Source organism: Astatotilapia calliptera, chromosome 3, assembly GCF_964374335.1.
Source record: "Astatotilapia calliptera chromosome 3, fAstCal68.1, whole genome shotgun sequence".
NCBI lineage: Eukaryota > Metazoa > Chordata > Actinopteri > Cichliformes > Cichlidae > Astatotilapia > Astatotilapia calliptera.
In genome coordinates, this window is record NC_137424.1 from 47763593 (window position 1) to 47865528 (window position 101936).

General features: G+C 40.1%; 6 protein-coding genes, 2 long non-coding RNA genes and 1 pseudogene across 9 annotated transcripts; 7 read left to right on the forward strand and 2 right to left on the reverse strand.

Moving 5' to 3' along the window:
• The first annotated feature begins 4272 nt into the window (after nucleotides 1-4272).
• Nucleotides 4273-5514, forward strand: LOC145423273 (uncharacterized protein F54H12.2-like). The gene has a single exon (XM_080295550.1). The coding sequence runs from the start codon at nucleotides 4273-4275 to the stop codon at nucleotides 5512-5514; it is 1242 nt and encodes a 413-aa protein (XP_080151676.1).
• Nucleotides 5515-11294: 5780 nt separating this feature from the next.
• Nucleotides 11295-14031, reverse strand: LOC145421302 (uncharacterized). Its single transcript, XR_013902636.1, has 7 exons — nucleotides 13372-14031; nucleotides 13264-13299; nucleotides 12776-13186; nucleotides 12551-12613; nucleotides 12405-12467; nucleotides 12216-12317; nucleotides 11295-12112 (listed from the first exon to the last, which is right to left on the reverse strand). It is a non-coding gene; the product is annotated as an uncharacterized LOC145421302 (long non-coding RNA).
• A 29656-nt stretch (nucleotides 14032-43687) lies between these two features.
• LOC145423276 (ras-related protein Rab-39B pseudogene) lies at nucleotides 43688-48526 on the reverse strand (annotated as a pseudogene). Its single transcript, XR_013904360.1, has 3 exons — nucleotides 48477-48526; nucleotides 45148-45328; nucleotides 43688-44235 (listed from the first exon to the last, which is right to left on the reverse strand). The product of XR_013904360.1 is annotated as a ras-related protein Rab-39B pseudogene (transcript).
• A 2258-nt stretch (nucleotides 48527-50784) lies between these two features.
• Nucleotides 50785-52891, forward strand: LOC113012982 (GTPase IMAP family member 7-like). Its single transcript, XM_026153478.2, has 2 exons — nucleotides 50785-50893; nucleotides 51325-52891. The coding sequence occupies exons 1-2, from the start codon at nucleotides 50887-50889 to the stop codon at nucleotides 52269-52271; spliced, it is 954 nt and encodes a 317-aa protein (XP_026009263.2). The 5' UTR covers nucleotides 50785-50886; the 3' UTR covers nucleotides 52272-52891.
• A 783-nt stretch (nucleotides 52892-53674) lies between these two features.
• Nucleotides 53675-56578, forward strand: LOC113014111 (GTPase IMAP family member 7-like). The gene is made up of 2 exons (XM_026155431.2): nucleotides 53675-53797; nucleotides 54952-56578. The coding sequence occupies exons 1-2, from the start codon at nucleotides 53791-53793 to the stop codon at nucleotides 56178-56180; spliced, it is 1236 nt and encodes a 411-aa protein (XP_026011216.2). The 5' UTR covers nucleotides 53675-53790; the 3' UTR covers nucleotides 56181-56578.
• A 6562-nt stretch (nucleotides 56579-63140) lies between these two features.
• On the forward strand, nucleotides 63141-65110 carry LOC113012976 (GTPase IMAP family member 7-like). The gene is made up of 2 exons (XM_080298476.1): nucleotides 63141-63283; nucleotides 64022-65110. Exons 1-2 carry the CDS (start codon nucleotides 63277-63279, stop codon nucleotides 64963-64965), a joined length of 951 nt encoding a protein of 316 aa, XP_080154602.1. The 5' UTR covers nucleotides 63141-63276; the 3' UTR covers nucleotides 64966-65110.
• Nucleotides 65111-78694: 13584 nt separating this feature from the next.
• On the forward strand, nucleotides 78695-82294 carry LOC113012970 (GTPase IMAP family member 9-like). The gene is made up of 2 exons (XM_026153452.2): nucleotides 78695-78905; nucleotides 80730-82294. Exons 1-2 carry the CDS (start codon nucleotides 78899-78901, stop codon nucleotides 81704-81706), a joined length of 984 nt encoding a protein of 327 aa, XP_026009237.2. The 5' UTR covers nucleotides 78695-78898; the 3' UTR covers nucleotides 81707-82294.
• An 8606-nt stretch (nucleotides 82295-90900) lies between these two features.
• Nucleotides 90901-96582, forward strand: LOC113019197 (tripartite motif-containing protein 16-like). The gene is made up of 7 exons (XM_026162747.2): nucleotides 90901-91305; nucleotides 92833-93207; nucleotides 93284-93379; nucleotides 94088-94321; nucleotides 95176-95338; nucleotides 95411-95470; nucleotides 95554-96582. Exons 1-7 carry the CDS (start codon nucleotides 91066-91068, stop codon nucleotides 96078-96080), a joined length of 1695 nt encoding a protein of 564 aa, XP_026018532.2. The 5' UTR covers nucleotides 90901-91065; the 3' UTR covers nucleotides 96081-96582.
• A 1738-nt stretch (nucleotides 96583-98320) lies between these two features.
• On the forward strand, nucleotides 98321-99425 carry LOC145425453 (uncharacterized). The gene is made up of 2 exons (XR_013906140.1): nucleotides 98321-98629; nucleotides 98961-99425. It is a non-coding gene; the product is annotated as an uncharacterized LOC145425453 (long non-coding RNA).
• The last annotated feature ends 2511 nt before the right edge of the window (nucleotides 99426-101936 follow it).

Here is a 101936-nt window from a genome sequence, read left to right on the forward strand (position 1 = left end):
CGCGGAACGGAGGCATACGCTTCAACGATGAGCAGCAAGACTAAAACAATCTTGTCAACCGTCTGGTCTTCAGGAACCACGGCCACAGGGAGATGGAGAATGAGAGCAAGTCTGCGTTCGACTGACGAGTCTGATGCCCCTGACATTTTTGTCATGGAAAAATTCAACCCCGACTGCGGATTATTTCGCAGCATGATGGTTATACCAGCCAAAGAGTGGGTCGTAAGAATGCTGCAAGTGAGGAAGGATATTACAATTCTTTTTCAAACTTGCCGCTGCTGGAGGGATGCCGTAGGAGTAAGGAAATGTCTCAGCTTCTGAAAATCCCCGCCCCTCCCGGACCACGCCCCCCTTCCTTCTGTTTTAAAAGTCCGATCAAAAAGCCTTTTTTAGCTCAGAGAGAGAGAGATGGACTCTGCACCCCTGCTTCGCGATGAGGAGACCTGCTCCACCGATTGTTTTTCTGACGAGGGCGAGGTGGTACCCGACACTCCCGGTTACTGGCCTCTGAAGCGCCTGAGGCGGCAGCAGCATACCGACGAGATGGACGGCTGGGCGTCTTCTTTATTCATCGACACTGTGAAAACGGCTGTCTATCATCTGGTCAACTTGGTGATAAACAAGCACCGCACCGACGAATGTAATGGATGTAAGATAGACCATCCTAGCCAGAGACAACACGAGTGCCTGCAAATTCTGGAGGATGATTTTTATTCCGACAATTATTATAACATCAGAAAGAAACTGCTCACTCCTCGCTTTGTCCCTTCCATTCAACGTTTGTTGATTGCTCGAAACATCAAAACTGAGGATGTTAAAGTCGGGATGGTTGCGGAGACCTTGCTTCATGAGCTGAAATCGGTGAGGAAAGTCTTTGACGCCATCACAGACGCTTATGACAATTTGGTGGGGCAAGATGTGGTTAAAATCGGGGAACTCCGTTTGGTTACGGAGTTTTACAAAGGTTGCTGATTCTTTTCCTGCATGCTTCCTATATTTAACCTTGTTTTTTAAACCATGTATTCTGTTTCTTTTTTAAAAAAAAAAAAAAAAAAAATCCTACCTCATTTTTAATCGTGTATTCTGTTTTTTTTTAAAATCCTACCTCATTTTTTAATCGTGTATGCTTTAAAAAAAAAGTATCCTGTTTGTTTGTAACCTTTTAACATGTTTACCTCATGTTTTTAAAAAAAAGAAAAAACAGTTTTTGTAACCGTTTGACTCTATAACTGTGTTTTATCTCAGGGTTTTGAATAAAAGTGTATTCTGTTTCTTTTTAAAAAACAAAACAAAAAAAAACCTAACTCGTTTTTTAATTCTGCTTTATTTTAATCATGTATTCTGTTTCTTTTTAAAAAACGAAAAACTACCTCGTTTTTTTAATCGTGTATGCTTTTAAAAAAAAAAAAAAGTATCCTGTTTGTAACCTTTTAACATGTTTACCTCATGTTTTTAAAAAAAGAAAAAATAGTTTTTGTAACCGTTTGACTCTATAACTGTGTTTTATCTCAGGGTTTTGAATAAAAATGTATTCCTGTTTTTTTCGCATGTTAAACCTTCTGGTTTTGAATTTTAAAAAAAAGAGTTTTTGTATTCTATAACTGTGTTTTATCTCAGGGTTTTGAATAAAAGTGTATTCCTGTTTTTTGTAACTTACTTGTATTCTATAAGTGTGTTTTATCTCAGGGTTTTTGAATAAAAATGTATCCCTGTTTTTTGCATGTTAAACCCTCTGGTTTTGAATAAAAAATATTTAAAAAGCATTCATCTCTGGTTTTTGAATATTGTATTCCTGTTTTCTGCACATTAAGCCCTCTGGTTTTTGAATAAAATAATAAAAGCCGACTCCTGCGACGTTATAACGCAGACGAGCTTTTTATCAGAAGACGAGATGGCCGAGAAAAGTGAGATGAAAAAAGTGTATTATGACCCGCATCACCCAGGTAGTTTCGGAGGAGTAAATAGACTCCGACGCGCTTTAGAAGATGAAACTGGTAAAAAAGTTGATATCCGCAAGGTGCAGAATTTTTTATCCGAGCAGGACGCCTATACTCTGCACAAGCCGGCGCGAGTAAGATTTAAGAGAAATAGAGTGTTTGTGACCAAACCCCTGAAGCAGCTTCAGGCCGACCTGTGCGACATGAGACAGCTGTCTGAATACAACGACGGATTCAATTATTTATTAACCGTCATAGACGTATTTTCAAAAAAGGCTTACGCCCGCCCCCTGAAAAAGAAGACGGGTTCTGAAGTGACTGAAGCTTTCGAATCTGTGTTGAGAGAGAGTGAAATACCGGAAAATTTACAGACCGATGCGGGAAAAGAGTTTTTCAACAAGAGTTTTCAAGCTCTGATGAAAAATCACAGTATCTCCCATTTTGCTACCGCCAGCGATCTAAAGGCCTCGGTGGTGGAGAGATTTAACCGCACTCTGAAAACGAGGATGTGGAGATATTTCACCGCGCGCAATACCAGACGCTATCTGGAGGTGTTGCCCGACCTGTTAGAAGGATATAACCGCAGTTATCACAGCAGCATTAAAATGGCACCTGCCGAGGTGCGCCCCGAGAACGCGGATCAGGTGTTTCGCAACTTGTATGGAAACACACCCGCCCGTCCTAAAATAAAGTTGAAATTTAAGAAGGCGGATCTGGTGAGGATATCCAAATTGAGAGGAGTATTTGATAAAAAATACGAACAGAGTTTCACGGACGAAATCTTTACTGTGATCAGGGTCCTTCACCGATCACCACCCGTGTATAAATTACAAGATTATGATGGGGACCCCATTGATGGGTCGTTTTATGAGCCCGAGCTGCAGAAAGTGAAACTGACCGAGGACAAAGCGTTTCATGTGGAGAAGATTTTAAAGCGGCGCACAGTCAGAGGGGAAAAACAGGTTTTTGTCAAGTGGAAAAACTGGCCGGATAAATTCAACAGCTGGGTGAAAGCCTCGGAAGTGGTAGGCGTATAAAAAAAGAGACCCCTCGCATCATTCGGCTCATTTTTTAAAATTCATCATGCAGTCCGAAGGGTTTTACGTGACCCTGCCTTCCAACGCCAGCAAGGGTTTATTTAAAGATAACGCCAGCGGCTGCTACACGGTGGATCTGGCCAAACCCCTCGAGCTGACCGGAGAATGGAGCGTGGGCTTATGCGAATTCATTTACCCACGCACATGGTACAATCTATCGCCGGACGCCTCCTACTTGGAGCTGATGCGGACGACGGAGGAAGATCAGCCCCTGGTGATTTTAAAATTCGGCAGGGGAGGTCATTACGGACGCGTTAAAGATCTATTGGATCACCTGGTGCCGGCGATCCAAAAGTACGACCCGTCCTTCGAGGCTTCATTCAACAACATCACCAAGCGTCTGGATATCAAAGGAGTCGGGAGCCATAAAATAAAGGTCTTCCCTCCTCTGGCTTACATGCTAGGATTGAAAACGAACGAGTGGTGGACTCTGTCAAAGCGCTCTACTCCGTATCCGTGCGATATGAACGCGGGCGTATATAACCTGTTTCTCTACACCGACATCGTTCAGTACCAGCCGGTCGGTGACAGTTACTCACCGTTGCTCAGCGTCCTTAACGTGAAAGGCGATTACGGAGACGTGATCAGCATCAGACATAATACGGTCCATTACTTACGCGTTTCTAAAAAATACATTAAAACCATACGCGTAGAAATTAAAACGGACCGCGACAGATTCGTGGATTTTGTTTACGGGAAAACGATAGTCAAGCTGCACTTTAAACCGGCTTGACAATGGCTGCGCGACTTCCGCAGGACCCTCACCGTTTTGTGAGGTATTATGAGGGGCAGGTGGGAGGTTCCCTTCCGGGTTTTTACGGAGCGCCCGTGATGTACGGCAGAGGGATAGGATCCATCTTCTCCAGACTGTTTCGTTTCGTGTCTCCTCTCTTCAAATCCGGGTTCGCCGTAGCTAAACCTCACCTGAAAACGGCCGCAACCAATATCGCTACAGACGCTGTGAAAAGAGTGATGGGTAAGCTGACAGAGCCTCGCCAGGAGGGGGCGGGGGGTATGATGGTCCTCTCCCGCAGGAAGAGGAAACGCCCTCCGGGCGAGCGGATTAAAAATAAAAGCGTCGGAGTAAAAAGTAAATCAGTTAAGGCTGGCAGCGGGAAGAGAAGGAAGCCCCAGAGGAGCTCTGACATATTTTAGAAGAAAATAAATAAAAAATGTCTCTCTTACACAAGAAATCTGCCGAATGCACCCTTGCCGAACTGGATCTATTTTCGGCTCCCATGACCCAGCTATCCATAGAGGATAAAAAATATCAAGAATGTCAGCCCCTCTCTGCTTTGAACGACAACTCACCCATTGAATTTTTCATCCCCGGAGACGGGGAAAAGTATCTCGATCTGAACGACACCATGCTCCATCTGAGAGTGAAAATTACGGAAAGGGACGGGAGCAACATCCCACCCGACGCGGGGGTAGCCCTCATCAATTATCCTCTCAACACAATTTTCAGTCAGTGCGACGTTATTCTGGGGGATCGATTGATTTCGCAGTCCAGTGCCACCCATCCTTACAGGGCCATGATCGAGACGCTGCTCAACTTTTCAGAAGACACTCTAAAGAGTCAATTCAGCGCCGGTCTGTTTTACAAAGACACTGCCGGAGACATGGATTCTATAGTTATAAGCAACGGGCCGAACAGAGGGATAAAACAGAGAGCCGTTTTCACGGCCGAGTCGCGAGAAGTGGACCTGCTGGGTCCCCTCCACGCAGATATTTTCTTCTGCGAGAGGCTCCTGCTGAACTCTGTGGATTTGAGAATTAAATTGATACGCAACAGCGATGCCTTCAGTCTGATGGGAACTCGGGATTCGCAGTTTGCTCTGAAAATAACTTCGGCCTCTCTGTTTGTTAAAAAGGTCACTGTCTCGCCGGCCGTCAGGCTGGGGCACGCCGCGGCCCTGATGAAAGGAAACGCCCTCTATCCTCTTTCGCGCGTTTCTGTGAAAACCTACTCCATCCCTGAAAATTCCAGGATCTGCAACCAAGAGAATCTCTTTCTGGGAGCCATGCCCAAATACGTGGTCCTAGGCATGGTTCATCACGACGCCTTCACCGGGAGGAGGGATCTGTCGCCTTTCAACTTTAGACACAACGATGTAGAGTATCTGGCGTTGTGTCAGGACGGCAGGCAGGTGCCCGCCAAAGCTTTCCAGCCACAGTTTGACCGCGGAAATTCGGTCAGGGAGTTTTATCACATGTTTTCCGCCACGGGGAGACACCTCAAAGATTTACCTCTGAGCATCGATCGCCGGGAATTTAATGAAGGGTACGCCCTTTTTGCCTTTAATCTGGAACCCAGCGAGGATGCTGACGCCCTGTCTCCCGTCTCCAACGGGAATTTGAGGCTGGAGATGAGATTCAGAGTTCCTCTACCTCAGACCACAACTCTCATAGTGTACGCTTGCTACGACTCAATTCTGGAGATTGACTCTAAAAGACAGGTGCTGGTGGATTATTACTAAAATATACACACACATGGATAACCTTCAGCTGGAGCACATTCTACATCGCGCCTTGGGAGACGTTTTCTGCGGGGTTTGGGCCTCGGACCAGCTGGCCTTTTTGAGGCGCGACTTTAAACCCCCCGCCTACTTTATAGTAAACACTCACCCCTTGCACTTGAGGGGAGAACACTGGCTGGCTCTGACTCTGGAAAAGGACGGCTCCTCCACTTTTTTTGACTCTTACGGATTCCCTCCCGACTTTGCTCACTATCCCTCGGTCATCTCAGAGTTTCTGGAAGGCCGTTCTGACAAAATACTCTATCACGATCGTCAACTTCAGCACCCTATGTCTGTCGTTTGCGGGCAACATTGCATTTTTTATCTATGTCACAAGGCTCAGGGGTTATCCGTCGGTAAAATACTTTCTCTGTACTATAACGATGTGTTTAAAAATGATGACATGGTGTCTGACTTTCTGAAAGGACGCTGCCCCGCTCGCTCTCGCAGAGGTCATCACGTGGCGTGCTCCTTACAAAAGTTTAAAGATGTGTGTATCGAATAAAGAAACGTAAACAAAAAAAAGTTTGTTGCAGCGTTTTTTTATTTCATTTGTAAACAAAAAAAAAAAAAACATTTGATTTTACATAGAGGTCCAGGTCGGGGAAAGCGTTATTTTGACCCGAGAAGGTTTTCTCCCCCTTCGCGCAGGTGTCTGTCCTCCCTCCTCCTCCTCCACAGATTTAAGACGCGCATACTGATTGCGAGCTATACGGTTATGTATTGAGGATGAGGGTATGTTTGTTTCGACCAAAGTAGTTAAAAACGCGTTCCATCCTTTCGGTCGCGTTTGGTTTTTACTTTTAAAAGAGAGGGAGAGGTTTTTAAATAGATCGATCATGTGCGAACCCCGCACCGCATCCCCCTTGTAAACAAATTCACCCCTCTTTGTCCATCCTCCTCCACCCTCAGGTAATTTCTGCATAATGTAGCGGACGTTTTTGCGATCTCGAGGGGGTAAGGATTTTAATACTTCTTCCATCATTTCATCATCCTCCTCTCTGGGCCGCTGCACTTGTTGCTGCACTTGCTGATGCACCTGCTGCTGTTGCACCTGCTGCTGTTGCACCTGCTGCTGTTGCACCTGCTGCTGTTGCACCTGCTGCTGTTGCACCTGCTGCTGTTGCACCTGCTGCTGCGCCTCCTCTGGCGGGAGCTGGAAAGTCACCCTACTCTCCTCGTCCCGGTCCTGTTTAGAGAGTGTGAGATATCTCCGCAGCAGAGACTCGTATCTTTTGATTTTTTCATACGAATTTAGCCGCGGATCCTCCAGTATGGCTTTCATCTTTTCGTCCAAATCGTCTTTGGCAGTTTCTCTGACGGTAGGCTCGGTGGGTCGGGTCAGTTTTTTCAACTCGTGAGAGGGAACGAGAATCATTTTTTTAAACATCTCAGCGTTTTTGAAATATTCCTCCCAGTAGGTTCCCCAGAATGGGTACGGCTGCGGACAACAGTGGGAAAAGAAACCCTCCCGTTTGTTTCTTTAAAACTTGACGCTTACGGTTTAAACTCGTTTTCTTGTCGGCCAGCAGCCTGATGATCTTTTTCTGGCGTTTCAGTTTTTGGTATTGAGGAGCGGAAAGAGGTATGTTTCCCTTTAAAAGATTTAAAGCTATCTCGCACAGCGCCTGGAGGAAATCCGGGGAGCTGTGAGCGAGAATGTCTTTGCGTTTCTGCGGCGACGCGTGGTACAGAGCTTGCAGTAAGACTGCGTTTCTTTTTATACGCTGAGACATGGCTACTTGGGTTTAGGCAGGTAAATGACGGGGTACTGCCCCGGAAGCAGACCGGCGCGCACTCTGTAGCGTTCTGGGCACGAAGGAGTGAGATCGAGGATTAAATACCCGTGGGGCTCCTCGGTGGCGTCTTTGAAACTGTCTGAGAAAAATGTTTTTTGCGAAGGGAAAATCTGACGGGCCAAAATCTCAATCTGCAGCTTGTCTCTGGGGTTTTTAAACAACACCATATAATTGGAGTTTAAGCTGATGGTGCGGCTGTATTTACCCTGATGAAAAACGTTCTGGGTTAGCATCATAACCGAGACGTTTTTATGGTGGCGGTATTGAGTGAAAATTTTAACCACTTCCTGGTGATCCGAGGCCTGAAAGATGACGTCATCCAGCACCACCAGAACGTCTCGGAAATCTTCAAAAGAATCAGGCAGCCCTTCGATAAATTTAATGTTTTTATTGGTCTTTGAAAGCTCCTCATACATGGGTTGAAAAGAAGTATAAATCCACACAATATTCGCGGGCACAGTATCCATGACGCGTTCACAGTTTTCCAAAACACACTTTACAAAATGAGTTTTCCCACACCCGCTAGGACCCACAACTAGACAGGAAAAAGGCACTTTCAGTCTGTGATCAAAATCAGTTTCCTCCATTCTTTTTTAGAAGAAAACAAAAACACTAGTACCCGAAAGGCAGAGTTGTACCGTCTGGAAAGAGACGTCTCTTGTCGTAAACCACGCGAAACTTTTTCTGAAATGTTCTGTTTTTGAGCACAAAGCCTCTCTTATCCCTCTGAATTCCGTTCTGAGGGGTCTGGAGCTCCGCCTCTTTCATACCAGAAAGGTAACTTTCCACCAACCCGCTCATACTGTCGAAATTGACGCGTTCGCAACATTCTCTCGTCTGCGTTATTCCTTTCATTTTTACCACCATTTTCTTTTTGTTTCTGGTCCGGTAGGCGTAACTCTTTGGACCCGCGGAGACAAATTCCTGGATGGTGTCCCCGTCTAATTCGTCCGTGAGATCCCCTAGATAGTTGCCCAGCTCTAAAGGTTCCTCCCCCTCTTTCACTACGTAGATCAGAGAGTCGGTGTCGGTGTACAGAACGCTGCGCTGCAATTTTTCTAAATACTCGTAGAGTTTTAGGCGGGCGTAGGCTGTAGTAAAAGCGGCGATAAAAACGTTATTGGTAGCGCCGGGAGGTATCACGCACCGCTCGTTATAGCTCCACTGAATTAAAGCCACTTCCTGTTTTTTGGTCTTTAAAAAAGAGACGTGTTTAAAGACGTACTGTCCTGAAAAGACGTAGTTAAAAAACTGACTCGGCTTTCTGACCAGAGCGGTCTGAGTCATGTTGGCTCTCTGAGCAAACTTTCCCCAGAAACTGTTGAGACACAATTTCGAAACTTGTCTTTTGGCCTGATTCACCTCTATTTTTGACGGGTCTAAACGTATGCCCTGATGCCTGTGGTACTCTTCCACGTATTTGTTCCTCTCATCCTCGTCGCGAGCTTCCGGAGGATAACCGGAGGCTTCCTGTTTGCCTTTGAGAAAAGTGTTAATATAGCCGGCGAAAATATCGCTGCTGCTACTATCAAAGTGCCAGACCTCTGTGATTTTAACCACTCTGTAACCTAATTCTAAGGCTTTGTTAAACTCGACGGTGACCCAGACCCCGGTGAGAGCTCTGGCCTCGTCGTCGTGAAGGCACGGACCGCTTTGTTGATTGGTCTCGGCGCAGGTGCGACAGAGGGAGAATATTAATTTACCTCCCGGGGTTTTGTACGGTAGAACGGGGAAATAGAGCCCGCGCGGCGGGTAAACGGTGGCTCTGATCAGCCCGAAATAACTGCGAGGGTCTGCAAAATTCTCTCTGATGATTTGGGGGTGATGCAGAGGGTAAGCGCGTTTGGCGTTGACGTAAGGGTACAGGGATGTGACGTCTACGTAATACACATTTTCTCCTGGCGAGGCGCTGTAACGCAGTCTCAAGGCCGAAGTGCGGCCTCCGTAAAGCCCCGAGCGAGGAGACAGAGGTTCCGGGACTTCGTAGTTCCGCATAAAATTTATAACCTCCTCGTTCGATTTTTTCATCTCGTTCCATTCGTGCTCCCACAGAGTGACCGTGCGGACTCTGTAAACGTTTCTCAGCTCCCGGAGCCTCGCCTCGGCAGAGGCGTGCAGGTCCCCGTAAGGAGCGCGGGTCAAAGGGCAGATTTCCTCAGGCCTGTAGCATTTTGGACAGCCGTGATAAAAGCATCCCAGAAATTCCCACACCCACTTTTCCCCGTTAATCAGCGCGTATCCGTCGACAAAGTACGGGCCTATTTTTTTCTCTCCGCCGGTTGTGAGAGCGTGTTGAACGGGAATTTTCTGAGAGTGAGCTACCCACTCCAGCCACTGAATGGACGCGTGCGAATAGGCTTTGAACCTGCGCCCGTAGTTGTCGGGCGAGGGGATAGCCAGACTGTTTTCGGGTAGGAAATTGGTGAGAAACACTTTCATGCAGGCTGAAGCTATAGTGACGCAGCTGAAAGGGTCTACTTTAGTTTCGCCTATAAACCCGTCTCTGAACTTTACGCACGCCTCTCTCAGAATATTAACGTCGTTTCGGCAGTAATACAGGGATTCTTTTTCAAAGTTAAACACTCCCCGGGAGGCCTCGCAGTGCCATCGCAAAAACTCTGCCCTTTCGGGAGGTGACATGCGCTCCACCCCGTAATCTGAAGGAGGAGGGTACGGACCCGAGTATTTTAAGCGGTCCCGCGAGCTGAATTTGTGAGGAAAAAATCCCTTGGATTTGTCCTCGAAGCCTAAAGCTTTGGGCATAGCGCTGAGACGCATGGTGAGAAAAGAAAGCGAGTCTATGAATTTGAGAAGGAAATCGGATTCTGTGAAACATATAATTTTACTGCCTTGCATGATGAGAGAGGGCGTCATCCCACCCCCCACCAGGTGGCTTAGAATTAAATAGCTGTCAAACCCTTTCGCGTTGTGCGCAACGAACGTGGTTTCTCTATATCTTTTCCTTCTGTATCTTTGGAGAAACTTTTCAACACAGTCTACACCGTAAGCGTGCCACTCTTCTCCTTCTAGAGATTTTGTGCACACTAGGTAAGGGACGTGCGCCCCCTCCCTGTCTGGGAAGGTTTCAAAGTCATAAAAGATTATGGAAGCGTTATCAGAGTTTTCATGTTTCAAAGGTTGGATGTAACACTGGTGTTGATCGTTGTCGGGAGGAAGCTCCGCGCGACAGATTTTACATCTGGCGGCTGTGCACCTGTGCATTCCGCGACGGGAGAGGTGCTTGCAGTCCGGACATTTATACAATTGTTGACAAACGCTGAGGTCTGAACCGGAGTGAATTCTAGGTTGTTTGTGCTTTAAATAACACGCACGTGTGCGACATGATCTGTTACAATCCGTACAGATTACAGAGTCCAGAAAGTGAGAGGGGCATGCGGGGTCAAAACAGAGGTTGCAGCGGTTTTGGCAAAAGTGTTCTTCTCTTTTATAATACCCGCGGTGACATTCGTCGCAAATGTACTGAATTCCTAAAAATGTTTTTAGATTTTTTATCCCGTAATAGTGATGGTGGAATAAGAATAAGTACAGCGGGTGAGGCGTGTTCGGGTAGTCTGTTTCGATTAATGAAAGAGTTCTGTCCTCGCGCGGGCGGTAAAACACGACGATTTTACGTTTTAGTATTTGTTCGAATTTACCTATGTCGGTGAGAGTTACCTGAGTGCGATCGCTCAACCCCGCTAAACGCTGCAGCTCTCTGCCGCGTTCCAGGGCCTGTTTATCTGTGAAATGAGGTTGAGTGAGGTGAATCAGGTTGATGGCAAAACACAGATTATCGTTTTTGTTTTTTACCACGTACAGACAGCGTCGCTTTTTGACTAGAATTTCATCGTCTAACATTTTGTGAATCTTTTTACGCGGATCATTACTGCCACCGCCTCTAGGATTTCTAATTACTTGCACAACAATTTCTAGGGGAGAGCCTGCGACGATCGCTCCGTTTGATTGTATCAGCCTGGCTAGCAGGTCCTCAAAAACCGGTACAATGTTTTCAGCGCTTTCGTCGTCGACGTTAAAAACAGAGTGATTTCGCGCGTGCTCGCTGATGATCTCCAGTTGAACCCGGTCGTTACGACTAACTTCCGGTCTGACCCTATCCGCTAGATCTACAAAATTATCCCTGACGTTGAGGTAAAATTGAGCGAGGTCGCTCGCTTCATCCGGAGAGGGAATGTTAAATACTCGCCTTATTTCGAAATTATTAAAATGTTCGCGGCGAGTCACCGCATCGTTCTGTACCCGAGATCCTCCTCCTCCTTGTTGATGCTCCGCAGGCCGGTCCTCCTCCTCCTCCCTGGGCTGCTGCTGATGATGCTGCTCCACCTGCTGCTGCTCCTCCCCCTGCTGCCGGTCGTAGAGCTGAAGAGCATTTTCTATCGGCTGCAGAGGGTCAAAGTTCAGTAGACCGGCAAGCCGTTCGTTTTCAATGTTTTGAAGGAGGACCTGCAATGCGTTTTCTAAAGGTTGTAGAGGGTCGTTTGGTGGTGGTGGGGCTATATTGTTTTCTAACGGTGGGGCTAAATGTTCATGGTTTCTGTTTAATTCTGCCACGGCTTCCAACAAAGCCTCAGGAATGCTGTGTTCTTCCGACATGATTTTCTTTATTTCTTAATTCACAGACTTTTACATGCTTTTACTTTACAGGTCCTTGTGTCTGTATATCGATGCATATGTGCGAACTGTTGCGGCGTACATGGAAGCGAGGTTTTCAAGGATTCTCCTCTTATGAAGCATCCGTCGAGCTGTAAGAAAAGACGGACAGAATGTATTTTTTAAACCTTACATTTTTTATTTTTATAGAGCAGAGAAGTTTAATAGGATCGATTCATCCCCCCCGTCAATTACCTCTCAGTCTTCCGAGAGGAGCTCTCACTCTCCTGAGAGGAGGCGATCTGGACGGTTCCTCCTCAGCCTGATTTTCTTCCGTCTGATTTTCTGTATCGGTCTCTGTCGGGGAAAATAAAACAGAAGAGATTTAAGAAAACAATCTCATCCTTCCTATTTTTTTGAGAATGAAAAAAACGTTTTATTTACCTCGCTCCTCCGCCCGATTGTCTGTAGCGGCGGGGGATTGGTTAGGTAAATCCGCAATCTCGGCTGCCGAGAAATAAAACAGAAGAGATTTAAGAAAACAACCTCCTCTTTCCTATTTTTCGAGAATGAAAAAACTTTTTATTTACCTCGCTCCTCCGCGCGATTGTCTGTAGCGGAGGGGGGTTGAATAGGTATATCCGCAATCTCGGCTGCCGAGAAATAAAACAGAAAAGAGAAAGATTTAATAAAAAAAAAACTTTTTAGCTCGCTTTATACCACTCCAAGTCGGGAGGGGCGGTATAGCACACTCGGATTACTCCGCCACATCCTGATATTTATCGAAATGACGGATATTGCATCATATTGTTTACCTTTTGGTTTAAAAGGTATTTTCCTGCAGTTCTCCCGGTATGCGTTGATGAAAATAACGTCGTCTTCTTCTTCTTTTCGCTGCGGCGGGGTCTGTATATTCTCGGTTACCTCTGTCGAGAAATAAAGCAAAACTTTTTAAAAATCTGCTCCGGGTCGGGAGGGGCGGTATAGCACACTCGGATTACTCCGTCACATCCTGTTATTCAACAAAATGGCTGATAATGCATCATATTGTTTACCTTCGGTTTTAAAACTTTTTTCTCCGCGGTTCTCCCGGTATGCGGAGACGGAAATAGTGCCGTCTTCTCTTCGACGCGGCGGCGGCGGAGGTTCTGCGGGGGATATGGCTTCTAATTCGCCGTGGAAAACGGCCGGATTTCTGCTGTTACTCACTGCATTATCGATTGTTTCTGTAAGTATCAGAGCATGGTTAAATCAAGTCTATCTAAACTTGTTTAAAAAATGGTATATACTTATTTAAACGTACCGTAGTCCACTTGCGTGAAATCATTGATGTAGAAATCTAAAAGAAAGTAATCAAATTATTGACATCTCTGTTGATATATAATTTAAAGTCGTAAAGAAAAAAACTTACCGGGGTGAGGTATGAACAGATCCGGCGAGATGGCCCTCTGATCGGCGGCGTTGTTTGAACGGAATGCTGACATAATATTCTCGGATTCTTCCTCGCGATTGGTAGAACTGTCACAGATAGCGACTCCCCTTCCGCTTCTTCTCTCATTTTATCCTAGTCTAGCGAAGCATCTGTTTTTCGCATCTTTCTCTTGACAATACCGGTAGTTAGAGGGGGTTTGTTTTTTTTTTGATTGCCTTCTTGCGAACGCCGTCTGTTTTCCCCCATTCCGCAACGGTAAAATATGGCTTTGAGACGGGTATTTGTTTTACCAAATGGACAATTGCTGTCTGACCTTGTTCTTGCTGTTGACAAAACTCGGCTCATGGTTGACTCTTTCCCACAGAGGGGGGAATAAACTTATTCGAATATGAGATTTTTTTTTCCTCGCTAAGACTAGTTTTATGGGGAGATGTAAAAACAGGGTTACAAGCAATGATAATATCGGATGTTGACTCCTCAGCGTCATCATTTTCTATCTATTGAGAAAACTTATTGTAAAAAGTAATGAAGAAAAAAACTCCTCCTTGCCTCGCGGGGTGTGTGTGTGTGTGTGTGTGTGTGTGTGTGTGTGTGTGGGCCTTCTTGCGAACGCCGTCTGTTTTCTGCAACGGTAAAATACGACTTTGAGACGGATATTTGTTTTACCAAATGGACAATTGCTGTTGACAAAACTCGGCTCATGGCTGACTCTTTCCCACAGAGGGGGGTGCTTTAATAAACTTATTCGAATATGAGCTTTTTTTTTTTTTTTTCCTCGCTAAGACTAGTTTTATGGGGAGATGTAAAAAACCGGGTTACAAGCAATGATAATATCGGATGTTGACTCCTCAGCGTCAACATTTTCTATCTATTGAGAAAACTTATTGTTAAAGTATTGAAGAAAAAACTCTCTACTTTGGTCTGACAAGGAGCAGGTTGCGCAAAACCTACCTCATATAGATGTTTTAATAATAATAATATTTTTTTGGAGGGCGTGTTATAGGATATAAGCATTGAGAAAAAAAACAAAACTGATATCTGCTGACTCACTCCTCCTTGACCCGCGGTGTGTGTGTGTGTGTGTGTGTGTGTGTGGGTGGGTGGGTGGGTGGGTGGGTCTTCTTGTGAACGCCGTCTGTTTTCTGCAACGGTAAAATACGGCTTTGAGACGGATATTTGTTTTGCCAAATGGACAATTGCTGTCGACAAAACTCTCATGGTTGACTCTTTCCCACAGAGGTGTGTGTGTGTGTGTGTGTGTGTGTGTGTGTGTGTGTGTGTGTGTGTGTGTGTGTGTGAAACAAGATCGCCTGTCGCTGGTTTGTTTTTTCAGTCTCTTGTAAAAAAGGACTCTCAAAAGGAAAAGTAGTATTCACTAAGCGATATTTATTCAATTTTTTTACACATAGGCAGCCTGTAGGTTACAAGCGGATAGAAAGTTCTTCTTTTCATCACAGAATCATCTGCTGCATCACCGCTGTGGTTAGGGAACATGATGCAACAGGTCTGAAAATGACTAGACACTTCCGGAGTATTTCCGGTAGGGTCATAAGGTCCGGATCGATGCCTTCCATAGTAAATATGCTGTATTTGAATATGTCATATTCAAAACCTTCTTCTTCGGGAGAGCAGATCTCATCGGACACAGGACCGCTGCGGGGCTGCAGAAGGAAATCCATCTTGTGTCTGTGCCTTAGAAATTGTGACGGACTCCTCTCTCTGCTTTTTTATTCCCCTCCAACAGATGGCGCTCTTCCGGAGGTTTCCCCCTCCCTCTAAAAACTTTTTTTCCCAACAACAGATGACGCGCTTCCGGAGGTTTTCCCCCTCCCTCTAAAAACTTTTTTTTTTTCCCCAACAACAGATGACGCGCTTCCGGGTTCACCCCTCCTTTCTCGGGGTGCAATTCGTTACGGTTAGCAACAGATGGCGCGCTTCCGGGGTCCGCCCCCCTTTCTCAGGATATAATTCGTCACGCGGGGGGTTTCCCACCCCCCTTTCTCCGGATACGATTCGTCACGCTGGGGGTTTCCCACGGAGGGGAGGGGCGGGAGGTCAAAAGGTCGTGATTAGGGCCATCAATCACTTCGGATCAAATTTTGTCATAAGCTGTATGGGATTAACTCTCTAAGGTGATTTTAATTACCATTTACGTAATATTTGGTAGCTTAAAAACATATTTTTAAGTTGTTTACTCATAAAAATTATGTTCCTCCAATTACTTTTTCCACATTATTTAAAATGATTTTTAAGTGTTATGTAATTAATTACAGCAATTACAAAAACAATTTTTTAAAGTTCATTATTTAAAATATTAAGTTGCTGATTTTCATCATTATTATCATCATTTTAGCTTTCTCTTATTTTTTTATTTTTATTTTATTGTAATAGCTTTTAAGAAAGGAATTCATTCAACATTTTTTTTTATCAAAAAACTTTTTTATTTTTTAACTGTAGGCATTTCAACACTTTGTATTTAAAAAGTGGAAATAAACCAGAAATTTAGATTTATACCATCACAGCCAAGTTATAGAATATGCCTTTATGTATTTAACACCACAGAAACAAATGTGTTCAATTGGTAAAAAATCTACTTAGAAAACATTTTGTTACAGTAATACTTCCATGCAAGTGTTCAGTAAATGTTAACTTTCAATGCCTACCAAACTTTACAAGATCTTGCATCTTTCTATTACACAATGCAGCAAACACCTTTAAGATCAATGTTACACATATAAGATTCCAAACAGTTAACAATTTTTGAAACAGAGTGAACATCTTTAACATAATGATGGTTCCATCAAGGTCAAGGAACAGCTTCTGAACAACTTCAAAAGTATATTTCAGATCCTTGCATTAGCTCAGATTGAGAGCATATATTATGCCCATGAGCAAAACACAGCACCTTGGGAAATTCTGGCCCTCCATGATTTTTGTTTCCTCCACCACAATGGTTGCAGTCTTATGGTTAGATCCAGGGGTGTACCGGTCACTGATGCTGGCAGTTTTCATCACCTGCCTTTCAAGGTTGACCTTAAGTTCTTCGGTGTTAACTTAAGGCCAACCTTAAGTTAAGGAATTAATAGGTTAATTCACTAACCTATTTAAAAAAAAATAGGTTAGTGAATTATAGATTAGACTTTTATACTTATTGAAGCTTAATGAATTCAGATGATCAATGGAACACACACACACACACACACACACACACACACACACACACACACACACACAATGCTGAATGACTTACACCAAACTCCATGAAAAGGACCTCTTCCTTCTCTCCAAGGAAAGTGATAAGGCAGCAGATGGCTACTTCTCTGCGTGTTTCAATTGTATTGTGCTATTTAAGAAAAAATAAAATATGAGTATAAAATACATGGGTGACTCCTATGGAACACCAGGACTGCCAACAAAGTGCATTTCAAAGCTACCCAAAGTCTAAATAGTTGTCCTACCTCAAGAAGCATGTCCTTGATCTGCCTGATTCTCACTCCCTTAGCTCCTCCCCTTGATAAAATGACATCCATCAGTTTTGGGGTGCAATGGTCAAGTGTAGCCATTCAAGGCTTACAGTGGTTATTCTCTTGAACTCCTCCTTTATCTGTAGAACACGCAAACAGAAGAATTAAACCTTGCAGACTCTTAGCTATACTGCATTAATGAATGCTCTAATACATTATTTAAAGAGAATAGATGTGATCTAAGGCTACCCCAAGTTTTGAGGGAACCAAAACAATCGTGGTGAAGACAAAAGAGACTTCCGCACCATAACCGTGGTGTAATCTCTAATGTTTTAGCAACCCTGTTTTTGCAGAGGCTTCGAATTTACACATTGTTCACTCCCAGCCCATTTTGTAAAAAATGTGTCCCAACTTAACAAAGCACTAATGACCCTAGATTATCACACTATACTAACTGCTTACATAAAGTCTTAATGTTAAGTAGATTCACATAGCCTATGCCAGAATAATGCTATTGGAATGACATTAACAATATTTCACACAGTCTGATTTAAAAAAACAAACAAACAAAAAAAACAAAGATAGCCACAGCTCTTAAGTTCAAGAACAATACTTACTTTAAGCTGTATCACAATACTAACCAAAATCAATGTAATATTACGTATAGGTCATGCAAGTTTTATAAAGATATAAAATAGGTGAGCCAGACGGAAAAAAGAAGCCTCTAGGTTATCCCTCTGACAAAACTATTCACAGTTTAAAGGCTTCTAATTTTGGTAAAAAGAAAAACAAAATCAGCCTATGATCGAAATTAGATTGCACTGTGTAGCAAGACTTTAACCATGCTTTTCCTAGCCACAGTTGCACTCTCTAGCTGAAGACTTTTGTCAAATGAAACTTTTTAAGTCTTATCCTCTCCTGTGCTAAAGTTTAGAATGGCTAGCATTAGCTACATGTGGTAGTGCAAAGTATTTCCTTATCTGTATGAGCATCACATCATACACAAATCCACTACAGGTGACTAGCATAAATGGTAAATGGCCTGTATTTATATAGTGCTTTACTAGTCCCTAATGACCCCAAAGCGCTTTACATATCCAGTCATCCACCCATTCACACACACATTCACACACTGGTGAGCTACAATGGCAAGCTACATTGTAGCCACAGCCACCCTGGGGCGCACTGACAGAGGCGAGGCTGCCGGACACTGGCGCCACCGGGCCCTCTGACCACCACCAGTAGGCAACGGATGAAGTGTCTTGCCCAAGGACACAACGACCGAGACTGTCCAAGCCGGGGCTCGAACCGGCAACCTTCCGATTACATGGCGAACGCCCAACTCAAATGCTTTGCTTTGGTAGAACTGTTATTTGTAAATGAAATGTTACTTACCTTGAAATGTCTTTTACAAAAGCTTGCACCATGCAATGCAACATGTGTGAATTTGCCGGGGCTAGTTAAGTCAGTAGGGGAGGGAATTTGAAATCAGAAGTTACAGTGGAAAAAAATAAGTTATCTATTAAATTTCTTTAAGTAATTACAACTTGAATTTTATTTTGAACCCACTAACATTGGGATTTAATTTCAAATAAAATTAATTTAATGTAATTACCAACATTATTAATTCAACACAACCCAAAAAAAGAAAGTTTGCAACTTAGAAGGTCTATCTTAATCAATAAATTAGAATTTTTATGTTGCAGCCATGGATTTAATCAAGTGGTGGTAAAAGGCCTGATGAATTACTTTTTAGAGTGTTGATAACAGAAGTTCTTTGGGATTACCTTTACAGGGAGTGCAGAATTATTAGGCAAATGAGTATTTTGTCCACTTCATCCTCTTCATGCATGTTGTCTTACTCCAAGCTGTATAGGCTCGAAAGCCTACTACCAATTAAGCATATTAGGTGATGTGCATCTCTGTAATGAGAAGGGGTGTGGTCTAATGACATCAACACCCTATATCAGGTGTGCATAATTATTAGGCAACGTCCTTTCCTTTGGCAAAATGGGTCAAAAGAAGGACTTGACAGGCTCAGAAAAGTCAAAAATAGTGAGATATCTTGCAGAGGGATGCAGCAGTCTCAAAATTGCAAAGCTTCTGAAGCGTGATCATCGAACAATCAAGCGTTTCGTTCAAAATAGTCAACAGGGTCGCAAGAAGCGTGTGGAAAAACCAAGGCGCCAAATAACTGCCCATGAACTGAGAAAAGTCAAGCGTGCAGCTGCCAAGATGCCACTTGCCACCAGTTTGGCCATATTTCAGAGCTGCAACATCACCGGAGTGCCCAAAAGCACAAGGTGTGCAATACTCAGAGACATGGCCAAGGTAAGAAAGGCTGAAAGACGACCACCACTGAACAAGACACACAAGCTGAAACGTCAAGACTGGGCCAAGAAATATCTCAAGACTGGTTTTTCTAAGGTTTTATGGACTGATGAAATGAGAGTGAGTCTTGATGGGCCAGATGGATGGGCCCATGGCTGGATTGGTAAAGGGCAGAGAGCTCCAGTCCGACTCAGACGCCAGCAAGGTGGAGGTGGAGTACTGGTTTGGGCTGGTATCATCAAAGATGAGCTTGTGGGGCCTTTTCGGGTTGAGGATGGAGTCAAGCTCAACTCCCAGTCCTACTGCCAGTTTCTGGAAGACACCTTCTTCAAGCAGCGGTACAGGAAGAAGTCTGCATCCTTCAAGAAAAACATGATTTTCATGCAGGACAATGCTCCATCACACGCGTCCAAGTACTCCACAGCGTGGCTGGCAAGAAAGGGTATAAAAGAAGAAAAACTAATGACATGGCCTCCTTGTTCACCTGATCTGAACCCCATTGAGAACCTGTGGTCCATCATCAAATGTGAGATTTACAAGGAGGGAAAACAGTACAGCTCTCTGAACAGTGTCTGGGAGGCTGTGGTTGCTGCTGCACGCAATGTTGATGGTGAACAGATCAAAACACTGACAGAATCCATGGATGGCAGGCTTTTGAGTGTCCTTGCAAAGAAAGGTGGCTATATTGGTCTCTGATTTGTTTTTGTTTTGTTTTTGAATGTCAGAAATGTATATTTGTGAATGTGGAGATGTTATATTGGTTTCACTGGTAAAAATAAATAATTGAAATGGGTATATATTTGTTTTTTGTTAAGTTGCCTAATAATTATGCACAGTAATAGTCACCTGCACACACAGATATCCCCCTAAAATAGCTAAAACTAAAAACAAACTAAAAACTACTTCCAAAAACATTCAGCTTTGATATTAATGAGTTTTTTGGGTTCATTGAGAACATGGTTGTTGTTCAATAATAAAATTATTCCTCAAAAATACAACTTGCCTAATATTTCTGCACTCCCTGTAATATTTTAAGCAGATGCAGATAAATAAATGTAGTCCCAGGTGTAGAGTGCACTGGTTGCAGAAGAGAGAAGGATGCGACACCGAGGATGTGGACAAGTGGGTGAAGAATTTGTCTGACACACAGCTCACCCAAACAGAGAAAAATATCCTTGATAAAGGGTTGAATTTTGCTGTCACACTGAGACAAATCCTGCTAGTGGAGCTGATCACAGCCACAGAAACAGCAATTCATAACAACAATATTGCAGAAGTGGAAGCAGAGCAACTACGGACGAATGTTTCGGCCTGTCTCAGCAATGCAAAGCCCCCAGCATCCAACACCACCATGGAGGAGAGGAAGGCACTCACATCACTACGTAATAACAACAATATTATCATCCTTCCGGCAGACAAGGGTAGGTGCACAGTACTGCTAAACCAGAAAGACTATCATGAGAAAATTTTGTCACTGCTCAGTGACGAAAATACTTATGAGCCCCTGAAATGAGAGCCATGAAGTGGTTACAGGAAGAGGGTGATAGACTGTCTGAAGCAGTTAGAACACGACAAGGCTATTGACTGGACCTCATACCACAGGCTGTACCCAGAGGAATCTACACCAAGTCTGTATGGTTTACCGAAAATACATAAACAGGGTGCACCTTTAAGACTGATTGTCTGTATGATCAGCTTGGTCACCTATAACACCTCTAAGTTTCTGGCTTCGATCCTCAACCCGCTGGTGGGCAGCTCTGAACACCACATCCAGAGAAGGTGAGAGATGTCATTATGGAGGCAGATTAAACCAACAGCAACAGGACCACTCTCAGCATCGACCAGGTGTGTTTGAACTATGTCTTCATTCCACCTGTTTCTCAAACAAGGGTCAGTACTACAGGCAGAAACATGGGTGTGCCATGGGCTCCCCAGTTTCATCCATCGTGGTCAATTTGTACATGGAAGGAGTGGAAAAGAGGGCTTTGCTGTCCTACCCTGGCACACCACCAAGCCATTGGTTCAGGTATGTGGATGACACCTGGGTGAAAATAAAATCTCAGGACGTACCACATTTCACGGATCACATTAACTCGATGAACCGACACATCAAATTCACCAGGGAGGATATGAAAAGTGACAGGTTAGCCTTCTTAGACTGTGAGATTTCCATCAGTAATGGGGGACATCTAAAAGCTGACGTGTACCGTAAACCTACGCATACGGATCAGTATTTAAGGTTTGACTCTCATCATCTGTCATAAAGGCCAGGAGGTCAGTACATGAAAATGGACCCAGATGCAGCGCTTACTAGGGTTTCTTTAGGCACCAGTGTGTTTATTCAATAACACAAAAATACATGTTCCATGAAAAACCAGCAATCACCTACAACGAGAAAGATTCTGAGGACGAAGGAATCACAGGGGTGAAGGTACTGTAATAGAGAAAGAGACTGAGTAGAGTAAAGACAGATATGAGGGAGGGAAAACTACAACTGACTGGTTAAGTCTTACTTGTAGGCAGAGGCGAGAGACTCTGGAGGAGGGGGTGAAGGGCCGAGTGAGTGAATGAGGTGGGGGAGAGGTCCTGAGTTCCAGTGATTCCAGAGAGAATGAGGACAGGCAGGTGACTACAGAGCAGAGACTGAATCCAGAGAAGACGTAGTGGTGCAAAGATGCAAACCTTGTAACGTTTAAAACAATTATAATTTCTTGTAACAGCGACCAGCGTCCAGACAGGTGAGTTCTGAGTGATCGGCTCATTTCTACTAAACAACAACAAAGAAAGGTAAGTACGCAACAGAGTCATAAGGCAAAGGTTCTTTTTCGAGTCCTGGTAACCACCATAGGGTAGCTGACGGACTGGAGAGGAACTGATGGAGACGGAGCTTGGAAAGAAAAGCGTCTGGACTTCTTTAAGAAGACGTTTCATCTGAGAAGCTTCTTTAGTTCTAGGGTCAAATGGTGGAGAGTCCCAGATTTAAGCTCTGTGGGAGTGTTGATCAGTGGTAATTTGCATATTAATGAACATAAACTGATCTCCCAGCACACTGTGAGTCACCTGGTGATGACAAAACGTTTCTCCCACTGAAAATGTCCAGATGAACAGAATCAACTTTTTGAGAATCTGCTATTTAACATTTCAATTTGTAGGAAAATAGCACAAACTGAAAACATAACGTCTGGCCTCTTTTGATGAACATACATGATAAGTAATAAAAACAGTTTCTCTAAATGAAGTAATAGTTTATATATTTGCAACAACAGATTACTACATGTCTTTCATGTTTTTGTCTTTTCCTTTTTAAGATGCTGAAGTTTGATGTTGATCGACTGAGTGCAAACCTCACATTCTGTGATCAGGACAATGTGAAAATCCCTCTTAAATTCAACTTTGATCGTTTTGAGGATGCTAAAAATGTGGTGAGACATTTGTGGCCCAAATCCACCCCGCTGAAGAGGGAGCCTTCGATCTGGGATTTCACAGGTAATATAATCTGCAATTAAAACTCACATTTCTTCTGCCAGTGTGGGTGGAGTCAGCTTTAGGTGGACATTAGGACAAGTGCAGGTTTTGATAAATGACTGCTGGCTCCATATTTCAGCTCCAGAGATTGCTGCTTGCTTAAAACATAACTTAAATGTAGTGATGAATTATCTGACCCTAACTTTAATAATGACATTTTTTTCACAAAGATGGACCTTTGTACTTGCCACCTGTGATGACTTAGACCTCAGAGGGCAAAAACCCAAGATCATGGGGCAACATTTGCTTTGCTTTCAGACAAACATAAGGATCCAAGCACAGAGCCAGACACAGGAAGACTTCACAGCAGTTATTTGCAGTAGAGAGTTGTCTTGGTGCTCATCAACAGTTTCCTTTCAGTTTGCCAGTCTTACTATAATAGCAACACTGTACTGGAAGGATGCTCTGTCACTCCTCCAGCTGGTCATTACAAGGACCTACAGTAGACGTGACAGAGGTGGTGGACAGAAGAACAAGTGTTATTGGAGGCGAGTAGATTGAATTCGACAGGTTGAATTATAGTTTCATTCACAGGCTTCCTCTTGAAGGTGTCTGCAAACCTATAACCACGAGCTGATCAAAACTTGTAGAGTTGGGGCTCTGAGCATCTGAGCATCTCTTCTGGCTCTTGGAGGAGGCGGACGCATCTCTCCCTCTCCCTCCCTTATCTTTCCTGCTTCGCTTCTATGTCCTCGTCTAGTCTTGTCTAACCCTAACCCTCAGAGAGCCTCTGTGTCTCGGTCTTGTTCTCTAACTCCTAAAGAATTATGGATTTGATCAACTGGTAACGTAATGCAATTGACACTCTCTCCTGGGTTTGGGAGAGCCTGAGTGTCCTGGAGGGACGTTCCCTGCCGGACACACGATGGACGGGTGGCAGAAGTGGCGCATCGTGTGTCTGGTGGGACTGTCTATCGAGGACATCGATATATAACGGGGTTCCTGCTGATCAGAGCTGGCTCGGCCCTGGCTTATTGGTAAAAGAAGAAAGCGGTGACAGGTGTTCAAAACCCCACAAGGCTAGCTGCTATGATCGAAGGGCTGGGACGAGCTGTGAGTACTTAGACTGTTAGAACGCAAGAAAGATCTTGGAGAAGCTCACAGCTATCATCATCTCAATCAATCAATCAATCAATCAATCAATCAATCAATCACCTCTGGTCACCATAAGCATTTTGCACTGCTCCTCGGGCTGAAGGATTCTTAAAATTTCAGAAGCACAAACCTACAACACAGGAACAATTCAAAGTGTTTATTTACAGCAACAGAGCTCAATAACTGCAGTATTTTCAAATAAGATCAAATACTTAGGTGTCTATTTAACTAGTGATACAAGTACTTTATACGAGGCAAACTATGTGAAGTTTAGTAACACAATCCAAAAAGATCTGATTAAATGGGCTCCGCTTGTCAAGGACCTTAGCTCAAGAATAGAGGTAATAAAAATGAATGTGCTTCCCCGGTTATTGTACCTATTCACCTCATTACCAGTCCAAATAACAGATGCACAGTTTGGTAAATGGGATAAATTAGTTAGTAGATTTATTTGGAAAGGGACAAAGCCAAGAATAAGATTTAAAATACTCCAATCAGGAAAAGAAAAAGGAGGACTTGCCCTCCCGAATTTCAAGGAATATTTCTATGCAGCCCAGCTGAGATATACTGTTTACTGGTGTTCATCAGAATATACTTCAAAATGGAAGCATATAGAGTTAAATTATTGTCTATCATGTCATCCACAAGCAAGATTGGGAGAAGAAACTACCCAGCCCACGAACAAAAATCTCATCACTGAATTTACTATTAAACTCTGGTGGACAATAATGAAGAAATATAGAATTACAGAAGATTGTAAATTGCTGATTTGGCCTGCATACTCTCGAAAATTCCAAAGTGGACAATGGGATAGCACATTTTTAAGATGGGTCAATAAAGGAATTACAGCAATGTGTACATTAATAGATGGGACAACATTTAAATCTTTTGAGAATCTACAGAAACAATTCGGATTGGATAAATCAGATTTATTTAGGTACTTTCAATTAAGACACTTTTACAATACAGAAATTAGAAAGAAGCTCTCGAGAGAAAGAAATCGTATAATAGGAACAATAACAGGTGCATATAAAAATCTTCCATCAGGAATTCTGTCGAAATTATATGATGGCCTACAAAATTCGAATAGGAATGAAACATTATATATTAAACAGAAGTGGGAATCGGAACTACAAATTGAGTTGTCAGAGGATGATTGGCGATCCTTATGTCTCACACAGCATAACTCCACTAGCTCTAGACGATGGAGAGAATATGGCTGGAAAAATGTGATTAGGTTTTTTATTACTCCGTATATCAAAAGCAAGCAGTTGAAAACACCCCAACAATGCTGGAGATTATGTGGAGACTGGAACGCCAATCACTCACATGTGTTTTGGAAGTGTAAATATATTAAATCATATTGGGAAAGAATCGCGGCAACAATGACGAAGGTGCTGGGGTATGAAGTACTGTGTGAGGCACGAGTAATGTATTTTGGAATATGGGAAAATGTAAAAAAGGAGGACTGGTATTTGTTTAAGATTATGTTGTTGTCAAGCAAAAAGGTGATAACAAAGAATTGGCTGAAAAGCGATCCTTTAAAACTGGAAGACTGGATGGACGTAATCGAGGACATATATACAATGGAAAAAATGACTTACACTCTGAGACTGAAATCTGACAAACACCGAAAACAGTGGACAAAATGGATAATTTATAAGTCTCAGTCAGCCTTATAGGGCGGGACCTCTCGTGTTTTTTTTTTTTTTTTTTTTTTTTTTTTTTTTTTGTGTGTTTGTTGTTGTGTTATTATTATTATTGTCTTGTCCGTATGTAATACAAAGGAAAAAGTACAAAATAAAGAGTTAAAAAAAAAAAAAAAAAAAAAAATAACTGCAGTATTTTCACCTGAGCAGGTTTCATGGAGGAGCCCACAGGCAGGAGAGTAATGGGAAAGTTTAAGGTCCAAATGCCATCATATCTAAACTGCGATGATCCCACGAGCAGCAGGAAACACACTGTGGAAATCGAAAATAAGGAGACCAGAAGGGTCAGCCTGAGCCTAGAAAGATGACTCTAAGTCTTCTCCTCTCTATTTCAGCTGAACAACCAAACAACGATCCACTGACAAAGGCAGAGGAGGATTCAATGGAGTTTGAAAACTCCCAGCAGTGAAGTGGCAGCCTCAGTCTTCACCCCCCCAGGCTCATCTATGTTCTTTAGTTTAGAATAGAATAGAATAGAATAGAATGTTTTTTTATTGTCACCAGCATCTCCTCCTCAGTGCAAACATGTGGGAAAAGAAAGGTGGGTGAGGTGCAGTTCTGCAGCACTATATACACATGAACAGTAGTCAAAATACCTAATGTACAAATATACAAATCCAGTCAAGAAAAATAAATAAATAGAGTTTTGTATTTACAGTTTGGGTTATTGCACAGTGGTGATGGGTCTTTGGATTGGGAGGGTGTAATGGTGTCGTCAGTGCATGTGTGAGATCAGAGTGGTCATGGCCTTTGGGAAAAAACTGTTCTGGAGTCTGTGTGTCTTTGTGCTGATGCACCTGTAGCGCCTCCCTCAGGGAAGCAGGTTGAACAGGTCAAAACTGTCTTTACTTTCAAAGAAACCAAACACTGAGCTTCACAGAGTCTCACAGTATGAAGATGTGCATGTTTATTTATTTTACTTGTTGTATTTAGAAAGAGGGACGATACATATTAATGAACATTTTAACAAATGTAAATATGCCAGATTATAGCCTTGGGCTAATTTCCACACATTAGTAAAAACATACAGAGACACTATTTACAGATCATGTGACAGTGATCACATTATACTACAACAAACTGACAAGAAGAGGACAATAACGGAAACACATCGATTATATTGCACATGCCCTGACTGTCCTGATATTGCACTGACCAGCTCCTTATTGGGAGCCGTGGGGTTTTTTTTCTTTCTCTCACTCTCTCTCTCTCTCTCTCTCGCACTTTTTTTCCGCTTCACTCCACACGGGAGCCTTGTGCTGTGCGCTGGGAAGAGGGGGGAGGGGCGGTAGTTGCACTCGCAGTAGCACAGGAACAGAGTGGGAGGGAGAGAGAGAGAAAGAGAGTCAGGGATAGTAATCATTCACAACTATTTTCAGTTGCAGATGATAAAGGATTCAGAAAGTTTATTCTTGCAGTTAAAAATATGAAATACAAAAAGAAGATGCACATTCTCTGTCATATGCCCATATGACAGAGAATGTGCATCTTCTTTTTATTTATTACATTTTATGTGGAGTGAATAAATAAAAGTATATTTACGGTGGCCCCTAGAGACGAAGCACGTACAAGCTCCAAAACACGTAAAAACTCCAAAACACATACAAAAGACAAGAGTAGTGCTCCAGGATGCTCGGCGCAGTGTTGAGCTTTTGTTAGCTAGTGGCTACACAAGCCAGGAAGTACCAACGACCAGATTTGGTGTGTGGTAGTAACAGGTAAATGAAGATATTTTTTTTTAATTATTTAAATATATATGAGTGCCTGTGTATAAATACACAAACAATACACATATGCTTTCATGCTTTCAATTGTGTAATTTAAGTGATCTAGGTAGCTCTGTTTTGGAAGTTCAGTTCATGCTACAAAAGTGTTTTGGAGTTTGTACGTGTTTTGTCTCTAGGGGCCACCGTATATATTTATATATAAACATATATAAATAAAACCACTTTTTTTTACATTAGTAATTCCTGTTCTGCATAATTTTATATTGTTGTTAATAATAAATTAATTAAAGCAACAAAACAACCTGAAGAGCCGGTTGGGAGCTGGTTGGGGGTCGAAAGAGCCGGCTCTTTTTAGTGAGCCGAGCCGAAAGAGCCAGTTCTCTAAAAAGAGCCGGAAATCCCATCACTAAAAGTCATACTTCAAGTTACTGCTGCCAAAGGTGGTTTTACTACTGTATCAAAGGGTTTATTTAGTATATCACACAGATTAGGTTTTGTGAAATAAACGATCATACAGTGTAATATGTCGTGTTAATCTTAAGACCTCAATGTTTTTTAATGTCCTGATATATTAATTTTTAGAATTAACAGATGGTGTGTTTTGTTTTTAAGACTGTAGTTTCATAAGTGCACAGATCCACTGAAGGGGTTAAACCAGTTGATCAAACAGTGATTTGTATTGACATCATCGCCATTGATTATATGTAGCTGAGAGAAATCAGTTACCATCCTCATCCTTGTAGTAATAAAAGAAAACATTGTAGAAAGATCTGACTTTTAAGTGTAACTGTTCAAACCCTGTAAAATAAACCCTGTTAAAAAATTCAGATTTGTGTATCATGAGTAGCAATGAATTTCTTGTTGCTTTTCTTTGCTATTGCCCTCCTGCACTGGCTTCACTTTTCACCTCTTTTATGCATCGATATATTGTCTGTGTACAACACATGTTCTGTCCTTGCTTTTGTTGAAATACAAGGTTGAAAACAACAAGGTTGCAACAAAATGACAGTGGAGATAAAAACCTTTCAGCCCCTGTAAGGCTACAGCCGTGGTGACATCAGTGTTTTGTATTCAGTGTGAAAGCAGCCTCAGTGAAACCAAAGCCAAGGATCCTGGCAGAAAACGGTGCAGTGTTTCCTCTTGGATAAGAGACCTAAAGGAGATTGCTTTGCTGTCAGCATGAACCTACTTTCCATCATATGAAAGACATCTCACAAAATCACTTCACAGGTCCTGAGGTGACTTTGTCGGCACCCTTGAATGTTTCTTTTTGTTTCTTGCCGAGCCAAGATTCAGAGCCTTTCAAGTCCGAGGAGGTTTTTCTGTAAAGGGGGAAAGGACCAGTTGACAGAGTATATCTTTCGAGATCAGCAAGTTCATGTGACTTTCTGTGGAGTGTGTGTCGGAGCCGGAAAAGGAAAGTAAATTACTTCACTCACAGGCTGCAGGTCAAACTAGCACTGAAACATTAAAAAACACTTCCAGACCACAAGAGCCTCGTGGACTTCTAGGAAAGAAGAGGCTACTAACATAAAGCCTGTGTTACTGCTTATTTCACACACTAGCGTATGTTTTACTGGAAAATGACTTCTCTTTGGGAGTAATAACTAAAATTGAACGTGCCTTTTTGGTCATTATTACACTTTTTTGTCCTTCTATTGAAAAGAAACAGTTTTAGAGGTAAAGAGCATGGATGCTCTTTTCAGTTGTAAGCCTACAATAACCTTTTGTCCAGCATAAGGTTTTGTCCAGCATAGGAAGTGAGAAAAATTTGTCCACCCAGGAGGGTTTGGTTGTATTTTTGAAGACATATTGATTAAATTGGACAGTGAGGATGATCTTAAAGGGTTTCCCCATAAAGACTGGAAACAGGATGGTCTGAGTTGGTAAGAAGAGGGTGTGTTTTGTCACCAAGTCCTTGCTTCCAAAATTTATTCTGGCTCAACCAACAGACAGCTGGCAGTGGTTTCATCTAGCTTCTCTTTAAACTCTCAGCTTAGGAGAAAATATGCACACCTCCCAAAGTGTTTTAATGCTGTAAGACAGGCGTATCAAAGTCAGGCCAAATTTAATCTTAAGAGGTCCAGACAGCTAAAACTATGTCTAATAACTTTACTGGGAAGAAGTTCAGCTGTACATTAAATATAATAAACCACCTATTTAAAAACTGATTGTGAACAGCATGAAGCTTCTTAAGAAAAATGTGCACAGCTTCAAAAATGCATCACAGTTGTTCCACACGTTAAAGCTATAATGCTGCCGTAGTAAAAGTCAGTGTCACTCTTTTGGCTTAATTGTAGAAAAAGTGCAGGCAGCTCTTATCCAGACTTTGTCCTATAATTACAAAATATAAGATTTATTTTATTTTGCAAAATAACTTGTGCTGTGAATCTACAAAAAACCGTAATAAAATTCAATAGTATATAGTGAAAAAACTGGATGTTTTTTGTTATATAACAGAATAGTGTTTTTTCTTCAATAAGAACTGCAAAACTGAGGAAAATACAGCTAAAAGTCCAAAATGTATGCTCGCTCTCTTTTTTCTTTCTTTTTTTTGGAAATTTTCACATTTTCACAAAGCTTGGGCTCTTTTTGGCTCCCAGGCTATCAGACATTATTCAGTAAAGCCCAGCAACATTTGTATTATGTATAATTGATTTAATTGACATGTTTCATCTTCATGAAGATCATCATGAGAGTATAAGACAAACTGTGCTGGAGCTGTAACCTGCAGACTTTATGCTCTTCTTTATGTGGAAGTAGATGAAAACCTGTACTCTGTCTCTCCAGTCATGCCGGTCTAAAAGCTAGACAGCATCTGCTGACGAAGCTTTTGGCGCCCATGAGGAGGAGCAGCACACACAGGACACTGCACCGACTAAAACCCACGAAAACTTTCTAAACTGTCGACTCAATGAAATCCTCTTGGGAACTTTGAGCATAATACAACACAAACTCTCGTAGAGGATACAAAGGCAGAGCGATACATGTTTTGAAATGACAAGTAGCGGGCGTATCTAGTACACGCAGAGCCTCCACAAAAAAATACATACAAGCAAAGCACAGCGGCCAGTGCCACGCTAATTTTGGCGCAGTGCATGCGTGTCCGATGTGAAAGGGCCTTTACTCTGTAAAGAGTAAAGGTCTTAATGATGATGTAATAACATAAGCGTAGACCCCACATACCAACACAAATCCCTAATGAGGACACACATCTCTAAGATCTTTCTCTTAGTAGAAGAGAAAAGATCTGCGAACTGGAATCAGCTGATCATGGCAAGAGTGCAAGAACCAATATGTGGGAACGATAGAAAGGCAGACTTGGACTACTGGGAACCAGTTTTCTACAAGAGCCGGTTCTCAATTCCAGTCCCTAATGATTCAGCAAGGCAGAGGAAGGAAACACTTCTTAAAGCGGTTGTGAGATGAAACATTTCAAAAACAGGAGGACATCAGGGAGAGAGCGCTCAGGCGTTTTTTATTATTCCTGTAAGGACTTTTCTGAAGATCGATCTTTTCCGTCTGGCGACAGCTTTTCACTCACTTCAATGAGGAATAATGCAGTGTGTATAGCTGTGGAAATGGGTTATTATAATTAGAATAGTTTCTCATAAACTCTCAAAACATGTACATCACTTTTCAAAGCTTTCAGAGGAGTGTTTTGCTTTGACTTGAAATTATTACTCTAATAGGACAACTCAGTGTAAAATCCCCCCTAACGATACATTCATGTAAAAATAAAATGACAGACACAAAACTCTTTGGAAACACTTAAAAAGAAGGCATACAATGTGAGAAAATGAAGACATATACTTATCCTCACTGGCCGACAGAGGACTGTAATGCTCATTCATTTAAAAAACAAAAGAAAAAGAATAATCAGTGCTGTGATCATAGCAGGAATGTATATCTGGTTACAGACAACCAGAGTAAAACATTTAATCAAACCATAAGTTTCCTACATCTACAGCAGCATCCTAGTTACACAGAAGAGACAGAGAGGGGAAAAAAATGGAAATTTTTCAAAATGATATATAGATATCTACATGTACACCAAACAATCCAGGTTCTTTAGATGAGTATTTTAAGGTACATTTAATTGCTAAGAACCCTATAACTGTCTATATGTTCCTTCTCCGTGTTTAAAATGGCTTTAATTACACTCATATACACTCACCAGCCACTTTATTGGGTACACCTTCCTAGTTTTAATTCTTCGTGGCATAGATTCAACAAGGTGCTGGAAACAGTACTCAGAGATTTTGGTTCATATTAACATGACAGCATCACACAGTTGCTGCAGATTTGTCGTCTGCAAATCCATAATGAGAATCTCCCGTTCCACCACATCCCAAAGGAGCTCTGTTGGGCTGAAATCTGGAGACTATGGAGGCCATTTGAGTGCAGTGAACTCATTGTAATGTTCAAGAAACCAGTTTGAGATGAACTGATCTTTGTGACATGGTGTGTTATCCTGTTGGAAGCAGCCATCAGAAGAGATGGTCGTGGTCAGTAACAGTATTCAGGTGGGCCGTGGTGTTCCATCCCCCCTACTACTACTTCCCTCTGTTAATACTATCCATATGTATATAGCGCTGCAGAACTGTGTCCCCCCCCCAGCATGTTTGCACTGAGTAGGAGATGCTCTGTATCTCATTGTGCAACTGTATAGTGACAATAAAGGCATTCTATTCTATTCTATTCTATTCTATGCTCTATTCATATTGAAGGGCCTATAGTTTGCCAAGAAAATATCCCCCACACCATTACACAACGACCAGTCTGAACCGTTAAAACAGGGCAGGGTGGATCCATGCTTTCATGTCATTTATGGCAAATTGGGACCCTACCATACGGATCTCACAAAAGATATAAAGACTCATCAGACCAGGTAGCAGTTTTCGAATTTTCTATCATCTAACTTTGCCTGTGTGAATTGTAACCTCATCTTACTGTTCTTAGTCTACAAAAATGGCAGCCAGTGTGGTCTTCTGCTGCTGTACTCCACACTGATCATTTAGAGATGGTCTTCTGCATACTTTGGTTGTACCGGGTGGTTTACTGTTGATTTCCTGTGAGCTCGAAGCAGTCTGTCCATTTTCCTCTGAGCTCTGACTTCAACAAGGCATTTTCACTCAAGCTCACTGGATATTTTCTCTTTTTCTCATCAATCTCTATAAACTCAGTAGAGCAACAGAAATAATCAGATGGTCTACATGGCAGCAACAACTATGCCATGTTCAAAGTCAAATTAACTTTCTCTCCCATTCTCATAGTGCACACTAAAGGCAGTCTAACATGTAACTCCAACCCTATGTTGGGATCAGATATCTTTATTTTATTAACACACTCAGTTTATACTTTAGCAGGTTGTCTTGACCATGTCTACACACCTAAAATGCATTGCATTTTTGCAACACAATTGGCTGGTTAAATATTTTCATTAACGGGTATCTGAACAAGTGTACCTAACAAAGTGACTGGTGTGGGTATGTAGGTCAGGGTAAGCAGAGTATTATATTTAGTCCAGTGCTGATTTCTGCAGAACATGTCATATAAATGGCAAAAAGGTTACCTGCTGATTTTCTCTACTCACTGTTTTGTTTGTTGTCTGGTATTTTTTTTTTTAAACTGTAATAGTGTAAAATAATAATATTAATTTAAGAGTAAAATTACTTTAAAAGCAATTGGGTTTTTTTGCAGAATATGTTCAGTCAAAGGACCGATGAGGCTAGCAGCTGTTAGCTTAGCTTAGCAGTCAAAATAGGGTGAAAGCTAGTCTCTGTGCAAAACGTTAACATCTTATTTCTCGCTTAAGTTGTACAAAAATGTGCACAAATAAAAATTTGTTATTATAGTTAGGTCAGTATTTCCATTCATGGCAAAGTAGCTGTACCTCTGGTCTTAATGATGATGTAATTATTTATTATTTAAGCCTTTTAAAGAAATTTACTAAAGGTATCCCTTAAAAATAAATATAACATAAAGCAGACAGCTGTGATTTAATCATTCAAGTAACCCACAAATACTGAATTTTGCATCAAGATTAAAATTATAGTAAAATTGGGCTAAATGTGGCTAAAATATCACGTTCTTAAACCTCTAGGTCACACATAAACATATTTTAACAACATTTGAATGATTATATATCCACATTCAAATTCAGACTGTTTGAAATATAGTCATTTGAGATCTCAAATGTTCACCTTTGTTTTAAATCTACCCTCATGGCCATCTTATAAATAGTATAACTCAAGTAATCATGGCAGTGACATCCACTTGAAGCTTTGTGTTAAATTAAAAACAAAAGTTAGATATGATACACTTACCCACACACATTAAAAAAATTGTATACTACTTGCTCAGAAAAAAAAAATAGTATCCCCTGTATTAGAAGCTTCAGTTCTCTCTGTCTCGTCTTGCATTGTGGGTAATGTGGTTCTTTTGTGGAGTCCATTTCCCTTCAATGCATCTCTTTCCAATGTATCTGTTTCTTTTGCCTAGGTCGCTTGTTTTCCTTCTTCAAATGCCCCAAATGGTACCACATTTAAGACGAACTTGGTTACTAAGGTGCTGTTTGGCTCTGTTGTGATATTTTGATACCACGGTTAGCATTTACAGGATATTGTTTTATACAGGAAAAGAGTTACTCAATAAGGCCCATCTACTAGTTGTTTTTCTCTTTCTCTCTGACCCAAGAATTAATGTGTAAGACTCACAGGCTGGTACCCCAAGGTCGAAAAAACCACAGAGACGAGACCACTTCCTTACTCCCATCCTCCCTTTTTCTTTATCTCTTAGAAAAAGGCTCGTTAAAGGCCAGGTGGTTTGTTTCAGAATTCACTAATGAAAGAACTCTGTATTCTATGTCTAGGAGTGTATTTTGCTGGGATGATCATAAATTGTAGCTGAACTGATAAACTACACACAGGATACTTCTTTGCTCACAAGGCAGGAAGACGTTTCCTTATTTGGTCTGTACCGGTTTGAACTGAGAACTTGCTGACACACGAACCTTTTTTTCCTCTATATAAGCTGTTATGTACTAAATAAACCTTTGAGTCGATTTGGGAAGACAACCTGAAGCAGTCTGTGTTTCCTTGTTCTCCCAAGCTGCTCCCGACGTCGTAACTAACCCAGCTGAATGGCATACCTGAGTGTTACTTTAAATAATTAGGAATCTTAGAAGGAAAGGACAGAACTCTGCTTATCGCTCGTGCCTTGGAGGGAAAACCGGGATGGACATTTTTTTCCTTCAATTTGGTGTCAGAAGTGGGATTGACTGACAGAAGGTAAATATGCGTCTTTCATATTTATATAAAGACCGTATTATACCTCTCTCAGTGATCGATCCATAAAAAAAACGGGATATGCTGACGAAGTTTCACTTAGTGATCCAGAGAGATACACTGACGACTTCCTCAGTCCCCGAATAAAGTAAATTAACCCTTGTGTGGTGTTGGTGGACCCGCTAGAGTTGTGGCTTTCCAAATTAACACTATCAAACAATTTTATGTTAAATTACTATGAATTAATGTGCTTCTCGTTTTTCCTTTATATAAAATGTTATAAATAAATCAGTTATAATCAAGTGGAAAGACACAACACATTTATACGTAAAAAAAAATAATAATAATAATTAATTGTTTAATTTTTCTTTTGAAAAAAAAAAACAAAAACAAAAAAAACACGGGTCTCAAGGGTTAAAAGCAGTAAATTAAAAGCAGAAAGACACAGGGAGTTGCCTGTTGTTTTGCGAGAAGTTGCTCGTTAAGTGAGAGTTGCTCACACAAACAAAAATTGCTAGCAATAAATTTAAAGTGACCTCAGCTGTGCCGCAGCGAAAATACTAACCTAAATCCTCCTAGCGTGTAAACCCCTCTGGAAATCACTGAACATGGGTCAGAATAATTCAAAGACCACAGACAGGTCCGATAAAAAATCTAAAGTACCTGTAAAACCAAAAATTAATAAAATACAAAATAAAGTCTCAAATAACGGCTCAGTACAACTCCCATTTCCGGTTACGTGTAACCTACGTCCGCGAATCGGTGAAGACGTCCATGATCACGTATCCAGAACATGCGGGAGTGCTTATGTGACTGACTTTGTTTACAACTTACGGACTGTAAGTTCAATGGATTCTAATTTCTTTTCGGAGCCCTATCCCGAACGATTATCGCCAGAAAACAGGTCAGTAGAAATGTTGAATATCATTTGTGATAAGAAAAGTAGTCTGCTTAAAAAGTCCTGTAGAAAATACATGATAGAATGCCGCGACGTGATACATCAAATGTTACCACTATGGAAAAAGGGACCGGAACCAGGTGTAGATGCTTTAACATCAAATAAAACTAGTGCAGGCTCTGGCATAGAAAATAAATCTACCGCAGGAAAAGCTAGTCTTGCATGTTCAGCCGTTCAGCCTACAGCCCCACGCCCTTACGATGAGACCGAATTAATAGTCGCTGTAGCAGCTGCACGCAAACAATGTCAGCATTCTGATCCAACCAGCTCAAAAGAAAGCGACGAAAAATCTGAATCACATGCAACGGATCTTAGCCATCTCTTTAAACAGGATCAGGAAAAACAATATATACGCCGCAAGGAAGAATTAGCAGAACATAGAAAAAGAGAAAAACTTTTGAAAGAAGAATGTGAGGAACTTATGAGAAAAAATTCAGATGACTATGAAGAAAAACTTTTGCATCAGGCAGTGTCCACAATAGACACCCACATGAAACGCCACGATATCGTAGCTAGAGGTTTAGAGGTAGCTAAAGAAATACCTGTTACCCGAACTTTAATAAAGACTTATCTAAAAGGAAAAAAGGGAAAAACAAAGCCGGAATGACAAAGGTCCTCATGCCAACACTCGCGGTAGTAAACAAACAGAACCAAAATCTAGTGACGTCAATGACACTTACCCCTTTATGATAATAGGAGATCAGTGTTGTATTCAGCCCCCTAAAATCTCAGAATTAGTGACAACTATTAAAGAGCTTCCCGATCCTCTTAAAAATCCTACAGCCTTTGTCTCTGCACTACAGAGAAGTACCAGATATCACCATTTGGGTGGTCCGGATTACAGGTACATATTGTGTCAATGCATTCCTGGAGTAACCGAGTCACAACTCATAAGAGAGATAGGTGAATTAGATCCAAAGCATGATAAAGCATCCACAACTGCAGAGTTTTTGTGGGTAAATAATGACAAAATCACCGATTTCTTTAAGAATCTAAAGAAATCCCTGCTAACAATGTCCAGAGACAAAATTGACTTAAATGCAGTAACTATGTGTAAACAGAAGCCTGATGAATCTATCCTAGTATTCATAAAACGCTTTATGCACTGTTGGACTAATGAGGCATGCATGCCAGAGGATGGTAATGATCAGATTTTCATCACCACCTTTTTTGAACAATATCCACCCTGAATGCTCTCAGTTGCTAAAAGTGACAGCTACTGATAATCTCTACGAATTGAGTAAAGATGCTTTCTTAAAGCTTGTACAACTGAAGGCCAGTGCAGATACTACCACGAAAGCTAAAAGTGTTAAGATAAAGTTGAATTTTGATGTAGAAGGCTCAGAGGAAAGTGAGAAACTAATGTATGCAGGATTACCCGCTCCAGCACAGCAAGGAAGTTTCAGAGGACGGAAGGATAAAAGTAGAGATGTGTGTTTTTGCTGTGGAATGGTAGGACACTGGTCCAGAGAATGTCGCTTTGCAGCCACCAACAGGGCACACACGCCTCGACCACAGAACGCAGTACAAGTTCCTGCCACTAGGCGTCAGCGGAGCTCTTCCAGACAAGGTAACTGGCAACAAAGGGAAGCATGCAATAATGGCCCCACAGGTGCAAATTTAGCTCAGTTTTCCAGCAGCCGCAGACACCCAAAGCAAAAATGAATTTGTGTATTTAATTTAACACAAAGGGTGAAATGTTTGCTGACACTGATAACAGCTTATGTTTTCTCTGCCCTATGTACCGACATGATGGAGAAGGAACATCCTCTGTGTCAGCTGGACCCTCAGCAGAGAATGAACTCAACATCCTCTTTGTCCGGTACTCTATGTCACACACTGTGCCAAAAAAAACGTGTACAGACGCCACTACCAGGTAATCCCATGACTGGGAGCCACACTTTTGTTTCTCTAAGGTCAAACAGTGATTTTGTCACATAACTCAGACATAGGTTACGAAATATGTCGACACATAGATGTAACCTACCTTATATTGACTTTATACCTTAAATACAACAAGCCAGTATATGTCAAGCAATGTCCCATTTCTGCCGAAAAAGCCGCAGCCCTAGATGTCATGATAGGAGATTTATTGACTACAGGAGTAATAAAGCCCACACTCCTGTCAATCCTGTGCCAAAGCCTAACAAACCTGGCGTATGGCGTTTCATACAAGACTTAAGGCAAATTAATGCAGTCAACATTCCTCTGCCACCTCTCGTTTCAGATGTTCACAGCATATTGACATGCATTGCATACACATTTTACCGTGGTGGATTTATGCTCCGCTCCTTTTTCTCAGTACCTGTGCATGAAGACACACAGCCGTTATTTGCATTCACACATAGAAATAAGCAGTACACTTGGACTCGTTTGCCCCAAGGCATGATAGACAGCTCTGCTGCTTTCTCAATGGTGCTTCACTCCTCCAGGGCTGCACCCTGATCCACATGTGGATGACCTCCTCCTCTGTGCTGAAAGTGAAAAACTATGTCAAACTGCTACACACATGCTTCTCCAGCACCTCCAACAGACTGGCCACAAAGCATCGGCAAAGAAAATGCAGTACTGTCAGACTTCTGTTCAATATTTGGGATTCACACTGTCTCACGGAAAACGTTCCATGACTGCAGACAGGGTCAAAGCTGTGACCTCCGTCCCTCGTCCCACTACACAGAAGGAAATGTCGTCCTTCTTAGGCATGGTGAACTATTGCAGACAGTGGATACCAGACTGTTCTTTTCATGACCACATTCTGCGTGACTGTTGTAAAAAAGAGAAGCCTCCTCGAATACTGTGATCCACAGAAATGACTGCCTCTTTCAATGCATTAAAGGGAGTGCTGATCTCCGCCACTCAAAGGTGCTGTCCGTGGTTGTTCAGGAATGCCGGCCTGCCTGAGGGCAGTAGCAGCTTGCTCTATCATGATAAGGGACTGCGAGAAGCTCACACTCTCACATGACACTATTCTACACACCAATCACCAGGTCATGACCATTCTAGCAAACATAACTACACAACATATGCAAATCTCACTATAAAAGCGAGCAGCACACCTGATTTGCCAGCACATTTATTGATCCTATGCTGTGTTCTTCTGACCGACAGGATGGCTCAGACAGGCTTGATGATCATGACTGCATGACACGTATACAGGAATCCACAGCACCACGTCCAGATTTAGAGCAAACACCTATCCCAGACTCAGCCACGGTTTATGTGGACGGGTCCTGTTCAAGGCCGAGTGACAACTCATTTCTTTGTGGCTATTCAGTGGTAACAGTGCCTGACATCATACTAGAGGCTCACTCATTACCATTTCACTCAGCACAAAAAGCAGAGCTCATGGCTTTAATACGCGCCTGTGAGCTACATTTGGATAAGCATGTGACAATTTACGCAGACAGCCGCTATGCATTTGGCGTTGTGCATGACTTTGGCACATTGTGGAGACAGAGAGGATTTAGATCTGCTGATGGAAAATAAATTGCTAAATTCTGATTTTGTTCAAAGACTTTTTCAGGCTATACAGCTACCATCGGCCGTTGCAGTTGTAAAAACGAAAGGACACAGTACAGCTGACACAGACGAAGCAACAGGTAATGTCTTAGTAGACGTGACAGCCAAGGCTGCAGCTGCATCACAGCTCCCACCTCCACAGGAAGTATTATCTGTGCCCCTACAGCTGCCACTTGTTACACTCCCAGACTATTTAGACACAAATGTTGATTTAAAATTCATACAAGAGCAAGCCTCTGCATGTGATTACACCTATTGGGAGAATAATGACTGTACCTTAGATGACAGAGATGGCTTATACAAAACCTTGAGGGTTTGATTGCCCTCCCATCTTCCCTGCTGCCAGTCCTTGCCCGACATTTTCACTGTGTGAGTCATGTCGGACAAAGAGGGGTAATAGGGGCAATAAAATCAAGATTTGTAATTGAAAAAAAAACAAACATCACATGCAGTAAAAAGCATATTAGCAACCTGTCTAACATGTGCGCGAACTAATGTAGGAAAATCAAAAGCGAAACATCAGCATTTACCACAACCAGATTTTCCATTTCATACATTACAAATTGATTTCACACACATGCCAGCACAAGGAAGCATCAAGTACTTACTGGTAATAGTGGATCAATTTAGTAAATGAGTAGAAGCTTATCCAACCTCAAGAGAAACTGCAGAAGTAGTCTGTCAAAAGTTGAGCAATGAAATAATACCCAGATTCGGAATACCTCACCAAATTAACAGTGATAGAGGATCTTCATTCACATGAGAAGTAATTAAAAAGTGTGCTAAAACTTTAATGACCTGGGTCAAATTATTTACTCAAGTCCTGTGTGAGATTAGAAGGACTCAATCTGCAGTAACCAAATTATCTCCATTTGAAATAAGACCATTTCCAACACCATGGTCAGCTTCCAGAGGGGCACCGCTGTCAGAAGGTGATGTAGATATTGCATTGTCCGACTATGTCTACAATTTGGTAGAAACACTGAATAATAACTATCAGAAAGTTTGTCTCTCTCAGCCTTTCCCCTCCACAGTTCCACCAGTGGAGACAAGGAGATGCGTGTTGGAGAAGTCACTAAAACCAAGGACACTCTGGGAGGCCGCGCGTGTTCCAGCCCCAGACTGTACTGGCAGTGACGAAGAACCAGCATCCTCACAGACGGACAACCTCAGTGGATTCATGCCAGCAGGGTTAAGACCAGCCCAATCGGACCATCTCAGGCGTCGGATCAAGCAGATGACATCTCCGGCGAGCCAGCGCCAGGATCCAATGTACATACACACACAATCACTGATTAACACACAACGCCTGAAAGAACAACAACAAGGTACTCAAACATCCAGCAGGAACAGAAAGCCAAAAGTACCACATGATGTCTAACCTGATAAAGCCAGACTCATTTCATCCTGATAATGGAGAAAATGAAATGCCCATTGTCATCATACGACGCTTATTCAATGTCTCTCGAACCTGGGACCAGGCCAGGAGACGACTGAAGAACTGTTTTTCTTATATATTGTCTTATATATTTAGGTTATTTATCATATCTATCGCATTAACCTTAGGATTTCTCTTTGCTATTTTGTATTGTAAACTGCAACCATGTTCATATTTCTGCAGGTCATATTTTGCTGACTATACCTCATGCTCTATTTTGCAAGACACCTACTTAATGCACTCCTCACGTTCCCTAAAATCAGTAAATAGCAACATAGACGCCACTAATAAACGATTTTATGCACCCTCTAGAGCAGGAGCTAACTCCTGGTACGAAAATGCCAGAACAGCCGCTCGTGATTTAGGAAACAGTAACTGTTATGTCTGTTCAAAGGCTAATCCAGAACAGGTAATAGTAGGATACCCCATATCCGGTTTCCCCCTCACTGAGGGACTAGAGAAAATCGGCGGAGATAATGCTCTCCTTAAAGACACTTTACAGTTGATTCTGAGCCCTCTCGACTGCCTACTTAGGCACACACACACACCAACTAACCCTGAGACTCCATTAGGCGAATTATTGAAGTTATCTAATGACACCGCAGGGACCTGCGCCCCAATGAAACGCCCCAAGAATAGGTTAAAGCCCTCACTGCCCTTAGGACAGATCCCTCTCCATTTTAATACTAGTATGATATGTCTGCGCAGACTAAAGTTAACTGGCCCAGACACACACATAGATTATACAAAGGATAACTACACATTCTTCTCTGACTCCCCAGGTGCACGCTGTAATGAGACATGGCTAGCTGTCTCTGTGGCTGAAGTTGTATCATATCTGGAGGAACACACACACAGTTCAAGTTCGAGCGGAGTATCGATCATTGTTCCCCCAGAGGGTGTCTTAAATGATACTGACTGCGGGGAGTTAGTTAAATCACACATGGTCACGCGCCTAACTAGAGCAATCCCACATGCTTATTGGATGTGCAATAATACCCTTAGATTAGCTTTACCTGTTAATTGGACCGGTACCTGTGGTCTAGTAACCGTTGATGTATGCTGTACTTTCATTCCCAATAACACCGCTCCTAACGGTTCATTCACACAAGCTATGAATAGACTTGAAGCATTGAAGATAGAACTAATTGCCAATGCAGGTCACGGTCAGTGGCTAGACAAGTGGCTACAGGACACGTTTGGAAAATGGAAGGAACTAATTGTAGCCTTTGTAACCGTTGCAGCATGTATTATTTGTTTTTGATGATTATTGTCTGTTGTGTGATACCATGTATACGCTCTCAGAATTTTTGATATTAAGCTTGCTCGAAGGACCAGTTACAGTTATGATTTGTCTTTATATTATGTTATTACATTCTGTCTTTATACTATGTTATCATTTCATGATAAAAGGAGAGAACTGTTGTGATATTTTGATACCACGGTTAGCATTTACAGGATATTGTTTTATACAGGAAAAGAGTTACTCAATAAGGCCCATCTACTAGTTGTTTTTCTCTTTCTCTCTGACCCAAGAATTAATGTGTAAGACTCACAGGCTGGTACCCCAAGGTCGAAAAAACCACAGAGACGAGACCACTTCCTTACTCCCATCCTCCCTTTTTCTTTATCTCTTAGAAAAAGGCTCGTTAAAGGCCAGGTGGTTTGTTTCAGAATTCACTAATGAAAGAACTCTGTATTCTATGTCTAGGAGTGTATTTTGCTGGGATGATCATAAATTGTAGCTGAACTGATAAACTACACACAGGATACTTCTTTGCTCACAAGGCAGGAAGACGTTTCCTTATTTGGTCTGTACCGGTTTGAACTGAGAACTTGCTGACACACGAACCTTTTTTTCCTCTATATAAGCTGTTATGTACTAAATAAACCTTTGAGTCGATTTGGGAAGACAACCTGAAGCAGTCTGTGTTTCCTTGTTCTCCCAAGCTGCTCCCGACGTCGTAACTAACCCAGCTGAATGGCATACCTGAGTGTTACTTTAAATAATTAGGAATCTTAGAAGGAAAGGACAGAACTCTGCTTATCGCTCGTGCCTTGGAGGGAAAACCGGGATGGACATTTTTTTCCTTCAGGCTCCATTTTGCTCCTGTTAATCCACCTTAAAAAGTGTCTCATTGAAAGATAAACCAGCACAAAATTTTTACAAGAATCCACCTGGGTTACACAGCTGTACACGTTGACTTTTCTTGCTTGAGGAGTCCATTAGAAACTGGATGTGCAGTATGGTGTTTAGCAAAATGATAGTGGATGTAACCATGTAGTCAATGTCACTGAGCTTACAGGAGGCCTAAACTGCTTCAAAGTCAAATAAAATAGCAACAAAATCACGTTTTATATATTTAGGACCTCCAGGACGTCTCCATTGAGCTTTGATGGTTGAAAGTGGAGATAGAGTAATGTGCAGAAATCTTGAGTAGCCTCTCATTTCTCTATGTTTTGCTTTCATGGAGCCAGATTTTCTTGTCATTTTTTTATGTGGTCTCGAGCAATAGTTGTCCAGCCTTTCTGAAGGTCTTTCAGGGGTGGGGGGTTGTTGTTAAGCCACTGAACTATTGACCATTGAATCCAAATTTCACATTTTTGGTTCAAATTCTCACATGTGCAAAGGACATCAGTAGAGAAGTACAACAGTGAGTGCCAAGAGCCATCTGTAAAACATGATGGAGGCTCTGCCATGGTTTGGGGCTGCAGTTCAGCCAGTGGTGTTGGAGATTTTGTCAAAATAAATGCTATGATCCACCACTCAATATCATCTGGAAAGCATCTGCATTTTCAGCATGACAATGATCCCAAAAGCACTTCCTATGCAGTACAAATATACCCGGATAGAAAAGCACACAGTGGAGCAATATCAGCCATGGACTGGCCTTCCCAGTGCACGGATCTTAACATAACTGAAGCAGAGTGGGATAGTCTTGGGATTGTGTATTTGCACATTTTAGGACATTACTGCAACTATTTCCTATTTTCCAAACACAATATTTAAAACATTAGGCTGACTCAAGATTTTGGCACAGTACTGTAGATGCTAATCAAATAATCAATGAGGTTGAATCTAAGTACACTACACTGAAAATGCTGAAAAAGATGTTGGACACTAACGTAGGAGTGATAGCTTTCAGTGCGATCGTGTAATTGCATATTGAGAGGAGAAGGCTAGGGAGCAGAGAGGTGACCGAAGACTTAAACGGAGGAAGAAACATGAAATGGATCATCTTTCTAAGGCTTTTGCAAGGGAGGTTTATTCAGGAAAGAAGCCCAAAACAAAAGAAAAGGGAGCCCTCAAATGAGCATCTTTAATGGGCGCAACCATTTTTAGTCTTACACCCACATTCAAGGTGTTCTTCTCCATGATCTACCAGCCTTTTTGTTAAAATATGCCAAACATCCCTTTCTGTGTCTTTTCTAAGAAAGAACAACGAGGGTTACCACCAGTTTTCAGTCAGAGGGCTGACACCTCAGTCCGTCAGCTACCCCTCTCTGATCCACTTCACTCCCCTATCTTCAGTCTTCCCAGATCAACAGAGACAGCGGCGGTCACTCTTGGTCACTTCCTCGGATGAGTGAACCACATTGGGCACAAACCCACTCTTCACACCCTCCCAGCCCTCCTGGATGGTGATGTCACCAGACCGAACCAGGGCGAAGATGTCTCTGGTCAGCTCAGTGAAGGCGTGTTCCACATTGATGGCGTCACGGGCTGACGTCTCAACATAGCGCATCCCATACGCCCCAGCCAGTTTCTCTGCTTCTTGGCGGGTCACCTACAAGATCAAATGAGTTAAGTGAGTTAATGACGCTATCTCCTGTAGTGGCTGTAAAACACATTTGAGTGCCACGACAGCAATTCAACAACAAATGGTCTTATCAGGAAGTGCAAGGACTAAGAAGACAAGCTGTAGGTTTTTATTGGATTGGACTGCCATTCGCACACAAAGTCAAATTTGAGTGACTACTTCAGCTGCATATTTCCACATCAAGACATTATTATGCATCATATTGTGACATGCCCTAAGCTAACCCAGCACAACTAAAAATCCCAAACCAATAAGAGGCTAAAACACTCCTTGAACTTGAGCGCACTGATATTGCATATTGCACAGAACAGTTTAAATTTCTTATTTTACATGTATCATCTATTTCATTCCAAAGGTCACAGAGTCTCCAGTTACTCTGAAGTGTGTTATTCTGCTGATAGGCCTGATTCCACACTCACAGATAATGACTGTTCAGTCCTGTTACAAAATAAAGCTGAAGCTTTATTGACCAATTTATGATGGCAACTGAAAAGCTGGTAAACGAGCCCTCTAACACAAAGTTATGAAAGTGGGCAGATCAAGATAGGGGTAAGCGGCTAATACGGGAAATGTTGCATAATTTCCTCGTTCATTTCATTTTATTCCTGCTCTCACGATGGTGGGATATTAATGTAGATGTGGTGTTATGCTGTCTAATTTTCAGAGGGGATATATTTTTATTTCTGTCTGCCTACTGACCCAAGACAATAAACTGTGCCTCTGAACAAAATAAGTGCAAACAAAAACAAATAAATAAATGTGAACAAAAAAGTTATTTTTAAAACTGTGACTTTGTTGTATTGCATAGTGCGTAACCTTTCACAACAGGGGAAAGTGCTTGTTTTGATCCAGTTTTAATCTACTTTACAGTGTACACACCTGCCGCTGTGCCTCCAGATCACACTTGTGGCCCACCAATAGAAATACGATGCTATGTGGCTGGACATGACTACGAGCCTCCTCCAGCCAGTCATGGACATTCTGGAAAGATCGGCGATTGGTGATGTCAAAGAGGAGAAGCCCACCCACAGAGTTACGGTAGTAAGCCCTGGTAATAGACCTGGAAAGGACATAAAATAGAGGGAAGCATTTAACATTAATACTACATGCAGTTGTTTCACCAACTATAATAAACGCACAAGAATTTGATTATATGAAGTTAAACAGATAAAGCAGTGGCCAGTGGATATACTTTCTGTTTGCAAAGAACATGTATGAAGTTCACAAAGAAAATAAATTGAGTTCTGTTGGTCAAGCAAAGCAAGTTCTGCTTGTCCAGCGAAATTTACAAATAAATAAAAATGTAAAAATCTATTTTTATCTCCGTATTTTCTCGTAAGTCTTGTATTCAACTGTATCCAATCTTAAAATCACTGCGATCTTGTGGTCGAAGCTGGTAATCATCTCTGGAAGCAGGATTAACTCTGCTTGCAGTCAAGCTATTGTAGTCAGTAGCAGCTTACAGTTGCTTGTTTGCAGATGCATATTGTGGATAAACCTCTGGTCTTCGACAGGAAAGTGACAGGAGTTCTTAGAGCAGTTACAATCTGCTTTACGTGGAAACAGAGCTAGCATTAGCATGCAAACAAGCCATTTATAATGTATCACTTTAACAGATAAGTTTTCTCTTGCTAACCATTTTGATCACATGTGTGATGCAGATGAGTTAAGAGTAAAATGAGAAATAGTCTTAATAACTACATTTATTACATTCACAAAGCCTTGATGATGGAGAGGAGACATCAAATCTGGTTTCATAAAACAGGCGAGTAGAACCGATGCAGGTTCAGCACTTTCAGAATAACATTCAAAAGAAATCTTCTGGTTGATCTAATTTACAAAGTATAACCAGCTGTTTTGTAATACATCGCCTTCATTTTGTATTCATTGTTAAATGCCTCTGTAAATATTGATAATTACATTTGTCACAGAATGTTTCAGCCTTTTAATTCAGCTGTTATTTTTTAATGTTATACATGTATTCAAAGTATCTTTTAAATATAGATAAAGGTATATTTTTGAGCCCATTAAAAGCTATTTATTTAGAGATATATGGTCCTTACAAGCTAGACAAACTATCAAATTGTAACTATCATATGATTTGACAGACTGTAGATTCAGTTTTGTATATAGTGAAGTGTTTTCAAATGTTGTTTGAAAATAAAAACCAAGACAAATGCATTTAACTTTCTTAGTGCAAAAAATATATGTAATTTTTTAATAGACTGTGAGTCAGGATCGTTGTTGTGTACAGAAATCACTTCAACACCAGTTGTGACCGAGGGTGTAACATCACTGTTTCAGCAAATTGTTTTAAACGCTGATTGTAATTTTAACAAATGAGGCTAAATTTAGAAACTGTAGCAAGTTAGTTATTTAAGCACCTTTTAGCTCCGTGGATTTATTAAACACTAAATTACATTTTAATGTTTTCAGCAGATTTATTTTAAAACAGCTTTGTAGGTACAGAAGACTGCTGTATCCTGGCTCGCCTGTTAGCTAACATGGTTGCCTGTAGTTTTGCTCAAAGGTACCAATTTGTTTGCAAACGCTCGCCATTTACTCCCCAAGCTGTAGTGAAACTTAGAAATTCATCATTCAAATAAAAGTTTTTCCTTCAAATTTACTGCAGCACACTTTTCACAGTTTCCCCTGCATGGTGAGTAGAGTCTTCCATGCAAACTACAGGTAACCACAGCAATCAGGTGGTGACCAAAGCAGCTGCAAGGAGGATTTCGGTGCAGCACTACATACCAATTTTGCACTACTGTACCTGCAAAACAACCTCCAACAACTACTCACAGCCGGTCGGGGAATCTCTGGGTCTCTGTAAGTAACTAAAGGATTAATATATTCTTAAACTATTTTTATTAAAAAGTTTCAACAGAAAAAAACTAAGAACAGACAGGACATATTGGATAACTCATCTTGGGTAACACTGTCCTTAGTTTGGATTGTATAAACATTTGTAGTGAACTGCTAAAAATCCAGAACTACTGTGTGAAATACATTAATTACAAATTATTCCTGCAGCGATTTTTCGTCTACCTCAAAAAACATTAAAAGTCTTTGATGCAGCAGTTAAGCTGGTTAGCCAGACACGCAGCTTGTAGATCACAAACACCCTGCACTTTATACATTTTTCTCTTGATTTTAAAAATAAACATACCCATTATATGTTCAGGATGAATAGAAAAATAAGCCATATTAGTAATAAAACAGATAAATCTAAAGAAAGGAGGTGTGAACGCAGAGGAAGATGGAGGTGTCATTAGGGTATCATTTTAATACCAAGTGGAAACTGGATTTGTGGTTTATATAACTGTAACTCCTCTACGCAATCTGACAGGGAGGAAAAGTGCTGCTAGATTTTGACGAGATGCGACAACCTGCATGCACGCAGGGACACATCGACTGCCTCATGACGTCTCTCTCTCTTCCTCACAGACTGCATGCGAATATAAATATAACTGGAAGGACAATTAGAGGCTTAAGCTGGAGACGGAAAGAGAGACGTGTCTTGAAAGAGGAAGAAGGGAGGAGTTGCTGACAGAGAGGAGACAGTAAGAGAGGAGGAGTGGATAGCAGAAAAACCTGAGCCGGAGAGTGATTCATTTGATCGGACACACACATAGTTTATATGTATTTTTAGAAGCAAGAACCACGCAGATGAAACAACAATGACTAAGAGATCTGCATCGCTGGTGGAGAAGAAGTGAACAGAGGACTGTGTGGTGGATTAAAACAAGCAAGGACTGCTGCGTCACAAGTTCCCAAAATAGTGGCTTTTAAATATTTTCCTAAAACAGCTACTTTAGTCAACCATAGTGTAATAACTGAAGGATTATCTGGGTGCCGTCTGTGCCACTGCAGCTCCAGCACATACAATAATCAGACAAACATGTGACAAATGAATAAATTTATGATTAAATTCTTGTTTGCTGCATGTAGATAAATTATTAGGCTGATAATGTCCTCTATTTCTGTTATTACCAACAATTATAGGGGAAAAACAAAGGAAACAGTTCATCTGTCCATCTCCTCTGTTCATAGTTTTCAGCCTCAAGCCTCTTTGTACCTACTGAATTTATAAATGTTGGCAGATACACAGTGCTATAAAAGGCTAAAGAAATCACTAAACGTTATTAGAAAATGTGAGTGGAAGAGGAGTAAATTCCAGCAGAAGCGCTATGGTGGACTGGACTTACAGATCGGACTTGGATTTGGCTTTATTTCTGCTCATCATCATCTTTGCCATGTTGGATTATAATTCTGTGAAGGATTTGGACTTTAATCATTTTCCAAGTGGATTGCAGATTCTCAAGACTTTCAAGGTTTCCTCTGTGAAGATGTGGGACTTATCAAGGAATCCTGCATTCCTGATTATTACCATTAACAGAGCACTAAGCACATCTTCAGTGCTGGAAGTGTCCATCTCACCACCAACCTCTCTTCCGCCAAAGATAGGAACAACATGAACATTAGCTTAGAGTGAGTTACTTCAATAAGTAGAATTCATGTGATTTGATTATTCTCTTTTTTGTGTGTGCTTTTCCTTTGCCAAGACTCAAAGGAAATTCCTGATAAATTTGACCTGCAAGGCTACTTGAGTTTTTTCATACCAGGGCAAGCAGGGAAGACACCTGCTTGTTCAAGGCAGTCAGGCTGGACGAGTCCCTTCATCCACATCAGCTGAAGAACCCTGCATTATCTACTGGGAAAGACTCATAGGATCCGGGATCAAGACTTTTCTTTATCAGAGCGCCGAAATCAACTTCCTGTATAGGGGTTTTGTGGGTCTACCAATTGACAGGCTTCAACAAGTGCATTAAAGTCAGGTTCAATATCTGAGTTGGATCCTTGAGGGAAAACATCACTGAGAGAGGATCTATAGCTCGATTTATAAAACTTCTTCAAGGAGAACATGAAGCATCTTCACTGTTGGCATGTGAATAAAAATGCTGTTCTCCAACTAGCTTTAAAGAAGCTACAACCTTGTCATGAGCATTTCGAATGCAAATATGGTTTTTAGGTCTTTAGTCTTTCCATTCTGCATTTGAGCTCTAGGATGTCTTTGACTTTCTTCTTCTCAACAAACTCTTGAAATTCTGCTCTCAGTTTCCACACTCTTTGCTCAGGCTGAGCAATGTCACCATGTTCAGTCTCCTCCCCCATCAAAAGTGTAACAAACTATCTTTTATTCAGTGCCGTATTCAGTTGTTAGTCACTTTATCTTGCACGCAACTCAAATTGTCGGACATTTTTCCCAGATTTATAGACATATTGATCATAACACCTGCCAGTTATCCTATTGCAGCCCAAGCCTATCTAAGCCTGGACTTAGCCCCATTAACAAATCACTTCCTGTTGTTGTCTCTTTCACTGAGTGCACTGCTGCCAGCTCCTCCACGACTTTAAAGTTTTTCAATATCCTAAGTTGAAAGATAATCAACTAGGTTGTGTCACGGACATCACAGCTCTCATCCAAAACCAATAACACAAAGTCAAAATTGTCCACATTCTCAAATGCTGTTCTTTTTTCTCACCAAACACACTTTCATAAACCTGTCAGAGAATGGCTTACTGTTTTTTATTATATTATATTATATTATATTATATCATATTATATTATATTATATTATATTATATTCATCCATCCATCCATTCGCTTCCGCTTATCCTTTTCAGGGTCGCGGGGGGCGCTGGAGCCTATCCCAGCTGTCATAGGGCGAGAGGCGGGGTACACCCTGGACAGGTCGCCAGTCTGTCGCAGGGCCAACACACAGGGACAGACAACCATTCACACTCACATTCACACCTAGTGGCAATTTGGATTATCCAATTAAAACATTCATTTTTGCGAAAGCATATAGTCAGGGCATGATCAGGTGACCTGAATCCTCCCGTAGATACACTACAATTGTCGGATGGCTGCGTCTGTGTCGCAGCATTTTGAGTTTATTTTGTATTTTTGATATATTGGAATAATGTTATAATAATAATAAAGTTATATAGTTATGCCTGTGCCCTCATTTCCTTTTTCTCCCTGTTAAAAGGGAGTTTTTTTCTTCTCACTGATGCCCAAACACTTGCTCAAAGAGTGAGCGTGTTGGTGTAACAGAGGAGGAAGCTAGGGTTAGGGTGAGATGGAAGCAGATGATCAACTGAGGCGAACCCTAAAGGAAACAGCTGCTTGAAGATTTCAAATACGTAACACACACCTTTTATGTATATATAGTAAAACTTTTCATTATAGTATTCTAGAACAGTATGAAACGTATAAACTCTCTTTTGCTTATGTCATATTTACTACAGACATATTTAACTTTGGGTTATAACAATATGCTCGCCAAGATTTTTATATAAAAATGAAAAGAAAAATTGTGTTTTTGTTATTAATTTATTTAAATAAATAACATTTAAATATGCACAATAGTTTTCTCATGCTGTTGCCAGGTGTGGGAAAAAAAGAGAAACACACTATGAGGTAAGCTCATCACTTTAGTTTGCTGCTGAGAAACAAGTCCAACAGGTACAGAAACAACCGAACGGCGCAGTCACAACGTCCACAGGATCTGAGTAATTGTGTGTTTCTGCGCTGATTTCGCTTTCAAAAACATGGACGGTAAGTCGCAATTATTGTCATGTATTCTGTATTAATGATTAACAGAAATGTGGGATCACAAAGGAAGAAAGTTCTCTGAAAGTGATTGTTTTTCTCAGTCAACATGATCTACTCCACTGAATACCTAAAGTAGTTATGTAAATGTTATATAATATATTCAAGACTGTAATACACTGAGTGTATGCTTGATAGAGTTAATAATTCAAAATGATTTAGTTGTATCCACCATCTGAACAGCTAAGTCTAAACTTTGATCAACAATCAGAGAAATTACATTTTTCTACTCTTCCATATTTACTTGTAAGCCAGTACTGACTGGCTTGTACACATCATGCAGTTTTACCTCCACTTCAATTTACTGTTTATTTCTTGCACTGCTTTTGACAAAGTAATAGATAAATAACTGACACTGAATCATTACTGTTTTATAGAGTCAAAAAGAAGGATTGTGGTCCTGGGAAAAACTGGAGCTGGAAAGAGCAGTATTGCCAACACCCTGTGTGGAGAGCCTGTGTTTAAAGTAAATCATACCCCCAAATCTGGAACAAGTGAATGTCAGTCAGAGTATATGAATATCGGTGGAAGAACCATATTATTTATTGACACTCCTGGATTTTTTGACACAGACAGGTCTGAGCAGGACATGAAGTCTGAAATAACAAGGTGTATCACAGAATGTGCTCCTGGTCCTCATGTTTTTCTCATTGTGCTTAAAGTGGAGAAATACACAGAGCATGAAAAGGGTGTGGTAGACAAAATTAATCAATATTTCTCAGATGAAGCGCTTAGATTTACTACAATAATCTTTACTCATGGTGACCAGCTTCCTGAGGGAATGAAGATTGAAGAGTTTGTTAATGAAAGTGAAGCTCTGAGTGATCTGATCAAGAAGTGTGGCGGCTGCTGCCACGTCATTGATAACAAATACTGGAAGAACAACCAGGGAGATGAATACAGGACCAACCAGTATCAGGTGGCAGAATTACTCAAAACCATTGACAAGATTATTGAGGCAAACAAAGGAGGCTACTTCACCAATGAGATGCTGCAAGAAGTGAAGAGAGATATACAACAAGAAGAAGGTCGCATCAAACAGTCATCTCCAGATAGTAAAGAAGAGGAAACTGCAACAAAGGCGAAACAATCTGTGTTTAAAAATCTGTTGTCAAAAGCTGCAAGAGTTACAACAGGGGATCTGTTAGGTGCATTCCTGGGTGGGACGATACAATTAGGGAAAGAAGACAGCACTGTAGGTTTAGTAGGAGTAGGAGTAGGAGTAGCATTGGGAATAGCAGCTGCAGCGAAAGTAGCTAAAAACAATGCACCAACATCATTTAACACAGTTCCTGGTGTATCTGCAGAGCCAGCAGCCAAATAAAACCAGGAGTACCACGTTTCACAGACATGAAACTGGTGCACGGTGATGAAGCAAAGAAAGGAGACTACAACACTAAAACACACTTTGTTTATTTTTTTTTAATGTAAAAACAGGTTATAAATTAAATATCTAAAACATCTGTTAAGCTTTCAAAAAAGTACCTTTACAATCCACAGATGTACAGAATCAGCATATACTGGGCACAACTACTCACATTCACCTTTATAAGTTGCCATCATAGAGTCATTGTTAAAATTATAGAATGAGACATTTTGGAATCCTTTTGTTCATCATGATTGGATTTCTGTATTTGCATTATACAAAATATCTTACTTAAGAGTTTTTGTTGAATACTTACTGTTAACATATAAATGAAGTAGCTTATGCTTAATGATATGTAAGAATGTGATTTTCCCCCCTCGTCATATGCTATAAAACCCTTTATGTTGCAGTTTATATTTCAGAATTTACCCATGAATATGTCCATTACTCCAGCTTAAACAAAATCTCTGGGTATTACAATAACAGATCTATAACTTTCAAATATTGTTGCTTCTTTTTTCGATGTTTTCTTTGCTACAAGTCTTCACTAATAAAGCAGCTAATTGTTTCACATGTAACCAAGTTTCTTCAACTTCTTGACAATTTTCATTTACTAGCCTCATGTTAATTCAGCTGAACTTGTTAAACCTCCTCAGCAGGTTTAGCCAAACATGTTTAAGAGGCAGTGACATCTTAAACAGCGACTTTCATTTTTACTTAATTTGGCTTCCGCTGACTTTACTTGAGTTGAACCAGCTGATGAAGTTTAACAGGATCAGCCAAATCTACCACATTTTTAAACCAGAACAGTAATGGAAGCTGCTGGGATGAGTGGACAGACCACTGACAGATTTGATCTTCGACAAACTTTATTGTAATGTCAGTTTTAATGTTTTTAAGTGTTGCTCATGTTTCCAGACTGTATAAAAGTTACTGACTGACAAATGCAGCAACAAATGAGACTAAATAAATCAAAAGAAAATGCAGACGTTTGTATTTTGTTAACATAAATCCAAACTTTGAATAAGTTATATGTAGTTCACAGAACAAAGAATTTACGGAGTTAGTAGTGTAAGGTAAGGATTTAAAGGCCAATATAAGAAGTATTCATATATTCAAGCAGAAATAAATTCCACTTTTCTGAAGAATAGAAATAAAAATATATTTTTAAAAATCTGTAAGGTCAATGAAATACAGCTTAACTTTTTCTTTCTTCTTGTATCATGTTTTTGGGTCATGTAGTTATTTATTATCTTTATCTCTGTGTTGCAGCACTGTGGATTATTATATGTAAACGTACACTGTGCGCAGTGTTTTGTTCACTTACTCTGGCTAAAACCCAGAGAACAAGTTAGACAGGTAGCAGAAGCGAAGCATAAGGTAAGTCCGCAGTACGAGAACAAAAGCAAACGACTCACTGCAGAGACACGTCGGGAACCAGACTACATTTTTGACAGATTTCTATTTTCTGGAGAGCATGGAGGGTAAGTAACTATTAAATAGTCATTACTCCAACGTATGAGTGTTTGTCACTCTAGTAATCAAAATCCTAAACTGTGACCTATATTTTTAATTAACTGAGTTAATCTCAAGAACTATTTTGCTATGAAAAATGTTTAACAGTATTGCTGCTCTAAGCTTTATCAATCTTATAAATACAAGCAAGATTTCTGGGTATCAAGGCTTGTTTGCTGACACATGGCTTGTAGTGTACTGCAGTAAGATTTCTTTTAAAATCTCAAACATGCTTTAAATTTACTTTGTACTTGCATCTGTTTGGTTGAAGTCTCTATATGCAGCGTAATCACAAGGACCAATAAATGACACTGATGAATGATTAGCTAAAAGATTTCAGACACTCTTATGCTGTAGATGTCAGTGATATTTTCCTTCAAATCAACCAGAATGATACTAGGTTTGAATCACATTTCTTTGTGTGTAATTTAAAGCAAAAAACAAACAATACAAATCACCCCTTTTAATTTATTAACTGATAAAAATGTTTGTTGGTAAAGCGAGTCCAGAAAGAGTTGGGATTTATAACTAATCTGTTTTGTTAAAACATATATGTGACATTGTTCATGCAAAATTTTGCATGTAATTTTTGTATGTACCCTATCCTTTAAGGAGATAGGGTACATACAGACACCTATATCCCCCATGTCTGTTTAACACTTTGACTCTCCAAAGCGTGACAAAGACAAGCATGCAGAAGTTGCAGTAACACCAGAGGGAGCTTTTTTATTTCAAGCCAACACGAAAATAATTGTGGGAAATAGTTAAAAAAAAAAATTAACATATTTACATGTATATACATATTAAGCTTAATAGTTTGTGACTGTTAAGGACTATTGAATGTACTTATGCAATTATGATTTTTTGTTCATTACTGACTTCTTAGCTTAATATATCATCGCTCCCTGCTGGTCACGCAAATTCTTCATACATTTCCATTTCACGTTTTGGAGAGGCATGGTGTGAAATAGACACGGTGGTCCGGCATGTCTATTACATGTTTTGCTGTGATACTGGGTTGATAGATTTTTGATCTGAAATTTGAAAATTGATCAGAGATGTCAGGAAGCAGATGAGGTAATGAGTTAATCAGATATTTTCATCTATTCATTTTTTCTTCCAGTGACAAAGACAAGGAGGATTGTCCTGCTGGGAAAAACTGGAACTGGGAAAAGCAGTCTGGCTAATACCATATTTGGCGAGACCAGATTGAAGATTAATCATTTTAATGACTCAAACGCATGTTTGTCTCAGAGCGAGACCAAGACTGTTGATGGAAGAAGCCTGACTTTAATCGACACTCCTGGTTTCTTTGACCCAAGCAGGTCTGAGAAGTTGGAGCATGAGATGTTGAGCTGTATTACAGAGTGTGCTCCAGGTCCTCATGCTTTTCTCATTGTGCTCAAAGCAGAGAAATTCACAGAGCACGAAAAGGCTGTCATCGCACAATTATGTGAGCATTTCTCTGAAGATGTTCTTAAATACGCTGCAGTGGTTTTTACTCATGGTGACCAGCTCCCCGAAGGAACGAAGATCAAGGATTTTGTTAATGAAAGTGAAGCTCTGAGTGATCTGGTGAGGAAGTGTGGGAGTCGGTGCCACGTCATTGACAATAAATACTGGAAGAACAACCAGGAAGATGAATATAGAAGCAACAAGTTCCAGGTGGCAGAGCTGCTCAATAGCATAGAAGATATAGTGACAGAAAACAATGGAGGATACTACACTAATGAAAAGCTCCAAACATTGGAGACAGAAATACAAAATGAGGAAAATCGGGTTAGAAAGTCATCAGAAAATCTGTCACAGGAAGAGATTAGAAAGCAGGCTAAAGTTAACATCATTAAGAGACACATGGAAAATGCACAAAAATCATGGCTTAAATATTTTGTGGGTTTTGCTGTCATCACAGGATTATTTGCAATTGTCTCAGCTTTGTTGATCAAATCAAAGTTTGGAAAGGGATCTGTTCCACCTGTTCCTGTTCCATCTGTTCCTGTTCCATCTGTTCCATCTGTTCCTGTTCCATCTGTTCCTGTTCCATCTGTTCCATCTGTTCCTGTTCCATCTGTTCCATCTGTTCCTGTTCCATCTGTTCCATCTGTTCCATCTGTTCCATCTGTTCCTGTTCCATCTGTTCCATCTGTTCCATCTAGTCCATCTGTTCCTGTTCCATCTGTTCCTGTTCCATCTGTTCCATCTGTTCCATCTGCTCCTGTTCCATCTGAATCAGTCCCCATTCCAGTCCCAGAACCTTTTGAAAAGGAAGTTGTGGGGGGTTTTGAGGCCATTTGGAATAGACTTCATGCTTTGTATGAGATAATATACAATCCATGGAATCCATTTGAATAAACACAGATCCACAGCCATATAATAAAACAGCCTAATCATTATACATATAAAGCTTACATAAAAATATTGTCATTAATCTGTGTGGGTAAACCATTGTATTAAAATAGTTTAATAATTTGGCCCATTTGGAATCTTTATGGAAAGCATAAAGATTTTATTCTGTTTTGCAAGTTCCTGAATATGTTGAGTAAATACAAAGTAGTGGCCATACATTAAAACATGTATGATAAAATATAAACGTGTTCCTGGCAATTGTAACTTGATTATGAAATTGTTTGATCTTCTCAGGTTTGTGATGTTTTAAAGCTTTTATATGCAGAGGTACCAGCAGCTTCAGAGGACCTTTACATAATCATTTACATGTACTGTGCATCAATAAAATAACTTTAATTATGTGACTCAGGTTTTTTTTTTCATGTGTATATTTTATGATTCATTGATAACAATTCCAACCAAACACCCATCCTGTTATCAAAGGGTATTGTCCGTGTATTCGTAAATACACAAGTCTGCCTGTAAAGTTTACCCTTAAACCTCTTTGCCAAACAGCTCTAAGTACAACACCAAGTAATATGTTTGTCTTGGGATTGTTTGCTTATGACAATGACAAAATTTTATTTCACATGTATTAAATTGCTTTTTACTATTACTCATTAAAACACAGCTGTTGTTGATGGTTGCATAAAATCCATCAAAATATAACATATTAAATACATTTTGCTATTGAGTATTTACTATAAAGTAAAAAATAAGTAATTTAAGATAATACATTAAATTTCTTTCCATTCCATTCTGTTAGACAGACAGACTGTATTGTCGTTTAAATTGAGACCTGCAGTGCACATAAGACTTTTCTTCTATTGGCTCCAATAGTGTGAATACATGAGCTGACCATTTTAAACTTGAGGAGAACCCAATCACCTCACTATTAAGTGACCGTATAAACCGTTGCAGTGGTAAATAGATTGGTACAGGAAACATTTCTTATACTCAGAACATGTTATACAGTTTTCCTCATTCCCACTTACTTTCTTTCAATGCCAGTGTGCTTTTCTATGTAACATTCACAACGGGGTTCAGTATCTCTCCTGACGATACTTCAATATGCAGACTGCAGCAGCCAAACATCGAAGCAACAACTTTCAGATTAGTGGAGGATTAGCAGATCTACCTTCTGAGCTACAGCCACCAATAAATAACTTGTGACTATTGGTATTTGACCACACCTGAAACTCAGCGTTGTGGCTGTTTCATTTTGTATTTGTACAGTTGCCAAATAGTTTGACCTTACCCAGAAACAAGTTACTCCACCCAAAAAACGTGGTATTAACATTCAACTGTCACCTTCCCACTGTGGCCCAGAGTGTCTTGTCATTTTGACTGTGTTATGTTTCATATTCTTGAAGCTGTGAGCAGGAGTTCTAATGCTACATGGTGATCTAATCATACTATTTCTTCTATAACTACGTTTGAGCATCAAAATCATGCAATATATATAAGATTTTCAGTCACAAAACCATATAACTGTCATATCTGTGACACAGAGTAACAATGAAAACCATGTTCCACTGGATGTTTTATGAGTTTTCTGACAATTTATTGGAGAAAACATGAAAATGGTTTTTGTTTTTGAAGAATCAGGATTCATAATAGGTGGCTGGTAAAACATGTAATTTTTTATTTTTTTTATTTTTTAATTTCAGATCATTTTTAAAATGTTTGTCTAAAATAGCCATATTTTAACAGAAATGGTGTGAAATGGATAAACAACATTTGTATCTTTGTGTTTAACTTGTGCTTGTGTTTGTTATGCATGAGACAGCATGTCCCTATTAAATGTAGCTTCTGACTCATATTCAGACCATATGTGGCTGATTTTGATTGAATTATTTCAAATTCTATGTATTTGTATATGCATATTAAATATTCTACAGTTATTACAAGACATTGGAATTTAATCAATCAATCAATCAATCAAGGCTTTATTCGCCACGTGCAGGTTGCCCTGCAGTGAAATAGGGCGCCCCCCCCCCCCCCCCCCCCAACCCCCCCAAGCTTACATACACAACACAGACATCACATGGGGATACAGGTCGGAGATCGGTAGCGTTACAGAAAAAAGACACTGAAATATACACTACAATGGGAAAGTACAAGAGGAAAAAATGAGACCTCTACTCGTGCTGGTCTCCTGGGAGGACACCATGAGAACAGGAAACAAAAAAAATTCCTCTGCACAAAAAAAGCACATAAATGTCCACAGCACCACATTATGGAACACGTGACAAGCCACAGGGTCGGGTGGGGGGTGAGGAGTAATCCGAAGCAAACACAGCAGCCATCCTGCCCAGCGCTACCATTCCAGCGCGGGCTCAGACCCACCGTGTTCCCAAGAGGGAACAAGCATCGGAGGCGTTTGGAAAGGAAGGGGGGATGAGTGTGTGCATATCAGTGTATATGTATGTGTGTGCGTGTCCAGAGTTCAGCTGAGACAGTGTCCTTTGCCCTGCTAGGCTAAGTAAACAGTCTTCCAGCCAACCCAGGTGGCCTTGCATGGAATGGGAAGAAACGGACTAAACACAGTCGTTATCAGGGTGTTTTTGTTCGGCTCCAGCCTTGAGACCGCAGCTGGCGCCAAGAGGGTTTCCGCATGAAGTGATGGTGCTTTTTACTTTAGTGCGAACAGCTCTAAACACTGAGTCATCGTTTAATAACTGCAGCTATGCATTAATGGAATTACGTGTACCTGTGCCAGTAACCTGTCAAGAGGGAATGAATGCATCACTCTTCCATTTTTCAAACTGAACTTAATTAAAAATACCTTCTTTGTTTGAAACTTGTTTAACTAGCACTGGAAACCGAAACATTTTACCAGTCCCTGATTCAAACACTGAATTGTTCTGTTTTTAAAAGCACAGAAGCTTTACTGCGCTGTTCAACACTGGGGCATAGTTATAAAAGCATCTGCTTAAAACCTTCTTTTTTTTAAAGTTTTGATATTATATGTGGCTTTTTGGTTTTCAGCCTTATTACCATTTATTAACCCTTGGATAGCCGTCAAAATTTACACCCTTTCACGGTCGCCGGGACCCAAAATGGTCCCCATCCAAAAGGTGATATAGCAATGGATTTTATGAATTTTTTTTCATTTTTTTTCACATCAGATCTTTTAAACAACTTCAGACCTATCCACTGATATAAAGTTTTTCATAATTTTTTTTTCATTTTTTAGGTTTTTATGGCTTTATTGTCATAAAAACCCCTGTTTTTTGGGGGGTAAAAAACCATAATATGCAATATTTTTAAAAAATGAGTTGCAAATGGAACTACTTGGCATGAGGTTATTAGAGCCTTGGATAGGTAAAAAATTCATAACAGAATTGATTTGGATACTTTATTATTTTTGGAGCAATAAGAGTTTTTCAAATTTACACCCTTTTATGGTCCTCGGGACCCAAAATGGTCCCCATCCAAAAGGTGATATAGCAATGGATTTTATGAATTTTTTTTTCATTTTTTTTCACATCAGATCTTTTAAACAACTTCAGACCTATCCACTGATATAAAGTTTTTCATAATTTTTTTCATATTTTTTAGGTTTTTATGGCTTTATTGTCATAAAAACCCCTGTTTTTTGGGGGGTAAAAAACCATAATATGCAATATTTTTAAAAAATGAGTTGCAAATGGAACTACTTGGCATGAGGTTATTAGAGCCTTGGATAGGTAAAAAATTCATAACAGAATTGATTTGGATACATTATTATTTTTGGAGCAATAAGAGTTTTTCAAATTTACACCCTTTTATGGTCCTCGGGACCCAAAATGGTCCCCATCCAAAAGGTGATATAGCAATGAATTTTATGAATTTTTTTTTCATTTTTTTTCACATCAGATCTTTTAAACAACTTCAGACCTATCCACTGATATAAAGTTTTTCATAATTTTTTTCATATTTTTTAGGTTTTTATGGCTTTATTGTCATAAAAACCCCTGTTTTTTGGGGGGTAAAAAATCATAATATGCAATATTTTTAAAAAATGAGTTGCAAATGGAACTACTTGGCATGAGGTTATTAGAGCCTTGGATAGGTAAAAAATTCATAACAGAATTGATTTGGATACTTTATTATTTTTGGAGCAATAAGAGTTTTTCAAATTTACACCCTTTTATGGTCCTCGGGACCCAAAATGGTCCCCATCCAAAAGGTGATATAGCAATGGATTTTATGAATTTTTTTTTCATTTTTTTTCACATCAGATCTTTTAAACAACTTCAGACCTATCCACTGATATAAAGTTTTTCATAATTTTTTTCATATTTTTTAGGTTTTTATGGCTTTATTGTCATAAAAACCCCTGTTTTTTGGGGGGTAAAAAATCATAATATGCAATATTTTTAAAAAATGAGTTGCAAATGGAACTACTTGGCATGAGGTTATTAGAGCCTTGGATAGGTAAAAAATTCATAACAGAATTGATTTGGATACTTTATTATTTTTGGAGCAATAAGAGTTTTTCAAATTTACACCCTTTTATGGTCCTCGGGACCCAAAATGGTCCCCATCCAAAAGGTGATATAGCAATGGATTTTATGAATTTTTTTTTCATTTTTTTTCACATCAGATCTTTTAAACAACTTCAGACCTATCCACTGATATAAAGTTTTTCATAATTTTTTTCATATTTTTTAGGTTTTTATGGCTTTATTGTCATAAAAACCCCTGTTTTTGGGGGGTAAAAAACCATAATATGCAATATTTTTAAAAAATGAGTTGCAAATGGAACTACTTGGCATGAGGTTATTAGAGCCTTGGATAGGTAAAGAATTCATAACAGAATTGATTTGGCTGCATTATTATTTTTGGAGCAATAAGAGTTTTTACAGTATACATCCATTGGTATCCCTTGGGACCCAAAGGGGTCCCCATCCAAAAGGTGATATAGCAATATCATATATGAATTAATTTTTCATTTTTTTTCACATCAGATCTTTTAAATAAACACAATATTGGGCAAGGGTTAACATGATGACCTGCTCTAACTGTACTTCTTGTAAAACTGTTCTTTTCATCCTTTTTACCCTCGTCCACTGCTTAACTCAGGTTACTGCTTAGCTTTGTAGCAATGAGCTTGTTTTAAAAACCAACAAGAATGAGACCATGGTTACAGCTCCTTCTTTTAATTACATCCTAAAATCATTCATGCCCTCCTTTTTGTTCAACTGATAAGTCCACCATTTGAAATCTTGGTGTAATATTTTATTCTTCTCTGGGCTTCGACGCACATGTAAAATCTTCGTTTCATTCCTGTTAAATTTATTTAAGGAACATTTCTAAATTCCAAAATATCCTCAGCTGAACTGCAAAAACGTATTCATGCATTGGTGTCATTGGGTTTAGATTATTGTAATGCCCTGTTTGCCAGCTTGGACAAATCTCTTTTATGCCTCCAAGCAGTACAAAATGCTGGCCAGACTATTAATATGTTCTGGCAAGCAAACTCACAGAACTACTGTTTTATATTCTACACATTGGCTCTCAGTAGAGTTTAATGATTAATTAACTTCTGATTAATTGAAAAAACTGAATGAAAAACTGAATGCCTTGCCATCAGGATCGCCGGGATATTTCTGAAGTGCTCTGAGGCTCATTTTGGTCTGCTGTGAACTGTCAGTGTGATGTGATATAGAAACCGCATATGTGTAGTTTCTCTTTCTCTGTGCAGTCTCCATGACGCACACAGCGAATGACAAAGATCCATGTAATTCATGGCATGCAGCCTCTCTTTCTCTTGATGGTAACACACATTATGACTACAATTGTACTTTTGTACAGTTTTTGTGTAGTTATGTGGTTAGAGGTTCTCTCCTCCTTTCTACACTTTATTTTAATTACATATGAATTTAATAAATGCATATATTCTTTAATCTGATAGTAATAAAACTGTTGTGAATTGTTTTGGTCACATGTAAGTCTGAATGTGAGATTTTGACAGCTCTAAGCAGCAGGTACAAATCATCTGCAAAATCAGCAATGTGGTGTTTTGGAGTTGCAAATATGACAAAGATGTGATCAATAAAATGACCAAGCTATCGTACTTGCTTAATGAAATCAGGCATGACCTGGAAACCCCAACAACAAACTTTCTTCCATCTCTTTACTTTCTGGTATTGGGGTCTTTTCAACATTTTGTGGCTTCTGTAGCAGCAGTTTCACAGCGTGTGCAGTTAATAACCTCTGCTTTATCTGAATTCAGAAGCAGAAAATTAGAGGTCATCCAGGTCTTTATATCTTGAAGACACCTGGATGCCTTCTCTCCTAACAAGACCAGAGGTCCTTTAGAAAGTTTTCAATTATCTATGAAGCCCATGTAGTTTTTTTGGACTACATGGGCTTCTGATTTTGCAGATGGAAATTTAAGAACATGCAGCTAAAGATGTCCCTGGCTCTGATCCAGTTTGGGGGGGGGGGCAAACTTAATATAAATTTTAGTGACCTCTGATTGACGTAACATGGTGTCATTACTGCCGACGTAAATTGTAATTTTTTTCTGAATGAAATTATAATTATAAATTAAAAATATATTATAATCCATGTTGCGCATAGCTACTTCATGCTTGTCCACGTCCTGTTCAGTCATGGCCTACACTTCTAGCACGCCGCTGGTCACCTGCCATGCCACACCGTCACCAGTTGCCTGAAATGTTTCAGTCGCAGTCATCCATCTGAACTTGAATGTTGTATTGTGTCCCTTTTGTGTTTTGGGGGGATTGGTTTTGAGCCCTCCTGAAGTCAGCCACAACTGCTGCTCATCAGCCCTTGCCAGCTGCAGCTCATTGTCATCAACAGCAGCAGCCTCCCTACTTAACTGTGTGAAATGTACTAAAACAATAAAAATGTCATGGTCTTTTATATTTAGATGTGTTCTGTTGCTGTCTCACATGCAATTGGACAGTCTTAATAATCCCCACAATGCAATAAGCACTGCCAAGATACAAGTCAAACAGGTGCAGAACAAAACGAAAGGTGCAGTCACAAAGTCTTTGGGTTGTGAGTAATCGTGTGTCTCTGACCTGGTTTTGTTTCTTTCAAAAAGATGGACAGTAAGTTATTATCATTTATTCTGTATTAATAGTCAGCACAGGACACTTAACTCCATCTAAGAATAAAATGTTTGTTTTCATTGTCAAGATTATTTACTGCACTGAATACCTAAACAAAATTTTTAAAGTAAAAAATATTAAGTAAATAGTATAGTATGTAAAAATAGTGTTTAAAAAATATTTTTTACAGCAGCTTTATAAACAGGATAAGTTTGTTGTTTCTATTGCATCTAAATGCTATTTATCCTTTTGTATATATTATTTTATTACATTCTATTGCATATAGTATTTTATTTAATTTTATTCTATTCTGTACAGTTGTGTACAGTATCTTATTCTTATTGTATTCCAGTGTTCTCTAATTTTTGCTATATAACTTTGCACTGTCCACTTTCTGCTGTAACAAACAAATTTCCCACCTATGAGACTAATAAAGGTTATCTTATCTTATCTTAAATCAGCATCTAGCTGAACAACCTAGTTTAAACTGCACAATGGTCTGTGGAATTAAACTCTTTTCTACTTTTACATATTTACTTGTAAGCCAAAGCTGACTGATTTGTAAAGAATATGCAATTTTACTTACACTTAAAAAAAAAGCAGACTGGACATTCATTTTTTTTAATTGTAGTGTCATTAAGGTTTAAGTGATATTTTACTACTTCTATACTATTTCTTGCACCTTTTTAGACAGAACAATAGATAAATAACTGACACTGAATCATTACTGTTTTATAGAGTCAGCAAGAAGGATTGTGGTCCTGGGAAAAACTGGAGCTGGAAAGAGCAGTTTTGCCAACACCCTGTGTGGAGAGCCTGTGTTTGAAGTAAATCATACTGCTGAATCTGGAACAAGTGAATGTCAGGCAAAGTTCATGTCAGTCAGTGGAAGAATGGTACTCTTTATTGACACTCCTGGATATATTGACACAAACAGACCTGAGGAGGAGATGAAGTCTGAAATATTGAGGTGTATCACAGAATGTGCTCCTGGTCCTCATGTGTTTATCATTGTTCTCAAAGTGGAGAAATACACAGAGCATGAAAAGGCTGTAATAGACAAAATTAACCAATATTTCTCAGATGAAGCGCTTAGATTTACTACAATAATCTTTACTCATGGTGACCAGCTTCCTGAGGGAATGAAGATCGAAAAGTTTGTGAATGAAAGTAAAGCTCTGAGCGATCTGATCAAGAAGTGTGGGGGCCGCTGCCACGTCATTGATAACAAATACTGGAAGAACAACCAGGGAGATGAATACAGGACCAACCAGTATCAGGTGGCAGAATTACTCAAAACCATTGACAAGATTATTGAGGCAAACAAAAGAGGCTGCTTCACCAATGAGATGCTGCAAAAAGTGAAGAGAGATATTCAACAAGAGGAAGGTCGCATCAAACAGTCATCTCCAGACTTAACAGAAGAGGAAACTGCAACAAAGGCAAAACAATCTGTGTTTAAAAATCTGTTGTCAAAAGCAGGACTTACAACAGGAGCTCTACTGGGTGCACTCCTTGGTGGAGCGTTAATGAAAGAAGGAGGAAGTCTAGGTTTAGCAGTAGGAGTAGCATTCGGAACAGCAGCAGGAGTAGCTGCAGCAGAAGGAATGATGGCAGACGCAGCAACAGCATCTGACACATCTGTCACAGTTCCGACTGGGTCTGCAGAGCCAGCTGAGTAGCATCAAGGTTTGAAACAGGTGATAGAGCTTACATACAAACTATAGCACTAAACCACATTTTTTGAATGTATGAAAGGGTTAGAAATTAAATGTCAGATTTTTTCAATCCTCTGTTAAGCTCTCAATAAAGTACCTTTAAAATCCAGGATATATTTTTTTTTTTTTTTTTTTTTTTTCTCTTTCTTTCTATCTGTCTTTCTTCTCGTTTTGTTTCGTTTTTCTCTTGTAAACTGTGTTAATTAATGCCTGTAATCATCTTTATGAGGTAATATTGTAGAAATAAAGAATATAAAAAAAAAAAAAAAAATCCAGGATCAGCGTATATTGCTAGATAACTGGGCAAAACTACTCACATTCACCTTTACAAGTTGCCATCAGAGAGTCATTATTAAATTTATAGAATGGGAAGTTTTGGAATCTTTTTGTTCATCGTGATTGGATTTCTGTATTTGCACAGCATAAAGTTTCTTACTTAAGAGTTTTTGTTGAAGACTTAGTGTTAACATATAAATGAATATATATATTAATTAATATATATAAATTAATATATGTAAGCATGTGAGTTTTTACCTGTCCATATGCTATTAAAAGCCTTTATGTTGTAGTTGATATTTCAAACTTTACTCATGACTTTCAATTACTCCAGGTAAAAAAAATAAATCTCTGGATATAATATTAATAGATCTATAAGTTTCAAATAACTTTTGCCTTTGTTTTGTGATGTTTCCTTTGTTACAAATAATGTTCAATTATAAAACACCTAATTTTTTCACATGTAACCAAGTGTCTTCACTTGACAATATTCATCTTTTGGCTGGATGACTTCATGTTAATGATGAGCAGTAAATAACTTTTACTTTCAGTTACTTTCATTTTGATTAAACAATTCAGCTAAACTTGTTGAACCTCCTCAGCAGGTTCAGCCAAACATGTTTAAGAGGCAGTGCCAACTTAAACAGTAACTTTCATTTTTACTTAAATTGGCTTCCACTGACTTCACTTCAGCTGAACCTGCTGATGAAGTTTAACAAGTTCAATTAGAACTGCCACAGCCATTTTCAAATCAGAACAGTAATGGAAACTGCTGGGATGAGTGGACAGACCACTTTAAGTTGTTCTATTCTTTAAAAAAAAGATTTGATCTTAAATAAACTTTATTATAACATCAGTGTTAATGCTTTTAAGTGTTGCTCATGTTGCCAGACTCCTATCAAAGTTCACTTATTCAAAACAACGAAACAAGTTAGACATTGTCAGGTTATTTTATGAGAGAAGATGATCCAAACTCAAGAAATAACTTTCTCTTTTCTTTATTCAAGCAGTCAAAGGTTCAAGTTAAAAAATGGCTGCCGTGTCTTTTTGCTACCTCTTAGATCAAGATGGACAAAGAGCACCACACCCAGGCAGTAAATGCTTTTTATTATATGTAATAAACAGGACACTAAGGTGATTGGGCAAAAGTTGGAGGGAAGTTCTCCTTATATCACTGAGATCCAGTACTTCGGCTCATGTTTCTCCTGCCATTCTCTGGCCACTTCTTATGTATAGATGCTAGCCTTGTAGTCAAGACCGCCCAAACTGAGACCAAGACAAGACCAAGACCAGAGGACAGACGGATGCTCCACTTGACTGTCGCGTCTCTCACCCTCTCTGTTTTTCACATAATGATATTATCCTATATCCTCGCGTGTGATTGGCCACAATATGGAGGGATTGGAGCATAGCTGAGCCACTGTGTGAGAGCTGAGCAGTGAAAGGAAATTAAGTGAGGGTTGAAATGACTGAAAGATTAATAGGCTCTGTTTTGAGTTTTGTTCAAAAAAGAATGACTTCATATAGGAAAAATTAAACATCACATATGCAGGACACCTTAAACTAGTTTTTTTTAATTAAGCAGCAAGGCAGAACAAAGTCGGGGCTGTATCAAGACACAGGGACTAAACCCCAATTCAACCAAACCCAGAACTGATCCGGAATTAAAACAGGACTACAACAGTTCAATATCAGGACTAGGACTTAACCAAGACAGAACCAGAATCAAAACTAGATGATAGTAGCACTAAAACTATGGAACGCCAGGACTGCCATAATGAATTAATTAAATACACCATTAAATAATTAATTAAATGTGGCAATAATTAATTAAAATTGGAATTAATTAATTAAATAAATAGTTATGACACATGTAATTAATTAATTATTGACACATTTAATTAATTATTTATGTATTTCACATTTTAATTAATTATTGACACATTTAATTAATTAATTATTGACACATTTAATTAATTATTGACACATTTAATTAATTATTTAATGATATATTTATTTATTTCATTTTGGCAGTCCTGACGCCTGGCTCTCATCATGAAATAATTTTATCTGTCAGCCTCACCCATCAAACTCAGGGGGCGGGGTTAACGCTGCCCATGCAGCTTCTCTAACATTTGATTGGTTGCCGTGCAAAGTAAGTCAAAACAGGTCGATCCTAGAAAATCGATTGCTTGTGCAGACTTGGGGCAGCCAGTTATCCCAGAATGCAGACCAAATCACAGGCCGTTTTTCTGTCACCAGCTACACTTTTAACAGTGTTTTAGCCGCGAATGTCGCGCCATATGTCTGGTCAGGTTGTCAACATAGAACATGTTTGCAAAAGTGCTCAGATGTTTTCAGAGATTTCACTAGCTCTGCTAACAGTTAGCATGCAGAGTGCACAGAGGGGGTACATTAACCGGTTTGTTTACATATTCCACTCTCCGTGTTCCACATGTTGCATTCGCAGATTCTCATTTTCACCGAACGATCGTCTCTTTCCGCCTGGTCTTGTGTCTCTGTGCTTCTGTAACATAAAGAACGAGCTGACATTTTTCTCACGAAACCAGCGATCAGCTCAACAGACCCTCAGTTTACCTGCATGCATCCTCCTCCTCATCTGCCAGCTGTTTAACACCTGCTGCTAATTCAAGAAACACGCCTAGTTACCTGGTGATAGTCACAGTTTAACTGCACAAGATAAGTAAATATAGTGTTTTCCCCAAGCGCAGAGCTGCTGGAGCTCGTTTCCTTACAGAGCACTTTATAGGCGAACAGCTTTATCAGCGGCTGATGTCCAATCACCAGCACACAGCTTTCAAACCTCAGCTGAGTTTTAGCTCTCAGTGGTTAAACGCTGGACTTCATTCACTCAGGTTCTGTCTGTCGGGTCACGTTTACTTCGCTGTTTTATTTACAACTGAGCAAATCGGTTTGGCTGAGGTTAAAGTTACGTTTCATAACTGCATAGTTTCACAGACGTTTAATGGTTCACTGGCACATGTGTTAGACTGAACTATCATCTAAATATCATCTGTTTTTTAATAGTTATTCAACTGTATTCTAAGCACCAGCTGTCTGTTAGAATGTGATTTTTTTTCTCTCTCTGTTGGCAGAGGTATAAAAATGCGCAGGAAAATCTGACATGCATGGCAAACTTCACCGACGATATTTAGGGAGGAATAAACACACATCAAACATAAATGAACCATTTGCCTGTCTCCATAATTGAGAGCATTTTCTCTTCTTATGTCAACACTCTCTCTTTCTCTTTTTTTTTCTTTTTGTTGCTTTTTCGGTCATGTTATGTTTACCTGTCAAAGGCTTGTTACAAACTATGAAACACATTGTGCAGACTTCTGGATGTTAGAAGAAAACTAATACTACTCATGAAGGAGACTAAAGGCAGGAAGGTGTCCTTTAAAACTAAACATGTTAATAGGACCTCCCTGTTTATATCATAGTTTATGATATAGCACGTGTATTTCAGTAATAGCCTGCTGAGGCCACTATACGTGCTGGCCTCATATCAAATGTGAAGGCAGACTGAGTCTATGTTTGACGTTTTTTATATCTAATCTTCCTTTTCAAACATTTAAACAGCAGCGAGTCTGCAGCTGAGGGAATACAAATTCAAATTGTCGGAACAGGTTTGCTCGTTTCTTGGATTCATTTGGTGATTTATTAAATGTATAACTGTGTGGTGGGGCGTGGTCTGCGGTGCCGTGCAGGGAGGGCGGACGCACCTGCACGGCATCCTTAATCACGCCCGCCTAGTTAAAAACACGGGGACTGAGGGGTTTGGGGGTGTTGTGAGATGTAAATAAAGATGACTCTGAACGTTGCTCCGTGGTCCCGCCGTGTCTTATTCACGCCACATTGGTGCCGAAACCCAGGAGGCAGCACGGCGGGTCCATATCGGAGCCAGGGAATGGAGGAGCTGGCCCAGAGGGTGGCCGAAATGGCGGCCGCCCAGCGGGAGCAGGCGGCGGAGGTGCGTCGCCAGCAGGAAGAGCTGCAGGACCAGTCCGAGCGGCACCTGGAAAGGATTGGGGAGCTGGCGGCGCTGCTCTGGGCCTGGGCGCCACCCCCACAGGTGTGTCCCGAGGACAGTGAAGCGGTGGAGGAGCCGCGTGAGGCACCTCAGCAGCCGGAGGTGGCAGACGAGGCGCGCGGGGATCTGCGCCTGCCGGAGGAGGGGGAACAGCCAGGTGAAGGGCTGCTCCTGCCGGGAGTGGTGGATGAGCCGCTCCAACCGGAGGCGGCAGACGAGGTGCGCGAGGGTCTGCGCCGGTTGGAGAAAGAGGAGCTGCACGAGGGGCTGCTCGAGCCGGGAGTGGCGGCGGAGGGAGCAGTAGTGACGGAGGAGTCGCGCTATGGGCTGCTCCAGCAGGGAGCGACAGCGGTGACGGAGGGGCCGCGCAAGGAGCTGGAGGTCCCAGTGCCAGGGGAGCTTGCTCGAGTGGAACTGGCGAGCGAGGCGGGCGCCACGCTTGAGATCGCCGTGCTCGCCAGACCGGTGTTGTGCCAAAAAGTGATTTCCGGTATTTGCCAAAAAGCGATTGCTCATATTTAAAGTGGTATAAGTAACTTGTTGGGCTATAATATGTTAAACATATGTCAAATGCATCCCTTATGGATGACATAAAGTCATCTTGAGCCACAAACAACATTCGTGTAGCAAGATACAAGCCGCAATCAGTTTTTGGCAGCGACTTTTATATAACCTTTATTTATGCAGTAAAAAAAAATCTCATTAACATTAAAAATGTATTTTGTAAGAGTAAGTTGCCCAACAGGACAGCAGAAATGGCAGCAAATATTACAATAGTTCTGTAAAAATATTTTAAGTGGGGATAAAGGACCGGATTGGTTATAATGTAAGTACAAGTTGTAAAGATACTTAAAAAAACAGATAATTTTTTAATTCTTTATGTAACCCCTTTGTATCCCCTGTTCACCGAAGTCTATTTACGAACATACGTAAAGATATTACACATAAAAAATACACAGAAACACTGGAAATCAGTTTTTGGCAGACAATCACTTTTTGGCACAACACCGGCCTCACCACCAGAGGCCTGTACACGCCACACCTCTGCCCAGCCACCTGTGAGCTGGGGCTCACGCTTGTGCCGGTGTTGTGCCAAAAAGTGATTGTCTGCCAAAAACTGATTTCCAGTGTTTCTGTGTATTTTTTATGTGTAATATCTTTACGTATGTTCGTAAATAGACTTCGGTGAACAGGGGATACAAAGGGGTTACATAAAGAATTAAAAAATTATCTGTTTTTTTAAGTATCTTTACAACTTGTACTTACATTATAACCAATCCGGTCCTTTATCCCCACTTAAAATATTTTTACAGAACTATTGTAATATTTGCTGCCATTTCTGCTGTCCTGTTGGGCAACTTACTCTTACAAAATACATTTTTAATGTTAATGAGATTTTTTTTTACTGCATAAATAAAGGTTATATAAAAGTCGCTGCCAAAAACTGATTGCGGCTTGTATCTTGCTACACGAATGTTGTTTGTGGCTCAAGATGACTTTATGTCATCCATAAGGGATGCATTTGACATATGTTTAACATATTATAGCCCAACAAGTTACTTATAGCACTTTAAATATGAGCAATCGCTTTTTGGCAAATACCGGAAATCAGTTTTTGGCAGACAATCACTTTTTGGCACAACACCGGCCGCGCCGGGTGCACCTGTCACGTGTCCGACTTCCGAACCAGCTTTGCCTGCGCCGCTGGATTCGCGGGCGGCCGCCTGAACTCGCACCTCCCCGTCGCTTGGCCGGGGCCTGGGGGTGCCAGCTGTCCGGGCTGATTCCCTCTCCCACTGGCGGTGGGGGAGTAGGTTCGGCCGGATGGCTCCCCGGCCTCAATCGGGCGATGGGGGTATGTGGTGGGGCGTGGTCTGCGGTGCCGTGCAGGGAGGGCAGACGCACCTGCACGGCATCCTTAATCACGCCCGCCTAGTTAAAAACACGGGGACTGAGGGGTTTGGGGGTGTTGTGGTGTGGTGAGATGTAAATAAAGATGACTCTGAACGTTGCTCCGTGGTCCCGCCGTGTCTTATTCACGCCACAAACTGTTATTCTAATCTGCTGCTGAGTCTCTTACACTTTTCTTTATGCTGTATATTTTCACGTCTCTGGAATAGTTGGCAGTTAGATAGTCAGCTGGGAAACTTTGTGTTAACTCATGGAGCTGAGGATATCGTGGATATGCTGACCTCGCTGCGTGGTGTACAGAGCGAGGTCAGCATGATTAATATTCACAATAAAAATATTAGCCGAACATCATGAAGTCTGTATGTGTTTCATAGTGTCGAACAACCTTTGTACAGTTAAAGCCAGCAGTTACTACATGACGGAAACACCAACGTTATCTCTTTTATGCGTTTATTCACAGGTCACGCTGATTACTGAACAAAAACCCAAAGATCAGATGTTAAACAGATTTATTTGCTCTCTCTCCTCCTTAAACATGTTTTTAATGTTAGTTATAATTCAGAATTGGCGACTGAAACACGTAGGACACATAAGAACATCAGGAAATAAAACACCGATAAATATAACCTCAGTAAAAGAAGTCAGCGGGGGTTACTACAGCTGTGTACCGGGGCCTGCGCTTTGTCGGTGGGATTGCTTGCGAGGCGAGCGGGTCTATCCCACGCTTTGCCGTGAGACTGGGACGACATCTCCGAAATCATCGAAACACTTTTGCAAAGAGGCTGTATCTTGACAAACCGACCAGACACATGAAGATTAAACCACTACATTCTCGGCTAAAAAAATATTAAAACGGTATTTGGTAACACACAAACAGGGTTTTTCAAAGCTCAGTTCTGTTAGCTTCCACATGCCGGTTGTTGTGTGCTAGAAACAATGGCCACCAGGCCAAAGCAATGGTTTTGACTCGATCAGCGTTAACCCCGCCCCCTGAGTTTGATGGGTGAGGCTGACAGATAAAATTATTTCATGATGAGAGCCAGGCGCCAAGACTGCCAAAATGAAATAAATAAATATATCATTAAATAATTAATTAAATGTGTCAATAATTAATTAAATGTGTCAATAATTAATTAAATATGTCAATAATTAATTAATTAAATGTGTCAATAATTAATTAAAACGTGAAATACATAAATAATTAATTAAATGTGTCAATAATTAATTAATTACATATATCATAACTATTTATTTAATTAATTAATTCCAATTTTAATTAATTATTGCCACATTTAATTAATTATTTAATGGTGTATTTAATTAATTCATTATGGCAGTCCTGGCGTTCCATATAAAACATCCTGACAACAAAATTGTAAAACCATATCCCAGATTGCAATTTCAGTTTCCAACAATGGCTAGTACTTCAGCTACTTAGTTTTAATATTACTCTTATTTCTCTTTCTGGGTCGCAAAATAAACTTTTAACATATTTTCAGGCGAGAATGTAGCTGTGTAAACTTCAAATAACTTAAGTATGTTGTTTTGCCTTTTTCAGTGTTCTATTTGTTCGTGAGTAAATTGGTTTGGCTGAGATTAAAGTTTTTATCTTAGATTAGATTAGATTAGATTAAATAAAACTTTATTAATCCCTCGGGAGGGTTCCTCCGGGGTTTTCACACAGCTGAATAACAGAGGTGTGGACTCGAGTCACATGACTTGGACTCGAGTCAGACTCGAGTCATTAATTTTATGACTTTAGACTTGACTTGAAAAAATGTTCTAAGACTTGTGACTTGACTTGGACTTTTACACCAATGACTTGGGACTTGAATTGGACTTGAACCGGTTTACTTGAAAAGACTTGATATTTTACCCCAAATATAAAATTTAACATGCATATTATATAGAGATTGAAAATGTGACGTCATTCACGGGTAGAACCGCAAAGGATTCTGGGAACTCGTGGCAAGCGGTACTAGCGCACGCAGGCTTTCAATTGAAATCAGTCACACAGCGATAAAAAGAAACACAAAAATGTCAAGAAGCCGTTGTATTATTAACTGCAATAGCCGGTCGCATGACAGCCACGGGAAGCCGACGGGTAAAGAGATCGGTTGTTATCGGATTACGTCGTTGAAGAGAAATTGTTCGAGCCATGTTTCCGAAGTAACAAAGAGGCGACGGGTGGCCTGGATTGCAGCCATTCAAAGACCAAATATAACGTCCCAGAACCCTCCAGCTCACAGGTTAGTCTGCTCCAAGCATTTACACGAAGGTCAGTGTTTTTTAGTAGTTAATACGTCATTTTTCATAACATAATTGGTGATATAGGTTACAAGCAAGTCTGGCGCTGAACAGAAATGGTCGCGCTATGCTCCTTTCTTTATTGTGCATAAATAGTGAATTGTCCTGACACAATATTGCGTTTCGCTTCTGTTATTATGGTACATTGACAAAAACATATACTTTTATTCACAGGATAAAACAGGTTTGTATCACTAATTGCCCAGTACGATTACAGCATACAGTCTTATTGTCACTGCTACATTTCTGTGATGCTACCAGAAATTATTTCCACTACTAATTAATTACCGTTGAGCTCCAAGGTCCTATTAATAAACGGTTAAGGAATGTGTATTTATGACGACGATTTGTGAGACTGGTAAACTTATGATACGTACGATGGTCTTTCGTTCTACACGGTGCATTTCAAGGTCCTGTACCCATCCGTCGGTAAACTGTACCTGGGCTTGTTGCAGTGACCTGAAGTTACTAAACTTCACGAGTGTATGCACTCACTCCAAGAGCCGTATGATTATAAATATGCATATAAATATGCTACGATGAGATAGCTGACTTCATCTAACTAGCAAATGTTGTCCAGGCTACGTTGGTGATGCAGTTTTTTTTAATATGTATGATATTTTTGTCATGCGATTTTAAAGCTGGTCCTACAACCGCATCCAAGAATAACATGCAGCTTATCTCAGAACTATCGGTGAAAACTATTCTTGGAGCTAGGTTTAATTGAGCTGCATTTTAAAGAGGTGCAATTTCACAATTTGTGTATATTTTCTACGTTCACTATTTTGTCATGTGTTGAGAAAAACACAGATTAAAAAATTACATGGTCTAATATTTACATTTAGCATAACTGCAACATTATTTTTTCGTTGTTTTTTTTTTTTTTAAAGACTCGAAAGGACTTGAAATTCAAAGTTTCAGACTTGTGACTTGACTCGGACTTTTACACCAGTGACTTGAGACTCGACTCTGACTTGCCTGACATTACTTGAGACTTGACTTGAGACTTGAGGATAAAGACTTGAGACTTACTTGAGACTTGCAAAACAATGACTTGGTCCCACCTCTGCTGAATAAACGTCAAACAGAAAACTGATTAAACAGAAGTGTGAGATGGTCGAGAATCTACACCAGCGTCCAGTTATATTTTAGACAGCAAGGAACAGACGGCAGAGGTGACATAATTCTGAAGGCTAGACCGTCCAATTTCACAGTCGCTCATTTCCGGTCTACCTGGCTTTCGGACGACCCGGCCCACTTAGGTTGCGAAGGTGGAAGCAGCCTCTGAATTTGGACACCCCCGGCCTGTTTCCGGCCGGACAATAACAACAGTGACATTTAACTTATTTTATCAAGTAAACACTGTAAAATTCAAATGTTTTGTATGTATATATATACCCGCCCCCCAATGTCTCCCTAATTCTGAGGTCTCAAGGTTGGCAAGTATGTGCCAGGCTTTGGTCCACATCAGTCTAAAATTGTATGTAACCATGAATAACGTGTTGCCATGTCCACCAGGAGAGACTGGACAGTATAGATGTAAAACAAATATGCCAGCAGTTTATCTCAGTTAACGAGAGGAGCAGGCATGTGTTTGGCTCCTTCACATAGTGGACATTGAGTTGTTGTGTGGGGCACCTGTAGTCCATGTCTGTTGCTGTAACAGTAGTTCATGTTTAGAATAAAAAAATCCCAGCTCACTGATTTGACAAGGGCAATAGTGCCTAAAATGCTGCTGAGAGATCTTTTACTTTGCGGTAATCTGTGGTAAAGAGAAACTTGTAAATAACTCATGAAAGAATAAAGTTACGTTGAAACCAAGCACACAATTGTTTTTCTTGTGACATTACCAATGAGTTTGATGTGTCACATGGTCCTCTTCCTATTGAAAAAACAAAAGTTGTATCCAAGATGGCCGACTTCTAAATGGCCACCATGGTCACCACCCATCTTGAGGAGTTTTCCCCCTCACATATACTAATGTGCCACAAACAGGACTTTAATATCACCAACATATATATATATACATATATACACATACATACACACATATATATATATATATAGCAGCTGGATAGCGTAGTGGTTAAACTACACGCCTTTGGAACAGAGGATCGCAAGTTCGATTCCTGCCTGGGGCGTCTGTATCCAGTAAGGGTCCTAAGGCTAGACCCCCTATGCTAAGCAAGCCTACCGCAGACATGAGCGAGACAGATAAATATGAAGGCATGCCGGCTCGGACGTCGCCCGGATCAACAAGGTCCGCGTCAGGTGTTGAGGAACCAGGGCACCCTGACGAAAAGTGGGCTACTGGAACAAGAAGGCATCGGTGGGCAAGGGACGAAAACAGGGCGTTGTTGGAATGCTACTACGCAAGTAACCCCGGCGGAAGGGGCTACATGAAACAGAAGAAGACGGCCGTAGTGATCGATGTAGCGGTTCCGAATGACAGCAATATCAGGAAGAAGGAACACGAGAAGCTGGAGAAATACCAAGGGCTCAGAGAAGAGCTCGAGAGGATGTGGAGGGTGAAGGTAACGGTGGTCCCCGTGGTAATCGGAGCACTAGGTGCGGTGACTCCCAAGCTAGGCGAGTGGCTCCAGCAGATCCCGGGAAAAACATCGGAGATCTCTGTCCAGAAGAGCGCAGTCCTGGGAACAGCTAAGATACTGCGCAGGACCCTCAAGCTCCCAGGCCTCTGGTAGAGGACCCGAGCTTGAAGGATAAACCGCCCGCAGGGGCGTGCTGGGTGTTTTATATATATATGTGTGTGTGTGTGTGTTAAGTTAAGTTTGCACGTAAAGAAGAAAACAGTACCAGATTTCTAGTTTTTGATCAAATGTATATAAACTATACAAAAATTAAAATAATTGGGATTTAGAATAAATCTGTTTATTTAGAAACATATCTGTGACCAGGTTCGCACAAAATGTTGAGACAGGACCACTGGCTAAGGAGGAGATGGGGTATATTAAACCCCGATTATTTTGTCCCCGTGATAGAACAGAGAAAACTGACTCATAGTGTGTTAAAACATTTATATTTCTTTTTATTCAATCATCTTGCGGAAGCGAGAGACCCCTGCACAGCCCAAACGTCAGTTGCAGGATCTCTAACATTTTTAGCTCAACATGTGTCTTATATGGTGTTATTTCTGTACTTCAGACGTCACACACGTCACTCACAGTTTCAAACATTGCTTATATGGCAAAGTTCCTCTTTTCTGTGTCTTATCTATTAATTTGCCTGTGCACTAAAACTTCCTGTTTTTCAGTCTGGCTGAGCACTTAGTTTGTGAGTCAAAAGTGGCCTTGCTCTACAAGCCTTCATTATTAAAGTACATAAAACAATCTAATGAGCAGATACACATTAAAAATATCTCTCTATTTCTTAACAGGTACATACACAGACATATCTTCAGACATATCTTCATATAATGATTGTAGGCAGTGTTGGGGAGTAACGGAATACATGTACCGCCGTTACGTAAAGCAGTGGCTAATGCCATATTTGGAGAGGCCAAATCAAAAATTTATTTGATTTCATTGAGTTGATCCAACCCATGCAAATCACATTAGACCAACAAAAGTACTTAATACTAATAGGGGGACATTTATTAACGTGGAAATCCTTTCCATGATTATTTTAGGTTCGTTTAAAGAGGTTTTTTTTTTTCGAATGTTCAACAAACTCAGAGTCTGGTTAACATAATTTAATGGATTTAGAACATCACTCCATCCATCCTTTAACGTTTGTCCTTATAGGTGTCGCAGGGCAGCAGGAGTCTATTCAAGCTGTCATCAGGCGAGAGGTGGCGCACACCCTGGACAGGTTGCCAGTCTATTTACAGACAACATTTCACTCTCACATTCACATCTATGGGTAATTTAGAATCATTAACCTAACCCCACATATTGTGTGTACCCAGAGAGGCACACAGTGCGAAATTGCTAACTCCACACAGAAAGATCCTGACCAGTTGATGGATTTGCAGGAGCTTCTTGCTTTTGTGGCAACAGTGCTAACACCCATCGAGCTGTCACTCCAGACATAAAGTAGTATGACAGCTACAAGGTTTGATACTGAATTTTCTTAATGTTTTTGTCCTTGATAGGTTAAGCCACAATAAATAGCAATAGCATATACATGGTGTCTTTAAGCTTTTCGTCCTCTTATAACCCCAGTGATTTTCCTGCGGTTTGCAATCTTGTGTGATCTTGTGAATTTAACAAGGCAGGTAACCAACGACTCTCACTAGATTGTATCACGTCATCTCAACAAGAATAAATGTAGCAATTTTTAAGTTGCTGAATTTCATGCAGATCGTACATGCTTTAATTACATTAACCATAGAAATATAAAATATTTTTCTTCAAAATTACATGTTAGTCTTGTAAATGTAACAACCACCCAATTTCACTCTTTTGAGGCCATGATTAGTAGTTTCACCAAAATTTAGCTTCTAGCTCATATTCAGACCACAGGTTTGGTTTCTGATTGTAAGACTTGGAGTGGGTGTAAAAATTGACTTAGTTATTAGAGCTTCTACATGTTTTCAGCCCTAAATATTTTATATTTTTATGAATTTATCAAAAAAAGAAATTAGATGTGATGCACTGATTGATTGTTTAATAATGGCAGTTATGTATTAATGGCGAAGCTTTACAGTAAACCTTCACAGGCATTACAGTAAACTGTCAAGAGGGAATGAATGCATCACTCTCGCATTTTTCAAACTGAACTTCATTAAAAATACCTTCTTTGTTTGAAACTTGTTTAACTAGAATGAGGAACAGAAACATTTCACCCCTCCCTTATTCAACCTCTGAATTGTTCTATTTTTCAAGGCACTGAGAGGATTTACTGACACTATGTCACAGTTCAGTGTGCAATCACAGTTATTGAAGTATCTCCATGAGACTATATTTTTTCCATTAATCGCCTTTTTTAAATAAATAGTTTTGGTGTTATATGCAGCTTTTGATTTTCAGCCCTATTACCACTTACACAAGAAACAAAACGGTCCACATTTCATATATCAGTACTCGTCATCACAGTTTAATGTGATGACCAGTTCTGATACATAAATTCAACAGTTTGTGTGCCCAACAGTTATACAGTGACATGTTGTGGGTTTGCATGGATTTACAGCAAAACATATCTTCTGGGTGTACTGCAGCCTGCAGCATGAGGTGTTGCTCATTGTTTTGTGTAGTTACAATGTCAGTTAACAAGTTCGACCGGTGACAAACAGAAGCAAAGCCAAAGTGCAGCAAGAGAGCAGGTGGAGAAACACACGGCAAGGACATCGTGAGGTCCCGGTGACAACTGTGATTTCTTTTTAACAACATGGACGGTCAGTCAAGCTTACTTTATATCAAATACAATTAAAGGGAACACATATGTGTTTAAAGGAAATGTTTTGTTTTGACAAACACAATTATTAGCTTATGATTAATTGGAAATGAATCAATTCATTGCTCCAAATATTAGAGAGGGGAAGCCTTCCCATCAGGATCACCAGGATATTTCTGAAGTGGTCTGAAGGTCGTTTTGGTCTGCTGTGAACAGTCGGTGTGATGTGATATAGAAACCACATATGTGTACTTTCTCATTCTCTGTTCAGCCTCCATGATGCACAAGGGTGCATGACAAATACCCAGTAACTCATGTCATGTAGCCTTTCTTTCTCTTTATGGTAACACACATTATGCTTATAATTGTGCTAATTGTGCAGTTATGGTTACAGGTTCTCTCCTTGTTTCTACACTTTATTTTAATTATATATAATCTGATGGTAATAAAATTGTTGTGAATTATTTTGGTCACACTTAAGCCTGAATCTGACATTGTGGCAGCCCTAAACAGCAGGTATAATTCATCTTCAGAATCAGCAAACTGGTGATTTGGAGTAGCTAATCTGACAAAGCTGTGATAGAAAATTTACCAAACCGTCAAGTTTGTTTAATGGACTCAGACATGATCTGGAACCCCTGACATTAAAGTACTCAAAATAGAAGAGGCAACAAAATTTCTTCCATCTCTTCAGTTTTTGATCTTGGGGTCTTTTCAGCATAGTGTGGCTTCTGTAACAGCAGTTTCACAGCCCGTAAAGTGGAGTTTGAAGCTAATATGGCTGAAGAACGGAGAAAACAAAAGGTGACTTGTGACCCTGATCTGTGTGTTTACATTAAAAAGCTTTAGAAAAGTAAATGTCTTGTTATTACACTCAGATTAAATTGTTATCATTTCAGGAACACAGCAAACACAGTTTTCACCGTAACTTATTACTGCTTGTTACTATGGCAATAACTCATTACTGTTTAGTGATGGACCTACACAAATTCAGCTGCATGCACTTTGACCATATGTGACACAGACACAGACACTCTGCAAATCAACTGTTAACACCATCAATCGCAAAATACAGACATAATGTTTTGTCAGTCAGGCATTTCCAGTTCAATCCTCGAACTGATGTACTTGTCTGTACTTGAATGTTACTGGATGTGATGTCATACATCTGAGGTTCTCAGTTGTTGAAGCCTGTTGCTATTGTAACAATTTTGTAACACTGTGTACTACATTTAACTTACACACGCATGATCTATGTTCATTAGTTTGTTCTTATTGCACCCTCCTGCTTCAGTATGTCTTACAGTTGCAGTTGACCCCACTCCTCATCAGTAATATTCAGTATTGATCTTGGTCTCTAATTTCAAATCCCATCTTAAAACACATCTCTTTAAACTACCAAACTCTGATCATTATCTGTCTGTCACACAAATTTCCCATTGTCTTATTTTAGATGATGCAAAGTGATTTGAAAAGTGCCTGAAATAAAATGCATTACTATTACTATTGGTTTTTATTATTATTATTATTATTAGTGGAAGCATTAGTATTACTATTAGTAGTAATTTGATTTACACATACAAAATTAATACATTTCCCATCATCTCATCACTTATTTCAGATCAGTAAGCTAGGTATAAGGGGTGAATATCATGAGCACACATCCTCTAAATATCCATTTAGCAGGAAATTTCATAGAAAATACATTTACTTAAGCAAAAACATAAAATAAAACATAACCAGCAAATTCAGCAGCAAACCAATAAGACATTTTGAAATTGACTTCTACATCTCTTCATTTACACAAGTGTTTCTTGTCTTCCAGCACTGACTTCAAAGAGGATTGTTCTACTCGGAAAAACTGGGGCTGGGAAAAGCAGCCTGGCCAACACCATACTGGGAGAGAATGTCTTCAACGTATGCCATTCACCCGTTTCTGAAATTAGTCTGCCCCGTTTAGTAATTAGGTCTGTAAATGGAAATAACATCAGTTTTATTGACACTCGTAGTATTTTTGACACAGGCATGTCTGAGCAATTACTCAGGGATGAGATAGTGAGGTGCATGACAGAGTGCGCTCCCGGACCTCATGCTTTTCTCATCGTCCTGAAAGTGGAGAAATTTACACAGCAGGAGCAAGATGTAATCAAAAGAATATGTCAAGATTTCTCTGAAGATGCTATGAAATACGCTGCCGTTGTCTTCACTCATGGCGACCAGCTCCCAGAGGGAACGAGAATCGAGGAATTCATCAGTCATAACAAAGAGCTCAGCAATCTGGTGGAGAAGTGTGGAGGCAGATGCCATGTTGTTGATAATAAATACTGGAAAGACAACAAAGAAGATGACTACAGGAGCAATCGGTTCCAAGTAGCAGAGATACTCAGGACAATAGACAAGATAAGTGAGGCAAACAATGGAAGCTGCTACACCAATAAGATGCTACAGACGATAGAAAGTGAACTACAGAAAGAGGAAGAGCTTATTAGACAGTCATCAGCAAACATGTCGGTTGAACAGATTGCAATTGAAGCCAAAAAGGGTGTGATGAACAAGCTGCTGATTATATTTGCAGGTACAGCAACAGGCGTATTGGTTGGAGCCTTTCTTGGTGTGGCAAAGATGGTCACATCAACTTTTTTGAATCTGCAGGTGCAGACAGATGCAACAGTATCACTAGCTGCTATACAGAAAGGGTTAGAGGGAGGTCGGTTAGGATATGCTGCAGCTGAACAATCAGAAAGTGCATCAGAAGCCTTTCAGAAAGCTGCTAAAGCTGTCCTGGAACACACTGTTAAATAATTGTTAGGATCATGACAACGACAGAGAGTGGAAAGCAAAGTAAACAGAGAAAGGAGTGTTGTTTTCTTATGACTTGTGTAATTACGTTATCAGTAGAGATAGTGGCAGTAGAGGAACTGTTTAGGTATTTAGTCAAGGAAAAGTAGCATTTGCTAAACACTTACACTACTTTGTTCCAGTTAAATATTAGCAAGTACAGGTACTTTTCAAGAATAATTTTCTTTATACAATTGGTTATAGATGCTGATGCATTTTGTTTTTACAATCTATCAAAGTACATCAATAAACACAGATGTAAAACAATATATTTGTAAAACATTATATTTGTTGGTATTCACTTCTTAATCATTTCTGTCAGCTGTAAGCAGAATAATAAATTACTATGAATTTGAAAAAATATTTTAAGCAACTTATAAATAAACACACATTTTAAGACCTTCAGGAGTGAACTTGTGTAAATGCTTTGATTTAAACTTGATTATGTCATACTACAATTCAATGAAACAGGTACATATTAAATGGAAATGTATATATCTGAATTTATTTCTTTTCTTTTCTTCCAGCAATAAAAAAAAAACTATTGATGAATCTCTGTAGTTTCTTAGGGTGAACAATATTATATCGACCTGGGAGCTGGTTATAATATACCGTGATTTGGTATTTATAGTATTTGCTATTTTAATAAAATGTATTACATTGTCTCTCCTAAAGATTGGTATGTTTTTTAAATAACTCCTTTTACAAGCTTTTAAGATGTCTCCACTGTTTGTTTATGAAAGACAGACGGTCCAACTTTCCATTATTATTATGAGAAACCCCAGTATACTAGAAAGACATGCATATGGTAAGGACACAATTAATACCGGTTTTTCATTATAAAGCCTGTAAACACAAATTTCCTTCTTTCTTTCATTTCTTTCAAATCACAGTCACAGTATGATCTATTAAAAGACGCAGACACCACCCCCTTAATCCTTTCTTCTATCCCAAACCTGTGTGCCCATTATGTAAACACAACCACATTCAGCATGTCAGCACATAAGCCACGGACAAATAGACAAGTCTTTGACAAAGTAAGTCAGATAAATCAAGTCAAGTCACTTTTATTTAAATAGTAAATATAGTTCTGGGAGGAGTTGTTTTAACAATGTAACCATGTCACTTAATCTTCTCTTTTTTTTCTGAGTACAAGTAGATACACGCACCAGAAATAAGCAGGGTGTGTGGGCTTTGTCTCTGAAATATGGTGAGAAGCAGAGATGTTATTTCTCCATGCTGAAAATAAAACAGTTAACGTGGTGCAAGCATCTAAGAAGGAGACACCCGCTAGGTGGGTTGTTTCGTCCTGGACCCACAGCATACTGATCAGAATATATCTTTCAGCTGGCTCTGTTTCATGGAAGAGCTAGAGGAGGTGGCTGGGGAGAAGCTTGGACTGCTGCCCCCACCACCCAAACCTAGATAAGATGCAGAGTATGTATGTATGGACAGACTGACTGTTTATATTTATACTACAGGGGCAGATCTTGTGTCTAAGTCAGTGACCTCTGTTCCTTATGTGTACTACATAAGTCCACTCCTATGCTGTACTATTTCACTATCATCTCTCTATCACACAAATAACTAATACATACAGCCTGAAATTTCAATTCAACAATATCAGAGAATTATAGATTCTTTTGTTTTTCAAAGTATCTATCATATCTACCAGATATGGTGTCCAACATTAGAGGTATATCATTCCTTTGGCCTCTGTATGATCCTGTTACACAAGATGTCATTTGTAATAGATCCAACGTGATATCGTAGTTTACTTAAGTAGATAAGAGACCAGGCCCCACCTCACATTGACCTTTGTCATATTATCATCACATTTCACTTTTGGCTTATGTGTCCAACGTTCATAAAGTCTTAAAGGAATAAAAGAATTTTACATTGAAGACTATACATACTCATGATTGTCATACTGTGATCAGACATAGCCTTCTTCTTCAACCCCAATGATTGGGAAAATCATGTAGGAATAAAAAGAAATGTCAGTGTAAATCATGATATGGTCCAGAGTGTCGATTCTGACACACAGAGGCCTACTAGTGGGTCCAAGGACAATTGTAGTACTCTGTCCGTACCTTTCCACATGAGCCTCGTGCATCAGGAGTAGTCTTTCAGCCTCTGTTTGCAATGTTGTTTTACCTTATCTGTTCTGTACTCCAGAACTTTATTGTTAGAACAACCAACAATGTCCACCCATCTCATTATTACAGTTTTTCTTTCTGTGTAAAGGGCTGTAAGACAAACCTTTAGTTTTATTTTCAGTCTTAGTCAGGCATGCTGTGTAATTAAAGATATGGATTACGGGAATTATTTTAATCAGTGTATCTTTATTATCATAGTTTATGGGTTTGAATGCTCCGATGTACTTTAGAGGTATGAGTTGGGCACGTAACTTTGATCTCTAAATATGATAAAAGTTGCACCTATAGGGTAGTTTCTGGGCATTTCACTTCTGCTTCACAGAGAATTTGTCTTTTCTGAACCAAATAGTTGCTCATCACCACTTAACTGGCCACGAGTGTGTTTGCAAGTGTACTAGTATCTGTGTTGTATGCTGTCGCCAGGTTGCAGTGAAACAAGATATATAATATAGAATACAAACTTAATAATGGCATTACCAACACCAGGAGATCCTGATGGTGCAGTATAAGAAGATGCAACTAATAAGTTAAAGGTGAAATTAATCTAAATAGATATATACACTACCAGCCAAAGGTTGGACACACCTTCTCATTTAATGGGTTTTTTTCCGCTCCACTTTTTAACCGCACCTCCGAGTAGAGCCCATATTAATGCCACACAGAATTCCAGTACCAGACACATCTCTACATGAACTGTTCTGGGGAGACAGCGCAAATCAGGCCTTTATGGTCAAATAGCAGCTAAGAAACCACAACTAAAGAAAAGTAGCAAGCAGAAGAGATTTGTTTGGGCTAAGAAACACAAGGAATGGACATTAGACCAGTGGAAATCTGTAATCAAAGTAATCAAAGCAGTGGGTGGCTATTCTGAGGAATCTAAAATATAAAACATCTTTTGAGTTTTTGTTTGTTGACACTTTTTTGTTTACTACATAATTACATATTTCATTCATACTTTAGATGCGTTCAGTGAGATCACAATATAAATAATCATGAAAATAAAGAAAAAAACATTAAATGAGAAGGTGTGTCTAAACTGACTGATAGTGTAAATATCCAGTAGCCATTGGAGCCGGATAGCAGTGGCTGGGATGTGCCAGGTATTTCAGTGAAACTGAGTTTCAATAGTGGGACCATAAGATATCTGTAGGCTAATCTGATTAAACTTTGTCTCTCGTCTCACATTCACAGGTTAATGCAGTTCAGCATCTGTCAGCCAATAAGGAAGTCAATCAGTATAAGTTTGTAAGTAAAGGTAGAGGCAACCAAATGCAAGCACAGATAAGTAAGGGACATCAAACACTTAGACTTGAGGATCTATCCGCCTGTTGCACTTCTCTTTCTTGCCAACATGAATGGTAAGTTAAGTTTGTTTCTATTATCATCCATGTACATTTGCAGCTACTTTATTCATCACACAATATCTTTTTTCCAGATACTGCAATACAAATTTTATTTGCATCGTTGTGACTAAAGTTGTGTTAATAATTCAAGAAAATAAAAGCAATTCTATCAACTGTGCTAATTTATTCTATGTTAACGATGTATTCTTTTTTTTGTTGCTTCCAGTTGGCTCACATTATGCAACATTATGCTGTGTCCTAGTCTCAGGTTATTTAATAAATATCCATAATGATGATTCACTCTGGATGGTAAAGTGCAGTATAAGGAAAGCTGGAACTATATTATGCATTGTGAAGAGGCTGTGGCAATGTAATCCCAAGATATTATATGTAGGTAATGTGTAAGACATAATGTCCTACATTTCTAGTTCTAATTTCTATGAACTTTAAATTTTCTCTATAAACTTGACAGAGACATAGATAATATACTTTTACAGCAAGTGAGCAGAGTGTAATATGATTAGTGACTGAGACTGTCATGCTTGCATGAAGCATTTTTGTCTCTGAGGAATAGAGTTGAAAAATAACTTGCTGATAACAGTTGCAACATTAGAAATGATGCAATAAACAAAATGGTAAAAACTAAAAAAATACTCTGAAACCTTTTTTTTTTTTTTTTTGTAGTGCCACCAACACGGAGGATTGTCCTCCTCGGGAAAACGGGAGCTGGAAAAAGCAGTGTTGCAAACACTTTATTTGGAGAATCCACGTTCAAAATGGGCCATTCCCCTGACTCAGAGACGAGCTTTTGCAAAGCCAAGTCCAAACTCATTAACAGAAGATCCATAACTTTGGTTGACACACCAGGCTTCTTTGACACAAGCAGATCAGAAGAGGACATGAAGCCCAACATACTGCAATGTATTGTTGAGTGCGCTCCTGGTCCTCATGCCTTTATCGTTGTTCTTAAAGTGGAGAAATTCACAGATCATGAAAAGTCTGTCATCGAAAACATGTTCCAGCATTTCTCTGAGGAGGTTTTACGATATGCTGTAATTCTTTTCACTCACGGTGACCAACTGCTGGAGGAAATGAAAATTGAAGAGTTCGTCAGTCAGAGCAAATGCCTGGCTGATCTCGTTCAGAAGTGTGGAGGCCGATGCCACGTTATAGATAATAAATACTGGAATAATGAGGCAAAGAATGAATACAGGAGCAACAAGTTCCAAGTGGAACAGCTTCTCAAAACCATTGATGATATAGTGATGGAAAACAAAGGTGGATATTACACTAATGAGATACTGCAAGCAATAGAGACAGAAATACAGAAAGAGGCAGAGCGTATTAAACAAACATCACAGACTATGTCTTCAGAAGAAGCCAGGGAAAGAGCTAAAAGTGGAGTCTATAAACAGCACGTGGCTAAATTTGCACGCATCGCAGGTAAAGGTCTACTAATTGCAGCTTTGCTTGGTGGATTGGAGTTTGCTCCACTTGTACCTCTAGCTATAAAAGGAGTCAGTACAATCAAACAAGCAGCAAGGAAGAAGAGAATAGAAACAGTGTCAAAGGAAGAAACAAGTACAGGAGTAACTGCGGTAAAGGCAGGAGGAAAAGCACAAACACAGTCGGTATCTACACCGAATAAAGGAACTCCAACAAAAGACACAGCAGTGGAAAGGAGCGTCGCTGGAGCAAAAACGGGAGCTGATATTCTCTCAAAACTACTTAAAATTTTTAGGAAGACAAATGAAGAGGAAGTGAGCGCATCAATAACAGACGAAGCAGCGACACTGGAAGAAGAAGCCGAAGATGCAGAAGCAGAAGATGGAACAGAGGAACTAGTCGAAGAAGAAACTGGGACTGCAGAAGTTTTACCAACTATAGAAACAGATGTGCCAGTAGAAGAAGAAGAAACTGAGCAAGTAAAAGTGGAAATGACACAAGAGATGACAACATCAATGACAGGAGAAACACCAGAAGTGGCAGCAGTACTGGCAGATGGAGAAGGAGCAGCTGCGTTGACAACAGCAGTCGAAGAAGAAACAGTTGGGGCGGTGCTGTCAGCAGCAGAGGAGGCGGCTGAGGAGGTAGCGTTGTCTGCAGTGGGGGAAGCTCTTTCAGTAACAGCGGTGGTAGAGGGCATGGCTGAAGCTTCAATTGAAGGAGTGGAAATGGAAGTAGTAGAAGGAGCTGCTGGAGTAGTTGCGGAGGCAATAGATGGAGTAGTACAAGTGATGGATGTAGCTGTTAAGGTAGCTGAAAGCTGTTGCATACAGTGAATCAACCTGTACCAACAGAATTTCTGCTTTCAGCGATTCAACTCGACTATTTCTATTAAAACTATTGTAACACTGGCAACAATGGTGTAATCACTTACATCCCTGTAATGGGTGGTATGAGTTATAATATAGATCTAGTTGAGGCTGGCTCTTAATTAAAAAAAAAAAGCAGTTAAGACATTGTTGCTAACATTTTTGGCTTTACTTTTGTGTTTTTAAAATGGATAGTGTTTCAAATACAGAGATTTAATTTCTTCTTTTTTTGTTAAATATAAAACTATTGATTGTATTAATTCTATCTATTAAGAAAACATGATCTGGTTAGGCTGGGAAACATTATAGCAGAGTTGTCCTTTAAACCATCTCAAGGATTTTATCTAGTAATGACAGAAATAATTATATTCTTAAAATGAAATTTTAAGATTACATTTTTGATGAAAAAATATAGTTAAAACAAGCAAACGGTTATAAAAGATCTGACTTGAGGGCGGATCAACCCTGGAGTCTTTTCTTGTCTGGGCAACTAATATCACAGGTGCATTAAACTGTGTCTGTCCTGTTTCTCCACACTTTTACCTTCAGTTTTCATCTCCTACAATTTGTCAGATTACAGCTGAATAATTAGATTTAAAAACTTCAAAAATGCATTTAAGCAGGGTAAATGATGACCACAAAAAGTATAAAAATAAATGATATATTTTGAACTTCTATTTCATTAATAATGATGATATAGTTTGTCATTTTTTTATTTCTTTCCTTCCTGTTTTGTTAAGGTAAACATGTTGCTCAGCACTGACACATGTTCATTTTCTTCGCTTAGGTGGATTAAAATTAAAACTCTGTTCTTTATTTCCATGTTGCCATAGTGAATCATGGTTTATTATTGATTTTATTTAGAGGTCAGACATTTGTAGGTCTGTTGATGTAACAAAGATTATTCAGAGAAGGGAAGTTATTAACAAGAAAAGAAGCACAAATAGAGGGGGAAGCTCAAGCAATATAAAGTTGAACCTGGGAGGACTCATTAACTACAAGTTGTAAGAAGATGACTTGGCAACTGTTGTTTCACTAATTTGTGCCTTCTTGTCTCCTCGTCCTGCTGCCTATGAGGGAAAATTTATCTTCAGCGTGTCTTGCTATAGTTTATCACAAGTTGTGAAACTGATATGGAGGACAGAGGAAAGAGGAAGCATGCTAGAGGAGCTATAGTTGTGTATGCACAGGTGTGTGTTTTATTGAAGTGTTTTGGGGTTGTTTTAACTATAACAGAGCTGTGGCACAAAGCTGGAATGTACCAGTCATGGTGGGAGGACTCAGCAGCCAGACCTTTTTACCTAGAAGTCATTTCATTATTTAAGATCAAACTTTGTACCCTTCACTGTTCCTATAAAACTGTCTTGTCTCTTTGTGCTTTGTTGTGAATTTAACTGAAAATTAAGCTAAATAGTTGTTTAAAAATACATATATTTTAAATGTTGATCAACAACCTGTCATTTCTTATCTAGTGAATTTTTATTTTTATTCATCGCCTTTTGGGAGAAATTATTAGAAGCATCCTGTTTTAAGTAACTGAAAATGTTCTCTGATGTGAAGCTCACAGTGAGGCATTTAATGTTGCAGTGTCATTTCCAATAAAACAAGCCCAAAAAAGGAGCCTGTGTCTGGTGAATGTTCTGATATCCAAAAAGAAAAATCTTCCACTTGAATGAAAATTTGTTGATGTTTTCAGGCATGGCCCTCAACTTACTAAACCACCCCCCTGCAACTGTGTCTCTGTTCTTAAAGTGGTAAGCACCTATTTTATCTCCTAATCACAAACAGTGCAATATGATTGTCTTGGCCCTGAGTAAACATAACTGAAATGTGCACATTACTACTCCTGAAATGATCAACAACAAATCTCTATGAAATATTAATTAAACATGAGCTAAATATTAAACTCAAAATATACAGTAGGGATTTTGCGCCTACAGCAGCTGGTGACGTGTAGGCGCAAAATCGTGTTGCTCAAACAAGAGTCCCGCTAAGATCCATAGAGACGCAAAAGGAGTCTCAATGATTAGAGTCGTAATTACAGTGAGTCACCACTAGATGTCAGCAGATCGCAGGATTTCTTTTCCCCAGACAGAATTCTGTTAAACTTTCTGTGCCATGATGACATCCAGTTCAGCAAAAAAGTAACTTTTATACTATTAAAGTTATTTTTCATCTCTTTTATTAAGGCTTTTCTATTCTAAAGTTTATATTAAAACTAGCAGTAGCACTCACTGGCCTATTTATTAGGGACACTGTGACATAGAGATCAAAAAAACTTTAGACATCAAAAATTCAGACGGTTTGATTAAATTACATCTCTGCCTTGTATTACTTGAAGTGCCAGGTAGCTTTGTGGTCACTTTAAAAATCATTCTATCTCTTAAAGTCTGGCCATTAGTGAAAGGCTACTGTGCAAATATTTACACTCATTTTACCTCAATGCCAGTCACATTGTGTCTTTTCTTCATACTGTAGGTATGTGTAGCAGGTGTAGGTATGAGTCTGAAGGTGCAACCACAAATAAAAATTCCTTTGATTTTGATCAATTAATTCTAGGTTTATGCGAACACATCAGTTTGCTGGAAGATGTAAATTACATACTAATCAATGTATATTCATAATTAAAATACTGTACTTAAAAAAACTACTGACATCTATCTTTTATCTTTAAATACTAAAAGAATGATGTATTTATTTCTTTATGTGTACATTTATGTATATTCAAATGTACAAGATAAAATCATTTTGGCCAGAGGCTATTAGGTCTTTTTCTTAGGTAGCCACACCCATGTGTGCACACATATCAAAGGTCATAACTTACAGCAAACAATCATCATTTGCTTCATGTAATGCTAATGTCTGCAGTATATTGCCTCACTGGGAAATGAGGAAATAACACAAGAATCATATCAGCAATCATATCTGTCCCGCATTTAGCAGGTTAAACTAAAATAAACAATAAAAGACGAATCAAATAGACCAATACGGCAAGGCTGGGTTGGTCGATTTGGTAAAGTAAATCCGTTGGGCATCTTTCTTTGCCTTTAGATAGTAATTCTGATGGCAAAAGAGCCAAACGGGACAGGCAAAAAAAAACAAAAAACGATCATACCAACAAGAGAAGAAACACCTTAATTACCAGCTTCTCAGCTGTCCCCATCCTGTTCCCATGCATTCGTGTATGTTTTTTTTTTTTAACATTTGCATTAACTTTGTAACTTTTTTAAGTTTGATTATGGTTTAAAAAATTAATAAAAAAAATTAATAAATAAAATACATAACATTTGCAGGGAACAGTGGTTATTGTTTGCTTTTTATTTTTATATTTGTCATTATTTTAATGTATTAATTTTTTTTTAAGTGGCGTTAGCAAGCTTTTATAACAAAACTGTCACATACTAATTGGTTTAAGACTTGCAGAAGTTGAAGCCCCACCCCACATTTCCTTGCGTTTCCCTTCAATTAGTTAAAAACTCCGCTGTGCACCTGTGGATTTCATCCAAATGGCAGAGAAATGGCCGCAGCAGTGTGCCGTCGAGTTGGACCTGTATCAGCTTTACTGCTCGGTATGTATGGACCTACTCAAAGATCCCGTCACCATCCAGTGTGGACACACTTACTGCAGAATCTGCATCGAGGGGTGCTGGGAGCAGGAAAAGGAGAAGGGAACGTACAGCTGTCCTCAGTGTAGGGAGACCTTCAGTCCAAGGCCTGTCCTCGGGAGGAACAACATGCTGGCTGAGGTGATGTATCCACCGTGCTGCTTGGGGAAAAAAAAAAAAAAAAAAAAAAAAATCCGAGTTAATTAATGTACCTTTTTTTTTTTTTTTTTTTTTTTTTTTGCTTGTTTTGTTAATTAAATACACATTTACGCCTACCGGTCACGTGGTTAGTGCCGTGTTTGACCCACTCCTTTCTTCAGACCTGCTTTAATTCTTCGTGGCACAGACTCAGCAAGGTGCTGGAAACATTCCTCGGTGTTTTTTGGTTCAACATTTCGTGACAGTATCACACAGTTGCTGCAGATTTGTCGTTTATGTCAGGTTTCAGCTTTGTGCCATGATCTGCAGCTATCTCTCAGATAAGCTCATCTCTTACTAAAGGACACGTGGTGTGTCAAGAAAATATCCCCAACACCATTAAATTATTAATTATTAACAGCAGTCTGTATCACTATCCAACTTGGTTTTAAGTTGGATAGTGATTTTTAAATTGGACAACCAAATCAGAGCAGTGGGGAAGTGCAGTTTTTATCATTTAAGGTGACTGGCAAGAGTAAAATCTTTTCTTTCGAGGCAGCACCTTGAAACCGTGATCCATGCTTTTATTTCTTCCCGCCTGGACTACTGTAACACACTTTATGTGGGGGTCAGTCAGTCATTGCTCTCACGTCTGCAGCTGGTTCAAAATGCTGCTGCACGACTCCTAACAGGAACTTGTAAAAGAGAGCATATAACCCCTGTCCTAGCCTCACTGCACTGGCTGCCTGTGTCTAATTTTAAAATTCTGTTTGTTTTTAAATGCCTTCACAATCTTGCCCTGCCTTACTTCTCTGAGCTTTATCTCCACACACCATGTCGGTCTCTCAGGTCACCTGACCAGCTGTTCCTGTAGGTACCGAGATCCAGGAGGAAGCTCAGAGGGGACAGGGCCTTTTCTATCGTGGGTCCAAAATTATGGAGTACTTTGCCCTGGCACGTTAGAGTATCCTTCACTATCCACTTTTAAATCGCGTCTTAAAACCCACTTTTAATCTTTGGCTTTTAACCTCAGTGAGACTTAGTTTTCCATGGAAATTAAATTAGTTAGTTCATTTTTTTTCTTTCTTTTATTTGGCTTTTATTTATATCTTATGTATTTTTATTTTTTGGTTCCTGTGTGTGTGTGTCAGTCCCAGAAGATTAGCAATTTCTGAAAGACTGACACCAGCATGTCTGCCACATTGAAATTAGTCTTTTTTTCCATTCTGGTTCTGTCTAATAACGTCCCAGGAGTATAATTTCTTATTTATTTTGGCATGGCATTAGATTTTTTGTAGGTGATTACCACACCCACTGTTGTTACTCCTAAAATATTTTAATACACAACATTATTTTCATAACCAGCTATTCTGTACACAACAACATATTATGTTTTTTTATTATTGCATTTTCTACAGTTTAAAGAAAATACACAATTGGGATGCTTTTGCTGACTTCATCCTCTTTCAGTTCTATTTTGATTCTGTTTGTCGTGCAAAACCTTTGACCGTTTTTATTTGATCACTGTAGGTTGTAGAGAAGCTGAAGAGGACAGTAACCCAACAGGCCCGTCCAGCTTCTCCTCTTGCTCCTGCAGGACCAACAGACATTGCCTGTGATTTCTGTTGTGGGACCAAAAGAAACAAAGCCAGCATGTCTTGCCTGACCTGCTTGGCATCGTACTGTCCTGCTCATCTTGAGCCTCACCACAGTTTTCCTGTGCTGAAGCTTCACCAGCTGGTGTCTGCTACAGTGCCACTTAAGGAAAAAATGTGCACAAAGCACAACAAGCTGATGGAGGTTTACTGTAAGACTGATCAAAGATGTATCTGCTATTTGTGCACCATGGACGATCACTGGCGCCACTCAACAGTGTCAGCTGCAGCAGAAAGAGCTGCTGAGCAGGTAAAGATCAATAAAAAAAACAAAATGAATCTGGAGTGTTTTAATTTTTCTCTGATCCTGCGGTTTCTTCTTGCAGGGACGGCTTTTTCTGAGTCACTGTGCAGTTAAGCGGAAATCCCAGGAGAGACAAAAAGAGCTGAATGAGCTGGTCCAAGCTGTGAAGGACTTCAAGGTGTGGAAATAAGACTAGAAACCAAATATCTCTACTGACCACAGTGCTGTCTAGTACATGTTGTGCTTTGTGGTAGTGTAAACTCATAAATTACTTGGTTAAATTCCAACTACTGCGTTCAGATTAATACAGCTTTCATAAGAATAACTGCCTCCTTAATGTGCTTTATACCGTAAGGTGAAGACCCTACAATCATACAGAGATGATACATATGAGTTATACAGTTTTTTTTTTTTCTATTAAGAGCATTAACAGGCTTTAATCCTGTATCTTCAATGTACCTAATACAAGAGATTCAGTCAGCAAATGGAATTGGCTGACTGTGGCCCATTTCATCTGTGTGCAACAGGCACATAGTTGCATGTACACTTTGAGATATTGTTTACATGGAAACTTTTCACAGTGAGTCAAGATGCAAAGTAAACTGCAGATGAACCACGACAAACACATTTTTAACAATAAACCTAATTGGTCACTTAAAGGAGCTAATGAGGACAACATGAGTAAAAATAAAGCTCTCCAGAAAACACTTGGAGTAAAAATCAGAAATTAAAATCCATCAATGAGACACTAACTATTACATATTTACTAAATGCAGTGGCTACATTTTATTTTCTTTATATTGGTTTATGAATTTTGCCGCAGTTTTCTAAATTCGCCTCCAAAAAGTATTTTTTTCCTAATCTAAACCTTCCTTGTATAAAACAGATTTATTTTCAGACTGCAATGAAGTCCAAAGACAAGCTCTTTGATGAGCTGATCTCCTCCATACAAAAGCAACGTACTCTAATAAAGCAGCTGATTGAGACTCAAGAGAAACTTGCAGTTGTTCGGGCAGAAGCTCTGCAGCTGCAGCTGGAGGAGGAAATCGCCAGGCTGAAGAAAAGAGACGCTGACCTGGAACAGCTTTCTCATACAGAAGATCACATTCATTTCATTCAGGTAGGAAATGTGTCTTTTGTGTTGTAGGCCAACTCATGTTTCTTTCTAAAATTCTGTCACCATTTAGACTCTATATTTAATTCAGTGTTTTATAACCAAAAGGTCACATCTGGAGCTATAAAAGCTCAAATGGTTGTGGAGGAAAACCTGTTTAAACATTACCTCATGAAGACATAAACACTGCACTATCACTATTTTGTTAATTGCTATGTTTTGTAGCGCTCATTTCATGTAAGGCCATCAAAGCTTCCCACCCGAGCAAAGAAAAATCCAGGTGAAAGAAACCTAATGTGAAACATGCAGTTTGAGCACACATTGTAACTTCTTGCTGGGGAGTTTATGAGGATGCATAAATTTGATTTAAAATGTGTTGCTGTGCAGCAAATGTTCATCAATGAATATGAGCATTTACATTGAAAAAATGAGAGGGAGGATATACATTTTGTATATGGTGCACCATCTCTCGCTCTCTGTATGTATGTATATATAAAAACACTGCAGAGAGTAAAATTACTGACAGTCCACCATTGTACAAATGTAGAAATTAATTTCACTGAAACAATAATGTGGTGCCAAGCATAGAAAAATCTGCACTTTGAAAAATACCCGTGTACATGTGGACGTAGCCTGAGAGCCGATACTGATGGAGCCATATTAGAACAAGTCTTGAAAAACTAGATCTATTGTAGAAATACTTCTTTGAGAAAAGCAGGGAGCTGAAACTTTGCACACATCCTATTGGGATTTTTTTCTTCTTTTTCCTTTATAGTTACACATAAAATGTTTTTATTTAAATATGTTATGTTCAAAAATTAAATTTCAACATCTTTTTTTTTTTTTCTTTTTTTTCCCAGCTCTTCCAGTCTCTCTCCATCTCATGTGAATCTCCAGACTTGCCAACAGGCGCTGTTGTTCGTCCTAAACATTCAGTGGAAACCGTGACCGAATGTCTGACTCAGCTGAGAGATGACATGAAGAAGCTTCTGGAGACCACATGGCCCAAGATCTCTGCAACAGGTACCTGAGAGAAATATCCATCCACTTGATTCCACTTAATCCAGTATTATTCATTTATTTTGTTCCTATCAGTTTTTGGTATAAAAGTTGTGCTGCCACCTGTGCCAAAGACCAGAGAAGAGTTTTTGTGCTGTAAGTATATCAGTATATCAAAGCAGTAATCACTTACTAAATACTTGAAGGCTGATGATATTCCTGGTTTGCTTGTCCATCAGATCACTGTCCTCTAACAGTGGATCCCAACTCGGTCAACAAATACTTGGACCTTTCACAAGATTCTCAACGAGTGACGAGTGGCTACTATGAGCATTTTCATTTATCTCACTCGGACAGGTTTGGAGGTGTGAAGCAGGTGCTGTGCAAAGAGGGTTTAACAGGGCGGTGCTATTGGGAGGTCAGTTGGAGTGGTGGCGCCTGGTCAGTGGCAGCGTCTTACAAAAACATCAGCCGGACATCATTTGACTCGGAATTTGGGAAGAATGACAAGTCCTGGTGTTTGGAGTGCTCTGCAAAAGGATATACTTTCAGACATAATTTAGTAGCAAAGGCGGTGTCAGGTCCTCGTACCTCTCAGATTGGCGTGTACCTGGATTACAGGTCAGGTACTCTGTCGTTTTACAGCATCTCTGACATCATGACTCTGCTTCACAAAGTGTGCACAGTATTCACTCAGCCTCTCTATCCTGGCCTTGGGCTGAAGGAAGGAAGCTCTGGCTGTTATGCAGAAGTGAAGAAGTTGTGATGCCAACTTTTTCACCTCTACCATGTTGATTAATGTCTTTCAAGACCTAAAATAAGCAGTGAAGAAACCTGTGAGTGACTCGAATGACTCACACTGTTTGGATGTTGAAAGGCGTGACTCTAGGTGCTCTATCCTCACCAGGCAGGTGTAGAGTTGTGGTTCTAGATTAGAACATTGGAGAAATAAAATCACTGCTAAGTAAATGTAAGAGTTTGTTGCTTTAAGTAATATCATTACCCCGGGTTTGTTTTTGTTTTGCTCTTTCTTTTTTTTTTTTTTTTTTTTTTTTAAAGTGACTTTGAACGGTCACTTTATAAGCTACATGCACCCAATTGTCTTTGTTCTGTTTTGTCTTTAATGCCTCGGGGAAAAAGAAGTGTTACATTTGTGTTGGTGTATGGTATAAAATATAACTGCTAAAGAAAACATTTGTCTGAGACTTTTTAATGTCAGAATTAAAATATTCACAATAAAGAGCAGTAATTCAGTGTCTCAGATTTTGGCGAAACACACAACCATGTCGGAGCAAGCGGCGGCGCTACCGGCAGCAGCAGCGACACCTGGCCCGGTTATGGCAGTGCCACCAGCGGCTACTTTCACCATCAAGCCACCGGAACTGTTCGACTTCGCAAAGCCCAAGGGATGGGAGAAGTGGATCAGACGTTTCGAGCAAGTAATCTGAACAGTTCAACAGATGCTAACCAAGTGAACACATTAGTTTACTGCATGGGAGACGAGGCTGACGACGTGCTAAGGGGACTTGACCTAACAGACGGGCAGTGCCAGCAGTACGATGCGGTCAGAAACGCATTTGATAGACATTTTGTCCCCAGAAAGAAAGTGATCTATGAAAGAGCAAGGTTTAATAAGCGAGTACAACAGCCAGCAGAAACAGTTGACTCCTTCATAACAGCTCTATATGCTCTCGCTGAAAACTGTGAATATGGTGAACTTCACGATGAACTTTTGAGGGATAGGCTCGTTGTGGGTCTTAAAGATTCATCACTGTCGGAGAGAATGGAGCTCAACAAAGATTTGACCCTAACCAAAGCTATCACAATGACGAGACAATCTGAGGAAATAAAAAGACAGCAAACTGTCCTAATAGGTGAAAGCAGCACGGACAAAACAGCCGTGCATGCCGTGCATGTCAGAAAATCACAGCCAAATAAATTCAGAAGCAGAGACCAAAAGCAGTTCAAGCCACAAAAACCACAAATAACAAAACAAGAGAATAAAACATGTTCTAAATGTGGAAAAGCACAGATGCGCCCAGCCAAAAATGCAGAATGCCACAACTGTGGAAAACGTGGACCCTACGGGAGAGTTTGTAGATCTACAACTGTGCATGAGGTGGCAGGAGAAGACCCGTGGCTTGCTAACATCTGCATGAGAGGCAAAAGCATGACATTTAAATTAAACTCGGGGGCAGATGTCACAGCTATCTCAGAGGAGACATTCAAAGACATTAAGCAGCCAAATGAACATTTGCAAAAAGCTGAAAAGCCACTGTATGGACCAGGAGGTGCAGCACTGATGGTACTTGGGTCTACAAAGGAGGACATTTCCTACAGTGACAGGAGCACTACAGAGACAATCTATGTAGTCAGAAATCTGCGTGTAGCTCTCTTAAGCAGGACAGCTTCTGTGAGACTGAAACTAATTGCCCAAATGGACAATGTTGACCTTGAGACAGTGAAGAAAGCGTACCCGAAACTATGTGATGGGCTCGGGCTTGTTCAAAAACCATACACGATTAAGCTGAAGCCCAACGCTAAACCTTATTCACTGAAAGTGCCAAGGTGTGTTCCACTGCCACTACTGGGCAAAGTCAAAACAGAGCTGGAAAGGATGGAACAGTTGGGAGTAATCAGTCGTGTGGAAGAGCCCACAGACTGGTGTTGCGGCATGGTCGTAGCCCCCAAAAAGGACAAAGAGAAAGTCCATATCTGTGTGGACATGACACCATTAAATGAGTCGGTGTGTCGTGAAAGATATATCCTCCCCTCTGTAGACCAAACACTAGGCATGCTCACAGGTGCGCAGTATTTCTCCAAGCTTGATGCTAACATGGGTTTTTGGCAAATACCGCTGTCCAAAGAATCTGCTCTCCTCACCACACTTATTACGCCATTTGGTAGATACCATTTCAATCGTTTGGCATTTGGTATTTCCAGTGCATCAGAGCATTTCGAAAACATGATGATGACGGAAGTGACAGCCGGCCTCGCGGGAGTCATGTGTAACCCAGAGTAATTTCCTGCACTTATTTCCTGCCATTGAACGCATCACAAATGCATGACTCCAACCACATGACTTTGCTCAGCCAATCGGATGGCATGTAGGTCATAGTAAGCCTGTCCCAGCTTCCTCCCGTCAGATGCGTGGAGGCAAGCCAGGTGACAGAGCTGTTGCAGGTGTGTATTGGCAAACATTTGCTTTTCCCGTTTTAATGCATTTTTTTAACACCAACTAACTTATGCAACTTAGATGCTGATTACTGTGAGCCAGAGCCATAATGTTGTTGTGCACTGAACAGAACGGAATTGGTGAGTTTGAACTTTTAATTGACTGTTTGTATTGCTACCAGCTGACCCTAATCGGCTGCTGCCGGTCCAAACAATTTGATTTTGATTTGACTGATAGTTGTTGAATAACAAATGTTGTGGAGCTACATAGTATGTATGTATGTAGCAGTTGAAATGTTTTCAGTTAAATCCTTATTGGTTAGAAATATTATATTTAACCAATATATTGTTTGTTTATTTATTTATAAATTGTGTACACAGGAACAAGAATAACTTAATGTATTTAGCTTAATTGGCTGACATTTTTGTATTATTCTTGTGATTTCTTATTGGCCTTGTTTATTTAATGCAGGCCAGGTGAACCTTTTTGGGGTATGGAAAAGGATGGCGAGCCAATGAACGGCTAGGAGCAGGACACATTCTGCAATTGACGCTTCCACCGGTTGGGTAGGAAGCTATCAAAGACAACGCTCTGTCCCCATTTTCCAAATACACTGATTTCCGCAATCATACACACCATTCCTTTCATTTATGGACAATAGCGCTTGCACATCTCTCATGGACATTCAGATTAAACTCATGGACTTCAGTGTGGATCAGTGGATTTGATATTAACATGTGGTGTTTATGGGGGAACTGTTTTTTTGAGAACCTGTGTTGCTTGGTATAAGGCAGATAAATCTGTTTAGTTGTCTTTGTGTACCCTCACTGGGTTTTTGATTAATTGGATAGCTGCAGCAGGAGTGATTATTTAAGTTTTTCTTTTCTTGTTATTCTTTTTTGGGGTTTGGTTAAATACATGGTACCTGCAAAACCATTTTTTGTGTTGTGTGTATTTATTAATTACTGCCCATCAGCTCCAGTGGCGTCCCTAAATCTTCTGATTAATAATAACCATAAAATCACACTCAATCCCTAGCCTGTATTACTTCATTAGCGCTACATCAGTGTTACACATGTGCCACATGGACGACATCCTGGTCTGGGGATCCACGAGAGAGGAGCACGACATGAGACTCCACACTGTCCTCGACCATGCAGAGAAGGTGGGCGTCACCCTGAACATGTCAAAATGTCAGTTTGGCAAAAGAGCAGTGAAATTCTTAGGATTCATTGTGTCATCTGAAGGCATGAGTCCTGACCCTGACAAAACTAGTGCGGTGCAGAATATGACAGAGCCAAGCACCGTGAGTGAGCTTAGGAGCTTCTTAGGAATGGTGAATCAGCTGGGGAAATTCATCCCAAACCTCTCCAAAAAAGACAAACCACTGAGAGACTTGCTTTCAACTAAAAATGTGGTATTGGGGGCACGAGCAACAAAACGCGTTTAGCAGTTTAAAAGAACTGTCATCCGCTCCAGTACTGCAGCTTTACGACCCAAACAAACCCCAAAAGATCTCAGCAGATGCCTCTTCATACGGGTTGGGGGCAGTTTTACTACAGAAAGACAATGACGTGTGGTCACCAGTTGCGAATGCCTCGCGATCATTGACAGCCACAGAGCAGCGCTATGCTCAGCTGGAAAAAGAAGCGCTGGCGCTCACCTGGGCCTGTGAAAGATTCAGTGACTTTATTCTAGGGCTACACTTTGAGCTTGAGACCGACCATAAGCCACTTGTGAGCCTACTTGGAGAACAAGCCTTGGATTTGCTTCCACCGCGGATACAGAGATTCTGCATGCGCCTAATGAGGTATTCTTACACTATAACGCACATTCCAGGCAAAAGCCTCACCACAGCCAACACGCTGTCACGGTTACCGCTGGCAGACAGCGTGATGCCCAGAGACAATGATCTTATGGAGGACACCGATATTTACGTTGACGCAGTGCTGGAGGGCCTTCCTACTAGCAGCAAATACCTTGCAGATCTCCGTGAGCAGCTACAGTCTGACAGCGTCTGTTCCCAAGTCATGAAGTTCTGTGCAGAGGGCTGGCCTGACAGGAACCAGCTGCAGGGAGTGGTAAAACACTACTGGTCAGAAAGAGCAGTTTTGAGTGTACACGATGGACTACTACTGCAAGGCACAAGGTTGGTCATACCTGCAAACATGCGAAATGCAGTTTTGGACAAAATACACGAGGGTCACCAAGGGGTAGTTAAGTGTCGAGAACGTGCCCGACAAGCAGTGTGGTGGCCAGGCTTAAGTAATCAGATCAGTGAACTTGTCCTTAAGTGCAGGCTGTGCATACAGGAGAGATACAGGAGAGAGTTAATGTGAGGGAACCTCTTATGCCCATACGTTTACCTGAGAGGCCATGGTAGAATTTAGGAGTTGATTTGTTCACACTAAAAGACAAAAACTATCTGTTGGTAGTAATTATTTCTCGAGATTGCTCAACTCAGCCCAACTCGTTCAGCCAATGTGATTGTGCATTTAAAGTCAATATTTGCATGCCATGGAATACCTGAAGCATTGATTACAGATAATGGCCCACAATTTGCCTGTCAAGAAATGAAAGACTTTGCAAAGGACTACTGTTTTGAGCATGTCACCAGTAGTCCCAGGTAGGGCTGGGCCATATTATACCGTTCACGGTAATACCGGTATAATGTTAGGCAACGATAGGAAAATGAAATATCGCGATAGAATATGAGTAAAACGCACATGCGCAGTGCCTTTGTTTTCATACGCACATGGCCGATTGTTGAGTGAAACAGATGAACCAGAATTGGTTTGTAAAAATGGTGCAACTTCAGTGATGTGGAACTGGTTTGGTGTTTGTCCGTCAGATACACGACAAAGCACATTTTTTTTGCAGAACATGCAAGCGGCCGTCGTTATTGTCGTATTTGTCGGACTAATATGCTCTTAAATCTGGGAGTAATCTGGGTCCTAAACTCCGTATCTTCAGGTCAAACAACACTGCAGCATCACTGAGAGTTAAAAACTCTCTAAATTCTTTCATCTTTAATAAAACGATCAGCGTTGCTGCTTTACCAGGTGTAACTATGAAGTTTAACTTCCAGGCATCCATGAAAACAAAATTTATTACATTTAACAGAGTTAGAAGTTAGCAGGAAGCTAGCGGAAGTTAGCTCGCTAGTTTCGCTAGTTACCTAAGCATGATATAGCACGTTCTGACTGAGAGATTTCTGGAAAAAAATCAAACGTACAGCTCTGCTATCACTTCCAACATAAATGAAGACAGGAAACTAAACAGCAGTGACGTTTGTAGGGTTACTGAAGTTGGGCTAGCTGGTATATAATGATGTGATTGCTAGCGACACAGCTATGTTAGCATAGCATAAACAGTGAAGCTGGAGGACGAATACTAACACTTTTCCACTTATAAAAATTAATGTTAAGGTTCCTGATAGTTAGAGAC

What these genes read in the sequence shown, in the direction of transcription:
- LOC113019197 (XM_026162747.2), top strand. Translation starts at nt 91,066, where the DNA reads ATGGCAGAGAAATGGCCGCAGCAGTGTGCCGTCGAGTTGGACCTGTAT. An exon ending in CAGAAAGAGCTGCTGAGCAG is followed by an intron (nt 93,208 to 93,283) that starts GTAAAGATCAAT and finishes TTCTTCTTGCAG; the next exon opens with GGACGGCTTTTTCTGAGTCA. An exon ending in CAGAGAAGAGTTTTTGTGCT is followed by an intron (nt 95,471 to 95,553) that starts GTAAGTATATCA and finishes CTTGTCCATCAG; the next exon opens with ATCACTGTCCTCTAACAGTG.
- LOC145423273 (XM_080295550.1), top strand. Translation starts at nt 4,273, where the DNA reads ATGACCCAGCTATCCATAGAGGATAAAAAATATCAAGAATGTCAGCCC.